Genomic DNA, 121,896 nt, shown 5'->3' with positions numbered 1-121,896 from the left:
CTGTGTAAGGAACAGTCTGGATTTATTTTCTGGGTTACTTTGCTACAAGCTGCTCAGAGGTGGTGATGAGTATTTGGGGCTGATGTAGGGCAGCATGGTGGCTCAGTGGTTAGCACTGTAGCCTTGCAGTGCTGGGGTCTGGGGTTCAAATCCCACCTAGGACATTTGCAAGGCGTTTGTATGTTCTCCCCATGTTTGTCTTGGGTCTCCCACACGCCAAAGACATCCTGATAGGGATTCTAGATTGTGAGCCCCAATAGGGACAGTGATGATAATGTCTGTAAAGCGCTGTGGAATTAATGGTGCTATATAAGCGAGTAAAATAATTGAAAAATAAATCTATTGTATTTGGGGCTGGTATCAGAGCAGCACTGAGTGCACCAGCTGCAGGCAGAGATCCTGATTACTCCAGACTCGCTTGATGTTGACCTCATAGTCTTCCAGCACATGAAAGCATTGTTAATTGCCTCCCCCCCGATCCTTTCCCCAATAGCAGAAGACACACAGACAAGTTAATCTGTTTACTCTGAATTACCCGCAGGACGTGGCCCACCCTTCTCCTACAATAGTCCCTCTCCAAAGAATCAACCTGATGAGATGGAGCAGCAGCGCTCCTCCAAACTTATTCCTTTTCTCTTTTTCTACTCTGCGAGTTTCCCTCCTCCTGGTTTCTGCCTGCTCCTCCCATCACATTCAGTCCCCTGCTGGCTTCGTCTGCTGCCTTCACAAACCACCACTTTAGATTTTGCTAGGGAAAGAGTGGAGACGCATCAAAAATCTGCAGGAGAAGAAAACCTCAGGACCGACCACTGTCCTCTGGGTGCCGTCCGTACACACTCTGCAGCCATGAGCGGCTTCAGCTGACGTGCGGAAATCCCAGCAGAGATCCAGGGACTTCTATAGATGCACTGCTTTATTTAATGCTCTCCTATTTATGAACTCCCCTCTGATAGAAGTGCAGGTGCTAGAAGCCATAGCCTACAGATCCGGGGGAAATGAATGTCTTGGTGCACAAGACGGGCTCTGCGCTCCTGTGCGGCTACTTGTTATTAAGGACCATCTTGGCTGACTTTACTTTGGACAATGAGGTCCACTCCAGCTTCATCCAGAGGAGGTTACGGAGTCAGGAACGTCGGGAGATGCAGAGGGAGATTTTGTCCATTCTGGGGCTCCCTCATAGACCACGTCCACATTTGTATGGAAAACAGAACTCCGCTCCCATGTTCATGCTGGATCTGTACAATGCCATGACAGTGGAGGAAGAGGAGGCAGAAGGGTTCTCCTATCCATACAAGCCCATCTTCACCACGCAGGGTCCACCACTAGCTATCCAACAGGACAGCAACTTCCTCAACGATGCTGACATGGTCATGAGTTTTGTCAACTTAGGTGAGTTGGGAGAGAGACCCCAGCCTCATTGTCTCTGGGTCTGGGGTCCCATGTAACATGACTTTGGGTATATTAGCTGGCAACTTTAAGGGTTTGGAGATGCTTGGTGTGGCATTTCATGGTTGTTCTGGTGGGAGTCGCACTCTAATATCCTAGTAGGGTCTTACATGGTTTTGTTTACATGGTTGGTTAAAGGGGCACAGAGAAGTGCATTGGCCATTGCTTTACCACAGCTATGGATTTGCATGTGCATGTATGGATTTACATGCGCTATATCGTCAACCTAATCTGTAAGTACCAAGGAAACATTGTAGCAGGACAGGACATGACAGGAAATTTCCATTGCCTATGTGACTATGTGTTCCAGTTGGATTCCATACTAGGAACCTGTTGCTGCAATTTTGAAGTGTTAACTGGTTCTTCTTCATCATCATGTCTATGCCCAGTGTAGGACCACCTTGGTGGAATATGGGGGGAGATCTTACAAGTTCCTTATGTATGAATTCCAGTTGGATTCCATACCAGGACCTTGTTTCCTCTAGATTGAGGTTTAAACCATTGAGCCCATGTCTTGTCTGTAGTTGTAGGACAGAGCAGAATGTTAGAAGAAAATCATATCGCAACATCAAGGTTACTCAGAAATTAGACTGCAAGCTCTTCCGCCTCATCTGCCGCCTCTCCCATGATTCTCCTCACTGCTTATAGAGGAGGGTGGGTTGACTATGAGAGGAATCTCGTCTGGAGCACACTGCCAAGGTATAAAGTTCTCAGGTGCATGTGTCTTCTCGAAAAAGCAGCGCCTTTGGATTGTACATGATCCAACAGGTTTTCGGCTTTCTCTTTGAAGTAGCAATTACTGTACAGGATGAGAGAGGGGAGCAGGAAGCTCCGAGTTCAAAGCACAGTCCTCAGTGATTCACTCCACAACACTGGACACACAGATCCATTAGGGGGACATAATAACATCCTTCAAACTGCTGCCAGACCCCTGCCCTACTCGAAAAGTGGCTGCATTGCCCTTTAAAGAGGCAACAAGCATGAAGTGAACATGCCATGGACCGTAAAGGCTATGTACACATATTAAAGAGAGCAGTGGAGAAGATTCATACCTTCCCACGCATTTCGGTATAATTATGGCGTTGTCCTTTAACCCAATTGGCCATGTTTCAGAAGCTTTTTCAGTGCGGTCTTTAGTGACAATTCCTAATATCGAAACAACTAATGTCTTGTCTCTGGAAGTAGTGAAAATTTGTGATAATGGTGGGTTGGGAGGTTTCAGCTCTTCTGGTTACTCATACCATCCAAAGCTTTGCTCATTTTAAGGGCACACTCACACTTAAGTATAAATCGGACGAGTGCAATTTGATAAAGAATCGGATTGCACTCGGACCAGTGTTATTGAGGGCATGCTGATCTGCGTAGTTTTTCTCCGCTGCATTCGGCATGATGAAAAAAAGCAGCATGTTGGGAGCTCAGTTCCAAAATATATGAACCCTCAGTAAATCACACGATTATTACGGATACATTACAATTCTGTAGCATAGGAAACTGTAAATGGTCTTGTAAGGCTAAATGCCCATGATCAGGATATAGCAGCGTTTTGGACACGGTGTATTTTCGCCTTATCCAAAACGCTGGGTTCTAATCACGCAGGTAATTCTACATGTGGTCATTGATCTAATGAATGGCTATGGTTGAGACTAGCGTCTCCCCTGCAAATAATTGGCATGCTGCGGCTCGTAAACCCGCACCGTGGGTGAGTTTACGCAGCGTCAAACAGAAGCACAGTGGGCATGGAGGTTCTATAAATCCCTTCCACTGTTCTTGTAATCTAGAACGCAGCATTTTGGATGCCGCGCAGGTGAGCTGTGTCCAAAACACTGCTATTCCAGATAGTGGGAACATACCCTAAAGGATTAGTATCTGCTTAGTAAAAAAACGGATTTCCCATGGATGACAAGTGAGAAAGAAAAACGTCTCTCCTGAATGAGAATGGGACCGGTTATTTGTACACAAGAGTGAGCGAGCCCTAGAGGGAGAATAGGGATAGTAGTGTTATCGTCCGTTTAACCCTCTTCCACATTATCACATACACGTCCATTGCTGGAACGTCCCCTTCCTGCAGTACAATGTTCGAATTGGTGATAGCATTGGGTTCACATGACTATTGACGAAGAATTAACAACTGACCCCCGGCCACAAAGTCTTTTTTTACAACGAGACCAATCTAGGTGGGGATTTCTTTTATATTGTCCCTATCATTCACTGCAACGTGATCGCTGGGTCTGCATGGAAAATCCTAAGTCCCGGGTCTAATAAACACCCCTAGGGTTGTCTAGCAAGAGTGTCTGCTAGACATATATGACACTATGTAAAAAAAATAGTTCAAAGTAAAAGTTTGAGGGTTAAGAAAGAGATTTAAAAAATGATAACAAAACAATTATAGGGGTTTTCCAGTTCCAGAAAAACCCTCTTCCCCCGCTGCAGTTTGGTTAACAAAAAAAATATTTTACGTGCCCGTCACGGGTTCGGCACTGAGTTTGCTGCTGCTACTAGTCTCTGGTATTGTCTGAAGCATTGATATCACATCGACAACGCTGCAGCCAATCACTGAGCTCAGCAGCTGTGCCTATGTTGATAGCACAAGCTGTTCAGAGCCGCTAAGCTCTCAGGCTGTCGGCGTGAAGTCAGCGATGCACACAATAAGGGCGGTTTCACACGTCCAGATAATTCCGGTACCGGAAAAATCGGTACCGGAGCTATCCGTGTCCGTGTGGATACGTAGGCCATCCGTGTGTGATCCGTATGTCCATGTGTACCATCCGTGTGTGATCCGTATGCTGTCCGTGTGTCCATGTCAGTGTAGTGAAAAAATTGGTTTCAATGTTAACCCTATGACTCCTAAAAACGCATACGGATGCCATCCGTGTGCGGTGCGTGTTTACACGGACCCATTGACTTGTATGGGTCCGTGTGATCCGTGCTGTTGCACAAAAACAGACATGTCAGCGTATTTTGCACACGGTCCGTGAAAACACGCTGACATCTGCATAGACACATTCATTAGATTTTGTCTATGTGTGTCAGTGTCTCCGGTAGGTGAGAAAACTGTCACTACACGTACCGGAGCCACTGACATGTGAAACTGGCCTAAGAGAAACCAGGAGCAGCAGTAAAGACTCAGAGCTGGACCCAGGGATGGTGAGTAAGGTACTATTTATTTTTTAAAAAGAGCTGCAGCTGAGTAAAAGGGTTTTTTTAAAAACAGAAAACCCCCTTTAAATGCTGTCATGTATTTATTTGAAAATGATTTCTAGAGAAACATAGAATTATTTTTTACCTTTTCAAAAGTACCTCAAATAACTGCATAACTTAAAAAAACAAACAAGTTATGGCTGACGGAATGCCAGAAGGCAAAAACAAAAGAGAATGTTGGGGCCCTTTAAGGTTTCAAATGGCTTAAATGTTATTAAGTGGTTAATGTTCGGCAAAGTTGTCACTGAGGATTTCATTACTTGACTAAATCGTGTTTCATTTGAAATGTCCCCAAATTACACTTCTCCGGTGACGTCACTTGTCCACAACCTGTCTGTTCCGATGATGAGTCACGCTTCTGTTTACCTTGTGAGGTAACATAGGAATTAACTTAGCGACATCAGAGATGCGAGTCATGGTAGAAGTATTGTAGCGTGGTATAATTTTTGTTTTACGTCTGTTGTTAATAATATTTTCAATAATTTCATTTAAAGCGTTTTAACTCCTAGACTACGCACATTTTGTGGTTGCCTCTCCTTATCTCTAGGCTCTTCCCACCCTCTTGTAATAGTGTAAGCTTTATTCAATCTTTTAGGGAAAAAAAGTGATTCCTGTCTAAAATATCTCTAGGTTGTTCCCTGATTTTGCTGCTTCCTTTGATCTTCAGGCTCCTCCTTCTTCTTCTTCCTCCTGATATATATAATGTGGCGCAGGGTGGTATCCATGGGCGAGTTACTAGTCTTCCACGCCCCAGCTACATGAAGATGGGGGTCCTGGCTGGGTGTGTATGCTTTACCTTCCGGGGCGTTACGCCCTTGCAGACTGCATGATGCCAGTGACTTCGGCTGGCCAGGACCAGATGGTATAAAGTTCAATGAGGGAGACCACCAATCAAAAATAAACAGTCTATTACTCAACATTAACTTGATGAGAACTATGTACAATAGATAGCGGATGCTTACCTTCGTGAATGTTTCCTTTGCAATACGGATGATCTTCACACATGGTCTCCCTACCTCAAGTTTCTCTGTCTTCACCACCACCCAGCAAAGTACTACATTCCAGAAAGTGAGAGGTCTATTCTCAACCTGTGCTTCTGAGTCCTCTTCCTTCGTAAAGGAACTAGTTTGCTAATATGCCAGGTACTTAGCTTCTCAGATGGCTGACGCTTTGGGACTCTCGCCCAGAGCACTCTCTTTGTCTCACGGTCCCTGCTCTGTCCTGGCCCGTTACCTCTCTTAGTTAGAAGCTTGGGGTTGTACTGCTAGGCATCCTGTCCCAGGACCCATCTAGGGTGCATCACTTTTGTCTGTCGCTTTTCCTCTTCCTGCTCAGGATTTTGCTATTCACTGTCTTGGTCTCAACTCATATCAGGGACATCTACGTCATGTGGCTCTGCTGACTAGTCAGACAATAGGTCTGCTTCTCTTGCGCACTGCGCCCTATCTGACGTACTGACAGGAAACTGTCTTTGTTCCCCCACTTTATTCATTCCAACTCTGGGCTAGTTCCAAACATTAACCCTAACTTTGCCCAGCAGAACACAACTATATCATCAATAACGAATGTCACAATACACATTAACGTACATTTTTCCAACCATACACACGTCTTTGAGGGAGATCATGGGCAATATGTCCATCTCCTTACATGTATAGGCCAAGGCTTCTTCTGCGTCTCCTGATCTCCAGGCTCCTAACCACTGGTGCTGCTCCTCCTGATCATCAGGCTACATCTTATTTCTGCTCCTTCTGGTCTCCAGGCTCTTTCCAAATGTTGCTGCTGTTTTTCCTGATCTACAGGCTTCTTCCCCTGCTGCTGGTCCTAGTCTACATGTCCCAACTATCATGTTCTTCCCACTTTGCAGCACCTCCACATCTCCACGGTTCTTCCTCTTGCTTCTTTGCATAGTCTCCACGGGCCTTTCCCTATTGCTGCTACTCCTGTATCTCAGGTTCCTGCTGATGTTCAAATCATTCTTAATTTTACTACCATATTTCTTTTGTTTTCCAATATTTCTCATCCATGTTGCTTGCCCATTCTGATCCATAGACTCCTCCTCCTTGTATTTTTTTGGTTTTGCAATCCTTAGGCTCCTCAAGTGTTGTTGCTGATTTCTAGGCTCTTCTCTGTTTCTGCTCCTTTTGATTTCTAGGCTCTTCCCTTCTTTTCCTGGTCTCTTGGTTCCTCCATAGGAGATGCTCCTTCCATTGTTGCTGCCTTTTCTGATTTCTAGGCTCTTCCTTTCTATTGCTGCTTTTCCTGCTCCTTCTGTTAGGCTCTCCACCCACCTTCAAATTGCTGCTCTTCTTGATTTCTAGGCTTTTCCTCCATGTTGCGAGTCTTCCGCCATGTTGCTGCTTTTCCTGATTTCTAGTGTCCTCCCCAACATTTGCTTCTCCTTCTGATTTCTAGGCTCTCCACCACCTCCTCTCTTCAAATTGCTGCTCTTCTTGACTTCTAGATGCTTCCTCTCTTGCTACTTCTACTCATTTCTAGGCTGTTCCATGTTGCTGCTCTTACTCATTTCTATGGTCTTCCTCTTTGTTGCTGCACTTCCTGATTTCTAGGCTTCCCACCTACATTTGCTTTTTATGATTTCTAGGCTCTCCACCACCTCCCCTCTTCAAATTGATGCTCTTCTTGACTTTAAATGCTTCCTCTCTGTTGCTATTTCCCCTGATTTCTAGGCTCTTCCCTGTTGCTGCTTCTCCTGATTTTTAGGCTCTTTCCTCCTGTTACTGCTCTTGATTTCTTCTGCACCCCCTTTTGTTGCTGGTATAGTTGCCTAATAATCACTTTATTACTGAGTATTGGTTGCTTCAAGTTCATAATCATAGTTTCTTTGATTACCTAGAAATCAATAGTTTGGATCTAAGAGTGCACCAGAGACATAGGCCCCAATTCAGCAGCATCATCATTCATTCATGACATCAGAGACATAGGCTCCCCAAGGCGTTTTTCACACCAGTCTTGATGAAGGGGCATGCTGGATTGAGACACTCCTGATTTATTAGGTTGTACATGCCTCTTAATGAATTAGGAGCGTCTGAAAAGTGGTTCGCACTTTCGTGCATCTCATCACAAATGTAACTCGAGTAACAGAGCCGCCACTCATCATGAATTTGACAAGTGGGAGTTGCTATGTCCCCATCCTGCTCCACCTTCGCCCACTTTGTCAGAGTGCAATAAGCCGCAAAACTTTAGTGTAGCCTCGCATTTTGGAAAAATGTTGTGACTTTTCAAAGCTTTCAGTGAGCCAGAATTTTTGCAGAAAACCTTTCATGAATTGGACCTTCAGACTCCAACATACACTGCAGCTAAATTGGAGTCACTGATTACAGCTGTACCCTAATAGAGCAGAATTAAATATATATTTAAATAGATAATTTGAATATGTAAAAAGCAGTACAAGGAAAAGCAACCAAATAAATTCCGTATAAAATTCAAGCATCAGTCTAATTTGTCTGCCGTTGTTTTGTGCGCGCTACATTGTACACGAGAGCACCTAAGTCTGTATTTTTTTTACTCCAGCTATTTACAGCCACATCTCCTGAAAGGCTAAACATGAGTCATTGCTGAAGTCTCATCCCTTCATGTATCAAAGAGGTACAAAATGACTAAATTATTCCATGTAACTCGCTGTCAGAGCAATTGGCAAAACACTGCAGGGAGTGTCCCTGGCAGAGAAGAGGTTAAAATAAAGACAGGAATAGGAGATGGTAGAACTGGCTATGTACCATTACCTATTTTGACCTTTCCAAATATACAGTGGGGAAAATAAGTATTTGATACACTACCGATTTTGCAAGTTTTCCCGCCTACAAAGAATGGAGAGGTCTGTAATTTGTATCGTAGGTACAGTTCAACTGTGAGAGACCGAATCTAAAAAGAAAATCCTGAAAAATCACATTGTATGATTTTTTACATAATTAATTTGCCTTTTATTGCATGAAATAAGTATTTGATACAATAGAAAAACAGAACTTGATATTTAGTACAATTTTGTTTGCGATTACAGAGGTCAGACATTTCCTGTAGTTCTTGACCAAGTTTGTACACACTGCAGCAGGGATTTTGGCCCACTCCTCCATACAGATCTTCTCCAGATCTTTCAGATTTCGGGGCTGTCACTGGGCAACATGAAGTTTCAGCTCTCCAAAGATTTTCTATTTGGTTCAAATCTAGAGACTGACTAGGCCATTCTAGGACCTTGAAATTCTTCTTACGGAGCCACTTCTTAGGGTCCCGTCACATTTAGCGATGCACCAGCGACCCCGACCACGATACAACCCGGTCAGGATCGCTGATGCATTGCTAAATGGTCGCTAGTGAGCTGCCAAACAGGCAGATCTCACCAGCGACGCAGCAGCGGTCGGCGGTTGTTACTTACCTGTCAGACGCGGCGATGAAGACGTCCTTCCGCCCGCATCCACGCGTCGCTCGTCGGCGCCAGCAGGAAGCGGCCGACGAGAAACGGCCCAGGATGTTCTCGCGCGATCAGCGATAGCCAGCACGGGAGCCGGTTGGAGGTCAGTATCACATTTAGCGATATCGCTAGCAATATCGCAGCTGCGTTACAAAATCTGTGACGCTTTAGCGATATCGCTATGTGTGAAGCCCCCTTTAGTTTCCCTGGCTGTGTATTTCGGATAATTGTCATGCTGGAAGACCCACCCCCAACCCATCTTCAATGCTCTTACTGATGGAAGGAGGTTGTCGGCCAAAATCTCGCGATACTTGACCCCATCCATTATACTCCCTTCAATACGGTGCAGTCGTTCTTTCCCCTTTTCAGAAAAGCACCCCCAAATATGATGTTTTCCCCACCATGCTTCACGGTTGGGACGGTGTTCTTGGGGTTGTACTCATACTTCTTCCTTCAAACACGGCGAGTGGATTTGATTAAAAAAATGTTGGTCTCATTCGACCACATGACCATCTCCCATGCCTCTTCTGGATCATCCAGATAGTCATTGGGGAACTTCAAATGGGCCTAGACATGTGCTGGCATTAGCAGGGGGGACTTTGCGTGCCCTGTAGAATTTTAATCCATGATGGCGTAGTGTTACTAACAGTAATGTTTGAGACTGTGGTCCCATCTCTCTTCAGGTCCTCCTGCATAGTTCTGGGCTGATTCCTGACCTTTCTCAGAATCATCCTTACCCCATAAGACGAGATCTTGCATGGAGCCCCAGACCGAGGAAGATCGACAGTCATCTTGTGTTTCTTCCATTTTCCAATAAATGTTCCAACAGTTGTTGCCTTCTCATCAAATTGCTTGCCTATTGTCCTGTAGCTCATCCCAGCCTTGTGTAGGTTTACAATTTTGTCCCTGATGTCCTTATGCAGCTCTTTGGTCTGGGCCATGGTGGAGAGGTTGGAGTGTGATTTATTGAGTGTGTGGACGGGTGTACAGGTAATGAGTTCAAACAGGTGCAATTAATACAGGTAATGAGTCTAACAGAGCTAGAATTCTTGTTGGTTGGTAGGTGGTCAGATATTTATTTCATGCATTAAAATGGAATTTAATTATGTAAAATCATACAATGTGATTTTCTGTTTTTTGTTTTTTTTTATTTTTAGATTCTGTTTCTCACAGTTGAAGTTTACCTATGAAAAATTACAGACCTCTCCATTCTTTGTAGGTGTGAAAACTGCAAAATCGGCAGTGTATCAAATACTTATTTTCCTCACAGTATGGCTCCTATTGTAAGACCGCCCCACCTTGATCACAGTCTCTCCATTATTTTTATGAAAATAGGATTAATAATCCTGGGGTTGGGCATGTCTTGACTGCTGATAAAACTGTCTCCCCATCTCAGCTGTCGGCTCCATAACAATCCAGCTGAGAATAATATACACTAGATAGAAATGTTACAAACACTCACCTGTGAGATGTTTTGGATCTTACAGGTTGATAGATGTAAGAATAATGTTTGAGTTTTTTGTCTGCAAGCGGAGATCCTGAGGAAGATTGGGGTTAAAAAAAAAGCTGGTAATGTTGTGAATGAATGCCGAGATTTAATTGTCCAAGTTGGGTTTTGTATAGTGCATATTTCGTCTACTTGGCCTAAAACAAATGGGCATCTTCAAAGATGATACCAAATGGACCAGATTTTGCGTAAAAATATTTCCTTACACCCTAAATTGGAGATTAAGCAACTTGGTAGTAAAGTGCTGAAAAAATTAGCTTCAAGATGTAATGATATAGAAGAACAAAGAGCACGTTTGTCTATGGCTAGGTACACATTTGTACTTCTGTAGACATATAACTTAGAATGCATGGTCAAAAGATATGCAAGCATGTGCCACACATCGAACTACATCTGTGAATTTCAACGCACAGCACCGATCAAAAGTTTGGACATCCCTGTTGATGCAATGGTTTTCCTTGTTCTCAGTGAAATGAGCACGTTATAGATTTAGACTGAAGCCAGTAAAACCATGAAGCAACACATGGGAAAAAAGGAGTAAAGAAATGCGTGTAACCAGAATATGTGTTAAGTTCTCAAAGTACATCCCTTTTACTCTGACTGTTTTACTCCCTTGTCTCTCAAGCTGCTGCGTAAGGTATTACCCTGAATGGCAGCCTTGAAGAAGTTCCTAGAGGTGCTGAAAATTTGTTGACTGCTTTGCCTCCACTCTGCGTCCAACCTAGAGCCTCCGTCGCTCTTCTTGATTGCATAGCCCTTACATAGGGTGTTTCGGGTCATTGTCCTGTTGTATTAAAAATAATCGTCTCACTAAGTGCAAACCAGATGGGATGGCATGTTACTGCAAAATGCTGTAGTAGTCATCATGTTGGGTAATGTACCTTGAATTTGGAATAAGTTGCCAACAGTGTCGCCAGCTAAGCTCCACCACACCTCCATTTCCATGCTTCATGCTGAGTGCACACATTTACAAACAATCCACTGCTTTTTTTTACGTCTCACAGAGACATAGTGGTTGTTAAAGAAAAATCTCAAATTTAGGCCACAGTACAGATTTCCACTTGTCTAGTCCTTGTGTTGCTTGTACCTGATAAGTCTCTTCTTATTTGTGGCCCTCAGTAGTGGTTTCTTTGCAACAATTCATCAATAAAAGGCCTGCTTCTCGCAGTTGATATGTATGTGCATCATTTCTGAGGACTGTTATCTGAGATGCTGTCAGTTAGCGGTTTCTGGAGCTGGTAACCCTAATGAACTTATCCTCTGCAGCAGAGGCGATTCTTGGTCTTCCTTTCCTGGGAGCTAGTTCCATCATTAAAACTGATGATTTTTATGGTTGCACTTAAGTATACCTTCAAGGTTCTATCAATTTTCCAGACTGACTTTTATGTCTTAAAGTAATGATTGTGAAACAACACTGCACCTTCAAAATACACCTGATGGTCACAAACACTCTTTGATTCCACAAATGAGTTTTTGATGAGACATACCTGTTCATTGGAAGCCATTCCAAGTGATGACCTGATGAGGCTGCTTGAGAGAATGCAGAGGGTGTGAAAAACTGACATAAGAATGAAAGGAGGGCACTTTGAGGAAATTAAGCTTTGTTTCACAAGTGTTTCTTTACTTCTCCTTTTCATATCTGTCCCTTCATGGTTTTGCTGCCTCCAATCAAAATTTATAACGTGCACATTCCAATAAGAAAAACGACAACCATTGTATGAACAGGTGAGTACAAACTATTGACCGGTAGTGTACTTTTTCAAAATTCTTTTCTCAACCAACTTTTAATGGTACAGACAGGATAACCTTTACAGTTTAGGCATATTGTAACTTACATATTTCAATACACATTCCATTGAGAATAATGGAAAAAAAGTATACATCTTTCATAGGCTTTTTGGAGGCCTAAATGTTTGTTTTATACATCCAAGAAAAACATTATATGATGCAGATCTGACAAAATATGGTCAAAAGAACTTTATTTAATCTTTTCCACTCTTAGTCTATGCCTGATTCAGGCATCCGTTTTCTCATTATCCCCTTAACGACTGCCTATATGCCTTTCAACCGCGGCAGTTAAGGGTACTTAAACCACAGCGCTGTTAATTAACGGCCCTAAGGAGAAAGTGTATAGCGCCCCCCAGAGTCAGAATTTCTCAGGGGTCTCGGCTGCTGGGTGTAGCCGAGACCCCAGAGAACATGATTCGGGTCGTTGTTTACCGACCCCGGGGTTGCGATCACCATTATTAACGGTATAACGGCGACCGCAAAAAAAAAAGTCCGATTTGCCATTTAATTTCTCTCTCCTCTGATGTGACCGCACATCAGAGGAGAGAGAAATAGGGTTCCTGATCCCCCCGGTACCTCCCGATGTCCCTCGGCCCTCCTGCTTCCTCCCACGGCCACCAGCGTCGTCTTCCTGTTAGAAAATGGCGGGTGCTTGCGCAGTGTGCCCACCGAGATCTGCCAGCCAGCATCCAGCAACAATAGGAGATTTTTCCTATTGGTTCATTTTGATCACTGTGATAGACCATATTACAGTGATCAAAATATAAAACATGGTAACTCAAACCCCCTTTATCACCCCCTTAGTTAGAGAAAAATAATAAAATAAAAAATGTATTTATTTCCATTTTCCCGTTAGGGTTAGACTTGGGCTAAAGTTAATTGGGCTAAAATTAGGGTTGGGGCTAAAGTTGGGTTAGGGTTCGGGCTAGAGTTGGGGTTAGAGTTAGGGTTTAGATTACAGTTTCAGTTTGTATTAGGGTTAGGGTTGGGATTAGGGTTAGGGCTGTGTTAGGGTTATGGTTAGGGTTGAGATTAGGGTTAGGAGTGTGTTGGGGTCAGGGTTGGAGTTAGAATTGGAGGATTTACACTGTTAAGGCACATCAGGGGCTTTGCAAGCGCAACATGACGCTCGCAGAACATTCCATCAAAGTCTGCATTCCAAAACGTCACTACTTCCCTTCCGAGCCCCGACGTGTGCCCGAACATTAGTTTTCTCCCACATATGGGGTATCAGCGTACTCAGGACAAATTGGACAACAACTCTTGAGGTCCAATTTCTCCTGTTACCCTTGTGAAAATAAAAAATTGGCTAAAATGTGGAAAAAAATAATGATTTTTTATTTTCACGGCTCTGCGTTATAAACTTTAGTGAAACACTTGGGTGTTCAAAGTTCTCACAACACATCTAGATAAGTTTCTTGGGGCGTCTAGTTTCCAAAATGGGGTCACTTGTGGGGGTTTTCTACTGTTTAGGCTCTGCAAATGCAACATGACACCCGCAGACCATTCCATCAAAGTCTGTATTCCAAAACGGCGCTCCTTCCCTTCCGAGCTCTGCCATGCACCCAAACAGTGGTTCCTCCCCACAAATGGTGTATCAGCGTACTCAGGACAAATTGCACAACAACTTTTGCGGTACAATTTTTCTTTGGGGGAAAATAAAAAATAGTGGGCTAAATTATAATGGGCTAAATTATAATTTTTGTGGAAAAATATGATTTTTTATTTTCATGGCTCTACATTATAAACTTTAGTGAAACAATTTGGGTACAAAGTCCTCAACACACATCTAGCGAAGTTCCTTGGATGGTCTAGTTTCCAAAATGGGGTCACTTGTGAGGGGTTTCCACTGTTTAAGCACATCAGGGGCTCTCCAAACGCGAAATGGCGTCCGATCTCAATTCCAGCCAATTCTGCATTGAAAAAGTCAAACGGTGCTCCTTCCCTTCTGAGCTCTGCCGTGTGCCAAAACAGTGGTTTACCCCCACATATGGGGTATTGGTGTATTCAGGAGAAATTGCACAACAAATTTTGTGGTTCATTTTCTCTTTTTACATTTGTGAAAATAGAAAAAAAAGCTGGTTCTGAAGTAAAATGTTTGTGAAAAAAGTTAAATGTTCATTTTTTCCTTCCACATTGCTTCCGTTCCTGTGAAGCACGTAAAGGGTTAATTAGCTTCTTGAATGTGGTTTTGAGCACCTTGAGGGGTCCAGTTTTTTGAATGGTGTCACTTTTGGGTATTTTCTGTCATGTACACCCCTCAAAGTGGCTTCAAATGTGAGGTGGTCCCTAAAGAAAAAATGGTGGTGTAAATTTTGTTGTAAAAATGAGAAATTGCTGGTCAACTTTTAACCCTAAGGCTGAGTTCACACGTACCATTTTTTTCGCGTTTCCGCGGCGGTATTTTCTGCGCGTTTTTGCCGCGAAAACGCGAAAAATAAGCATCCCATGCATTCCTATGGGATTCCGCTAATGCTGCGGTTTTTACCGCGGCGGAATCGCTTCACAGTAAAAAACGCAGCATGCTCATTAATTTTGCGGAATCGCGGCGATCCCGCACCCATAGGAATGCATTGTTCTGCTTACTTTCCACATGTGGCTGTGCCCACCATGCAAAAAGTAAGCAGAACATTTGCGGATGGTACCCACGGCCCAGAGGAGAGGAGACTGTCCTCCGGGCTCTGGGTACCATATCCCTGTAAAAAATAGAATTTAAAATGAAAAATATTGTTATTCTCACCTTCCGACGTCCCGCACAGCTTTCCAGCCTCTCTCCACGCTCCCGGTCCCAGTAAGCTTTTGCGAGCGATGACGTCCGTTCTCGTGGGATCGCGAGGTCTCGCGGTCATTCACGCGACGTCATCACGAATGACCGCGAGAACTCGCGACCTCGCAATCCCGCGAGAACGGACATCATCGCGGTAATTCTCGCAAAGGATTACTGGGACCGGGAGCGTGGAGAGAGGTGGGAAGGCTGCGCGGGACGTCGGAAGGTGAGAATAACAATATATTTTTTTTTATTATTATTTTTTACATTCTATCTTTTACTATTGATGCTGCATAGGCAGCCTCAATAGTAAAAAGTTGGTCACACTTGTCAAACACTATGTTTGACGAGTGTGACCAACCTGTCAATCAGTTCTCCAAGCGATGCTACAGATCGCTTGGAAAACGCTAGCAATTCTGCAAGCTAAATACGCTTGCAAAATGCTAGTTTTTCTGTGGGAAAATCGCGGGAATTTAAAATGTGATTTTCCCGCGGAATGGAATTCTGGAATTCTCGCGGTAATTTCCTCGAGAGTTCCGGTACGTGTGAACCCAGCCTTATAACTTCCTACCAAAATTTTTTTTTCCAAAATTGTGCTGATGTAAAGAAGACATGTGGGAAATATTATTTATTGAGTATTTTGTGTGACATATCGCTCCGATTTAAGGGGATAAAAATTAAACATTTGAAAATTGTGAAATTTTAAATTTTTTTGCCATATTTGTTTTTTTTATAAATAAACACAAGTTATATCAATTAAATTTTACCACTAACATGAAATACAATATGTCACAAAAAAACAGTCTCAGAATCAGTTGGGAGACGTTGAAGCGTTCTAGAGCTATAACTTCATAAAGTGACAATGGTCAGTATTGTAAAAATTGGCTTGGTCATTAAGTACCAAATTAGCTCTGTCACTAAGAGGTTAATTAAAGAAATAGACAGGTTTGCATCACTCTACTTTATCAAATTTTCCTCAGTGTCAGTGTGGCTGTTTTTACTGTGATTGATTTTTTTTCCTATCCATCAGAATATTAAAAATGAACAGCACATGAATGGCATTAATTTGCAGTCAGTGATTCTCACGGACTCATAGATTTGTATAGGATCCTCCCCCGGCTCATCTGTTTTCATCTCCGATAGTGGCCGGGTGTAAACAGTGAATGAAGCTAAACTACACCGCTCTGTTGATTGTGTAGTGGTCGTTTTCTTGTCTTGATAGGAGCTGAGCTACAATACCTGAGAACAGCCACTTCACAGCATGATGGGGCTGTGATGATAGGCTCCATTTACTGTTATATCGGGATCCTGATGAAGCTGAATACAGTTGATCAGTGGGGGTGCTGAGTGATGGACCACTACTGATCTGATATTGATGGACTATTCTATGCGAAGGTCACCAATATCTTAGAGGGAACCTTTCAGTGGAATCATGCTGCAGCATTGCAGAGTAAAACACAAATGTTTAAAATGCAGGTGCCGTCTGATTTATGCTGCCTGTGGATCAGGCAGCATGAAACAAATTACAGGTTCCCTTTAAACTTGAAAAACCCTGTAAGTAAACTCCATGGATGACAAGGAGTCTATCTAACGTTTCCTGAACATCATGTATTATACATCAGAGCTGCACTCACTATTCTGCTGGTGCAGTCACTGTGTACATACATTACATTACTTATCCTGTACTGATCCTGAGTTACATTGTCATGAAATGTAACAACCCAACAGGGGGTTGGACAGTGGACGGCCCAATACACACTCAACGGGGATGGAAATAGTGGGAGGAAGGCCCTACTATTAGGGAATGAGGGATGGACACCTCCTAAGCCCCAACCCGAGCCTGTCCCTGCACTCCCCTAACGCCCTAAGTGGATCCTTCCCCCCCCGCTGCTGTCACGAACCTCGTCCCTCGCTGTCACCTCACCCTGCTCTGGCTAGTGCGCTGGCCAGCAAGGGCGCTAGCATCACCAATGCAGATGTTACCACATAGGGGGTAGTGAGAAGTACAAGGCAAACAAGGTAAAAACACAAAACTTAGCTTAACAACTTTCTTTGCTGCAAAGCTCCGCACAGCAGAAGAAAGGCACCAGGACCATGAACTCCACAAAACCAGCAGAAACACCACTGCAACCAGAGAGCTCCTTACTCCAGGCTTGGTCAACATAGATTGCTCTATCATGGACAGTCAGCTGATGCATCAGGTGACTATTTAAAGGATAGTGTGAGTGGTCACCACCCACATCAGCTGACCTAGCAACTCTGCAGTTGCAGCAAGGGAAACTGACATTAACCCCTGCTGGCCTGAAAGGAAAAAATCTACATTTAAATCATAGTCGAACAAGAGCTGCCACACATCCTAAAATGGATCGTGACATACATCCTTTATTATACTCCAGAGCTGCACTCACTCTTCTGCTGGTGTAATCACTGTGTACATTTATTACATTTCTTATCCTGTACGCATCCTGAGTTACATCCTGTATTATACTCCAGAGCTGCACTCACTATTAATAATAATAATAAATTTTATTTCTATAGCGCCGACATATTCCGCAGCACTTTACATTTCAGAGGGGATTTATACAGACAATAGACATTACAGCACTATTCTACTGGTGCAGTCACTGTGTACATACATTACATTACTTATCCTGTACTGATCCTGAATTACATTCTTTATTATACTCCTGAGCTGCACTCACTATTCTGATGCAGTCACTGTGTACATTACATTACTGATCCTGAGTTACATCCTGTATTATACTCCAGAGCTGCACTCACTATTCTGCTGGTGCAGTCACTGTGTACATATATTACTGTTGTGAGTTCATTTTCTGGCCTACCAGTTGTGAGTTCTCCTTCTGGTGCTGGTGATTCCTTCTGCTTGTCAGGTCTTGGTTCTCAGCTCTGTTCCAGTCAGCTCAAGCTAAGGTTTTCTGCTAATGTTCACACTTGATTTTGTTGTTCTATTCAGTTTTTTGTGTGGTCAGCCAGCCCCGGCTGGGGCTGTGCTGAATTTCCACTCTTATTTATCTGTATTTGCCAATTTGCTTTTTGTCCCTTATTAGATTGGCCTCTTTTTGCTCTGTCTCAGAATATTTCAGAGTGCTTATATAGTGGGAGAAGTCTAGTGACTTCAGGGTTAATTTTGTTATCAGAAGTGTTGGACATTATTTTGTAGGGTTTTGGGCAGATTGCAGACAGTGTCTTTCCTTTCCTCTCCTTTCTAGTTAGTTTGGGCCCCATCGTTTGCTCAGCCTATTTTCCTGCCTGTGTTTGTGTTTTCATCTTGTTTCGCCGTCAATACATGTGTGGGGGCTGTCTATTCCTTTGGGGTCTGCTCTGAGGCAGTTAGTTTTCCCCTTTTCTTGCTTTAGGCTTATTTAGTCCTCCGGCCATGACGAGGCATCTAGGTTCATCGTAGGTACGCTCCACGGCTGCTGCTAGTTGTGTTATGAATGAGTCACCGGAAGCGGAGAAAACAAAAGTACAAGCTAAGTCCAGAAAACCGGAGAGGTTGGTAGCTATCGGATTGCAGACCCCTGATCCTATTCACCACAACTAACAGTAGCGTGGGGGGTTCCTACGGTGCCCTAGACCCCTCGTCACAGCCGGAGAACTACATAAGCCTAAAGAAGGAAAGGGGAAATCTAAACTGCCCCAGAGCAGACCCCAATGCAATAGACAGCCCCCAACAAGTATTGTCGGTGAAAAACAGATGAAAACACAAACAGAGACAGAAAGAGGCAGCGCAAATGATGGGGCCCAACTAACTACATAGGACAGGACAGAAAAGATGCTGGCTGCAATCCGCAAAAAACCCTACAAAAATGTCCCAACCGTCTGATAGGAAAAAAGGCCCAGAAGTCGCTAGACTTCAAAATCACTATATCAGCACTCAGGTATATTATGAAAACAGAGCAAAGAGATCAACTGATCAAAGACAAAAATGGAATTCAGCCAGTCCCAACCAGGACTGGCTGAATACAAACACTAAGGAAACCAGACAAAATCTCATGGAATAATAGCAGGGCAAAAACTTAGCTTTTAGTAGACAGGAACTAAGCTGGATGCAAGAGCTCAGAGCAGAAAGGATCACCAGCAAACCCTGCAGGGTGTCGGCTGCCTTATATCCACTCAGAAATTCCAGATGTCCAGTCACACTCCGCCTGTTCAGATAACAGGTTCTTCCCATCCCAATCAATTTCACTACCTCTCTTCACCAGCAGAGGGAGTTCATCAGACATCAAAGGTGAAGGGGAAAATGAACTCACAACATAGTTGTGTGGTTAGGATCAGGGATCTGCAGTCTGCATCGTTACCAACCTCTCTGGTTTTTCTGGGGCTTAGCTTGTTTTAGGTTTTTTCCTCCTCGGTGACCCATTCATAACAGATTCACCAGCCATACCGCAGATTCTAGGGTACTCAAAAGCAGGAAAAAGTTGCTAAAAAAAAAAGTGTCAGAATTTTTTTTTATTTTGTATTTTTTCATCTTTTTCTCTGGGGCCGTAGGAGGATTTTTTTTTTCCCTAATGGAGATTAAGCAATTGTCTGATCGTGTGGAGCAACTTGCTGCTGAAGTGCAGGGAATTTCCACCTACCTCATTCAGTCACATGCTGCTGAACCTAAGATCCCTACTCCTGATGTGTTTTCTGGGGATCGGTCTAAATTTCTGAATTTTAAGAATAATTGTAAATTATTTCTTGCCTTGAAGCCTATCTCATCGGGGAGCTCTGCACAGCATGTTAAAATTGTCATCTCCTTGCTGCACGGTGATCCCCAGGATTGGGCTTTTTCTCTGACACCTGAAAATCCTATTCTGACTAATGTGGATGCATTTTTTCAAGTCTTGGGGTTGTTGTATGATGAACCTAATGCTGTTGATCAAGCTGAGTGAACCCTGTTGGCATTAAACCAGGGTCAGGATTCTGCAAAGTTATACTGTCAAAAATTCTGAAAGTGGGCGGTCCTTACTACATGGAATGGTAGTGCTTTGGCAGCTCTCTTTCGGAAGGGTTTATCAGAGACCGTAAAAGATGTTATGGTGGGATTTCCTGTCCCCCCCTTGTCTGGATGATTCTATGTCATTGGCCATTCAAGTTGATCGGCGTTTACGTGAACGTAAAACTACACGGGAGGCGCTGCCACCTTTTGAGCAAACGTCTGAACCTATGCAATGTGATGGGGTTTTGTCTAGGGTGCAACGTCAAGGCGTAATAAGCTGTGTTTTTTCTGTGGAGACGCCTCTCATACTATTTCTGTCTGCTCTACACGAGAGAAACGTTTTGCACACACATTTGCTGTGGGTGGCGTACAACCTAAGTTCCTTTTGGCAGTTACTCTGATCTGCTCCTTATCCACGTTTTCCTCTAAGGCTTTTGTGGATTCAGAAGCAGCGTTGAATCTGATGGATTTGGACTTTGCTAAACGTTGTGATTTTTCCATGACGCCTCTGCGGACGCCTATTCCTTTGAGAGGTATTGATGCTACTCCTTTGGCAGAGAATAAACCTCAGTTTTGGACCCAGGTGATAATGCGAGTTGCCCCAGACCACCAAGAAAATTGTACATTTTTGGTGCTGCATAATTTGCATGATACTATTGTTCTGGGTTTTCCCTGGTTGCAAACTCATAATCCAGTTTTGGATTGGAAATCTGGGACTGTGGTGAGTTGGGGTTGTCAGTGTGTTCTTAGGGACGCTCCTGTTTTCTCCACCTCTCCTCAGTCTCATGATATTCCTGATTACCTGGCTGAATTCTCTGATGTATTTAGTGAGAGTAAGTCTGCATCTTTGCCTCCTCATAGGAGTTATGACTGTGCAGTTGAGTTGATGCCTGGGTGTAAATATCCCAAGGGTCGGCTTTTCAACTTATCAGTACCCGAACATGATGCTATGCGATCCTATATTAAGGAGTCGTTGGAGAAGGGTCATATTAGACCATCCTCGTCACCTTTAGGTGCTGTTTTTTTTTGTGGCCAAGAAAGATGGTTCATTAAGACCGTGTATTGATTATCGTTCCCTTAACAAGATGACAGTTAAATATCAGTACCCGTTACCTCTGATGTCTGATTTATTCTCCAGAGTTAAGAGTGCCTGCTGGTTTACTAAGCTTGACCTCAGGAGGGCGTATAATCTTATTCGCATCAAGCACGGGGATGAATGGAAGACGGCGTTTAATACTCCGGAGGGACATTTTGAGTACCTGGTGATGCCTTTTGGGCTCACTAATGCCCCTTCTGTCTTCCAGTCCTTTATGAATGATATTTTCCGTGACTTTATGGATACGTTTTTGATCTCTTCTAGTGATTGGGATTCTCATGTGGAACACGTCCGGACTGTGTTCCGGATTTTGAGGGAGATTTCCCTGTTTGTTAAGGGATCGAAATGCCTCTTTTGTGTACAGAAGATTTCATTTTTGGGATTTATCTTGTCTCCATCGACTATTGAAATGGACCCAGCCAAGGTACAGGCCATTTATGATTGGGTTCAGCCTACTTCTTTGAAGGCCCTCCAGAAGTTTTTGGGTTTTGCTAATTTCTATTGTAAATTTATAGGTAATTTTTCTGCTATTCTCAAACCACTGACTGATCTGACCAAGAAGGGCACTGATGTGCTGAATTGGTCTTCTGAGGCTGTCTCAGCATTTCAGGAGCTTAAGCGGAGATTTACTTCAGCTCCGGTTTTACGGCAACCTGATGTCTCACTTCCATTTCACGTGGAGGTAGATGCTTCTGAGATTGGTGCAGGAGCTGTTTTGTCCCAAAAAGACCCTGTGACTTCTAAGATGAATCCCTGTGCCTTCTTTTCTCGAAAGTTCTCCCCATCTGAACGCAACTATGACGTGGGGAATCGGGAATTGTTGGCCATGAAATGGGCATTTGAGGAGTGGAGACATTGGTTGGAGGGAGCTAGACATCAAGTTGTGGTCCCCACCGATCACAAGAATTTGATTTATCTGGAGTCGGCCAAATGCTTGAATCCTAGACAGGCTAGATGGGCCTTGTTTTTCACGCGTTTTAATTTTGTGGTCTCTTTTCTTCCGGGCACAAAGAATGTTAAGGCAGACGCCCTTTCTAGGAGTTTCTTTGCCGATTCTCTTAATGTGACCGAGCCTACTACCATCCTAGGTGAGGGGGTAGTTCTTTCTGCCATTTCGCCCGAATTGAGACGCGCCCTGGAGGAATTTCAGGAGGATAAACCTGAGCGTTGCCCTATGGGAAAATTATAAGTTCCTGACCAGTGGAGAAAAGAGAGTGATGTCTGAAATTCATTGCTCCGCATTGGCTGGTCATCCAGGTATTTTTAGTACCAGAGATTTGGTGAGTCAGTCCTTTTGGTGGCCTGCCTTATCTCGTGATGTCAGGAGTTTTGTACAGTCCTTTGGTACTTTTTCTCAGTCTAAACCCTGTTCTCGTTCTAGTGGGTTGCTGATGCCCCTGCCGGTGCCCAAGAGGCCATGGACCCATATTTCAATGGATTTTATTTCTGATCTTCCTGTCTCTCAGAGAATGTCTGTTATCTGGGTGATTTGTGATAGATTTTCGAAGATGGTCCATCTGGTACCACTCCCAAAGTTGCCATCTTCCGCTGAATTGGTGCCCTTGTTTTTATAACAGGTGGTTCGGTTACATGGGATTCCTGAGAACATTGTTTCCGACAGAGGAGTTCAGTTTGTTTCCAGATTCTGGAAAGCCTTTTGTTCCAGTCTGGGAATTCAGTTATCCTTCTCCTCCGCATTTCATCCCCAGACCAATGGACAGACTGAGAGAACAAATCAGACCTTGGAGTCTTATTTAAGATGTTTTATATCTGCTGATCAGGATGATTGTGTCTCATTTTTGCCCTTGGCCGAATTCGCTCTGAACAATAGAGCTAGTTCTGCCACTTTGATGTCACCCTTTTTCTGTAATTTTGGGTTTCATCCTCGATTCTCTTCAGGGCAAGTGGAATCTTCGTCCTGCCCAGGTGTGGACACTGTGGTTGTGAGAATGCAGCAGATATGGGACCAAGTGGTGGATAAGTTGTCACTCTCTCAGGAAAAGGCCCAGCGATTTTCCAACCGGCATAGGACCATTGGTCCCCGGTTTCAAGTGGGTGATATGGTTTGGTTGTCGTCTATGAATATTCCTATGAAGGTTGCATCTCCAAAATTTAAGCCAAGATTTATTGGACCTCATAAGATTTTGGAGATTCTTAATCCTCTTTCTTTTCGATTGGCTCTTCCAGTTACGTTCAAGATCCATAACGCATTTCACAAATCTCTGTTGAAGAGGTTTGTTGAGCCAGTGGTTCCTATGGCAGCACCTCCTGACCCTGTGTTGGTTGAAGGCAATGTGGAATTTGAGGTAGAGAAAATATTGGATTCTCGTTTGGTTAGACGGAGACTCCAGTATTTGGTCAAATGGAAGGGTTATGGCCAGGAGGATAATTCTTGGGTCTCTGCCTCTCATATTCATGCCAATAGATTCGTGCTTTTCACCGGGCCCATCCTGATCGGCCTGGTGGCATGGATGAGAGTTCGGTGACCCCTCCTCAAGGGGGGGTACTGTTGTGAGTTCATTTTCTGGCCTACCATTTGTGAGTTCTCCTTCCAGGCTCCCTCTGGTGGTAACAAGAGGTAGTGAGGCTGATTTAATCAGTAGAGATCTGCCACCTGATAATGAGGATGATGATTGGACCTCAGGAATCTCAGATTGGATTTAAGACAGCCGACGCCCTACTCTGGTGCTGGTGATTCCTTCTGCTTGTCAGGTCTTGGTTCTCAGCTCTGTTCCAGTCAGCTCAAGCTAAGTTTTTCTGCTAATGTTCACACTTGATTTTGTTGTTCTATTCAGTTTTTTGTGTGGTTAGCCAGCCCCGGCTGGGGCTGTGCTGAATTTCCTCTCTAATTTATCTGTATTTGCCAATTTGCTTTTTGTCCCTTATTAGATTGGCCTCTTTTTGCTCTGTCTCAGAATATTTCAGAGTGCTGATATAGAGGGAGAAGTCTAGTGACTTAAGGGTTAATTTTGTTATCAGAAGTGTTGGACATTATTTTGTAGGGTTTTGGGCAGATTGCAGACAGTGTCTTTCCTTTCCTCTCCTTTCTAGTTAGTTTGGGCCCCATCGTTTGCTCAGCCTATTTTCCTGCCTGTGTTTGTGTTTTCATCTTGTTTCACCGTCAATACATGTGTGGGGGCTGTCTATTCCTTTGGGGTCTGCTCTGGGGCAGTTAGTTTTCCCCTTTTCTTGCTTTAGGCTTATTTAGTTCTCCGGCCGTGACGAGGCATTTAGGTTCATCGTAGGTACGCTCCACGGCTGCTGCTAGTTGTGTGGTTAGGATCAGGGATCTGCAATCTGCATAGGTACCAACCTCTCTGGTTTTTCTGGGGCTTAGCTTGTTTTAGGTTTTTTCTTCCTCGGTGACCCATGCATAACACATTACATTACTTATCCTGTACTGATCCTGAGTTATATCCTGTATTATACTCCAGAGCTGCACTCACTATTCTGCTGGTGGAGTCACTGTGTACATACATTACATTACTTATCCTGTACTGATCCTGAGTTACATCCTGTATTATATTCCAGAGCTGCACTCACTATTCTGCTGGTAGAGTAACTGTGTACATACATTACATTACTTATCCTGTACTGATCATGAGTTACATCCTGTATTATACCCCAGAGCTGCACTCACTATTCTGGTGCAGTCACTGTGTACATACATTACATTACTTATCCTGTACTGATCCCGAGTTACATCCTGTATTATATCCCAGAGCTGCACTCACTATTCTGCTGGTGCAGTCACTGTGTACATACATTAAATTACTTATCCTGTACTGATCCTGAGTTACATCCTGTATTATACTCCAGAGCTGCACTCACTATTCTGCTGGTGCAGTCACTATATACATACATTACATTACTTATCCTGTACCGATCCTGAGTTACATCCTGTATTATACTCCAGAGCTGCGCTCACTGTTCTGCTGGTGCAGTCACTGTATACATACATTACATTACTTATCCTGTACTGATCCAGAATTACATCCTGTATTATACTCCAGAGCTGCGCTCACTATTCTGCTGGTGCAGTCACTGTATACATACATTACTTATCCTGTACTGATCCTGAGTTACATCCTGTATTATATTCCAGAGCTGCACTCATGCACTCACTATTCTGCTGGTGCAGTCACTGTGTACATACATTACATTATTTATCCTGTACTGATCCTGAGTTACATCCGGTATTATACTCCAGAGCTGCACTCACTATTCTGCTGGTGGAGTCACTGTGTACATACATTACATTACTTATCCTGTACTGATCCTGAGTTACATCCTGTATTATACTCCAGAGCTATACTCACTATTCTGCTGGTGGAGTCCCTGTGTACATACATTACTTATCCTGTACTGATCCTGAGTTACATCCTGTATTATACTCCAGAGCTGCACTCATGCACTCACTATTCTGCTGGTGCAGTCACTGTGTACATGCATTACATTATTTATCCTGTACTGATCCTGAGTTACATCCGGTATTATATCCAGAGCTGCACTCATGCACTCACTATTCTGCTGGTGGAGTCACTGTGTATATACATTACATTACTTATCCTGTACTGGTCCTGAGTTACATCCTGTATTATACTCCAGAGCTGCACTCACTATTCTGCTGGTGGAGTCACTGTGTTCATACGTTACATTACTTATCCTGTACTGATCCTGAGTTACATCCTGTATTATACTCCAGAGCTGCACTCACTATTCTGCTGGTGGCGTCACTGTGTACATACATTACATTACTTATCCTGTACTGATCCTGAGTTACATCCTGTATTATACTCCAGAGCTGCACTCACTATTCTGCTGGTGCAGTCACTGTGTACATACATTACATTACTTATCCTGTACTGATCCTGAGTTACATCCTGTATTATACTCCAGAGCTGCACTCACTATTCTTCTGGAGGAGTCACTGTGTATATATGGTACATTACCTATTTTGTATTGATCTACTGCCTGTTCTTACTCAAGAGCTGCATTCACTATTCTGCTGCTTGTTGTTGGCTGAGCTCCTATAATGCAGGAGAGCAGAGGGCAGAGATGCCTATTCCAATTTTGATGCAAAGAGTTGGACAACACTTCCTAGAATATTCTTCACTGCCCTGACAGGGAGATGTTAGAACATTTCAGCTGTAATGCCTCCAGAACTGTGACTGCAGCTCTGGAGTATAATGCCAGTGTCCTTGGAAGATGAGTGAATAATTTTTAGAATATACAAAGTATAATGTGACTCAACCCTTTTTTTCTAGACTAAAGCCCCCGTTACACACAGCGATATCGCTAGCAATATCACTGTAAAGTCACCGATTTTGTGACGTTGCAGCGATATTGCTAGCGATATCGCTGTGTGTGATATTTACCTCCGACCGGCTCCCCCGCTGGTTATCGCTGATCGCGCGAGAAGCTCCTGGATCATTACTCGTCGTCAGCTTCCTGCGGTGACGACGAGCGACGCGTGGAGCCGGGCGGGAGGACGCAGGATCGCCGCGTCTGACAGGTAAGTAGCGACCCACGTCCCCAGCGATGTCGCTAGTGAGATCTGCCTGTGTGGCAGCTCACTAGCGGCCTCCTAGCGATGCACCAGCAATCCTGACCGCGTCATATCGCTGGTCGGGATCGCTGGTGAGTCGCTAGGTGTAACGGTACCCTAATTCAGTACTTTGAAGACTCCTCATCCTCGGTCGCTCAGCATGCCTGTGCAGCATTCGGCTCTATCTCCTTGGATGGGTGAATCCGTGTAACTAGAGACTATATTTATGTAATTATAGGTCCTGTCCAGAGAATTTTAGAGGCCGATGCCCGAGGTTCAGCAGCATTGTACTTCTCCTGTCTCTTATTAATGAATCAGATCCTCGTCTCACAGTGGAGAACGTGCAGACTATAGTAGCGTGAGGAGGGAGGCACTTAAAGGATATGTCCACCTCTGCAATCAAGTTCATTGCTTCAATGCATCTTTAACGATTTGTGCATTCAGCCTTGCAGCGATGTGTCTCCATGGTTACAGACTACAAACATACTCTGTGTAGTCGGTTCCTGGAGTCATAGCCAGAAGTTTGTGACAGATGAGAATATGATTTCATCACAGCATCTGCAACCATGGAGATGCATAGTTCTGCCAATAGATTTTTCATCAGATTAACTGCATTTTTTTTTTTTTAATTTTAGGAATAGAAAAAAGTTGCAAAAGTGGACACTTAACTGGCTGCATTTTAGGTGTGTACAAATTTGAGTACTTGTGGTAGACAGTGGCAGTGAAGTAATTCATGCATACATATGTCTATTATGACAGCCCTTGCGGCACGCTAAGCTATATAGTGGTGCCCTTATCCGTTGCCTCTCGTAGGTTCTGGCATGTGATGTGTATGGCATTTGTTCTACTTTACTTACATACTTGTCGTGTTCATATCTAGTGTAAAGCAGGACAGATACAAACCATATGCCCACACCACCACCTGCCATGTACGAGGCCCCCTAGCGGACATCTGCAGTATCAGGCGGGATCGCGCCAGCATTCATGGTGCCAATTAGCTAACCCTCTTTCCTTGTAGCCTGTTATCTTTTCACTCAGAACATATTTTTTCTTTCCCAAAGCCCGGAGGTTTTCCCAGCCTGGTAAACATGCCCTGGTGCTGATTAAAATAATCAGTGTTGTTTACGGATCTCATTGGAACGCAACAAAAAATATATAAAAAAAATAAGAACAAAAAAATGAGAAGAGAAAAACCGCAATCTACAGGTACAGCGAACTTCACGTAGTCTGGAAACCGATAGTGTACAATTTCTGCTGTATCTAAGCTTCTCATGTGTGATACTTATTGCTGAGCTGCTGTATCTAAGTCTATCATGTGTGATACTTATTGCTGAGCTGCTGTATCTAAGTCTATCATGTGTGATATTTACTGCTGAGCTGCTCTATAAGGCTAACATGCGTGATAGTTATTGCTTAGCTGCTGTATCTAAGCCTGTGCTGTGTGATACAGACTCTTGGCCCCCCTTTCTTTAGTAGTAGGGGCACAGAACTGCCCTGCGGTCTCTCTGAAGTGATTGGGGTGGTTTTCGGCTCTGCAGGACACCAGGGATATGGGATCAGTAAGAGCTGGAGCATTTCCTCTGGGGCCATGTTTTATAAAGCCAGTGCCGGTTATAGGCATTTGCAGCTGTAACCTGGCTTGTGTTAAGTCCTTTTCTTTGGAAGGGGGTGCACATTCCAGCTCGCTACAGTGCTCCCCCCTCCAGTCCTGCTGGTGAACTGCCAAAGGTTAACTGAGATGTGACAGCACGCTGTACTGTGCACGCTGGGCCTGTGGTATGTATATAAATGTACATTAGACGGCCGGCCGCTGGACTGGGATGCCCCATACACGGTAGACAGCTGATGGCCGAACAGTGGATCAGATGATCCTTTGGCTGGCAGCTATCTCGCCCGACTGCTCAATACACAGGAGCGCTCCTGTGTCAGGCACATGTAAAGTGGCTTTCAATAGCCCCCCCTCCCAGCATTGTTCATGTTTTGCTACCTCACAACCTGGAATTTCACTGTTTTTTTGGGGGGTTTGCTTCAGTTCATGAAAAGTACATGTGTGGCGCCCCTGAGGCTCAGTCGCCACAGAGGTACTGCACCTCCTCCTGAGGTGTGGTATCCCACCATCCAGGTAAGGTGGAGACTCCTGACCACGCTCCAACACCTGCACCCCACACCACAAAGTAGTGTAGCAAAGCACCTTCGGCGGCTCCCTGCTTGGAGTATAGCAAAGCACCCATTGGTGGCTCCCTGCTTGGAACATGAAACGTGCTGGGAGGTGGGTGGTGTTAGATTACATTACAAGGAGCAGAAAGAGTTTAGGACAACAGTTCAGTAGAGTTCAGTTCAGTTGGTTAGAGAGTTGGAGAGAAGAAGATCCCTGGAGAGAGGGATAGATGGATGAAAGTGCTGCAGCAGATCCCAGTGACCTTGGTCTGCTGGCACGGGAAAGGAAGAGAGAGAGCAACATAGACTGAAAGCCTGATTCTCCATAGAAAGAAAGATTAGTACGGAACGTGAGGAGTAAAAGGGAACAGAGGACGTGGGTTAGAAGAGAACCCTTCCTAGAAGTTCCAAGCGCAAGGCCGGGGCCCGGTCCCCAAGGTTGTACGGATACTAATGGTCCTGCAGCAGACACCGGAGGAATAGAAGTAGTGACCACTTTATTCTCACACAAGACTTGGGGGCACAACAGCAACTGGATAGTGAGCCGGGACTTAGTAGCAAGAAGTCCCCGAAGCAGGCTACAGCTGTCTGCTGTACAAGAAGAGTTCCTAAGAACATCGGACAGGAGGAACTCCAGTGTAACTCAGTACTAGGAGTACTTCATTTAAAGGCGCTATAAGAGGAGGCGTTCAGAAAGGCACATGTTGGCGGAGTGTTGGAAAGGAGTATTCCATCTGGCCTGGAGGTTGACTGAGTCCCTGACCCGGAGGACACAGCACAGAGGCAGGCACCTGTTTGTACAACAGACTGTGAGTAAAGCTTTGGAACTACATGCCCTGGTGTCCTCCACTTATTCCCTGCGCCATCCTGCCCAGCACCGCTACATCCCTTGCGCCTGACACTACACCATCTATGTGTCACTTCACCTACTCTGCCCTGGGACTACAGCCCTGCCTGTGGAGGGCTATAACATCACTGCTGCACCACACCATCTGTCCCAGAGGATCTGTCTGCAGCGTCGGCTTACATCTCTATTGCCACAGGTGGCATCACGAATCACTTATAAACTTTCATCAGCATAAGCACACTGAAACAACCCCTTTTACAATGGGCGCCCAGGGCCACGGGCCGGGTCACAGCTGCCGTGACATCTCCCACTAAGGACCATCGGGCCCGGTACTGAGTACCCCACTGTGTGAGGGCGTCCCATTTTTGGCGTCACGAACAGGATAACGAGACCCGATGCCATTGGGTTCTGTGTGCCTAAGACTTAAAACTTTTGGAAATGTGCAGAAGACCCAATTTAATAGACTGTAAAATGAATGTTAAAAAATCGCCGCCGGCGCGGTGAGGAAGGGCGTGACAATATAGGTGGTCCTAAGAAAAGAGCGCGGACTGTCCTGGGCTTTCCCTGTCTGAACTTCTATGCGACAGCAACATGGCCCACGCCCCGAGGGGTTCGTATACTGGCTTGGTATGGAGGAGTAGGAAAAAGACGCCGCCCCCAGAAGGAGGAGCGGAAGCCAGTGGCGGGAAAAGAGCCAAGGCGGGAAGAAGAACGCGAGAATGCCATCATGGAGGGAGAAAGGAGGCCTGAAGAGCGAAGTGAGGTTGAGCTGAATTTCCCAGGCACAGCAACTGAAGGCTCCGATCTGGCTTCCACAATGGACCGCCGGCAGCTGGAAGAGGAAATAGCCCAGCTGACAACCCGTCTGCGACTGAGACAGGAGGCCTTACGGAAGTTGAGCGGGCAGCACGCCCAGGAGGGGCCTACACCACCAGCACCCCTGGACCCGGTACTTTCACCGACGGTACCTGCCACCGCCGCACCATCCTCAGGCAGCGCAAGTTTATACCTCCACGCTGTCTATACGGCTGGTTGCGGCCTATCCGGAAGAGTCACCGGAGACCCCGGGAGCTGAAGCCGTGCTCCCGCCCGGACCTGATGCGGCTGCGCAGGTCCCACCGGAGGCCCCTGTGGACCCGGAGCCACCATCTGCTCCACCACCGCCGTCACCCGGACGAGCCACTCCTGTGGACACCCCTGCAGCTGCCCACCGTCTCAGGCCTGCACCAGAACACCGCCAGTAGGCCCCAGGTACGTTTGCTGTCCCTGCCCCTGGGAAGGCCCTGGGGTGTACGCCCGTGGCAGCGTCAGGACAGGTCGTGCTGGACCTTGACTGGGACGCTGAACCCTGGGGGGAAGCACCCGAACCCCCGGCAGTGGCACCCTCATCCACAGTGGGTAGAGGCAGGTCACGGGAGGAGGAAGAGCCTTATTATAAACAGACCCTCCGCCAACTGGCAGCGGAGCAGAGGGAGAGGGAGCAGCGGAGACTGTCGTGCTAGGTCCTGATCTGGACCGGAAGGAGAAGGTCCGTGCTGGTCACTACGGTCCCCGGGACTCAGCTGGATGGGGACAGGTTCTAAATGTGAACCATGAAAGAGGATTCGGGTTCATTGCAGACCCCAAAGGAATTAGTGACCTTTTCTTTAACCGGCTGGATGTAGAATCACACCTGAGGAAGGGACACCCTGCTAGAGATCTGCAGCCAGGGGAGTACGTGACCTTCGTGAGGGATTAAGAGGATGGTATGCCATGAACATCTGCCGTATGTACCCCCAGCAGGAACACCCTGTGAACTCCAGTGTAACTCAGTACTAGGAGTACTTCATTTAAAGGCGCTATAAGAGGAGGCGTTCAGATAGGCACATGTTGGCGGAGTGTTGGAAAGGAGTATTCCATCTGGCCTGAAGGTTGACTGAGTCCCTGACCCGGAGGACACGGCACGGAGGCAGGCACCTGTTTGTACAACAGACTGTGAGTAAAGCTTTGGAACTACATGCCCTGGTGTCCTCCACTTATTCCCTGCGCCATCCTGCCCAGCACCGCTACATCCCTTGCGCCTGACACTACACCATCTACGTGTCACTTCACCTACTCTGCCCAGGGTCTACAGCCCTGCCTGTGGAGGGCTATAACATCACTGCTGCACCACACCATCTGTCCCAGATGATCTGTCTGCAGCGTCGGCTTACATCTCTATTGCCGAACACCACAGGTGGCATCACGAATCACTTATAAACTTTCATCAGCATAAGCACACTGAAACAACCCCTTTTACAATGGGCGCCCAGGGCCACGGGCCGGGTCACAGCTGCTGTGACATCTCCCATTGAGGACCATCGGGCCCGGTACCGAGTACCCCACTACCCTGGGTGTGAGGGCGTCCCACATGCCTGCAACCGTGAACATCTTGTTTTCTTTATTTTGTGAAGCAAACCACAAATATGACAAAATTACTGAAAACTTCAGCGTGCATAACTTTTCACCCCTATTTGCCACTAAAGTCAGTACTTTGGAGAGCCTCCTTTGGTGGCAATTACAGCTGCAAGTCACTTTGGATAAAGCCCCCGTCACACATAGTGATCTCTAAGTTTTCACCTCTAAGTTTTTTCTCACCAGCGAGATCTCTGTGAGTGACACTTCTCAGCGACCGTCCCCCCTGCCGGGTATCGCTGATCGTCCTGGAATGGCCAGGACATTTTTTTGATCGCTGGTCTCCCGCTGGCCAGCATGCATCGCTGAGTGTGACAGGTGGGAGACCAGCGATCAGCGAGCTACCGCTGGTAACTAAGGTAAACATTGGGTTTCTAAGCGGCGCGCTGTGCTTAGAAACCCGATGTGTACCTTAGTTACCAGTGCGCTGGTAACCAAGGTACACATCAGGTTTCTAAGTGCCGCGCGCCGCTTAGAAACCCGATATGTACCTTAGTTACCAACTCCCTGCACCAGCGCACTGGTAACTAAGGTAGACAGTGGGTAACTTATCGACGTGTCGCTTGTTACCCACGTGTCGCTGGTGAAGCTGCCTGTTTTGTAGCTCACCAGCGATCATGTAGTGACACACCAGCGATCCTGACAAGGTAATATCGTTGTCGGGATCGCTGGTGCGTCGCTATGTGTGACAGGGCCCTAAGTCTCTATGAAGTTTCCACTTTTCCACATCTTGCTCCAGCTCCTTCAAGTTAGATGGTTTCCTCTGGTGAACATCAATCTTCACATATGGCCACAGATTCTCAATTGGATTAAGGTCTGGGCTTTGACTAGGCCACTCCAGAACATTTACACATTTCCTCTTAAACGACTCGAGTGTTGCTTTAGCAGTATGCTTTGGGTCATTTTCTTGTTGGAGGGTGAAGCTCCGTCCAAGGCTGAAATCACTGACAGACCGAAACAGGTTTTGCTCAAGAATATCCCTGTATTTCGCACCATCCATCTTCCCCTCGACTCCGACAAGTTCACTTTTTGGTCTCATCTGACCACAGCTCCTTCCCCCATACATTTAGGGAGTCTCCCACATGTCTTTTGGCAAACTCAAAGCCTTACAGTTTGTGTGTAAGTAAAGGTTTTTTTTCTGCCCACTCTTCCATACAGGCCACCTCTACGGAGTGTACGGTTATATGGACCGATAACTCCAGTCTCTGCTTGGGAACTCTGCAGCTCCTTCAGAGTTACCTTTGGTCTCTCTGCTGCCTCTGATTAATGCCCTCCTTGCCCGGGCTATGGTGGGCGTCCCTCTCTTGGCGGGTTTGTTGTGGTACCATGTTCTTTCCATTTGATCATAATGGATGTGATGGTGACCATGCTCCAGTGGATCATCAGAGATTGGGATTTTTTTTTAGAACCCAACCCTGACTCGTATTTCTCAACAATTTGTCCCTGACTTGTTTGGAGATCTCCTTGGTCTTCATGGTGTTTGGCTAGTGGTGCCTCTTGCTTATGAAGGTAATAGCTTGCAGCAGAAATTTTAGGGGCTTCACCGCGAAAGGGGTGAATACATATGCACAAGCCAATTTTTACTTATTTGGTCACATAAATTTCATTTGCGCCTATATTTTTCTCACTTCACCAACTTAGACTATTTAGTGCTCATGCATCAAACACAAATTGGATTACAAACATATTTAAACACAGGTTGTAATGTAACAAAATAGGTAAAAAGTCAAGGAGTTGAATACTTTCGCAATACATTACTCTCTCAGCCAAACCTATAAATACCAGTGGAGTCTAATATCGCGAAATCATCCCAACATAAAATCGTCTCCGCTTTCCAATAGGTGTTTATTTTTGCTATGTCCTATGGCTCTGCTTGCTTTCCATGAATGTGAACATACCTGACCCTATTTAGGTGAGAACTAACAGAATGGTTTTTAACAGGGGAAAATGCAAAGTACTACATCTGGGCAATAAAAATGAAAAATGCATATACAGAATGGGAGGAATAGGGCTAAGCGACAGCTCATGTGAAAAAGACCTGGGTAAACTAATAGATCACAGACTGAATATGAGTCAACAGTGTGATGCAGCAGCAAAAAAGGCAAATGCAATTCTAGGATGTATTAACAGAAGCATACAGTCTAGATCACGTGAAGTCATTATTGCCCTCTACTTCTCTTTGGTCAGACCTCATCTGGAATACTGTGTCCAGTTTTGGGTGCCACATTTTAAAAAAGACATCAACAAACTGGAGCAAGTTCAGAAAAGAGCGACCAGAATGGTGACCGGTCTGCAAACCCTGTCTTATGAGGAAAGGTTGCAAGATTTGGTAAGGCTTAGCTTGCAAAAGAGAAGACTGAGAGGAGACTTAATAGCTGTCTACAAATATCTCAAGGACTGTCACATTGTAGAAGGATCATCCTTATTCTCATTTGCACAAGGAAAGACTAGAAGCAATGGGATGAAACTAAATGGGAGGAGACACAGATTAGATATTAGAAAAAACTTTTTGACAGTTAGAGTGATCAATGAGTGGAACAGGCTGCCACGAGAGGTGGTGAGTTCTCCTTCAATGGAAGTCTTCAAACAGAGGCTGGACAGACATCTGTCTGGGATGATTTAGCGAATCCTGCTTTGAGCAGGGGGTTGGACCAGATGGCCCAGGAGGTCCCTTCCAACTCTACGATTCTGTGATTTTCAGACCTAGTCCTGCTTACACAGCTTATCCCAGGCACATAGAACATAGATGCATTTACCTGCACTGATACATTGTAACAGGCGTATAGAGAGACACTCTTGCAGCTGATGTAGTTAGAGGATTATCTAGACTGGATACAATGGTAGCAAACCCTCAGCTGTGAGAAGTGTTTGGATCTGTGTGGTGATGTGAAGATTCATTGTTTCCATTCAATAACAACAAGTATAGATACTTTTTATCTCTGTCATTTGCTGTCTCTAAAGTTGCATAACTTTTCATTTTGCAGTGATTAATCTGCATGTAGTACAACAGAACGAGTCTTTTTAAAGGGATTGTATGAAGGAAAGTGGGCGGCGTCACCTGAAGGGGAAGTGAAAGGCAGATATATCATTATTAAAGGGGATGTCCGATGCAAAAAAAAAAAATTGGGGGGGGGGGATATGGGGGGGGGGGGGGAGAGCATAAATATTTTCAAAAAAGCTGAGGAATACTCAACTTATGATAAATCGAAATCTGCACCATCCAGATGTCGTCTTCTTGACTTCTGAAGTCAGTGATTGGCTGCGGTGGTTAGGTGACTAGAAGAGAGCGTTATCAGAGAAACGTGCAGTGTCACCTGCCCACTGCAGCCAATCACCGTCTTCTAAACTGTCAAACATGCCCCATTATTAATACACCTGTTTTGTAGGATTTCATGCCATATAAGAATTTCTGGATTATCATAGGTCCTAAGGACTTCTCTCCTCCTCATATCTCCGCATGTATGGACAGTTGTGCTCTCATGAACCTCGAAAAGTTGTATCGGCGGTCATATTTACTACAGTGTTTTGAAGGGTATCTGCTGTGAGCTTTCAGACCTACTGGTATGTTAATTTCCTGTCTCCGGGGAATTTTGCATATTGCCATGATGTAAAGGCTCATTAGCCTGTCTACATCTGTACAGCTTATTATGAATGTCATTTTTCCCGGGCTGCAGAAATGTCAGTGATTTCAGCTATGTCATTACAGTATTAGATAGCACGGCAGTAACGCAAAGAGGGATGGTGCTCTGCCCGGTCTCATGTCACAGCACGGCCGCTTCATATGAGATCACCCTGCCATATCAGTACAGTGGTGTAAGCTGTGTGTCTTCTTCCTTGCTCCTATGTGCTACAGTACCATCGCCTGTTCATCTACCATCCAGTGCGGTACTGTGGGACCAGTGTCACACTGGGGTACCAAGGGACCACCAGTAACCAACACCAGGGCCCCACTTTTCAGCTACAAATGTGACATTTTCCTCTAACACAAATTTTTTATAACAGTGAACTTGGTAGATTGGTAATTGAATTAGATTCAAGTATATAGTACCAAGTACTGCTCATATATGAGGATGGTGGTCCACTCCTGCACAGGGACCCACCGGAGGATTCTCCTGTGGGCCAATCCAAGCCTGTGCGGTCTCATCACAAAAAAAAATATTCACGTTCCTTAGGTGCAGTCTTGTTTTCTAGTAGATTCAGGTGATTTTTCTCCGGACGTCTCCCCTTTATTTTGTGAGATAGGAGATGTTTATTTACAATTGTCAGCCATATTAGCTGTTATGTGGATAGCCAATAGTCAAATAGTCATCCAGAGGAAACCTCTGTGTTTCCTAGCAATAGATCTCAGTAGATAAACTTTAATTGTGCTCTTGTAGTAATTTTGATCCCACATATACACTAGATAGGATATACACATTATATGTAGAAAAGTATTTGGACAAACGTCTTAATAAAATCAGTCCCATTTCTCCCAGTGTATAAATCCAGCCCCTCGCCATTCCGTCTGTCTTTACACACATTTGTGAAAGTATGGACAATTCTAAAGAGCTCCTTGTTACCATTGCGGTCCTGTAATTGGAGCCACTGGTGTAACAAGTCAATTCATGACATTTCTTCCACCCATAAATATTCCATCATTCCAATTGAATGGTATTACTGAAAAGTGGAAGGAAATGCAGCAACTCTCCAAGAAAGTGGAGACTAGGTATAGTTAGGGTGCTTTCACATTGTACTTATCTTCACATTCGTGGGTCCCGACGGGGCTTGTTTCTGAACCGCATACAAAACGGGATTTGGACGTAGTCGACTGCATCTGGGTGTCCGCCTCCAGTAGTCATATAGGCCCGAACATTCTAGTCCAGTGATGGTGAACCTTTTAGAGACCGAGTGCCCAAACTGCAATCCAAAACCCACTTATTTTTCGCAAAGTGCCCTGAATACTAAGGTTTTAGATTAGAAAGACAACTCATACATTAGCATGCTATAAAGTCAATATAAAAAAGCTTGTAAGTGCTGCACTCTAAGCTTAAAGGCCCCGTCACACACAGCGATCTCGCTAGCGAGATCGCTGATTTTGTGACGCCACAGTGATCTCGCCAGCGAGATCGCTGGGTGTGACAGGGATCAGCGACCGGCCCCCCTGCCGGGTAGCGCTGATCGTGCGCGATCAGCCTGAGCCATTTTTCGATCGCTGGGCTCCCGCTGGCCAGCACGCATCGCTGCATGTAGCAGCGAGAGACCAGCGATCAGCAACGCTGGACGCTGGTTTCCAAGGTAAACAGTGGGTATCCAGGAGTTGCGCGGCTCTTAGATACCCGATGTTTACCTTGGAAACCAGCGTGTACGCCGGTTTCCAAGGTAAACAGCGGGTATCCAGGAGCCGTCGCTCCTGGATACCCGGTATTTACATTAGAGACCAGCATCCAGCGTCGCTGGTCCTGATCGCTGGAGGGGCTGTCTTGTGACAGTTCACCAGCGATCAGCCTAACGATGTCCCAGCGATCATGTCGGATCGTTGGTGGGATCGCTGGGACATCGTTATGTGTAACGGGGCCTTAAGATAATAGCCACCAATTGTAGTGAAGATCTGTTCTTGAGATTGGAGAGGATTTTTAATCAAAAGTAAAATTGCAAAGTTGTTTGTTTTTACAACATCTTTGTAATTGTAACCCTGTATCATGATGAGAACAAACCCTTTAAGGCAGGGATATACAAACTCAAATAAAAGCTTGTAGAAAGTTGCAGGCCATCCTTGATATTTGGTAAAAAAATGTCTATAATTGAGGAAGTTTTTCCTTATCAAAAAAAAGGATGATTAACTTTTGGAATTATAGTGGAATAATATATGTTATGTAACAGCAGTAAAAAGCATATGGCCCAATGGCCTAATTTACATATGTAATAACAAAGGATAAAAAACCTTGAATAAAACAGATAATAATATATTATGTAAACAAAAGTGCTCCCAAACACAGTATGATACCCCCACAGTGAACTCCTCCACGCGCACAGTATGATGTATGGTGACCCTACTGTACCCCCCTCCCTCAGTTCCCCCAACAAAGAATGGTGACCCCATCACAGTATGATTCTCCAACTGTAATCTCCACACAGTATGATGGGCACATAAAGTCCTCCATACAGTACAATGGCTTCACAAAGATCTCCATAAAGTATAATGGGTCCACATAGTCCTCCATACAGTGTAATGGCCTCCACATAGTCATACATAAAGTGTAATGGGCCCCATATAATGCTCCAGGCAGTATAATGGCCCCATACGATGTTCCATACTATAAAATGGCCCCACAAAGTGCTCCATACTGTATAATGGCCTCACACAATGCTCCATACTGTATAATGGCCCCACATAGTGTTTCATACTGTATAATGTGCTCACATAGTGCTCCTTACAGTATAATGGCCCCACACAATGTTCCATACTGTATAATGGTCCCACACGATGCTCCATACTGTATAATGGCCACACATCGTGCTGCATACCGTATAATGGCTCTACATGATGCTCCATACTGTATAATGGCCCCACACGATGCTCCATACTGTATAATGGTCCCACATGATGCATCGAGTATAAGCCGGGTATACATTGTCCCCTAATCCCTATTCTGTTATGCATGGTTCCTCATCCCCATCTTTGTCTGCATAGCTCCTTATCCCCATCCTTGTATGCATGGCTCCTCATCCTTGTCCTGGTATGCAAGGCTCCTCATCCCTATCCTGGTATGCTGGCTCCTCATCCATATCCTTGTATGAATGGCTCATCATCCCTATCGTTGTATGTGTGGCCCCCATGAGAAAAGCATTAAAAAAAAAATCCTACTTACCTTCCCTGGGCACGCTCGCAGGATCTTGTTCCTGTGCCAGCTGCTCCTGCGGCTGAGCGATCACGTGTCCCCGCTCGTTAAGGTAATGAATATTCACCTCTCTCCATGCCTATGGGAGTGGAGGGAGATGAATATTCATTACCTTAATGAGCGGGCACCTGTGATAGCCCGACGGCTGCGGCTGAGACTGCGCGCTATAAGGGAAATTAATACTCACTTTTTCTCCTTCTCAACTAGACTGATCATTCATTCTCAAAATTCTCAGTGCACATGTATAATGTGTATTCAGTGAAGACAGACTTTCCCATCACTGAGACAGGAGATGGAAGTTGATACTAATAAGATTCTATGTAGAGGGGAGAAGAGGAGGAGGGAGCTTTGCCTCTGTCTCCTCCCTCTTCCTCCCCCTCCTGTCTACATACAATCTTATCACTAGTAACTTCTATCTCCTGTCTCCGTGATGTAAGAATCTCTAAAAGGATATATTATAAAGTTTCTTATTTTCATGCATATGATTGACTTATGAAATAAAAATTAAAACAACGGCTACTCTTTTATGCTTCAGCATACCAAGATATTTTGGACAATTGCAACTTCCAAATTTGTGGAGCACAATTTAGAGAAGGGCCATTTCTATTCCAGCAAGACTGTGCCCCAGGTCAAAAAACAAGCTCCATAAAGGCATGGTTGGGGGAGTTTGGCGTAGAAGAACTGCCTGCACAGAGCCATGACCTTAAACCCAATGAGATGAGCTAGAACTGAGATTGCAAGCCAGGACTTCTAGGTGTAACGTGTGGGTGTCCCAATGCTTTTTTCTACATATTGTATACCAAAATTATTATAGCAGTTATATTCGTATCCATAGGGGCAGTATTATAGTAGTTATATTCTTGTACATATGAGGCAGTATTATAATAGTTATATTCTTGTACATAGGGGTCAGTACTATAGTAGTTACATTCTTGTACATAGGGGCAGTATTATAGTAGTTTTATATTCTTGTACATAGGGTACAGTATTATAATAGTTATATTCTTGTACATAGGGGTCAGTACTATAGTAGTTATATTCTTGTACATAGGGGGCAGTATTATATTCGTTATATTGTTGTACGTAAAGGGCAGTATTATAGTAGTTATATCCTCGTATATAAGGGAAGTTCTATAGTAGTTATATTCCTGTACATGGGGGGGCAGTAATAATAATTTTATTTCTATAGCACCAACATTTTCCACAGCACTTTACATTTTAGAGAGGACTTGTACAGACAATAGACATCATAGCATACCAATAAACACATAGATCAAAACAGATACCAAGAGGAATGAGGACCCTGCTTGCAAGCTAACAATCTATAAGGAAAAAGGGGAGACACGAAAGGTGGATGGTAACAAATACTCTTATTGTTCGGACCAGGCATAGTGCAAGAATCGTGTGTTCCTGTGATGCTGCATGAACCGGTTATCAGCCTAAGTATGTAACAGTAAAGACACAGAGGGCTATTAAATGCATAAGAATATGAGGACATGATGCAAGGAACCTGGTTATGGTGAAAATTTTGAATGGGCAACACAGGGATAGTTAGGTTACTGCGCTGAGGTGATAGTCCAGTCTGAACAAATGAGTTAAAACTCTTGGGATTGGGGATTAATCATATTAACCTGGGTAACGCATTCCAAAGAATTGCCGCAGCACATGAAAAGTCTTGGAGACTGGAGTGGGGAAAGTTCTAATTATTGAGGATGTTAACCTCAAGTCATTAGCAGAACAGAGGGCACGGGAGAGATGGTAGGCTGAGACGAGGGAGTAGATGTAGGGTGCTGCTGAGTCGAAAGTAAGAAAGTGTCGAATGCTAGAAATGTTTTTGAGGTACAGATAAAGAGCGAGCCAGTGATCGGATGTGGGGGTGAATGAAAGCTCGGAAACAAGTATGACACCAAGACAGCGGGCATGTTGCTGGGGAGTAATGGTGGAATCACACAGGGAAATCGCAATGTGGGGCATAGGTTAGGTTAGTAGAGGGAGGAAACACAAGGAGTTCAGTTTTTGACAGGTTCAGTTTCAGATAGAGGGAGGACATGATGTTAGAGACAATCACTGGTGTTTTCTAAAAAGGCAGGCGTGATATCAGTAGCAGAGGTTTATAATTGGGTGTCATCAGCATAGAGATGGTACTGGAAACCAAATCTACTGATTGTTTGTCCAATAGGGGCAGTATACAAAGAGAAGAGGAGGGGGCCTAGAACCGATCTTTGAGGAACCCCAACAGTAAAGGGAAGATGAGAGGAGGAGGAGCCAGCAAAAGATACAGTGAAGGAGCGGTCCGAGAGATAGGAGGAGAACCAGGAGAGAACGGTGTCCTTGAGGCCGATGGAGCGGAGCATAGTGAGGAGGAGCTGATGATCCACAGTGTCGAATGCTGCAGAGAGATCCAGGAGAATTAGCATGGAGTAGTGACCATTAGATTTAGCTGTTAGTAGATCGTTAGAGACTTAGTTTCAGTAGAATGCAAAGAGCAAAAACAGGATTGTTGAGGGTCGAGAAGAGAGAGATAGCGTATAAGACAAGAGTGGACCAGGCGTTCCATGAGTTTAGAGATGAAGGGAAGATTAGAGACAGGTCTATAGTTAGCAGCACAGTTTTGGTCAAGGGATGTGTTTTTTAGGTAATGTATGTATGATGGCATGCTTAAATGAGGAGGAAAAGATATCAGAAGAGAGAGAGAGGTTGAACATTTTTGTTAGGTGAGTGGCGACAGCAGGGGAAAGGGACTGGAGGAGATGTGAGGGAATAGGGTCACTGGTGCAAGTAGTAGGACGGGAAGATGCAAGGAGCCTGATTGCTTAGGGAAGTATTATAGTAGTTATATTCCAGTACACAGGAACAGTATTATAGTAGTTATATTCTTGTACATAGGGGCACTATTATAGTGTAGGGGATTGGAATGGAACACCACTTTAATGCCTCCTCCCCTTTAAGAGTTCTTATGTACAGATGTTATTATGTAAATATTCTATGGTGTTTTGGTACTGCTACACGGCTGTGTATTACCGATGGTCTTTTTGGTACTGCCACGATTTTGTTACCAAACTATAAGATATTATGCTTTGTTGTGACCTTATCTTATATTGTATTGTATGTCATATGTTAATGTACAGATTAGGGTAATATAGTGCATCCTTTGGGAACATTAGAGGAGGGTACTTGTAGTATGTAGTTTTCTTAGACTGAGTAAGTGTAGTATTGGAACGGGCCACTAGATAGGGGCATACTAGTGGGTCCCTGATAGGTATAGCTGTGGGAAGTTTCTAGATGGTTTAGTAAGAGCACATATGTAGTTAATTGTATGAGGAACTGCTATGGGTTAAGCTAGTGTAGGATGTAGGAATTAGGCAGAAGGGAGAGCATGCCCAACAGGTCCGCAAGGGCTCTAAGCCCAGGACGCCATAGCAGCTACGCAACGTTGTTTAGAAGAAGCAAAGTACGGGCACAGTCAGGTGGGTGCTGGATAAGACCGGAGCACCCGGAGAAGTTACAGTTCACGACAGCAGCAGGAACAGAGAAGGAAACGTCCAAAAGTCATGCAGGTTGCTGAATATTCATGATGTTGCAGATTCTCAATAGGGCTGAAGCCTGGAAGTCTGAGGCGAAGCGGATGGATGGGATCCCCTATGCACTGAGGTCCTACAATAATGAAGCTGCGGTACTGCCAAAGGCGCTATTACCCCGTAATGTATGTGAGGGCGGAGAAAGTCAGAAAGGGAAAGAGCAGGAGGAATGCTGTGTGGACTGTGATGTAACTGTTGTGTCTTGAACCGTTGAAGAAGAAAGTAAAAGCGTTGAGTTTGCATCAGAACCGGTATCTGTGTCCGTTATTTTTTTCTACATGCACTGGAAGCAAGTGTGCAGGAGCTGGGTTGCACCGCAGTTGAATCCTTGACCGTGGACCAGCAACCAGAACAGGTACACTGTTAATGTTAGGCGTCGTTTTCCTGCAGCTGCACAGCAGGAATCCAGAACCATGCAGCCAGCGGTCTCCCATTCCCCTCCGACCTCTCAGGGACCTGCACAGCAAACTCGGCGATCCAGACGCCCTGCTCAGACCAGTTCTCTGGGTCTGGTTGTTGCTGCCACCTCTGGACCAGCAATAGTAGCGCAGCCTGCTTTGCAGCAAACCACTCCAGAGGCTAAGTCCTCTCGCCGCGCTACTGGGCATGCTCATGAGACAATCTCCCAGTGTAGATCGGGAGTCACGTGCTCAGGTCCTTCTCCTGATCTGATTGGTTCATCTCAGAGATCTGGAAGCGCACGGCTATAAAAGGCCCGCATGGCCGCTCGGCCATGCATTAGTATAGACTCTACTTGCTACCTGTGTGAATGATGATGGATGCATGTGCCTGCGAATGACTCATGAAGACTCCCCTCCCTCTGATATTACGTGTGTGGATAGGGACTTAGTATTAGAGTCAGCACCAGTCAGTGGCATGATACAGGCCACAGTGCATATCTTCACCTATCTAGCGTCCGACAGTGTGCCTCCTCTGGGCACTGACGTATAGCGGCTGAGCCAGTCGCCGTGCTGCAATCAGCAGCATCTGTGGGTGTCCGCGGTAGCGACGCCGCACATACGGTAGGTCTAGACGGACCCTGACCCTCTGCTTTTGGGTTCAGCTCCTGTGACCATTTACCGTGCGTGCAGTTCTCTGAGACCTGTGAGTAAGCTCAGTGCACACCGGGTGACGTTCAACCCGTGTGCGATATACCACCATATTGTGTGTCTGCCATTATCTAGCAGCGGTGTAACACCTACTGCACGGTGGACCCCGGGCGGCGAACGCACTTATTATTTATTCATTAGTGCGTTCCGCCGTCCCTAACAGGTAGATGCTGAAGATATTCCTGTGGGAGGAGGGTAGGACACCAGAACCCCGGTGTCCTCGGTTGCGACTACCATCCTGCCCTCCTCCTACATTAGTAGTTATATTCTTGTAAATTGTGAGCAATATTATAGTAGTTATATTCTTTTACATAGAGGCAGAATTATTAGTTATATTCTTGTAAATCTTGGCAGTATTATAGTAGTTATATTCTTGTACATAATGGGGTAGTATTATAGTAGTTATATTCTTGTACAGAAAAGCAGTATTATAGTAGTTATAATATTTGGTTCCTCAACCAAGAATCTGTAAAAACCCTAGTCCATGCCCTCTAACACTCTCGCACCCCTTCAATCTATTCTAAACTCTGCTGCCCGACTAATCTACCTGTCCCCCCATTATTCCCTGGCCTCTCCCCTCTGTCAATCCCTACACTGGCTCCCCATTACCCAAAGACTTCCGTTCAAAACCCTAACCTTGACATACAAAGCTATCCACAACCTGTGTCCTCCATACATCTGTGACCTCATCTACCGGTACTTACCTACACGCAACCTCCGATCCTCACAAGATCCCTTCTCCACTCCCCTCTTATCTCCTCTTCCCACAATCGCATTCAAGATTTCTCCCGTGCATCACCCCTACTCTGGAACTCTCTACCAAAACATATCAGACTCTCGCCTACCGTGGAAAACTTCAAAAAGAACCTGAAGACCTACCTCTTCCGACAAGCCTACAACCTGCAGTAACCACTGATCGACCAAGCCACTGCACGACCACCTCTACGGTCTACCCTCGCCTATTGTATCTTCACCATTATAGATTGTGAGCCCTCGCGGGCAGGGTCCTCTCTCCTCCTGTACCAGTCGTGACTTGTACTGTTTAAGATTACTGTACTTATTTTTATTATGTATACGCCTCACATGTAAAGCGCCATGGAATAAATGGTGCTATAATAATAAATACCATATATACTCGTGTCTAAGCCGAGATTTTCAGCCCATTTTTTGGGGCTGAAAGTCCCCCTCTCGGCTTATACACGAGTTATATACCTGGGGGTCAGCGGGGGAGTGGGGGGTGTCAGAGATCAAACTTACCCCCCGGCGCGGTCTCTGCAGCCCCGCATCTCCATGGTCTCCCTGCCTTCAGCGGTCATGTGGTACCGCTCATTAAACTCATGAATAGCGCATATTCATGAGTGTAATGAGCGGTACCACGTGACCGCTGAAGGCAGGAAGGGAGACCGTGGAGATGCGGGGCTGCAGAGACCGCGCCAGGAGGGGGTAAGTATAGGGATATTCACCTGTCCGGGGGTCCATTGCTGCTCACCGCTGTCTGCTGCATCCTGTGTCAGTGATGTTTAGGCAGCAAAGGGCGCGGTGATGTGGTTAGTGCGCGCCGCGCCCTCTGCTGGCTGAACAGTCACTGACACAGGAAGCGGGCAAGCGGCAGACAGCTGTGAGCAGCGATGGACCCCGGACAGGTGAATATCTCAGGTGCCGGGTCCTGAGCAGAAGAGGTGAGTATAGCATTTTTTTGCAGCAGCAGCATATGGGGGCATAATATATGGAGCATATTATGGGGGCATATTCTATGGAGCAGCATATGGGGGCATATTGTATGGGGCAGAATATGGGGGCATAGTCTATGGAGCAGCATATGGGGGCATATTGTATGGGGCAGCATATGGGGCCGGCATATTGTATGGGGCAGCATATGGGGGCATAGTCTATGGAGCAGCATATTCTATGGGGCAGCATATGGGGGCATATTCTATGGAGCAGCATATGGGGCATATTCTATGGAGCAGCATATGGGGGCATAGTCTATGGAGCAGCATATGGGGTCATAGTCTATGGAGCAGCATATGGGGGTATATTCTATGGAGCAGCATATGGGGGTATATTCTATGGAGCAGCATATGGGGCATAGTCTGTGGAGCAGTATATGGGGGCATATTCTATGGGACAGCATATGGGGCATATTCTATGGGACAGCATATGGGGCATATTCTATGGGACAGCATATGGGGGCATAGTCTATGGAGCAGCATATGGGGGCATAGTCTATGGGGCAGCATATGGGGGCATAGTCTATGGAGCAGCATATGGGGGCATAATCTATGGAGCAGCATATGGGGGCATATTCTATGGGGCAGCATATGGGGGCATAACCTATGGAGCATCATATGGGGGCAGCATATGGGGGCATAATCTATGGAGCATCATATGGGGCATAATCTATGGAGCATTTTATGGGGGCATAATCTGTGTAGCATCTTATTGGGGCATAATCTATGGAGCATTTTATGGGACATAATCTATGGAGCATCTTATGGGGCCATAATCTTTATGGAACACTATACGGGGCATATTATTCTATGGAGCATCTTATGGGGGCATTATTAACCTTTGTGCAGCATTATATGGGGTGTATTTTGTATGGAGCATCTTATGGGGCCCATCATGAACTGTATGGAGCATTATATGGGGCTCCTGATTCAATATGGATATTCAAAAACATTTAACCTACTGATGTCTCAATTAATTTTACTTTTATTAGTATCTATTTTTATTTTTGAAATTTACCAGTAGCTGCTGCATTTTCCACCCTAGGCTTATACACGAGTCAATAAGTTTTCCCATTTTTTTGTGGCAAAATTAGGGGGGGTCGGCTTATACACTGGTCGGATTATAAATGAGTATATACGGTAATAATAATAGTTATATTCTTGTACATAGGGAGCAGTATTATAGTAGTTATATTTTTGTACATAGGAGCAGTATTATAGTAGTTATATTCTTGTAAATAGGAGCAATATTATAGTAGTTATATTCTTGTACATAAGGGCAGTCTTATACAGCGTGTTCCTAAATTCTGGGCACATAGGAATTCTCATTAACTATAATTTTAATTAATTTAATTAATTATAATACAATTTTGCAAAGCTCATCAACCTTTACATCCCAAATGATAGAAATTATTTTGAAGAAGTTACTTAATATTCCAATTAAATAAAATGTTATAGCAATTATATTCTTGTACATGGGGTGCAGTATTATAGATTTCTGTATGGTACCTAATGTTGCAGTTTTTCTGATTTTCTTTTTTTCCATGTGAAACTTTGAGGAGATCTAGTGATGTCTTTGACCTTGTTGGATGAGTGGGAGGAGAGTCCAGCACCACCACTAATTATACCTTTTTAATATTTTATTTTTGGAAGCGGAAATAATAAATACCATTTTATCTTATAAGAGCGAGTCCTGCTGTAGTGTTTTGCACTGACGAACTGGGGTGTATCACAAAGATGCTGCACAGACATTGTCACACTGACTACTTCTCTGGTTGATGAGTAATGGTACTAAGAGCAACTTACTTTGTAACTAAATAGTGACTCTAACCTCACTTATGACTATAGATATAATATCAAAACGTAAGAGGATTTCCAGTGCAAGAGCCTCAAAATGGTCTTCTTCCCAGCTAATCTTATTTTTTTGTAGTGAAGTCATAGTATAGCTCTCGATACTGATGACCAATTCATAGGATGGGTCATCATTTTCGGAATTTTAGGGCTTCACCCATTGGACAATAACAGTATACAGAATCGGAACCGGACAGCTCTGTATATTATGTAGTGGCCATTCTTAGGTACTGCAGCAGCAATGTATAGGAACTGATTGGGGGGGGGGGTACTGAGTAGACCACCACTGATTTGATATTGATTGCCTATCCTAAGGATCTAAGTAATAGACAAACTCCGTAATTAGTTCGTACAACCTGGGTTTATACCTATTCTAAAAAATGTTTGTGCAACTATTTTTTGACAATTTGTGGCATTTTTCATTATGTTCGGGGTTAATCAACCAACGGCAATGGACTCCTTTGCTTCTTGTGTCTCATCCCCCCAGTGCAACTCTTCTCCCTTTCTCCAAAATGATTACCTTGTATTAGGTAGCTAGCCAGAGAGTGTGAGGTTTTAGCGTAATGGCTTTATTGTTTTGGAACTCGAAATACTTATAATCTACGACTTGTGCAAACATGTTTAATGTGTGTTAATGTGTTTTCCAAGCAGACCCTCTCAGCAAAACCCCACTTGTCATTAATTGACATCAGTAGCACTGTACAGGATTTCAAAGGGTTGGCCAAAACCCGGTCGTGTTTCTCATTTCCTTCTACTTTCCTGTGTTCAGTATGCCAATTTTAATTTGTTGCCATGGAGGGATGAGGCCTGCCAAGCTGGGGATTTTATATAGCAATGGCTGCATTTAACTTGCCAGCCATTAAACTCAGGCCCAGGAATTCGTTTTTCCTCTTGTAGCTGTTCCCTCTTGCACTCAATGGTGGTATCTGCTTGTGATTAGACTGAATCCCTTCTCTTGGCTGACGGTCACATCTTCAGGGGCGGCCAGAGAGGTCTCTTCCGAAGATTAAGCACAAGAAATGTACCAGAGAGCCTGATGGGTTGTCATGGTTTTTATATATGGTAGTTTAAAGGGGTTCTCCATCTAACATCCCAGCTTCTCAAAATGCTTCTCTGGTGGATCAGGAATAATTTATTTTGCATAAATATTACCCCTTGTCACACGTTCAGTATTTGGTCATTATTTTCCATTAGTGTTTTTAAACCAAAAAACGGAGTGGGTGAAAAATGCAGAAGTGGTGACATGTTTTGATTACACTTTCCTCTGATTGTTCCACATCTGATTTTTGGCTTACTAATATGGATGTAAAATACTGAATGTATGAACCTGGCCTAGAGGTCCTCATATACACATTAGATAAAGTCAACAAAACATGGTGATTTTGGATTATGACTGGTGGCATAAGGATTAGGTGGTTTTCATTTGGCAGAAGATAGGCTGCTGCCAAAGGAATCTGTCAGTGGTCCTTTCATAGAGAACACCGGAGCGCTCAGCTGAGCCGTATTTACTGTCAATGACCTTTACAGGCATCTTAAATGTGTATCTAAGGTTTCTGCAGTGCCCGAGAGACCTGCCAACTCTTTTTCAAGACCTTCCAGATGTGGGGAATTTTAAGCCCCACATTCAGCGTCACCCCAGGGATGGCCCAGAACTGAAAAGACGCACCCACCTGTGGAATGAAATGCCCCCTTCTGGGCAAGATTTTTTGACCAGTGACATGCCCTAATTTTGTTAAGATTGTTTTAAAAAAGCTGGGACAGTCACAGCAAATTTAGGACAGGTGCCAATTATGTGGTGGTACGTAATGGTAAGAAAATCAAGGTTTTCGGAAAGAGTACTGTAAGGCAGCTTTCACACTTCAGGCTTTCGGTATCCGGCATGGTGCGGCGAAAAACCGGACTGCCGGATCCGGCGCTTGTTACGACCAGATCCGGCTTTTTCCCTGTGCTGTTTCATTGGTGCCGCATTGCGCCGGATGGCAATGCGGCGCGTCCGGTTTTTTCCGGATCCGGAGAAAATAGCCGGTCCGGCGTCTGGAAAAAACGTTGCATGCAACGTTTTTTCCCAACGCCGGACCGGTTTTTCGCACTGCGCATGCCCGGAAACCTTCTCTGCCAGGAATATATCCGGCAGAAAGAAGGATCCGGTGTCTGCGTTTGCGTCCGGATCCGGTAGTCCGGTGTTTCGCCGCACCATGCCGGATACCAAAAGCCTGAAGTGTGAAAGCGGCCTAAGCCTCCTGGCGGGACTCTCTTGTCGCAATTCGGCCTTGAGAAGAAGACCCATGTGAGGAAAAAAGTGTGTGGTTGGTAGAGTGTTTCTCAGATTGTCAGAAGGGTCATGTCCATCACAGACCCGAAATTGGCCCTGAGGAGGAGAAGCAGGTTGGTGGCGTTCTACATCTCAAGCTGCACTATTAATCATATTTTTCTAAAGACATCTTCTATATTACTGGGAGTTTCTTTACGAAATAACTTACTGAAAAGCAGTTTGTAGAGGGCTTTTATTGGAAGGTATATTTTTAGGAAATCTTAGTTACTGCAGCCATCTATAAGCAGACAACCTGTGCCGACCTAGCCCTACTATAATGCTGGCCATACACATCACATGCCTGCAGGTCATGTCTGCTTCTTTCCTCACTGTGAGTCTGATGGCTCACTCATTCTGCAACTTCTTAATATACTAATTGTTTTTATTTCTCACGATTTTCCAGATCTTCACTTTCTGTAAGTGAATTGAAACACTCTTTGCTTTTTTTTTTTTAGAAGACACATCATGCGAGATGTTTTTTTGGTGATAGATTTTTAAAATTCTCATCTGAAACAACAGATTTCCCAACTTCTTTCTTTAGTTTCCTCTCTGCTCATCATTCTCTGGAATTATTTTCTTTTCGTCTCGTGGTTTTACACTTAAAGACGCCTTCTGCAAGTTGTGTTTGAGAACAGCAGGACGTTCTCTGGGAGCGATTAGAAGAATGTGGCAGCGGTGCGCTTTGACTGTTCGCCAACGAGATTTCATCTCATGGAATATGTTTTACATAATGCGAGACCTCCTGCTTCATATAGGGTTATAGAAAATAATCTGTCACCACTTCTAAAATTATGGTAAGTATGTGTATTCTCCATGACGTCCCATTCCTAGAGCACCTCTTCTTCTACAGTTGCAGTCAACATTATTGCAGATGGGCAGCAATGGTCTTTTTGAATGGTAGTGGCTTTCTCCTTGCAATCCTGCCATGCACTCTTGTTGTTCAGTTTCTTCCTGATGCAGGACTCATGAACATTAACTAGCATGAGAGAGGCTTTTAGTTGCTTAAAGGTTAGCTTGGGTTCCTTTGTGACCTCACAGACTGCTATTATATGCTTTGCTGTTGGAGAGATCTCTGTTGGTTGACCACTCCTTGAGTAATAGTGATCTCAAATTATGCACAATCTGCTTGATTGTGTACTGGCGGCGTCCAAACTCAGAGGAGATGGTTTTGTAACGTTTTTTGTAACTTTTTTTTAACTCCCCTTCTGAGCTCCACAGAAGTTTTCTTTGTGTATGCTATGATACACTTACACAAATATGTGTTGTGAGCATCAGACTTTGAGGGTGTGTGCAGACGCTGCGGAATCCGCTGCGGATTAATCCGCACGGATTTTGCAAAAACCGCAGATAAAACTGCAGGTCAAAAGACCTGCGGATTATCTGCGGTTTAGCCTGTGGTTTGGTCCTGCGGTTTCACCATCTCCACAGTGGTGGAGATAGGAACCCGCTGTGGATTCCGCAGAAAGACTTGACATGTCAATTCTTTCTGCGGTTTCAAAACTGCAGGAAATCCGCACGGATTTTTCCGCACCGTCTACACAGCGATTTTTGTTTACCATTCATTTGAATGGTACTGTACACCGCAGCTAAAAGGGTCCGCAGCGGCCAAAACTGCTGCGTAACCGCAGCGGAATCCGCAGCGTGTGCACATACCCTGATAAATCCTTGTTATTTACATAAAAGAATGCCCACTAATTGTCATCCCATTGAGTGAACACAGCAAACTCTTAATTTATCTTTAAGTTATCTGCTAATCTGTAGTGCAATAGCCGGCACCGTGGCATGATGTCCCCTTCTCCATCCATGCAGGAACACCGGCTTATTCACTGCCCCGGCCCCGAGGTGTGGTTCCCCGGCATGCTCCTGCCTCTTCTTGGTGTGTGCGCCACAGTTCCAGACGGTGCGTGCTTCTCTGCTCTTAAAGGAGCAGCTCACATATGGTAATTGCCCTTCAGCTTCTCGCTGAGAGGCACTGAGCATAAACGGTACACCTGCAAGATGGCTCCCAGCCCATTGCTTGGAGTCATCCTGTATAAGGATGGGTTCAAATTGCGTTAGGGGCAATGCGCTGACGGATCCGTTACATAGCGGCACTAATGCTATGTAACGGATCCGTTAAGGCCGCCATTGCCCGCAATGAATGTAGCGCATCCTAACGCATGCCAAAATCTGCATGCGTTAGCAAGTATGCGTTAATTCATGACGCACCCTCGAACGCTGCACGCAGCGTTTTTGGGTGTGTTGGCAGTAACACACAGTGAACGGACCTGTTCGCTGTGCATAGAACTGTATGGGCTAACACATGGTAGCGCATGGTACCTTAGCGCTACCATGCGTTAACGCATACCGTTAGCGCTAGGTCACTAAAGATGTCAAAAATGACATCAGCGTTAGCGCATCCGTTTAACGGATCCATTAAACGGATGCCCTAACGCAATGTGAACCTAGCCTTAAAGACTCCCTCTCCCATAGAGAGTCGCTAAACAACGATTTGAGTTATTAGGTAGTTGGTGTTCTACCAGGGCAGTTGTGAGGTCCCTTGGTCCCAGTGCGGACAGTTTCCTGAACCCGATTCCTTAGTCCCGGTGTGGTCAGTGTCCAGAACCCAAATCCATGGTCCCCTTTGTCATTACCATCCCCAGGTCCAGCACTGCCTCTGCAACGCTTATCTAGTCTTTGTTGATCGGCTGTAGTGGTGGTGGTAATCAGTGCGGCCAGTCACAAGGCTTGACAGCTTGTTCTGTCTACTGTACATCAGCAGAGCTTTTGTTTTTATGTGAGACTTTTGCAACCCTACAATAAAATAAAACTTTAAAAGAACCCATACCCATTAGATAGCTCTCGACTGACTACCTCATAATCAGAAATGCTCGACTTCTCCAAGAGTTTTTGTGAAAGAGACACTCCCATACTTTTCTAGCGACAGCTTTTCGCCTGGAGAACAACATCATCTGTCAAAGCAGAATCTGGAAGTCCCCATACACATTAGATAGTTGTCTGAACTGCAGACTTTTTATGTAATATGTATGCTTTTTTTCTCTTGAATTTTTGTAGGGTCTTTTCCGCAATAACAGATTTCAGCTCCTACCAAGGTTTTCCATTTTGTTTGAGATTATGACTCGTTGCAGACCAGTATGAAAAAAGTAAATTTTCCTTCATAACTACATTAATGTACACTTTCATGTGTACCTCAGGTCATTCTACAGTAGGACCTATTTTATTTGACTTTTTTTTACATTTGGGAGCACATTTTGTTGTTTTCCAATAATTTTATTCAAGTTTTCAAATTTTCAAGGACGGGAAGGGAAACAATAGGGAATAAGGAAGGGAAAGAGGGAGATAGAAGGAAAGGAAAAAGTAGGAAATAGGGTGAAGGAGGAAACAATATGAAATTGTAACTATAGTACATTGGTGACAAAGTTCATAACATAAAATGAACTAATAAGAAAGAAAACAGACAAGTACATTTCGTATATTAGGGAAACAATTCCATCCATTTGGACCATTTTTTGAAGAATTTATCGCAGTGGTTATTAACCAATGCTAGTTTATATTCAAACGATTTATGAAGTGTGATTTTATCAACAATGTCTTGAAAAGAGGGTGATTTTTTCCAGTAGAGAGCAATGTTGTTTTTGGTTACCAGTAGGGTGTGGACTATTAATAATCTCATATGTGGGTCAATTTTTTCAGTATTTAGTGTGAGAAGGGCCAATTGAGGTGTTAGTAGAATTTGTTTAGAAGAGATAGCATTAATAAGACCTGAAACTTTCTTCCAGAGGGGACAGATTTTGGGGTGTTGACAGAAAATGTGTAGGAGATTACCATAACGACCACAACATTTTGTTGGTAACTCTTTTGATATTCCTCTAATTTTTGTTCCTGTAACACATTCAAGGCCTCCAGTCTTAGAGGCAGCAAAGCAACTTCTCAACACCATGGACTCGCCATCATGTGTCACTCCAGATCGCTGCCACTTTCTTCATGGGCTTAATTTCCTCTATAAACATTACACTTCATTGCATTGCCATAGAGCTCTAGTTTGGTCTCACCTGTCCATAGAACATTTTCCCCGAAGGATTGTGATTTGCCTACTTAACATTTTCAACGTTCAGACGGTCTTTTTTTGGACCTTTTTTTAAGCAGTGAGGTCCTCCTTGGTCTTCAACCAATTTTCTAGACCAATTGAAGACCCTAATGGGGGTCACAGGATAGCCTTAGAAGGTGACACACCAATCCTAAAAGCGTATGCAATGCTCACACTAAACCAGCTGCCACCTCGACGAGCAGAACGAGGCTGCTGTTCACGTCACCTATAATTAGGCCGCGCTGGAGCGTCATGGCTCTGGTGTGCGGAGCTAGGGAAACCTACTATAGGGTCCTACCTTATGGAACATTTATTCAGCGCAGTGAGGAAGGTGCGGCCTGTGTTCATGTAAGGGGGTGAAGCACAAGAAGTATCAGAAGGGGGTTACCTCCTCTGCTCCGTGTCCGGAACCACTTATCTGGGCAGCAGGGTTGCCGGGGTGAAGACTTTTAGACCTGGACCGACTGCATCATGTGTCTGTCAGAAGCTGTGGGGAAGGTGAAGGGGCGCTGGACAGGAAGCGGTGCAGGCTGAGGGCGCGAAAGCAGTGCGCGCAGGAGTCAGAGCAGTGTGTGCAGCAGAGAGAGCCGGTCACAGCCGTGCGCACTAGTAGAGAGAGTGCTACGGGTCAGAGGGTTAAGACAGGAGGACGTGACATAAATACTGCTGTCTATGAGTACGTGGATGCAGAGTTCCCATTGGCTAGAGGAGTATGTCCTCCTGACCATGCAGAGACGCTGACCCGTGCACGCAGCCCTGGGGCCCGCGGTGGCAGGTCAAAGCCCCTGATTCTGGCTGAGAGACTTTACAAAGGATGGAACATCGCTCCTTCAGAGAGACTGTTAGTTTTAAAGCAGAGACTCAGAGCAGGGGAGACCCAGTTTGCCCAATGTTCCCCCTGCCTCCCGCTTTAACCCCTGAGGCCCCGGTTACCTGGTAACAAGGACTACAGAGATCACAGAGACTACAAGTGCCTCTCTTTACGGTGCCTACATGGGAGAAGACGACCCTTCAATCAAGATTTCATCTGACTGATACGTTGCAAGAATACCCATTAATTACCGTTGTTCTGCTTGACTGTTTGATAACTTTGCCTAATTTTTGTATACCGTTAAATCACTATTGCCTTGTCAGTTTAACCCCCACGGTTTTCTCCCTGTGTGGAAATTCTGACCCCTGTAAATAAATCTTTTAACTTTTGGTCTGTCTCTGTCCCGTGGTGACATACTTGGCACCTGCACTTTATTACATACATGTTCTACCTCACTGTCAGCGCGAGGGAGGAACCAGTACTGGAGAGTTCAGCTCTTGAGGTAAACTGCATCAACCTACAGCAATATAACAAATTGCAGTCACCCCAAAAGCAAGAGTGAATCAGCTCCTCATTGGGAGAGGTAGAGCACCTCTCTGCTCCACCAGCTTCATCTAAACCACTGTATAACGTTCACCAATTCCTTACTGCTTTCAAGATTGCGGCTTATGGTCAGTGAATAGTAACAGGAAGATCAGGATGAACCTTTCTGTATGTGGCCTAATTTGTGCAAAAAACAGGAAAAAATGTTTTGTATTTTTTTTTCTAAGCAGAATAATATTATCTAAGGGTTTATCTAATTGTATTAATGTTTTTGCTGTCCTATTATCATAAATATTATCCGTAACACACCAGTCATTCAGAAGGTCAAAAAGATGTAGGGCAAAGCATGGAGGAAATGTGATTTCTGAGCGCAGCTCTTTGTGTTGATTTAAACTCTGGGAGGAATCAAATTTACACCAGGTACCAGTCCAAGATGTGTAATTTCACAGCACAGCAAGTGCAGCTCTGCAGTTATAATACTTGATATTATAACTCAGGATCAGTACAGGATAAGTAATATAATATATGTACACTGTGACTGCACCAGCAGAATAGTGAGTGCAGCTCTGGGGTTTAATACAGGATGTAACTCAGGATCAGTACAGGATAAGTAATGTATGTACACAGTGACTCCACCAGCAGAATAGTGAGTGCAGCTCTGGAGTATAATACAGGATGTAACTCAGGATCAGTACAGGATAAGTAATGTAATGTATGTGTGGTAATAGCAGGTACGCAGGATGCAGTGACGAGATGTGAGACAGATATGACTTTAAACGTTAACTTTTATAGATAAATGCCGTTAGGGCTATTGTTACGCAGCCAACAGAATAACAGTAGTTGTCCTCGCAGGGAGCCAATACACATAAACAAGGATTGGGAGAACACGACTAATCCGGCAAAGACCGGTCACTATAGGGCCGCGGAATGGCCGACTACGGGTCCTTAGTCACTATGTATCACTTATCCATCCTGACATCCCTCGGCGTTCTGTTCCACGGTGTGTCTGCGTCGCAGCCACTGGGCCCAGCCACTGAAAATCTGGTGTAGTCTTCCGACGCCCAGGAAGAATAGGGGCACAACAGGCCCGCGGAGAGTCCTTTGGCGGGGTGTCCCCCAGCGGAGGCAGCGGGATACTGCCTGGGAGTGGGAGAGTGGAGGTTGCAACTACCTGACAGGGACTGGCAGCGGTGGTGATAAGTGGCGGTTGACAGGCCACAGACGCAGTCTGCGGCCGCACTGGAGAATCCGCAGCGGGCAGAGGCCCAGTCTCTACCGCGGACTGGAGCGGGGCGGTGGCAGCTGCGGGCGGCAAAAGAGGAGTCATCGCCGTGGTCGGGAGTGAAGCGGCGTTGGCTGCAGGCAGCAGCGAGGAGGCCGCAGCCGCAAGCTGGAGTGAGGCGGCGTCGGCCGCGGACGGCTGCGAGTAGGCCGCAGCCGAGAGCTGGAGTGAGGCAGCGGTCTTCTTTTGTCGGTAAGCTTGGCGCCGTCTCCCTGCGGTCCACCGAAAATCTCCCTCCTGTCGCTGTCCTCCTCTCTGGAAGCTGCTCGTGGCTCTCGCTCTCTGGTCCTCCCCCAGTCTCCACCTCCTTCTCCCTCGTTCTGCTGACTCACACAGTCTGGCCCTCTCCGCCCGTCTTCACTGGACTCCTCCCCCAACTGCCCTGTCAGTCTCAGCAGTCCATCCCCTAGCTCTACTCCCTGGAAACAGATACCCCAGGAACCTGGAAGACGGTCCCCTCGGTTCCGGCCCGGGTACTCGGCGGAGGCCTCTCCTCCTACATATGTACGCAGTAACTTCACCATCAGAATAGTGAGTGCAGCTCTGGAGTATAATACAGGATGTAACTCAGGATCAGTACAGAATAAGTAATGTAATGTATGTACGCAGTAACTTCACCATCAGAATAGGGAGTACAGCTCTGAAGTATAATGTAATGTTTGTACACAGTGACTCCACTAGCAGAATAGTGAGTGCAGCTCTGGAGTATAATGCAGGTTGCAAGACAGGATCAGTACAGGATAAGTTTTTTGTGTGTGTGCATACCCCTTTAAGGGACAACCATTGCTTTGACATCGTAGAGGTTTCACACATTATGAGAAGACTTTGATTCCAGGGCAGAGATACCGATCTACAGGATTATTTGGAGAGAGAAGAAACCTTTCTCCGTGTCCTGCACCTGCGCTTTGCTGCGTAATGATTTCAGGATGATGGAATCCAGACTCCAGGATGGATTATAAATTCTCATTTGATTTCATTTACTTCTGAAATACTTGAAACCAGCTGTGCCCTGAAAAGCCTGATCCGTCAGCGCAGATTTGCAAAATTGAAGTCTCTTGTAGTCAAGGATGTCTTATTACATACAAGCGGTAATAGGTAGCACGGGTAAACATGAAGAAATGTCCCCCCTCCTCTGGCCTGGGGGCTAATTGAATCCATCCCATATTTTTCAGTTTACAAAGATTTGATTGTTTTCTTAAGAGCCGCTCATGTGCTGAGATTTAAGCGTTTCATTTACATTGAAGCCCATTCTCTTGCGATTTTCTTTGACATCTGGTCATTAGGGGAATTGAGTCATAATGTATACGCTACATGGGATGGGCAGATAGGGTTAATAGGGCCATTTGGAGCGAGATTGCGCAATTAACCCATTCCACGTAAATCCACATGGTCATTAGCTGTCTCCGCTTAGATGACAGCATCGCCTGTAATGGCAATGGGGTTATTAAAAACCAGTCCTTAGGAGATTCTGAGCTGGGAGGGAAATTTAAAGGCACAGGGCAGTAACCCTATGTTCATTTAGAGCAGGGTAATGACAGTAAAGGGGGTTCTACACATAGCGATATCACTAGCAATATTGCTAAAACGTCACTGATTTTGTGTGATACTTACCTCCGACCGGCTCCCCCGCTGTCCATCGCTGATCGCGCGGCTCTATTTCTCGTCGTGTGCTTCCTGCTGTGACGACGAGCGATGCGTGGAGGCGGGCGGGAGGACGTCAGGATCCCTGTGTGTGAAAGGTGAGTATCGTGCGCTAGCTCACTAGCGATCATTTAGCGATGCACCAGCGATTCTGACCGGGTCGGATCGCTATCGCTGGTCGGATCGCTGGTGCATCGCTAAATGTAAAAGGGCCTTAAGGCAGTAGGTCTCCAGGGGGGCAGTGCAAAGTCTACATACAGTGGGTAAGGAAAGTGTTCAGACCCCTTTAAATTTTTCACTCTTTGTTTCATTGCAGCCATTTGGTAAATTCAAAACAGTTCATTTTTTTTTTCTTATTAATGTACACCCTGCACCCCATCTTGACTGCCAAAAAGAGAAATGTAAAATTTTTTGCAAATTTATTAAAAAAGAAAAACTGAAATATCACATGGTCATAAGTATTCAGCCCCTTTGCTCAGTATTGAGTAGAAGCACCCTTTTGAGCTAGTACAGCCATGAGTCTTCTTGAGTATGATGAAACAAGTTTTTCACACCTGGATTTGGGGATCCCATTCCATTCTTCCTTGCAGATCCTCTCCAGTTCCATCAGGTTGGATGGTGAACGTTGGTGGACAGACATTTTCAGATCGCTCCAGAGATGCTTAATTGGGTTTAGATCAGGGCTCTGGCTGGGCCACTCAAGAATGGTCAGAGTTGTTCTGAAGCCACTCCTTTGTTATTTTAGCTGTGTGCTTAGGGTCATTGTCTTGTTGGAAGGTGAACCTTCGGCCAAGTCTGAGGTCCAGAGCACTCTGGAAGAGGTTTTCATCCAGGATATCTCTGTACTTGGCCGCATTCATGTTTCCTTCAATTGCAACCAGTCATCCTGTCCCTGCAGCTGAAAAACACCCCATAGCATGATTCTGCCACCGCCGTGTTTCACTATTGGGATTGTATTCGGCAGGTGATGAGCAGTGCCTGGTTTTCTCCTCACATACCACTTAGAATTATCATCAAAAAGTTCTATCTTCGTCTCATCAGACCAGAGAATCTTATTTCTCATTGTCTGAGAGTCCTTCATGTGTTTTTTAGCAAACTATGCGGGCTTTCATATATCTGGCACTGAGGAGAGGCTTCCGTCGGGCCATAAAGGCCCGACTGGAGGAGGGCTGCAGTGATAGTTGACTTTGTGGAACTTTCTCCCATCTCCGTACTGCATCTGTGGAGCTCAGCCACAGTGATCTTGGGGTTCTTCTTTACCTCTCTCACCAAGGCTATTCTCTGACGATTGCTCAGTTTGGCTGGACGGCCAGGTCTAGGAAAACTTCTCGTGGTCCCAAGCTTCTTTCATTTAGGGATTATGGAGGCCACTGTGCTCTTAGGAACCTTGAGTACTGCAGAAATTTTTTTGTAACCTTTGCCAGATGTGTGCCTTGCCACAATTCTGTCTCTGAGCTCCTTGGCCAGTTCCTTTGACCTCATGAATCTCATTTGGTCTGACATGCACTGTGAGCTGTGAGGACAGGTGTGTGCCTTTACAAAGTTTAATTAAACACAGCTGGACTCCAATGAAGGAGTAGAACCAGCTCAAGGAGGATCACAAGAAAATTAACAGCATGTGACTTAAATATGAGTGTCTGCGCAAAGGATCTGAATACTTATGACTAGAGTTGAGCGAAACGGGTCGGTCAATTTCATAAGTCGCCGACTTTTGCTGAAGTCGGGTTTCATGAAACGAAACCCGACCATAGCGTGAGTTTGGCGACCAGAGCGCCAAAGTCGCGTTTCAAATGATGCTTCCAGCGCCCTTTCAGCCAATGATGGAGGACGCACACTTTGGGCAACGCGATGACATGGGCAGCGGTCACCACCATCTTTGAGAAGGCATGCAAGTGATTGGCTTGCTTTGTGTGGCGTCACAGGGGCTATAAAAGGGCGTGCACGCCGACCGCCATCTTACTTCTGCCGATATTAGCATTAGGGAGAGGTTGCAGCTGCTGATTCTGAATAAGGGAGAGCGTTAGGCAGGGAAGAAGAACAAAAAAACTGCTTCTGCTGTTAGCGATTTCCACTGTACAACACAACAGTTTGTGTGCAGTGACAGGGGAGGCTATATTTTTTGTGTATCAGCTCTGTTGGTTATTAGGCTGCCTTATAAGGCTCCCTGATAGCTGCATTGCTGTTTGCACACTGCTGTGCAAACTGCTTTTTTAAAAGCAAAAATACTTTTCTTCCTCTTTTCTGCACAGTTACCATACGTTCATTTTTCCACACTTTTGTGTGCAGCAGTCCTGCTTATTAGGCTGCCTGCTGCCATACTTGGACTGAGAGCATCATTGTCAGCCTCCTAAAATCACTAGGGAGCTTCCAATTCTCCCCAATACTATATACACACTTGTGCATGGTCATACACCTGCCTATTTCAGCCTGTTAAATTGAGGTGTAATCTATAGTGGGCCTGAGATAATAGTTCAGCCTCCTAAAATCTCTAGGGAGCTTCCAATTCTCCCCAATACTATATACACACCTTGTGCATGGTCATACACCTGCCTATTTCAGCCTGTTAACTTGAGATGTAATCTATAGTGGGCCTGAGATAATAGTTCAGCATCCTAAAATCTTTAGGGAGCTTCCAATTCTCCCCAATACTATATACACACCTTGTGCATGGTCATACACTTGCCTATTTCAGCCTGTTAAATTGAGGTGTAATCTATAGTGGGCCTGAGATAATAGTTCAGCCTCCTAAAATCTCTAGGGAGATTCAAATTCTCCACAATACTATATACACCTTGTACCTTGTTTTACAGTACCATATAGCTGGTGGTATTTTGGGTACATTTTTCCAAAAATGAGGAAGTATGTGCAAGAGGCCGTGGAAGTGGGCGGGGGTTGCCAGCTGGTACTGATGGTGGTGGGGGGGGGTGCATCTGCTGGTAGTGGCAAAAGCACAATAGCACCTAAGGCAGGAGGTGTTGAGCCTGCGTCATCGTCTGGCTCCACAAGGCCTCGAAGGCTTCCTTTTCTGGGAGTAGGTAAACCGCTTTTAAAGCCGGAGCTTCAGGAACAAGTTTTGGCTTACATTGCTGACACAGCCTCCAGCTCTATCACCTCCTCTTCTGAAGTTTCCTTGTGTCCTTCACCTCTACCAAAAGTGAAGGATGCGGCAAGCCACACTACAGATTACTCCATGGAGCTCTTTTCACATACCATGCCTGGGTTATCAAGTCAAATCGTGAATTCCCCAGTCCAAGATGAATCGGACATGGAGTGCACTGATGCAAAGCCACTGCTAGATTTTTCTGCTGGTACATTCACTCAGAGCACTACATTGTCCTCGCAGTGTACTGAGCCAGAATCTGACCCTGATGAAACTCAGGTGCCCCTTCCTGCATACTATAACACCTTACACGGTGACACTGAGGAAGGTGCACATGAAATTGAAGAGGAGGTGATGGATGACCCAGTTGTTGACCCAGATTGGCATCCATTGGGGGAAGAGGGTGCTGCTGCCAATAGCTCAGAAGAGGAGGAGGAGGAGGATCCGCAGCAGGCATTGACATCGCAACAGCTGTTATCTGGCAGGCCCATTGCAGTCCAAAAACGGGTTACAAAAACCCAAAGAGTTGCATGACAGCTTGGCCAGATGGTCAAATTAGCGCAGCGTGCAAGGCCTCAAAATGTCTTCCATAGTAGGAAGAGTGCAGTGTGGCACTTTTTTGAACAAAATCCTAATGATCAGGCAAGGGTTATCTGTAAGAAGTGCGCAAAGACCTTTTAGCTGAGGGAAAAATCTGAGAAATTTGAATACCAGTTGCATGCTTAGACATTTAACCACCATGCACTTGCAAGCGTGGACAGACTACCAAACAATGTGCACCTGCTCCAAATGAAGGTAGTCAGCAACGCTACATCGCTTCCCCCACTGTAAGCCCATCAGTTAGCACACCACCAGCAGCAAATGTTGAGGTGTCGTCGCAAGGCCAAAGCAGTCGGGGAATCACAATGTTATTGCTACGAAAGATTGAATCTAGGCCATCAGCAAGACCACCATCACCAACCTTCTCTCAGTCCGCCATGTCCACCGCTAGTTCCACCATATGCAGCTCTCAAGTCCAGATCACCCTACCAGAGACTTTCAGTAGGACAAGAAAGTTCTCATCCGTGTACACAGTGTTTGAGCGCCCACATTCCAAACTAATCTCGTTAGAGATGATGCCCTACCGGTTGGTTGAAAGCGAAGCTTTCCGCGAGCTCATGGCCTACGCAGTACCACGCTATGACCTACCCAGTCGGCACTTTTCTCGAAAAGCCATCCCAGCCTTCCACGTGCATGTGAGACCGCATTGTCCATGCACTCAAGCAATCAGTGAGTGGAAAGGTGCACCTCACAACAGATGCACGGTCCAGTAGGCATGGCCAGGGCTGTTATGTGTCCATCACTGCGGAATGGGTTAATGTGGTGGATGCAGGGTCCACAGGGGACAGCGGCGGTGGGACAGTGCTGCCTCGCCCACATTATAGGAAACAGTTGGCTGTAGGCGTTCGACCCTCCTCCTCCTCCTCCAGAAGCGAAAGCTCGTCTACAGAGCACAGTCGCACGAGCACTCCATCCGCAGCTGCCAGTGTTACACCTGAGGTGTCCCACTATCGAACAGCTAGTAGTAAGCATCAGCAGGCTATGTTGAAGATGATGTGTTTGGGCGACAACAGACACACCGCGGAGGTACTGGCCGACTACTTGCAGCGACAAACTGAGTCATGGCTGGGCAGTCTACATCTTGAGGCAGGAAAGGTAGTTAGTGATAACGGCCGGAATTTTGTGGCAGCCGTAGCCCTTTCAAAACTCACACACATACCTTGCCTGGCTCACACCTTGAACCTGGTGGTTCAGTGCTTCCTCAATAATTATCCGGAGTTAACAGCCCTGCTCCATATGGTGCGAAGACTGTGCTCGCACATCCGCCGGTCGCCCGTACACTCCAGTCGTATGCAGAAGCTGCAGCGATTGCTCCACCTTCCCAAGCACTGCCTAATTATCGATGATGCAACAAGGTGGAACTCCACCCTGCACATGGTTTAGAGGCTGTGCGAACAGAGGCAGGCTGTAATGCATTTGTGGGAGGATACACGGGCAGGCAGTTTGAGGGCAGACATGGAGTTGTCTGGTGTGCAGTGGTCGAAGCTGAAAGACCTCTGTAAAGTCCTTCAGTGTTTTGAGGAATGCACACGGCTGGTAAGCGCAGACGACGCCATCATAAGCATGAGCATCCCACTTATGCTTCTGCTCATGCAAACTTTGACGCACATTAAGGAGCAGGCGTCTGCAGCCGAGGAGGAAGAGGAGGAGGGAAGCCTTGATGACAGTCAAGTCATTGTCTGCTCAGGGAACTCTCTTGGACGAGGTGGAGGAAGAGGAGGAGGATGATGGGGATGATTATTTAGGGGAGGAGGATGCTTCTCAGGGGGCAAGAGAAAATGTTGGCGTGGCAAGGTCAGGTACAGGGTTTGTGCCTGATTGAAGGGATGTTGATTTGCCAGAAAGTGCTCCTCCACATTGACACCTGGAACATTGGTCCACATGTCTGATTATGCCTTGCAGATCCTAAAAAGGGATCCCGCATTGCCAAAATGATGAACGATGACGACAACTGGTTGGCCAGCATCCTGGATCCACGCTATAAAAGCAAATTCCAAAACATGCCACAGGAGAACCTAGAGCTAATATTGGCTAACAAACAAGCAACTCTGGTAAACCGTTTGTTTGAGGCATTCCCAGCACACAGCGGCGGTGATGGTTCTCCCACGAGCCGTAGAGGGCAACATGGAAGAGGTGTTTGTGGTGCAGACAGCCGAAGTGGCGTTGGACACAGGGGTTTCATGACCATGTTGTGGACTGATTTTTCAAGTACCGCTCACACGACTGGTAATACTGCATCGATTGAAAGTGACAGGAGACAGCAGTTGTCAACTATGGTTACAAACTACTCCCATATCGATGTTCTCCCTCACAGGTCATTCCCCTTTGACTATTGGGCCTGTAAACTGGACACCTGGCCTGAATTGGCACAATATTCCTTACAGGAGCTCGCTTGCCCTGCTGCTAGTGTGCTATCCGAAAGAGTCTTCAGTGCTGCTGGATCAATCCTGACAGAAAAAAGGACCCGTCTGTCGACCCAAAATGTTGATGGTCTAACCTTCATTAAAATGAACCATGCATGGGTTTCAAAGGATTTTGTCCCACCTTCCCCTGCTGACACGTAGGTTGCCAGAAAAATGGCTCGCTTTTGTCCTCCTCTTCCTCGGACTTCTCCAATTCCTCCATTTGCAGCTGCTGAATGTCCAACATCAACATATGCCATTTTTTCAACCTCCCTAACTGGACTGCCTCCCCCCCCCATGGCCGGGGTCACCACCTGGCGCACGCACCCGTGCGAGCGCCGTTGCCCTGGACAGGTGGGTGGGCCCACTCTTGGGTGACGGCACTGGCACAGGGTCCCTCATAGTACAATCAAGTGTCTCTGACGGCGGGGGTGCACTCCCACCGTCAGACACACCGGCGAACTATGAGGGGCCCTGTGCCAGTACCGCCGCCCACGAGTGGGCCCCCTCTGCTTGCTCAGGGCCCCAGCACTTGCAATACTTACCTCTCCCTGTTCCACCGCTGTGTAGTCTGGGCTGTTAAATCCTTCACTGGGACTGCCACTACAAATTTGGTGAACTGATAGATGATGGTTAAGACGTAGCTATGCCCTGTCCTGCTGGGCTCTATCTTCAGATGATCAATGGCTTCCATTTGTTATGGACGTCGACTCACAATGAGATGCAGTGGTGGTTTATCATCAGCTTTCACGGTTTTCCTCCTCACAGACGTGTGACATTCCTGCCCACATTTTTAAATGTCTCCTCTCATGCCAATCCAATAGAATCGCCTACGGCCTGTGGCTTTTGTCTTTTGCACTCCAAAGTTACCTGACAGATCATGATAGGCAGTGAGGACAATGTCTACATCTCTCCCTGTGATCACAATTTGATGGAGATGAGTAACGGTGATGGGATCCACGGTATTGCGATACAGCAAACCTTTCTTCACAAAGAACTGTTTTCACTGTCTCCACAGACAAAGTAATTGAGGGTCAGCATCACCTCTGAGAATTCTCCCGGGAGTTTTTCCCGTGATTAGTAATTCCAAAATTTCTGCAGTCACTCGACTTTCTGTCTGTACTTGTATCCATCTCGTTTCCTCTTGAGGAGAGTCTGGACTGTCTTACTGAGACTGAAATATATATGAAGATTGAAAAATACTCTAACAGTGTATACTGGTGTACGCTTCGAATACATTACCCTTTTTCTACTTTTTAGATTCTTGTCTAATCCATACTGAGGCTGTGAGTGTCTTTGTCGGATTCCGGAAATATACATGGAGATTTTTAATGTTTAAACTATGCTATATATACCTGGTATCCAGTGATACTGTACCCTTTCTCAACTTTCTTCAATCTTGTAGAATCCATACTGGGCCTGAGACCGTCTGAGTCTGCCTCCTGATATATAGACATAGATTTTTAATGTGTAAACTATGCTATATATACCTGTTATCCGGTGATACTGTACCCTTTCTCAACTTTCTACAATCTTGTCGAATCCATACTGGGCTTGAGAACGTCTGAGTCTGCCTCCTGATTAGAGACGAGCGGTGTTCGAGTCGACCTGTTCGCCAAGTTCAAATTCGAGCTGTTTTGGGCGGTGTTCGAACCGTTCATCGAACTCGAACACTTTGCTTAAAATTCGGCTGTTCCGTTCGAGAACGGTTCGTTCACCAAAAGCGTAACTTTATTTTAACATTAATAATGGTTTAAATATTAATAGACAGTTTCATGGCATAGTAGCGGTGTCTAGTAACCTGTCAAGGAGCTACACTGTGTGTGTTTCTAATAATTTTTTACCGCATCTTGTCCAGAAAATCCTTTTGGGCCTTGTAGCACTGTCTGCTACTCAGCAGAGGAGCCCACCCGTGAACCTAGCTATGCCGCCTGTTTATGAAAGAGCCAGTTTTTGACTGCATTTAGCCCAGTTAATACTTTGGGCCTAGTAACTGTGTCTGCTACTCAGCAGAGGAGCCCACCCGTGAACCAAGCTATGCCGCCTGTTTATGTAAGAACTGCGTGCTACTCAGCAGAGGAGCCCAGCTGTTAAGCAAGCTACAGCACCTGTGGTTTGTACAATTAATTTTTTCACATTATTTCTGGAATGCCGGTTAGGCCTAATTCCGGAATTCCGGTTGACCTGCACTTACTGGGAAATCCTCATTCGCGGGGAAGAATTGGAATCCCAGATCCCCATCACTAACGGGGTTCAGCCGGTTATCCGCACCTGTAAGCGACACACGCTGGTCCTTTCAGTGTAGCGTGTATGCAGCGCCGGACATATAAGGGCATGACAGACCTGTTATTGCTCGATCTCGCGTGCCAGAGCCTCGCGTGTCCCTCTAGTAAGCTGGACGCGGACCGTGGGGTCATGCCGGAGTCTCGTTCGTTAGTCTCGTTTTGTAATTGTTTTCTATGTGTTTGTATGTGTTTGTGTTTGCCTGCCATTGTTTTCAATGGGGCTCGATGGTATTCGACAAACTTGCCTCCTGTTCGACGAACCGAACCAGACTCTATCGGGGTGGCTCAACACTACTCCTGATATATAGACGTACATTTTTAATGTTTAAACTATGCTATATATACCTGGTATCTGGTGATACTGTACCCTTTCTGCCAGGAAGTCCTCCTCCACCCACCACTCTAAGTGTATCATTGGCACCTGGAACATTGGCCCACGTGTGATTATTTCTTGCGGATCTTATTTTTATATTGTGGTGTGATCCATCCTGAGCTTGTGACAGCCTGTGGGTTACTCCTGCAATTTTTATGTAGATTTAAAAATTACCCCAACACTGTATACAACTCTACGCTTGTGATACATTACCCATTTACTGCTTTTTGTATTCTGGTCTAATCCAAACTGACCAAGTGAGAGTCTGTTTCTGACTGTGGAAATAAATACTGAGATTGACAATGACCCCTACACTGTGTACAGCTGAACGCTTCAGATCCATTACCGTTTTACGGCTTTTTATATTGTGTTGTAATCCATACTGAGCCTGAGAGCGTCTGTGTCTGCCTCCTGAAATATATACGGAGATTTAGAATGTTTAAACTATACTATATATACCTGGTATCTGATGATACTGTACCCTTTTTCTACTTTTTATATTCTTGTCTAATCCATACTGAGCCTGTGAGCGTCTGTGTGACTCATGAAATATACAGGGAGATTGACAATTATCCTTTGACTGTATAGAGCTGTACGCTTCTGATACAGTACCATATATCTGATGTTATTTTGGGTACATTTTCTCCAAAATTTGGAAGTATGGTGGAAGAGGCCGCGGACGTGGGCGTGGGGGGGGCAGCTGGTACTGATGGTGGTGGGGCATCTGCTGGTAGTGGCAAAAGCACAATAGCAGCTAAGGCAGGAGGTGTTGAGCCTGCGTCATGGTCTGGCTCCGGAACGCCTGGAAGGCTACCTTTTCTGGGAGTAGGTTAACCGCTTTTAAAGCCGGAGCATCAGGAACTGGTTTTGGCTTACATTGCCGAAACAGACTCCAGCAAATATGCCCTCCTCTTCTGAAGTTTCAAAAAAATGCAAGCACTGAGTCGTCAAGCGCTTCGTCCTGTCAGGAAGAACCCTTTTCCTTGTGTCCTTCACCCCCACCAAAAGTGAATGATGCAGCAGGCCACACTTCACATTAGTCCATGTAGCTTTTTCCCACATACCATGCCTGGGTTATCAAGTCAAATCGTGAATTCCCCAGTCCAAGATGAATCTGACATCGAGTGTGGGTGGCCAGCCAGGGCAGTGGGGTTAATTGGTACCGGGCCGGTGTCTCAGAGGGATGTGTCAGGGTGGTGGTGACCCGGTCCGTGGGCATGGGCGTCCATGCAAAGGTGTGAATAACGTTTATAGGTGAATGATACGTGACGCCACCTGTGGTTTCTGATTAGATTGACCAGCGCTGCAGTGTCGCTTCTCTGGGACAGATGTTGTGGTGCAGCTAAGATGTAGAAGTCCTGCACAGGTAGGGCCGTAGTCGCAGGGCAGATGAAAGAGTTGGTAGATGGTGTGCAGTGCAGGATGTAGCAGAGCCGTGCGCCAGGCGCAGGAGAAAGATGACAGACACAGTCGTGCAGTTCCTTTACCTGTACTTGGTAAGTGCCGTACAGGACCCAGAGTACAAATGGAGAAGGAGTTGGTCAGCCTGGAAGCAAATTAGGAGTTCTGTCTCTGCAGATAGGTAGTGTGGCCTCCGTTCTAGCACTTATCTGAGGTACTCTCAGTACTGAGTTCACTGAAGTTCCACCTGTTGACGCTCTTTTCAAACTTTTTCGTATGGCAGGCAGCCGTAGCCTTTTCTTTCTGGCTCACTCAAGTCGCTGCTCGGGCCTCCGAGCCTTAGTTGGGAACAGAGCATTTACAGCTGCTACTTACTCCGGTTTCTGCTGCAGGACCGTCAGTGTCCCTACAAACTTGGACACCGGAATCCGGACCATGCGCTCCAGCTAGGAGTGAGCCTTAACTCTGCTCATCCTCCAGCTCCCCTTCTTACATCCACACACTTCCCCTTCCCTTCACAGACTGCCCTAACTTCCCTCCTCCCGACCACAGAGAGCAGCTCCTCAGCAGTCAGGTTCAGAGCTCTCCCTCCTGGCCTGGAGTGGGAACTGTGTTGTGTGTTGGTTTAACTGCTAGAGAGATCCTTCGTTGCTCCCAAGCATGACATCACACTCCCTAGGAGGAAGGTAATGCCACTGTGGCAACCGTACTCCTGGGGGCGCCACAAGTGCACTGATGCCCAGCCACTGCTAGATGATTCTGCTGGTACATTGACCCAGACCGCTACATTCCCCTCACACTCTACACAGCCAGAATCTGACCCAGATGAAACTCATGTTCCCCTTCCAGCATACTATACCACCTTACATGGTGAGGAAGATGCAGATGAAAGTGCAGGTTGCTTGAGCAGGTGGGGGGGCATACTCATGGGCGACGGCACTGGCACAGGGCCCATCATAGTACACAAAAGTGTCTCTGCCAGTGGGAGGGAGGGGGATGGGGAGGGGGAGGGCCCACCCGCCATCAGACACACCGCCCGAGGGCCCACCCGCCGTCAGACACACCGCCGTACTATGAGGGAGCCTGTGCCAGTGCCATCGCCAACGAGTGGGCCCCCCCTGCTTGCTCAGGATCACAGCCAGGGCCGGATTATAGGCAGGGCAGTCGGGGCTTCAGCCCCGGGGCCCCCACCACAAGAGCTTCTAAGGGGGCCCCCACCACATTCCTGCTGGCTGCTGCAATGGCACTCCATCTTCTCCCCACCTAAAAGTGAGTGACCGTGGGGGCGGCATTATGTGCTCTGCTACCAGCAGCATCTACAAGTAGCGTGAACGCTGATGCTGCTGGTAGCGTGCAAAGGCTTGTGATGAGATCACAGGAGGTAAGGTATCAGGGCCCCCGATCATGTGACCCCTGTCTCCTCCCCTCCTGTGACCTCATCACAGGTCCTGTGCGCACAGCACAGAGCACTGAGAGCAGCCATGTATGTGGAGTGCCGCTCTGCGGGTGGAGGTAGGTGCTGGAGGCCCCATTATTCTCGATGAGAAGTGTGGCTCTGCGGGTGGAGGTCGGTGCTGGAGGATCCATTATTCTCTATGTGGAGTGCGGCTCTGCGGGTGGAGGTCAGTGCTGGAGGCTCCATTATTCTCTATGTGGAGTGTGGCTCTGCATGTGGAGGTAGGTGCTGGAGATTCCCCATTACTGGGCAGAGGGGGCAGTAACCTTTTCAGAGCTGAGACTATCTTGGTGCTTTTTTGTTGTCACTTTCTAAGAATCATAGCATTTTGTTCCTTGTACATGTGACCCAAGTATGGAAAACAGGAAGTAACAAAACACATATTGCAATGTCCCTTTCCTGTCCCCACATACAGTATAATTTTCCCACAGTATCACGTCCCCACATACAGTTTAATGTTCCCACAGTATCACCATCCCCCCACATACAGTATAATGTTCCCCACTACCATCACCCCCACACAGTATAATATTCACACAGTATAATATTCCCACAGTACTGCCATCCCCCACACAGTATAATGTTCCCCCAGTACCGCCATCCCCCCCATACACAGTATAATGTTCCCCCAGTACCCAGTATCAGCCCTTGGTTTATGCAGGACTCTGCTGTCTGTGCTGGTTCTCATCGTCCTGGATGAGGTGAAGTTTGTGTGGGGTCAGGGAGGGTTTACAGGGTGGATATAGCAGAGACGTGTGTGTGTACAAGGTGTACGGAGCGGAGCCGTGTGTGTGTATGAGGTGTACGGAGCAGAGCCGCGAGTGTGTGAGGTGTACTGAGCGGAGCCGCACGTGTACGGAGCTGAGCCCCACGTGTGTGTATGGAGCGGAGCTGCGTGTGTGCAAGGTGTGTGGAGCGGAACCGCATGTGTACGAGGTTTGCGGAGTGGAGCCATGTGTGTACTGAGTTGAGCAGTGTGTGTGTGCAAGGTGTTCAGAACGGAGCCGTGTGTATGAGGCATAAAAAGCGGAACCGTGTGTGTATGATGTATGCGGTGCCATACGTGTACAAGGTGTATGGTGGGGAGCATTCATACCTCCCAGCGAGACAGTCCCGATTTTGAGAGAGATACTGCCCCGGCTGGGAGCTTACTTTTCGTGCGGACACAGGAGTACACGGCGGAGCCCCGAGGAGCAATTTAAAATTCGCATGTGACGTTCCACCGGAAGTGACGTGCTAGAAGCTGACCGGAAATTAGGTAATTTCGGGAGGAGATTGTGACGGAACCATGGAGGCACTTTAGGGAATGCTTCAGATCCATCACCATGTCCTCCTCCAACAGCGCGGACAGCAGGATCGCCTTGAACTTGGGGATGTCGGCCATGTGAGCGGATCGTTATATTTCCTGCATCGGGAGGCTCAGGTGGGCACTACAGTGGGAGCCGGGCTGCTATAGTATCTTTATAGAATCTTTCTATCTCTGTTTCTTTATCTCTCTAATCTTTCTTTTTTTTTTTTTCTCTCTCTCTCTCTCTCTGTTCTTTCTTCTTTCTTTTCTTTCTTTTTCTGTTCTTTCTTTCCATTCTTTCTTTCTCTCTCTCTGTTCTTTCTTTCTCTGTTTTCTTTTTTCTCTGTTCTTTCTGTCACGCCTCCTCTCCTGTCACGCCTCCTGTCCTGTGGATCTCCTCTGCCTGCTCGCCGCGTTCACGAGCATCGTGCGCCCGCCGCCTGCTGTGTACCCGCCAATCAACTCTGCAGCGCCACGGTGATTAACCCCCTTGCCTCCAGGCTCCAGCTAGCTATATATTGATCGGGGGAGCTGTATGCGCGAGAGGGGAGCTGTACATTTGGGCCTGTATGCCTGGAGGAGGGAACTGTATAAAGACGAAACATTGGAGAACTGTATAACCTTGGGGGGTGGGGGGGACAGCTGCCTGTATACCCTTGTAGGGGGCAAGAGCTGTATACCCGTTGGGGGGGAGTTGTATTCCCATGGGGGGGAAAGCTGCCTGTATACCCTTGTAGGGGGCAAGAGCTGTATACCCTTGCGTGGGGGGGGGGAGCTGTACTCCGGAGATAATACAATAGAGAGCATATTGTTATACAGTAGTTAGCAACAATTGCTGCCGGTGAAAACTTTCCCTTTTTGCATTTTTATTATTCCTTGGCTGTCTTAACATTGGGTTCAATAAAAAAAATGTGAGTAACTCTTTCTGTCTATAATTGGACTGCTTTGAGTTATCCTGGACTGTATCTCTATTGTAGTACTGTAAATCTGAATGTGGCAGAACAAGAGGATAAGATTAGATTGTACATCTGAGTGCTACAGTTCGCGCTCTACTGTTATGGCTAAAATGTTAATGATATGGGGGCCCCCACCAGATTTTCTGCCCAGGGGCCCCCACCAACCTTAATCCGGCCCTGATCACAGCACTTGCAAAGTTGAAATACTTACCTCTCCCTGCTCCACCGCTGTGACGTCTTCCGCGTTTCCTGACAGTGACATTCTGGTCAGAGAGCACGATGACATCACATCTGTACGCCCTCTCCCTAAACAGTCCAAGTGCAGAGAGATGGAAGATGGGGACGACGAGGAGTCCAGACTAGTACAGGGATTCCCTAGCAATGAGACTTATTTAATTGTTTTAAAGGTTGGGAGCAATTTTTGGGGAGCACTATACTCTGGAGAATGATATATGGGGCCCACCATACACTGGAGCATTCCAAAGGTGGACATCAGACACTGGAGCAGCATTTACAGGGCCCATTATACACTGGAGCATTAGAAATGGGGCCCATTATATATGGAGCATTATTTGGGCCCAAAAGACAGTGGGGCTTTATCCATGGGGACCAACATATACTGTAGCATTATGTGGAGCTCATCATATACTGTTTCAAACATTATATGAGACCAATGATTCTGTATGGAGAAATATATGGTCCTCATTACTCTGTATAGCGCACTATGTGGTGACCATAATACTGTATGGAGTTATATACTGTCCGTTTTTGGAGCTATTGGAGAATTTAAAATCGATATCAGTCATGTGATGTAAGAAGTGAAGTATTTTTCATTGTACTATACCGCTATTTCTCTGCCGTATCAGAGGATCATGAATTGTGGCATGTGTTAAAGGAGCCCAGTGACACTATTTGGCCCTGGGCCCACGAAAATCTGGAGCCAGCCCTACCCCCCCCCCCCACAACTTTAGCCAAATAACCCCCAGTTTTCAATGCCTAACTATTATTATAAAGTAAATTAAGGTTGACAAGCTTAAGTAATAAGAATTGATGTTTTTGGCATTAAAATGGGCACTGTAGGTGTGTTTCCTGTCCTCCACTCACTGCCGACTTTTCTTCCCCATTGTCTTGCATTGGGTTTCGTGTTTCTGTCGGCCTTCGACTTTTCACGATAATCGGCCGATTTCGTTCGACCCTACTTTTGCAAAAGTTGGGTTTCATGAAACCTTTCTCGACCCGAAAAAAGGCAAAGTCGCTCATCTCTACTTATGACCATGTGATATTTCAGTTTTTCTTTTTTAATAAAATAGCAAAAATTTCTACAATTCTGTTTTTTTTTTTTCAGTCAAGATGGGGTGCAGAGTGTACATTAATGAGAAAAAATGAACTTTTTTGAATTCACCAAATGGCTGCAATGAAACAAAAAGTGAAAAATTTAAAGGGGTTTGAATGCTTTCCATACTCACTGTACATATTAGAGAGGTAATTAACTATTCGACAACCCATAGACTTGTGTTGGCCTTTGTCATCCGTGTTGCTGAAAAAAAAACAACTGACATGTCTCCGTGAGTTTTGCACAGACACACTGTGTCTCCACTGGTCGCATAACATTGTTAAGGCTGCAGCCTATCAGTGTTCACTGACTGATAGACTGCAGTGCTAACATGACAATGCCAACATCTCTGGAATTGGTCCAATTACATAGTTGCAAACATTCCACCCTAGGTCTGTCTCTTCTAGGAACGCCCCCATCCTTTCTGAAAATACCCCAAGAATACGGACTATTGGGCGCAGTTTGCATATTGGTCTGATGTCATCTTGCTGTGGGTTTGTTCAGGGTCCTCATGCAATTGCTTGTGGAAACAGCAGCACATTTTCCCTTTCAGCAGTAATGCTGGCCATGCACATTAGATAGCTGTCAGCAGAAATATCATTCGTCCCGACTGCCTCATACACAGGATCGCTTATTCGGCCAAGACTCCTTGGTCATTGGCTTATCTCCCCGCAGAACAAAAGGATCGGCCAATTGAACTCAGTCCACCTGCTCCTTATGTTGATAACATAATTTGTTATGGGACAACCGGTAACCCCCATACAAATTAGATAGTTGGCCAATCCCACCAAAATCGTCTGGTTTGGCCAACTTTTATCTAATATGTATAGGATTCTTACAACATTACACATTGGGATGGGGGTGCCAAGGAGAGTTGTAGGCTTTCTATTTGCTCTCTCCTCTGATTTATTGAGAGAGGCCTTGAGGGAAAGAATAGCCCATCTTTTCATCTATTATCTTCCTAATATGGCATATGGATTGGGGTTGTCTAGGAAAAAAGACTACCTTTTAAATACTTTTCTCTTACGTAGAAATTTTTTGGCGTAAAAAGCTCAGGTATCAGTATTGTTGTCCTACAACTTTGCGGTTCTGTGTTCAAATCCAACCAAGGACAACATTTGTATGGCGTTTGAATGTTCTGCTCATATGTCCGTGGGTTTTATTAGAGTACTCTACTTCTTTTTGCCATAGTCTAGAGTTATACCGATGGAGAATATAGTTTGTGAGCCTCCATGGGGACAGTGAGTGATGATAATGTGGCGCCCCTTAGGCTTCAGTCGCCACAGAGGTACTGATCTTCTCCTAAGCTGTGGTACCCCACCATCCAGGTAGGCTGGGAACTCCCTTTCACATTCCAACACCTGCACCCCACACACAGGATAGTTCAGCAGGGACCCATCCATGCTTTATGCTGGAAAGGTCATAGGGTGCCTTTTGTGGTCCCTGGCTTCGTAACACGAGAGGTGTTGGGGAGGCGGTTGGAGTTAGCTATAAAAGAGAGGGAAGGTGTAGGATTTCAGATCAGTCTGACAGAAGGTCAGTCTGGGGTGAGTCCCAGAGAAGGAGGTCACTCAGACAGGAGTGAGGATCCCTGGAAGAGGGATGGAGGAAGGAGTGCTGCAAGCTGCCTCAGTGACCAGAGCCAGCTGGCATGGGAAAGGAACAGAAAGAAAGAGATGTAGACTGGAGACTACAGATTCCATAAGAGAGATAGAACAGATCGGAACGAAGGAGAATAGAAGGACGGTGGGAAGCAGGTTGAGAAAGAGAGAGAACCCTTCCAGTCCAGAGCGCAAAGGCCGGGGCTCGGTCCCCGAGTTTGATTGGATCTTTATGTCCGGCAACAGACACCGGAGGCGTAGTGCGCCACTAACGCCTTGCTCCCATCATAGACTTGGGACACAACAGCAACTGAATAGTGAACCGGGACGCAGAGAGGAGTCCCCGAAGCAGGCTACAGCTGTCTGTCATACAAGTAGAGACTAGGAACACCTAGAGAGAGGCATTCCAGGGTAAGTAAGTACTGGAGTGCTTCGCACCTAAAGGCGCATTGGAGGAGTCGCTCAGTAAGGTACATATTGGTGGAGTGTGGAGGGGAGAATCCTATCCTGCCTGGAGGTTGGCTGGGGCCCTGACCCGAAGAACACAGTGCGAAGGCAGGCAGTTGTGTGAACTTCAAACAGTGAGTAAAGCTTTGGAACCGCATACGCTGGTGTCCTCCAGTTATTCCAGCACCACCACATCTGGATAACAACATCTATACCATTCTGCGCCTCTCCTCGTCCATTGCACCTACACTGCCCTGGGACTACAGCTCCACCTGTGGGAAGCTACACCATCTTTGCTGCACCACACCATCAGTCCCAGTGGATCTGCACGCAGCGTTGGCTCAACATCTTACTTGCCAAACACCACAGGTGGCGTCACGAACTATCCAAATAAACTATTACACCATTAACATCACCGCCATTGATATTGGGCGCCCAGGGCCACGGACCGGGTCACCGCTGCTGTGACACACATTCCCCCTTGACACCGGCCCAGTACCGAGTACCCCGCTGCCCTGGGTGTGAGGGGTGACCCAATAATGTTTGCTATAGAATACGTCAGCGCTATATAAGCATAATAAATATATAATCTGTGCTCTGCCATTGCAATATAGTCATTTACCAATGTGGTTTTTATCGCTGAAACATGAAAAAAGTGTGTTTCACCTGCAAAACTTGCGTATCCAAACAAAGCATAAAAAACTGAGAATATATATGAGTGGTGACTCATTAAGGAATCATAGAAAATGAGTGTCGTCGTCTGGGATTCTACGTCAATTCTTCAAATATCAAGTTACGTAGGTGACACATCAAGCTGTGGGGTAAGAGGGACAATGTCCTGAACATGGTGGTCATTATGAGTGTCGTCATCTTGGATTCTACGACAATTCTTCAAATAAGTTACATGCGTGACACATCAAACTGGTAGTGAATTTCACCTGAACAAAATGGTCTTCTTCCTGTTAGTGTAACTTCATTAGTTGCCATTGTACAACAGTGATTGTTCCTCTGCTCGGGCGATGTGAAAGGATGGCGTAATCAAAAGCAGAACGTGTTGGGATCATCCTTTGGTGAAGGGAGAACACATGTCAGCACAGAGAATTTTCACCAACATCATCCAAACTGGCCTCCTGTGACCCAGAGGGCAGGGACCAAACCAACATCACTGAAAAGCAAATGATATGAAAAATGAGAATTTATCTGAAGTTGCTGAGGCGTCCACTGGTCTGGGTCGTCCTCGATCAGGTGCTGCAGAATCTGAACATTTACTGAATTGAAGCCCGACAGATGCCGAGTGCAGTAGTGTGGGTGTTTGTTAAATGAGGCCAGGACAACAATCATATCTTTAACGTTTATTAATCATCTTATTTTCCGTTTATTCGGAAATTGGCAATAGGTTTGGCCAGTGCGCTGCTGGTTATGGGAGGCCTGTTTTGGTTGTGTCAAAGGTACTATAATCTTTTGTGATGTGATAACACTTGTGCTCCGTTCTCCAGAAATGAGGACGATCTCAACACGTTCTGCTTGGGATAATGCCATCCGTCACGTTGCCCAGACAGAAGAAAAATTGTCTCCTAACATGAGAACAAATACCATTACATTAACATGGCGCACATCGTTGTTTTTCTGGTGAAATTTGCTACCAGTTTGATGAATCCAAGATGGCAACATTCAAGGTGGCAGCCATGCTGAAGAGAAGGCTTAACAGATTTACCTCTTCTCCCACAACTTGTGTCTAAAATTGGATCACTGTCTACAAAACCGTGATTTTTTTATGAGGCTTTCCTTACTTTTGAGACCCTCAGCATATACAGTACAGTATATAATATCGCTTTTTTAGGAGACAGAAGAGAATAAGTCCTAGTCCAGAGGATAGTATTTGTCCCATTCAAATCCTCATATGTCCACCAGGTTCCTGAAACGTGAACTATGATTAGCTGTGACTCTTGAGTGTCTTGGTTCTGTAGTACACTTTTTTTTGTACATTTAAACACCCTAGTTCTGCCCACACATGGCAGGAGGAGGGGGACGAAGACCTTGTTCCAGATCACCTCACTCCATCAATAAATAAACTTTGGATCCCAGAGTTTGGCCTCTCTGTTTGCAGACTTCTGTCCACCGATTGATAAATGTGTAAATTTCAAGAGACTGGCACAGCCACCGGCTGGGCAGAGGAGCTGTTTATTCTGGGTGTGTGAGACTTTGATGTGCTTTGGGGATTACAGCCAAGGTCACCAGAACATTAAAATATCATAAAAAGCCGTGGAGGAAATATTACAGGAAAGACGCTGCCAAAACCGTCACGTAGGATCTGCAGCTTCCATCATTCAGAAGGTGGAGCGAGTCATTTGCCGCCTGCAGCATTGATGCCAGCCTCATTAACTTGTGGAATTTTTTTTTCCGTTCCTATTACACAAAATACAATTTGAACATTAAATAAGACCATAACATTTGTGTTGGAAAGTTGGTTGCGTGTATCTGTTATTTCCTCACAGTAGCGAAACATAAAGGGGTGGCCATATTTACTGGTCTCACCCGCACATTAGAAATGTCAACGCATAGCGGGTTCACATTGCATTAAAAAGTTATCAAAACGTATAAGCTCCCAATAGCCAGAGAGGAGGCAAGAAAAAAAAGCAAAATTGTGAATACAGCTCTGGTTATGACTACATTATTCACAGATATACTGCAATGTGACAGATCATTTCTCTGTGACCTTGAATGATAAGGGGGCTGCACAAAGATGTGCAGCCTGAGAAATAGTGACAGAAAAATATTTTTTGACTGCAGCTTTGAATGTATTTGTAGTCACAATAAGTAGCTTTTCTGCACAAGGAGAGTAGCCATCTTATAAAGCATTGGCTTAGCCTTTAAAGCAGGGGTGGGCCCTCGAAGACCTTTTATCCGACCCCTGTGCAGATTCCCTGTGACCGCAGTGCTTGAGCCTGTAGCTGTATTTTGACGACCACCGACCCACTAATTTCTTCTTGCTCTGTGAGCACACACACACACGCAGTGTTCACTACTGAGCGCTGAGGAGCATACAATGAAAGATTATGTTCTGACACTAGTGCCAGCTACGGATCTACTTTGTGGGCGGAGTTAGGGCTCAATTTGTATGGCCCCCGAAGGACAGTATAAATATCCAAATGGCCCTTGGCAAAAAAAAATGGTTCCCCGCTTCTGCTTTAAAGGATCACCCCATGTTTATATTTGGGTAGTATCAGATACAGTGTTGGCACCCTTGAAATTGTTCCAGAAAATGAAGTATTTCTCCAAAAATATTATTGCAATTGCACATGTTTTATTATACACTTATTTATTTCCTTTGTGTGTATTGAAGCAACACAAAAAGCATAGTGAAAAAAGGCAAATTGGACGTAATTTCACTTAAGACCACAAAAATGGGACGGACAAAATTGTTGGCGCCCTCAACTTAATATTTGGTTGCACACCCTTTGGAATAAATAATTGCAATCAATCGCTTCCTATAACTATCAACAAGCTTCATACACCTCTCAACTGGAATTTTGGACCACTCTTCTTTCACAAATTTCTGCAGGTCTCTCATATTTGATGGTGCCTTCTCCCAGCAGCAATTTTAAGATCTCTGTACAGGTGTTCAATGGGATTTAGATCCGGACCCATTGTTTGCTACATCAGAATTCTCCAACGCTTTTTTTCCATCCATTTCTGGGGGTTTCTTTGAAGTATGTTTGGGGTAATTGTCCTGCTCGAAGACAGGACAGGAGAAATACTTTCGGCCATGACTGTACATCTTGTAAATACAAACAGTTAATACTGCTTATTAAATTTTTGATCCATTCTTGAGATATTAACTCTTTTTGTTTACCGGTTGTTCCCTTGGAGGCCAACCTCCGTTGCTAGACAGTAGAACATGTACAGTGCTTACAAGTTTTCTTTTATTGAGCTTGTAAGTGCTGTTTTGAAACCGGCCAAGATCGCTGATGAGCGCAGTATTACCTCCTAATAGTGGCCAGCTCCAGCAAGTCAGAGAGTAGTGTCGGTCAGTCTTCTAGGCAACAAACTGTAAACAGGTATTTACCTACAAGTAAATAGCGTCCTGTTTAGCCGGTTTACAGGAGCAGCGGCTACAGGAAGAAAATGAACTTTTACTGTCCCTGTAGCTACTCGCTTCCAGTTTTTGATGCAATCCAGAAAGCAGTTACAGTCACCGCTCATTACATAGTAATCATGCTCTAATCACTTCCCGGCACATTGATTGACAGCTTGCACTCCAGTTTGTGTGCAGGGCAGATAGGAAGCGAGCGTCTGCAGGGAGGAAAAAACGTCTTCATTTTCTCCATGAATTCACTACTCCAGTAAGCCGACCAGACATGATTTAAACATTCTTTGTCCTGCAGATCACTACTATATCTGCAGGAAAATAGCGTTTTTGTCTGACAGGTTCCCTCTAAGCAAGACTTCCAACAGGACCAAGGATATTTTGCCAAGCCAGAGTCTTCTCCATAAGGCCTCTATTTCAGGGTTCTTGCCCCTCATCAGTGTGGATAAGACTGGATGTAAATCTCTTAGTAAACGCTAAAAGTATTTTGATGTTGAGGCTATACTTTAATGTCCGTAACTCTTTACCCCGCCTTGCATTACATCTTTTTTTATCTTTCAGTGGAGCACGATAAAGAGTTCTTTCACCGGAGACGTCACCACCGCGAATTCCGGTTCGATCTCGCCAAAATCCCAGAGGGTGAAGCAGTGACAGCGGCCGAATTCAGGATTTATAAGGACTATATCCGAGAGCGGTTTGACAATGAGACCTTTCAGATCAGCATCTATCAAGTTTTGCAGGAACATCAAGGAAAGTAAGTGAGGTCCTTAGAGAAACCGCAAACAGGTGTTTCTTTGTTTTATGGGTCTCCCAGCAAAGATCTGATGGGTACCAGTGGGGGTCCTACTGCAAAATTTGTCAGGGGAAAATAAAATATTGCAAGTTATCCATTAATGTCCTGCTCTCTGCAGCGGTCTTCTGCTGCTGTTTATAGAGGACTGTTACGGTTGTAGTTAGTTATGCTATTACGGGGTGGAGATGTAGCGACAACCTGGAAGTGGAACCTCTGGGTCACGGCTCCAGAGCCCCCGAGGGTGAGCGGCCCAGGTGAGGCCACCCCCTATACAGGGAGTGTTTGGGGCAGGCCCACGGAGGATAGAACCGCGACAGCCGGAACCAAAGGGATGACTGGGGCTAAAGGCTGGAAAGGAGGCACAGAAGAATCCGAACTGTTAGGCACAGAAGGACACAGGGACCACGGAGAATGGGCAGCGTACAGGACCAGGGCACAGAGGATGGCACAGGCTGGAAACTGCAATAGAGACTAAGGCACAGGTAACACACTGAATGGGAGGCAAAGACAGACTTTGCTTAGGTCCATAACGTCTGAACAATTTGTTATAGAAATACTTTATAGTGTGGCCAGAAGTGCAAAAAACTGTGACTGTTGGAGGACGGTATGTTTCATGCCTACGATGTAATAAAATAATACAAGTAGTGGAGATTACGTTGTCCTCTATGGCCAGGATGGAGAAAACTTTACTTTAAATGTGAATTGGAAATAAATTCAGGTAGAGTCACATTAGTCAGGCCAAAGACCTAGTGAAAAAGCAGGATGGTCTCTCAAGAAGAGTTTGAGTGTGATCTACCCTGCTCAAGAAGAAATACACAACCGCTGTCAGGAAAGTACAGATAACAGCAGTTATATATAGCATTGTTTCACTTATACTATGCACTGATCATCATTGTTACCAAGGACCATGTAAATGCAGGACAGCTTCCTCTCTGTCGCACAGCCGTGGCGTTGAATGATGGCATCATCCAGCTGCGCTGCTGACAGTGTGAAAGACAGGAAGCGCGGGTAGGGAGCAGGACGGATCGCTGCACCTCCGCTCCACTGCCATTTTCTCTTGCAGGCAACGTAGCTGCAGAGATCTCTCCCTGCCCGCTGTACATGAGGGCAATCTGGCCAGGGCCTCCCCGGAGCCTCGGGGCCGGATAACAAGCCAGATTGCCCTCATTTGTAGCCATCCGGCAGGGGCTCTCCTTCACCTCCGGGCCCGATGCAGCCACACCACACCGGCTGCACATGCGGTATGTCCGCCCCTGGGATAAGCAATGTAATGTATGTACACCGTGACTGCATCAGCAGAATAGTGAGTGCAGCTCTGGAGTATAATACAGAATGTAACTCAGGATCAGTACAGGATAAGTATTGTATGTACACACTGACTGCACCAGCAGAATAGTGAGTGCAGCTCTGGAGTATAATACAGAATGTAACTCAGGATCAGTACAGGATAAGTAATGTAATGTATGTACACAGTGACTGCACCAGCAGAATAGTGAGTGCAGCTCTGGAGTATAATACAGGATGTAACTCAGGATCAGTACAGGATAAGTATTGTATGTACACACTGACTGCACCAGCAGAATAGTGAGTGCAGCTCTGGAGTATAATACAGAATGTAACTCAGGATCAGTACAGGATAAGTAATGTATGTACACACTGACTGCACCAGCAGAATAGTGAGTGCAGCTCTGGAGTATAATACAGAATGTAACTCAGGATCAGTACAGGATAAGTAATGTAATGTATGTACACAGTGACTGCACCAGCAGAATAGTGAGTGCAGCTCTGGAGTATAATGCATGATGTAACTCAGGATCAGTACAGGATAAGTAATGTGATGTATGTACACAGTGACTTCACCAGCAGAATAGTGAGTGAAGCTCTGGAGTGTAATACATGATGTAACTTAGGATCAGTACAGGATAAGTAATGTATGTACACAGTGACTGCACCAGCAGAGTAGTGAGTGCAGCTCTGGAGTATAATACAGGATGTAACTTGGGATCAGTACAGGATAAGTAATGTAAAGTATGTACACAGTGACTGCACCAGCAGAATAGTGAGTGCAGCTCTGGAGTATAATACAGGATTTAACTCAGGATCAGTACAGGATAAGTAATGTAATGTATGTACACAGTGACTTCACCAGCAGAATAGTGAGTGCAGCTCTGGAGTATAATACAGGATGTAACTCAGGATCAGTACAGGGTAAGTAATGTAATGTACAGTTGTGGCCAAAAGTATTGACACCCCTGCAATTCTGTCAGATAATACTCAGTTTCTTCCTGAAAATGATTGCAAACACAAATTCTTTGGTATTATTATCTTCATTTAATTTGTCTTAAATGAAAAAACACAAATGAGAATGAAGCAACAAGCAAAACATTGATCATTTCACACAAAACTCCAAAAATGGGCCAGACAAAAGTATTGGCACCCTCAGCCTAATACTTGGTTGCACAACCTTTAGCCAAAATAACTGCGACCAACCGCTTCCGGTAACCATCAATGAGTTTCTTACAATGCTCTGCTGGAATTTTAGACCATTCTTCTTTGACAAACTGCTCCAGGTCCCTGATATTTGAAGGGTGCCTTCTCCAAACTGCCATTTTTAGATCTCTCCACAGGTGTTCTATGGGATTCAGGTCTGGACTCATTGCTGGCCACCTTAGAAGTCTCCAGTGCTTTCTCTCAAACCATTTTCTAGTGCTTTTTGAAGTGAGTTTTGGGTCATTGTCCTGCTGGAAGACCCATGACCTCTGAGGGAGACTCTGCTTTCTCACACTGGGCCCTACATTATGCTGCAAAATTTGTTGGTAGTCTTCAGACTTCATAATGCCATGCACACAGTCAAGCAGTCCAGTGCCAGAGGCAGCAAAGTAACCCCAAAACATCAGGGAACCTCCTCCATGTTTGACTGTAGGGACTGTGTTCTTTTCTTTGAATGCCTCTTTTTTTTCTCCTGTAAACTCTATGTTGATGCCTTTGCCCAAAAAGCTCTACTTTTGTCTCATCTGACCAGACAACATTCTTCCAAAATGTTTTAGGCTTTTTCAGGTAAGTTTTGGCAAACTCCAGCCTGGCTTTTTTATGTCTCGGGGTAAGAAGTGGGGTCTTCCTGGGTCTCCTACCATACAGTCCCTTTTCATTCAGACGAGGACGGATAGTACGGGTTGACTCTGCTGTACCCTCGGACTGCAGGGCAGCTTGAACTTGTTTGGATGTTAGTCGAGGTTCTTTATCCAACATCCGCACAATCTTGCATTGAAATCTATTGTCAATTTTTCTTTTCCGTTCACATCTAGGGAGGTTAGCCACAGTGCCATGGGCTTTAAACTTCTTGATGACACTGCGCACGGTAGACACAGGAACATTCTGGTCTTTGGAGATGGACTTGTAGCCTTGAGATTGCTCATGCTTCATCACAATTTGGTTTCTCAAGTCCTCAGACAGTTCTTTGGTCTTCTTTCTTTTCTCCATGCTCAATGTGGTGCACACAAGGACATAGGACAGAGGTTGAGTCAACTTTAATCCATGTCAACTGGCTGCAAGTGTGATTTAGTTATTGCCAACACCTGTTAGGTGCCACAGGTAAGTTACAGGTGCTGTTAATTACACAAATTAGAGAAGCATCACATGATTTTTCGAACAGTGCCAATACTTTTGTCCACCCTCTTTTTTATGTTTGATGTGGAATTATATCCAATTTGGCTTTAGGACAATTCTTTTTGTGTTTTTTCATTTAAAACAAATTAAATGAAGATAATAATAACAAAGAATTTGTGTTTGCAATCATTTTAAGGAAGAAACTGAGTATTATCTGACAGAATTGCAGGGGTGTCAATACTTTTGGCCACAAATGTATGTACACAGTTACTGCACCAGCAGAATAGTGAGTGCAGCTCTGGAGTATAATACAGAATGTAACTCAGGATCAGTACAGGATAAGTAATGTAATGTATGTACACAGTGACCCATCAGCAGAATAGTGAGTGCAGCTCTGGAGTATAATACAGGATGTAACTCAGGATCAGTACAGGATAAGTAATGTAATGTATGTACACAGTGACTTCACAAGCAGAATAGTGAGTGCAGCTCTGGAGTATAATACAGGATGTAACTCAGGATCAGTACAGGATAAGTAATGTATGTACACACTGACTGCACCAGCAGAATAGTGAGTGCAGCTCTGGAGTATAATACAGAATGTAACTCAGGATCAGTACAGGATAAGTAATGTAATGTATGTACACAGTGACCCATCAGCAGAATAGTGAGTCCAGCTCTTGAGTATAATACAGGATGTAACTCAGGATCAGTACAGGATAAGTAATGTAATGTATGTACACAGTGACTCCACCAGCAGAATAGTGAGTGCATCTCTGGAGTATAATACAGGATGTAACTCAGGATCAGTACAGGATAAGTAATGTAATGTATGTACACAGTGACTCCACCAGCAGAATAGTGAGTGCAGCTCTGGAGTATAATACAGGATGTAACTCAGGATTAATACAAGATAAGTAATGTAATGTATGTACACAGTGACTTCACCAGCAGAATAGTGAGTGCAGCTCTGTGGTATAATACAGGATGTAACACAGGATCAGTACAGGATAAGTAATGTATGTACACAGTGACTCCACCAGCAGAATAGTGAGTGCAGCTCTGGAGTATAATACAGGATGTAACTCAGGATCAGTACAGGATAAGTAATGTAATGTATGTACACAGTGACTCCACCAGCAGAATTGTGAGTGCAGCTCTGGAGTATAATACAGGATGTAACTCAGGATCAGTACAGGATAAGTAATGTATGTACACAGTGACTGCACCAGCAGAATAGTGAGTGCAGCTCTGAAGAATAATACAGGATGTAACTCAGGATCAGTACAGGAGAAGCAATGTAATGTATGTACACAGTGACTCCACCAGCAGAATAGTGAGTGCAGCTCTGGCGTATAATGCTGAATGTAACTCAGGATCAGTACAGGATAAGTAATGTAATGTATGTACACAGTGACTCCACCAGCAGAATAGTGAGTGCAGCTCTGGGGTATAATACAGGATGTAACTCAGGATCAGTACAGGATAAGTAATGTAATGTATGTACACAGTGACTCCACCAGCAGAATAGTGAGTGCAGCTCTGGGGTATAATACAGGATGTAACTCAGGATCAGTACAGGATAAGTAATGTAATGTATGTACACAGTGACTCCACCAGCAGAATAGTGAGTGCAGCTCTGGAGTATAATACAGGTTGTAACTCAGGATCAGTACAGGATAACTAATGTACTGTATGTACATAGTGACTGCACCAGCAGAATAGGGAGTTAAGCTCTGGAGTATAATACGGGACATAACTCTTCTAGGTAAATTAGGGTAGGAGCCTGGACTTTGTTACATCACTTACTAGACCTATTCAGCCAGCTTGCAATATAAATGATCAATCCTCCCCCTTAACCCATAGCTCAGGGGTTTATATACTGCTCCAGCTCATATCATGCTTGTTGACATTGTGCAGACACCTTTATATCATGGCACATTTTGGCTGCTTCCTCCTCAGATCCACTAAGAAACTGTGTTCTAAAACATACCCTGTAAAACAGTCTTCAGTTACTTTTCGGGGGTCAGGATTCTTGGCCTTGCTCGCCATCTCCAGCGACCATGCTTTATGACCCCAATAGAAGGCACGTGTGCGCAAAGAATTGCAATAAATATCTCTGCAGTGCCCTCCACCCCGCCGCCATGGACCTGGATCCACCGTTTATGAGCAGCGTTTATGACTCTCTGCAGCCCAGCGTACAGGTCATTACACCAAAGGCTTCAGCTGGGGATACTGTTCCCCTCTGACGATCCCAGGAACTCAATGTAGAATAAAAAAGGATTTTTTTTTATTTTGCACCATACAATTGATCTAAATAACCAAATATGTTAAATGTCATATCAAGAGGGACCCACAAACTTCAGTGATCAGGGGGCGAATTGTGCAAATCTCACCCTCCCGTTACATAGAAAATGTAAATTAATATCTTAAAGAGGTTTCCTCTACTGCAGATTGGAATGGCTGATAGTCAGGGGTCTGTCGGCTTGATCAGAAGAAAGAAGCGACCATCACACTAGTTGTGCAGCAATCTGAATGGGACTGCATTGTATTCTATTCTTTATTGTTGGATTCTCTGTGAGCATGGATGTCAGGCTGACACATTTACCATCATCTAATCATCAGTATCTCCCTAGGGATTCAGACCTGTTCCTGCTCGACTCCAGGACCATTTGGGCAGCGGAAGAAGGCTGGTTGGTCTTCGACATTACCGCCACCAGCAATCACTGGGTGCTCATCCCGCAGCAAAATCTTGGCCTGCAGCTGTCTGTGGAGAGCAACAATGGTGAGTGACAGAGAGCGACATTTCCTTAAATTTGTAGTAGGTATAATAATAACAAATATATCTAATTAGAAATATAGTATAGTTTTTGATTCGCTATGTCTCTTTCCTCATGTGCAGGCATTGCAGGACCTTAGGTATCCATTGTTACCATCACTGACAGCTAGTTGCTAGTGCTTGCTTGTCATAATTACTATGGATACCTAAGATGCAATGCCTGCACATGAGGAAAGAGACTTAGTGAATCAGAATAACTATACTATAATTCTAATTGGAGATATTTGTTAATATTATTATTATTACACCTGCTACATATTGGGACATGTTTTCAAGTGGGAAACACTTCAGGAAAGGCTAATTCTTTGGGGAAATTTTGGAGTTTTTCTGTTTTCTGAAGCAGTTTTTTTAAAAAGTATTTTGAAAGATTTTTTTTTTTTTCGCAGCCTCCTGATTAGACAGTGATTGAAGAATGGTTTAAAAAAAAAAAAAAAAAAAGTAAAAGTAACGATGAAAAAACTGCCAATAAATTCTACATCTCATCCTACAAAAAAAAAAAAACGAGCCCTTATACGGCTTCATTGACGGAAAAATAAAAAAGTTCCAGCTCTTGGAAGAAGGGGAGGAAAAAACAAAAACATGAAAATGAAAAATCGCTCAGTAGGGAAAACTTTAAAACAAAATATAAACCTGAATACAGGTTTCCATAACAGTACTGCCCGCAGAACTAAAGCCGTAGTACAAAAAAAAAAAAAAAATTGGAAAAATTTGTTAGTACTTTTATGGGAGGGAGTATAACAAGACCACCATATTTTTAGTATATGTACCTAGAAATACTACTTGTTCCTCCCCAAAAAAACGGAAAAATAAAAAAGTCAGAAATGGAAAAAAATCGCCACATCCTGATGGCAAGAATGGACTGCGGCACCAAGGGGTTAATAAGTCAGGTAGTCCCATTCACTTGACAAGAGCCCCGTGGTCAGCACATGTGTTGTGCAGAAATCTCAGCAGATATTATCAGTATAATCGTGTCCGGAAGATAGTTAAGTTTGTGTTTACCCATAAAAAAAAATGACCAGGAAAGAAACAAAAAAAAGGAATAAAGAAAGAAGTAATGGGATAATGAGGCGTCCTGACCGCGCTGCTGTCCCGGACAGATGCCATACTGTACGATCCCCGACCTCTCTGGGCAGCAGATGTCACAGGATGTGAGCGCTGCTTTATGGAAAATGCTCAAGGGAGACTGCAGGTTTTATTGTTATCAATTTCATACAGTTTTCAAACTTCTGCTTGCAGTCACTGATTAAAAACTTTCACTAGTTTCACCTGGAGGATCAGAATTTGTCCTGGTCGTGTGATGATCACAGAGGTGCAAGCGAGGACTGAAAACACTGACCAAGCCCCGACCTTGTGTGATCAGCACATTGACGCAACTCTTTGCGGCACAAATCTCCATCCTGCGCTGACGCTGCTCTGAATGTAGGAATAAAAATGTTTCCATTCACTAACTGCAAGGATAAAAGGATATACCAAGTTCATACAAAACTTTACATAAAAGTGAACAATCCCTTTAAATCTTGATTTCCCAGCCTCTGCGTGCAGCGCGTGGTGTCTTGGCGCTATGTGATCTGCTGGCAGCGGTGGCTGTACCCCTGCTCCTGAGCTGCCCCCTGCCTATCTCACACAATCTAGTAACACATTTTACAGGCCGCATTTGTTTTCTGCATTGAATAAATTACCTGAGGCTGGAATTTAAGATTCTCCTGAGGAACAAGGGTAATTCTTGTAACGGGTTTCACTTTTTTTTTTGTTGTTTTTACAATTTGATTTTTTTTTTGAGTGGGGGGTTTCTTCTGGTGTTAAAATAAGGTGAACTCTGCACAACCCTTCAGAACGAGTCAGGGGCAGCTGTGGGGTTGGCGGCTTTATTTATTACCTAACTTAACTGTACACAGGCCGGGATTGGGTGTCCGGTGACTGATCCCTCAGACGTGCCGAAAAAGGCAAATTCAGGCGTTATACCGGGTACACCCAAGAAATATGATGTACTGATGGCAGAGTTTTATACAACCTATCCACGATATGTGGATAGAAACACTGGGACCCACATCTTTATCATCGAATTCATATTTTTTCATACGTCCCATTGCCCCCATTGTATAACATCTGGCCCCTCGACCCTGGGGTGTAACATCCGAAACCTCACCCTGGTTTATAACGCCAGCCCCATTTCTCCCTATCAATCTTTGGTACCATTGCCCCCATTGTATAACATCCAGGCCCTCCCCCCCCCCTGGTGTATAATATACGGCCCCTCATCATACTGTATGTCTTTACTAATGTGTCAGAATGGCTGGTGGTACAGAGTTCCCTGATACTAGCCCGGTCTTCTAATAGGAGCCACCGGTGTAACAAGTCAGATCATGACATTTTCTTCTGTCCTAAATATTCCCCCATCACCAGTGAGTGATATTATTGAGAAGCAAAAGTAACAGCAGCGACTCACCCAGAAAGTGGAGACCCCATAACATTACAGAGCAGGGTCACCTAGTGCTGAGGAGCAGAGGACAGAAAAGTCACCAACAATCAGCTGACTTTATAACTGACAACTCCCTTTGATATTAACTTTAGCACAAACACTGCGCCCTGCCGGAAGCTTCATGACCAAGCAGGTGCGTGCAGTCTTACATCACCAAGCACAATGCCAAGTGTCGGATGGAGTGATGTTAAGCAGCCGCCACCAGACACTAGAGCAGTGTAAACGTGTTCTGTGCAGTGATGGATCACACTTCTCTATCTGGCATCTGGTGGATGAGTCTGGGTTTAGTGAATACCAGGAGCCTTACCTGCCTGACTACATTGTGCCAGCTGTAGTTTGGTGGTGGATGGATAATGCTATGGGGGTGTTTTTCAATGGTCGGCCTTAGTTCCAGTGAAGGAAATTCTTCAGCATATAAGACATTTTGGACAATTTTATGCTCCCAATTTTCTGGGAACAGTTTCAGGGGAAGGCTCCTTTCTGTTCCCCATGACTGTGCTCCAGTGCACAAGGTCCATAAATACATGGTTGGGGGAATTCACACAGAGCTCTGATCTTGACCCCATCCAACACCTTTGGGATGACAAAGAATGGAGATTCAGTAATTGTATGCACTAAACGTTGAGACAAGAGCGCAATAGGGTCTTATACGGGTAAAATGTATAAATAAAAAGATATTTATACTCACCTTTCAAAGAAAAAGTAAAGCCTGTATAGTATGTCAGCCTGCTGCACGTCCAATGGTCCACAGCGGTGACCGCAACAAAGTTTCTTTAGGAATAAATTCTTGGACTTTTAGGTGCGCTGCCAGACAAATTCCATAACCACACAAGGTTAAAAAGTTAACCCTTTAATCCCTACGCGTTTCGAAGCATAACACTTCTTCAGGGGTTGACACATGAATACAGAGAGCTGTCACCACATTTATACATGCAGGATTTAAATTTGGCGCCATGAAAGACGTTTCCCCCCCCCTTTTTTAAAAAATATTAATATTAATCTTATATATTATTATACTATTTTTTGTCCTGAGTGGTGAGCGATCTGATCTTTTGTGGGGCTGTTCTTTCATGTGCATTTTCTGCCCATCGAGTTGTGCCACTGATTTCTTTTGAAATTGGGGGCAATATAAAAACTTGGACACTTTAATTATTCATTCAATATTTTTTAATATATAAATAAAAATTTTTTGCATGATTCCTTTATTGTCATTCTCATACACATTTTTATTATATATATTTTTTTCATACATATACATTTTGGAGACACATTTTATTCTGGTGATCGTATGGGATTACATTTTGTTTTTTCCTTCTTTAATCCGAACACTCTCCCTGGTGTGGTGGTGTGTTTGTTGGACTGCGATCCTCTTTCTCCTTTTTTCCCCACAATGTGGGTTCATTTCTTCTTTTCTCCTTTTTCCTTTTTTTCTTCTTTTTCTTTTTCCGTTTCTTTTTATCTGCAAAATAAAATAAATATTCAATTGATTTTATTAACTATAGATTAGTTAACTTTTATGAACTTTCCATGACACTTGAATTATTCTGATCTTTGACCTTTGCGGCGCATCACATGTCTTTCATGGCACCAAATTTAAATCCTGCATGTATAAATGTGGTGACAGCTCTCTGTATTCATGTGTCAACCCCTGAAGAAGAAGTGTTATTCTTCGAAACGCATAGGGATTAAAGGGTTAACTTTTTAACCTTGTGTGGTTATGGAATTTGTCTGGCAGCACACCTAAAAGTCCAAGAATTTATTCCTAAAGAAAGAATGGAGATTGTGAGCCCGGCCGGCTCCTCCATCAGGGTCTGACCTCACAAATGCTCTTCTGGATGAAAGGGCAAAAATTCCCACAGACAATTCTGAAATCTGAAAGAAATTCTTTCCAGAAGAGAGGAGCTGTTATAGCTGCACATGGGGACCAACTTCATATTAATGGCTATGGATGTAGAATGGGATGTTATAAAAGCTCTTGTATGTGCAATGTAGGGGGTGGGGGTGAGGGGCACAATACTGTTATCTATGCAGTGTATCTACCTATCTATTTCTCATTTCTATCTATCTTGTAAAATATGCACTTTGTACGTTAGGTCAGAGCATCAACCCTAAGCTAGCCGGTTTGGTTGGGACTAATGGACCTCACAACAAGCAGCCGTTTATGGTGGCCTTCTTTAAAGCAACAGAGATTCACTTGCGAAGCATCCGATCAACAGGTGGGAAGCAGCGTAACCAAAACCGATCAAAAGGACCAAAGAACCAGGAGGCACTGCGGGTGGCAAATATAGCAGGTACATACAAAGCTTTGGTTACTGTGAACATCCTCCTCATCAAAGGGTTGGAAAACACTTCACCTCCTGCAGGAGAGAGAGAGAATAATTGGTGGATGGATTGGATTTGCCAATTTAGCAGATCAGGAGCATCAATCTTGCCTAAAATTACTTTTCTGTATTTTTTTTCTCAATTTTTACAGAGAACACCAGCACAGATCAGAAGCAGGCCTGCAAGAAGCACGAATTATATGTTAGTTTTCGGGACCTGGGATGGCAGGTAAAATCATTTTCATTATTGTTCATTTTTGGGGGCTTATTGGCAAAGACCTGATTAAAATCTGACCTGCCCTTTGCAGCACTGGACCATTTCTATCACGGAGAGGCTTGTTTGACCATCACTCCATTCATTCTCCTTCCTGGTCGTGGGTCGGTAAAAAGGGGCGCAGGAGCCTTTCGTTCTGCCTGTCGCCACAGCTGTCATACTCCCACCAATCTAGCATTTATTTATTGCCTATCAGTGGACGATAAATGCTTCCAGCTGGAATACCCCTTTACAAGGCAGAACATTTTTAGGAAGCACATTACTTAGCATCCAGTCTGCCAAATGACAGACCACTCTAATTTATAGCCAGTATAGAATGAATAATGGCTTGGGCCATAGTCTGGGCCTTTCTATACCAAGTGAAGGCCAAATGGTGATATTTGTCATTCTGTGCTGGTGTAGGAGGGTCAAGTGACTTACTTTTCACGGACACATTTAAAAGGTTGTTCCCGTCTTCATAGATGGAGATTGTGGGATAGTTCTAATAAATACAGTTTGGCAAAGTGGAGTTTATCATGATGTGTGGGCTGTGATCATGGCAAGGATGAGTTCCAGAGAGTATAAGTGAAAAACAGTGGCGTAACTACTAAGTTATGGGCCCCGGTGCGAACTTTCAAATGGGGCTCCCCATGCCAAAATCTCCCCTCCGTACACCTTGTACACGCGTGGCTCCGTTCCGTACACCTCGTACACACACGGCTGCGCTCCGTACACCTCGTACACACACAGCTCCGCTCCATACACTTCGTACACACGCGGCTCCTCTCCGCACACCTCGTACACACGCGGCTCCGCTCCGCACACCTCGTACACACGCGGCTCCGCTCCGCACACCTCGTACACACGCGGCTTCGCTCCACACACCTCGTACATGCGGCTCCGCTCCACACACCTCGTACACACACGGCTCCGCTCCGTACACTTCGTACACACACGGTTCCGTTCCGTACACTTCGTACACACGCGGCTCCGCTCCGTACACTTCGTACACACACGGTTCCGTTCCGTACACCTCGTACACACGCGGCTCCGCTCCGTACACCTCGTACACACGCGGCTCCGCTCCGTACACCTCGTACACACGCGGCTCCGCTCCGTACACCTCGTACACACGCGGCTGTGCTCCGCACACCTCGTACACACGCGGCTCCGCACACCTCGTACACATGTGGTTCCGCTCCGCACACCTCGTACACACGCGCCTCCGCTTCGCACACCACGAACACACGCGGCTCCGCTCCTTACACCTTGTACACACGCGGCTCCGCTCCGCACACCTTGTACACACGAGGCTCCGCTCCGCACACCTCGTATACACGCGGCTCCGCTCCGCACACCTCGTACACACGCGGCTCCGCTCCGCACACCTCGTACACACGCGGCTCCGCTCCGCACACCTCGTACACACGCGGCTCCGCCCCGCACACCTCGTACACACGCGGCTCCGCTCCGTACACCTCGTACACACGCGGCTCCGCCCCGTACACCTCGTACACACGCGGCTCCGCTCCGCACACCTCGTACACACGCGGCTCCGCTCCGCACACCTCGTACACACACGGCTCCGCTCCGCACACCTCGTACACACACGGCTCCGCTCCGCACACCTCGTACACACACGGCTCCGCTCCGCACACCTCGTACACACACGGCTCCGCTCCGCACACCTCGTACACACACGGCTCCGCTCCGCACACCTCGTACACACACGGCTCAGCTCCATACATTTCATACACACACAGCTCTGCAAACTTACCCTCATCTGGCACCATGGCAACTGCATCAGGCTTCTGATCATGTGACTCCTGACTCCTCCCCTCCTGTGACCTCATCACAGGTCCTGTGCGCACAGAGCAGCCATCGCAAAGCATGGAGCTGCACAGCCAATGAGCGGCTGTAGCTCCCAGAGCCTGCTACTCCCCTAACTCGCAATCGGACCCTTAAGCACTGCAGGGCCGGTCACAGCTGCGACCGCAGTGTTTACGCCCCTGGTGAAAAAGGTGTGGACAATGACTGTCACATTCCTTTCCGTGAAAACATCAATGGCATCATATAGATAATGTCATGCTTTGTTTATATATACAAACAGAGTGATCTATTTCAAGTGTTTATTTCTGTTAAAGTTGACTATAGCATATACAGTTCTGGAAAAAATTAAGAGACCACTGCAAAATTTTCATTTTGTCTGATTTTTCTCTTTATAGGTATATTTTTTAGTAAAATGTAAATTGCTCTTTTTTTCTATAAACTACTGACAACATGTCTCCGAATTTCCAAGCACTAAATTTTGTATTTTTTTTTCAGAAAATGAGAAATTGTCAAAATAACAAAAAAATGCAGTGCTTACAGACCTCAAATAATGCTAAGAAAACAAGTTCATAATCATTTAGAAACAACAATACTAATGTTTTAACTCAGGAAGAGTTCTGAAATCAATATTTTGTGGAATAACCATGATTTGTAATCGCAGCTTTCATGCGTCTTGGCATGCTTTACACCAGTCTTTCACATTGCTTTTGGGTGACCTTATGCCACTGTTGTTACAAAAATGTAAGCATTTCTTCTTTGTTTGATGTCTTGTGACTATCCAGCTTCCCCTTGATTACATTCCACAGGTTTTCAATGGGGTTCAGGTCTGGAGATTAGGCTGGCCATGACAGGGATTTGATGTGGTGGTCCTTCATAAACACATTGATTGACCTAGATGTGTGGCATGGCGCCTTGTCCTGCTGGAAAAAAACAGTCTTCAGAGTTTGGAAACATTGCCTGAGCAGAAGGAATCTGTTTTTCCAGGATAACCTTGTATGCAGCTTGAGTCATATGTCCTTCGCAAAGATTAGCCTGGCTGAAGCATCCCCAGATCATCACCGATCCTCCACCAAATTTCACAGTGGGTACAAGACACTGTGGCTTGTACGCCTCTCCAGGTCTTCGTCTAACCATTAGACGACCAGGTGTTGGGCAAAGCTGAAAATTAGACTCATCAGAGAAGATTCCTTACTCCAGTCCTCTATCGTCCAGTCCTTATGGTCTTTGGCAAACTTCAGCCTGGCTCTCCTTTGCTTCTCATTGATGAAAGGCTTTTTTCTAGCTTTACATGACTTGAGCCCTGCCTCTAGGAGCCTGTTACGAGCTGTTCTTGCCATTCACTTCACACCAGCTGCCACTTTCCATTCCTTTTGTAGGTCACTTGATGTCATCCTCCAGTTGAGTTGATATTCGAATAAGATGACGATCATCCTAGTCAGTGGAGAGTCGTTTTCGCCCTGTGCTGGTCTGTAGCTTTGTTGTCCCCAATGTCTGCTGCTTGAACTTGTTGTAATGGACTGCCATCTTAGAAATTTTAAGGAAGGAGGCAACATGACGCTCACTGTATCCCTCTGCTAGTAAAACCAGAATTGAGCCCTTTTTTTCCTCACTAAAGACTTTTCTTTTCACCTCCTTTTGGCATGGTTAAAAGTTATTTTTTCAATCCTAATACTTTTGGGATACTACTAGCACTTATTTTGCCATCCAGCTTGTCCTATTGCAAGAGGATTGTGAACACCACAGCTGGGTTTTTTATACTTTCATTTGTTAAAGAAGATTTGGTTCAGGTGATCACCTAATCAGAAGCACATTAAGTAGAATGAGGTGTACTTTGGTTGGAATTCAACTGACACTGGCAAATCAAAACCCCTATTTGACTGCAAAAGACCTTCAGAAAGGTTTAGCAGACTTTGGAGTTTTAGTACATTGTTCTACTGATCAGAGGAACCAGTACAAATATGGCCTTCATAGGTTTTCTTCTCATGACTCTTCTATCCTTTGTTCTCACCGTAAAATTCATCATCAGCAATATGATAAAGAACTTCAACACAAGCCTAATGCATTTTGGAAACAAGTTTTTGGACTGATGAGATGAAAATGGAACTCTTTGGCCACAACGATCAAAGGTATGTGTGGAGAAAAAAGGGTGCAGAATTTCAGGAAAAGAAAATTTAGCTAACCATTAAGCATGGGGGTGGATCAATCATTCTTTGGAGTTGTGTTGCAGCCAATGGCACAGAGGACATTTCAAAGGTAGAGAGAGGGAAGAATGGATTCAATGAAATTTCAACAAATTCTTGATATCATAATACCATCTGTAAAAAAGCTGAAGTTGAAAAGAGGATGGCTTCTATAATTGAATAATGATCCTAAACACACATCAAAATTCACAATAGACTACTTCAAAAGGGCGCAAACTGAAGGTTTTACAATGGCCCTCACAGTCCCCTGCTCTGAAGATCATTGAAAACCTGTGGGTAGACCTCAAAATAGCAGAGGATGCGAGACGCCCCAGGAATCTCAAAGAACTGGAAGAATTTTCCAACAAGGAATGGATGAAAATCCCTTCAACGGGAATTGAAAGACTCTTGGCTGGCTGCAAAAAGCATTTACAAGCTGTGATACTTTCAAAAGGGTTGCTACTAGGTACTAACCATGCATGGTGTCCAAACTTTTGCATCGGCTCATTTCTCTTTTTGTAATTTGTAAAATATAAAATATATTGCCTAAAATGCAAAGAAAACAAAGAAAATGTGTCATATATCACTTTAGGCCTTTTTGAGATCATTTCATCTTCAACCTGCTTAACTTTTCACAATAACTGTAATTAAAAAAAAAAAAAAATAAAAATATATATATATATATATATATATATACACTCACTGGCCACTTTATTAGGTACACCATGCTAGTAAGGGGTTGGACCCCCTTTTGCCTTCAGAACTGCCTCAATTCTTCGTGGCAGAGATTCAACAAGGTGCTGGAAGCATTCCTCAGAGATTTTGGACCATATTGACATGATGGCATCACACAGTTGGCGCAGATTTGTCGGCTGCACATCCCTGATGCGAATCTCCCGTTCCACCACATCCCAAAGATGCTCTATTGGATTGAGATCTGGTGACTGAGGAGGCCATTTGAGTACAGTAAACTCATTGTCATGTTCAAGAAACCAATCTGAGATGATTCGAGCTTTATGACATGGCGCATTATCCTGCTGAAAGTAGCCATCAGATGTTGGGTACATTGTGGTCATAAAGGGATGGACATGGTCAGCAACAATACTCAGGTAGGCTGTGGCGTTGCAACGATGCTCAATTGGTACCAAGGGGCCCAAAGAGTGCCCAGAAAAAATTCCCCACACCATGACACCACCACCACCAGCCTGAACCGTTGATACAAGGCAGGATGGATCCATGCTTTCATGTTGTTTACGTCAAATTCTGACCCTACCATCCGAATGTCGCAGCAGAAATCGAGACTCATCAGACCAGGCAACGTTTTTCCAATCTTCTACTGTCCAATTTCGATGAGCTTGTGCAAATTGTAGCCTCAGTTTCCTGTTCTTAGCTGAGAGGAGTGGTACCCAGTGTGGTCTTCTGCTGCTGTAGCCCATCTGCCTCAAAGTTCGACGCACTGTGCGTTCAGAGATGCTCTTCTGCCTACCTTGGTTGTAACGGGTGGCAATTTGAGTCACTGTTGCCTTTCTATCAGCTCGAACCAGTCTGCCCATTCTCCTCTGACCTCTGGCATCAACAAGGCATTTCCGGCCACAGAACTGCCGCTCACTGGATTTTTTTTCTTTTTCGGACCATTCTCTGTAAACCCTAGAGATGGTTGTGCGTGAAAATCCCAGTAGATCAGCAGTTTCTGAAATTCTCAGACCAGCCCTTCTGGCACCAACAATCATGCCACGTTCAAAGGCACTCAAATCACCTTTCTTCCCCATACTGATGCTCGGTTTGAACTGCAGGAGATTGTCTTGACCATGTCTACATGCCTAAATGCACTGAGTTGCCGCCATGTGATTGGCTGATTAGAAATTAAGTCTTAACACACAGTTGGACAGGTGTACCTAATAAAGTGGCCAGTGAGTGTATATATATATATGTATGTATGTGTGTGTGTGTCGTGTGAAATGTAAAAATGTAACTGTACTGTAGTTTTAGTGTATAATGTGAATAGACATTGATATGTTAGTGTACAGCTTAGGGTAATATATATGTTAGGTTCTAGGACATAAGATAAGTACAATAGGCTTAGTACATACTTTTAAAAGATAGTAACTGTAGTTAGCTGAAGGTATAGGATAAGATGCTGTTAATGTTTGGGTTTAGACCACAGTGGGACAGGGGCTAATTCTAGTTTAAACCAGACTACTTCCTGATAGTTAGTCAGATAGGGAATTACAGTAACAAGGTCAGGTTCATGTGCAGTGGCCTGCTAGGGCCAGTATGTACCTATCGGGAGGCATTACTAGAATCGGGCGGTGTCCAGCCTTTCAAGAGGTACACCTACAGAGGGCAGTGCCGGAATCGAGAACGCCAGCCCACAGCGGGGAGTGACTATCGTTGCAGAGTGAAATGGAAGAAAAAGATGCATCTAAGAAGATGTTGTTCGAGGAAATGGGCATGGACATTTGAGAAACTCGATTGTGAGTCAGGGAAGACTCCAGCCAGTGAAAAGTACGGCCATGACGGGCCTCAGAAGCTGGGAGAGACTACACCATTCGAGAGTTGTAAGCATTAGGGAGAGCAGCAGTATGAACTAATGGAGGAGTGGCAACTGATGTTGGCCCAGTATGAGTTGGCAGAGGAGAAGGTGAGACCAGGTGGAATGCTGGAGAGGTTTTGAGGCGGAGCAGGAGCCGCAGTCATGAACGGTGGCCTGTTCTGCGGTCTACTATTGAGACCCTGCAGCCCAAATGCTGGAGGCAAACCCCAAAATGAGGTGCCCTCCTCTTGCCATTCGTTTGAAGTGGAATGCGGCTAGATGGCCTGGCGGAGAAGGTCATTGGTTTCCTTGGTTTCCTTAAAGGAGAGCCACAGGACCAGTGAGGAAAACTGAGTCGAATGTTGATGTCCACTTTGTACTTAATGCATATTTGTCTGCAGCAGATTGGAACTCCAGGAAGGCGAATGTTTCAGTGGGTCTAGGACCCATCGGTCCGGCACTCCATGTTGTTTGCCGCGGACAGCTGAAGGTTTGGTTTGTCCCTTTCTTATCACCCACCCAGTGGTTGAGGAACTTTGCGCTGGGAATGGGTTCTACACCTATGGATTTTGTACTATATAGACAAAATAGGACAAAATTAGTTCTAACCCGAGAGGACCGAATAATCAAAGTATTGTGTAGGAGGAAGACTTGGTAAGCGACCATCGACTGTTGAGCAGTTGTTATTATGTTGGCCAAGGGATTTGAGCTCTTTAGTCCGTGGTCAGTGAATCTCCGGTAATAGACTCTATATGCCCCTGAAGGCAGTGCCAATTTGTTTTATAGCATTATTTGTGTTAAGTGCATGGATCTCATTGATGTTTTCAGGTCCCAAAATGGTTGAGAATGACCATGTTTAAAGAAGGGAGGAATGTAAGAGGTGTGGACAATGACTATCCATTCCTCCCCTGAAGACACCAATTGTACCATGTAGATAATGTCATCCGTTATACTGTATATATATTTAGTGTCATGTGAAATGTAACTATGTACTGTGGTTTTAGTGTATAATGTGAATAGACTCTGATATGTAGTGTACAGCATATGGTAGCATATACAGCTCTGTCAAAAATTAAAATACCACTGCACAGTTTTCTAAAAATCACCATCTCTACATGTCTGACAGCCATTCCATTCCCAGTTGAATTCCAACCAAAGTACACCTCATTCTACTTAATGTGCTTCTGATTAGGTGATCACCTGAACCAAATCTTGATTAATGAGGGAAAGTATAAAAAACACTGCTGTGGTCTTCACAGTCCTCTTGCAATAGGACAAGCTGGATGGCCAAACAAGTGCTAGGAATAGCCCAAAATTAATTTGAATTAAAAAAAATAACTTTTAACCATGTCAAAGGAGTTGAAAAGAAAAGTCTTGAGTGAGGAAAAGAAGGGTTCAATTCTGGCTTTACTAGCAGAGGTATACAGTGAGAAATTTTAAGGATGGAGGCAACATAATGCTAAGACAGCAGTCTATAACAACAAGGTCAAGCAGCAGACATTGGGGAAAACAAAGCTACAGACCAGCAGAGGGCAAAAACGACTCTTCACTGACCTGGCTGACCGTCATCTTATTCAAATGTCACTCAGCAACCGCAGGATGACATCCAGTGACCTACAAAAGGAATTGCAAATGGCAGCTGGGGTGAAGTGCACGGCAAGAACAGTTCGTAACAGGCTCCTAGAGGCAGGGCTCAAGTCTTGGAAAGCTAGAAAAAAAGCCTTTCATCGATGAGAAGTAAAGGAGAGCCAGGCTGAAGTTTGCCAAAGACCACAAGGATTGGACCATGGAGGACTGGAGTAAGGTAATCTTCTCTGATGAGTCTAATTTTCAGCTTTGCCCAACACCTGGTTGTCTAATGTTTAGATGGTGACCTTGAGAGGCGTACAAGCCACAGTGTCTTGCACCCATTGTGAAATTTGGTGGAAGATGGGTGATGATCTGGGGATGCTTCAGCAAGGCTGGAATTAGGCAGGTTAATCTTTGCCAAGGGCATATGAATCAAGCCATATACAAGGTTATCCTTGAAAAACACTTGCTTCCTTCTGCTCAGGCAATGTTCCCCAACTCTGAGGACTGCTTTTTCCAGCAGCACAATGGCCCATGCCACACAGCTATGTCAATCAATGTGTGGATGAAGGACCACCACATCAAATCCCTGTCATAGCAAGCCCAATCTCCAGACCTGAACCCCAATGAAAACCTCTGGAATGTTATCAAGAGGAAGATGGATACTCATAAGCCTTCAAACAAAGAACTGCTTAAATGTTTGTGCCATGAGTGGCATAAGGTCACCCAAAAGCAGTGTAAGACTGGTGGAAAGCATGCCAAGACGCATGAAAGCTGTGATTATAAATCATGGTTATGCCACCAAATATTGCTTTCTGAACTCTTCCTGAGTTAAAACATGAGTATTAATGTTTCTACATGAATAAGAACTTGTTTTCTTTGCATTATTTGATGTCTGAAAGCACTGTTTCTTTTGTATTATTTTGTCGATTTCTCATTAGCTGCAAATAAATACAAAATTTTTAGCTTTAAATTTCAGAGACATTGTCGGTAGTTTATAGAATAAAACAACAATGTACATTTTACTCAAAAAAAAACATACCTATAAAGAGAAAAACCAGAGAAACTGAAATTTTGCAGTGGTCTCTTAATTTTTGCCGGAGCTGTAGATTAGGATCTAGGTCCGTGATGGCGAACCTATGCACGCGTGTCAGCACTGACACGCATAGCCATTTTCGATAACACGCGGCTGCTTGCGGCCGCATACAGAGAAGTATGGGGCCGCATGCCGAGAAGGACGTTTCATTGTTAGCTCCTGCACAGCCAGGTGCAGTAGCTGAGGATAGAGATGGGTGAATCTAAACAGTGCTTGGCAGTGTGACAAACACCACTTCTGATCAGTGGAGAAATCATCCCCGCCGGTCAGAGAGCCGCTGTTCCCACGCTGCCAAAATACAGCGTGAGCGCTCAGCTGTAATCGGAGGTATAAAGTTTACCTCCGGTCACTGGTGTCAGCTGATGGAACTACTGATCCCAGGAAATTTGACACTTGCTGCCGCTAATAACAGTGAGAGCAGGAGCGGCGGATTGAAGTATTCATCAGCCGCTCCTGCGCTGTAAATAATTTAAAAAAATGGTGTGGGTTCCCCTGTATTTTTGATAACCAGCCATGCATGTTTTTTTCAAATTATTTAAATAATTAAAAAAAAACTGTGGGTTCCTCCCCATTTTTTACAACCAGCCTTGCTATAGCAGACAGCTGGGGGCTGGTATTTTCAGGCTGGTAAGGGGCCATGGATATAGCCCCCCCAGCCTAAAAATAGCTGCCCAGAAAAGGCACATCTATTAGATGCACCCATTCTGGTGCTTTGCCCCGCTCTTCCCACTTGCGGTGGCAAGTGGGGTTCATATTTGTGGGGTTGATGTCACCTTTGTATTGTCAGGTGACATCAAGCCCATGGCTTAGTAATGGAGAGCCGTCTATCAGACACCTATCCATTACTAATCCTACAGTTTTATGGTAAATAAAGACACAGCCAGAATAAAGTCCTTTATTAGAAATAAAACAAAACACACTTTTACTTTTTTATGTAAAAATAACAAACACAGTTATACTCGCCAAACACCTATTCTACCGAACCCCTCGTTCTCCTGTATTAAAACTAAAATTAAAAAACAACAATATTCCATACCCTGTCTGTCGTTCTGTCACACGCTGTAATCCATGTCTGGGGATAAACAGTTTTCAACCTGGATGGTGTCAAGATGCAACCGTCCAGGCTGAGAGCCACTGGTGACTGAGCTGCTGCGAGCGCAGCGTCAGTGACTGGTGGTGACGTTATTGAGGTTGCCGCTGATCACTGAGGCTATGTTCCCAGCCAGGCTGAACTGCGGTGACCTTGGTGAGATCCCCGCTAGCAGCGTGAGAGTTTTTCCTAGGCAACACATTATAAACTAAAAATGTGTTAACTCAAGAATGTCTGCAAATTTTAATAAACAGTAAATTGCAAAAATGCTATTTTTAATAAGCCTTATGTGACAATATCTATCTATGAAGAAAGGAATAACTCTAAGGCAAATAGCTTAACGCTGGGAAACATTTACCATTGAGATATACTACTTTGCCAAAGTCAAAGATCAATCTTTATTGACCAGATTCACTGGAAATTAATAAACCAAATCCATGTGATTTAGTGTAAATAATCTGTTCCGTTTCACACAGGACTGGATCATCGCTCCCGAAGGTTACGCTGCATATTACTGCGAAGGAGAGTGTGCTTTTCCTTTAAATTCCTACATGAATGCGACAAATCACGCTATTGTACAAACACTGGTAAGTTTAGCATTCTTGTATGTGTAATAAGGTGCAGGAGCGGAGTATGTCACCACGGAACAAACGGACCAACAGTTAAAGGGAGGTTAATTTACAGGGAATAACACTGACAAATTAACAGTGCAAATATGAATATTATGAGAACGAGTTAAGAAAGCAGACAAAAAGCATCAACAGTATTAAACAGTATAAAGGGTAGTTTTCCTATGGAGGAACTTATCAGTCTGAAGGGGTCTTGATTGAAGGGTCACTCTTCTCCCACGATAGCGCCAAATCACCAGCAGCGCTTGTCATCTGAAGTACTCTTGTTTCCTGTGCCTTTAACAATGTCCAGTCGAGATATGAGGGGTTACTGTGGGAGCCAGAGGGGTATGAGACAAACGATAACCCCTATGCTTTGAGTCATTCTCTCCTACTCTGCAGAGGTGCTCTCTCACCGGAATCAGCGGCTCTGCATTAACACAAGGGTTACCGGAACGTCTTACGTGGTACAGTCTCTCTAAGCAGGTCACAGCCCTGTCACTGGGTGCAGTCTCTTTGCAGGGGACAGTCTTATCACAGAGTGCAGTCTCTTTGCAGGGAAAAGTCTTAACACAGAGCGCAGTCTCTTTGCAGGGAAAAGTCTTAACACAGAGCGCAGGCTTTTTGCACGGGAAAGTCTTATCACAGAGGTGAGAGCGCAACCTTCCTTACACTGCAGTACCCGGTTTCACGTACTCACGGTCTGCAGTCTTTGTGCGCGGTCTCGCTGTCTCTGGCTGTTGTACCGGAGATGTCTCTCTCTCTCTGTGTCAGCGTCCACCCCTGTCTCCTGTCTTCGCTGCTCTGAGGAAAACCTGCGCACTTTTCCCGCTCCCAGCTCTCCTCCCTTCCTGTTCCTGGCTGCTGAACAGGCTGCTTTTCTGTCCCCCGGGAGACCTGCTGCCCTGCTCAATGGTTCCGGGCACGTAGCAGAGGAGGCAACTCTCGGCTCCTCCTGCACTCACCCCCTTACATTCCCCCTCTCTGTGAGCTCGCCATTCCACAGACGAGAGTTTCTGCAGCTCCTGTTGGCAATCTTCCAGCCCTTGTACAATTTGCTGCCAGATGAATTCGTCCTGGTTGTAGCGTATTGGGGGTACACCAGCCGTTGAGCATTCAGAGTGTCTTAGATCAGTAGAGGCTGTGGAATCAGTCACTGAAGGAGTGGAAGTCGAGGCCCCCTCTGTTACTTCCGTAGTTTCAGGCACCAGCCCTGTTTCCGGGTTCCCCAGGAGGGGTTGAGAGTCTTCCTCATTTTCGTCATCAGCAGTGATCACTGGTTCAGCTGCCGGGGGCACAGGGGCAGATGGTACCACTCGAGGGTCCCGAGACAAGCAGGGATGCAGCATATTCCGATGCAGTGTACGGGTGGGAAGCTCTTCACCTGTTTCTGGTTGAATCTCATAGATGGGACCCCTGCCACCGAGCTGTCCCTTCACCCTATATGGCCTCTTCTCACACCACTTCTCCCTTACCAAGACTCGATCCCCAGGTCATAGGGCTGTCCCTTGTTGGGGAGTGACCTGAGAGTGTTCCAATTCACGGAGTCGGTTTTGCACCAGCCGTTGAATGGTCCGCATCCGATGACGATGTTCTCGAACCCAGGAGTACACCCCCGTCCGCGAGTAGTTCTCCTCAGGCTCCAACACCAATTCTGTCAGTCCCTTCCCGGGCCGGCCGAAAAACAGTGAATAAGGCATGAATCCTGTGGTACTGTGTTTACAGTTGTGGTACGCCCACACCAATTCGGGGACAGACTCAGTCCAGCGCGCTTTCTGGTCCTCTTCCAGTGTCCTCAGCATCTGAATCAGGGTGCGGTTAAATCGTTCACAAGCCCCGTTCCCCTGTGGATGGTAAGGGGTGGTCCGGGACTTAACAATTTTGTACAGCTGATGCAGCTCTTCCATCACCTTCCCAAGGAAGCAGGCTCCTTGATCAGAATGGATACGCTTGGGACACCCGTACACCTGGATGAAGTGAATGCAGATTGCATGTGCCGCAGATTCTGCAGTCTGGTCCCGAGTGGGCGTTACTACCGCAAATTTGGAAAGGTGGTCGATTATCACTAGGCAATGCTCGAGGCCCTGATGCGCTGGTCCAATCGTCAAGTAATCTATGGCCAGTAGTTCCATGCGGCCAGAGGATCTCACCGTCTCTGATGGAGCTCGCTGCTCCGGTGGCTTGACTAGTTCACAATTCCGGCACTGCTGGCATACTCTCTCCATGGTGTTCCTCAAGTGGGGATGGTAAAATAAACATTGCAGCCACTGGAAAGTTTTTTCAGGCCCGAAGTGTGCTCCTTTCTCATGAGTCTCCTTAGCCACCTGTTCTACCAAGGATGAGGGGATGATCATCTGCCAAACGAGATTAAGTTCAGATTGTAGGTACACCTTCCTGTACAGGATACCATCCCAGAACTGTAGCCGTTCCCACTGACGTAGCATCCGTAACATCTCAGGAGACATAGATATCCTCTCACTCTGACTAGGCACTTGTCCGGATACGAGCCTCAGCTGAGCTATCTCCCAGTCTTCCTGCTGCATCCGGACCCACTCATCAAGGGGTTGGTCCAACAAATTCTTCTGTGTCCTTTCCTGAACGGTTTCCCGCGTCGCTGCCATCGTCCTGGCAGTCCCTTCAAACTCTGTGACCTCTACAGCTTCCAACTCTTTGTCCCGACTGGGCGCTGGTTTACTGAAATTTTGCCATTCGTGCTACCCAACGTTGCTCTAGGGCCCCTAGCTTTGGTGTTTCAAGGTGAGCCAACAAATTGTTATCTGTACGCTTGTGGACTTCCGAGTCGGCCAGATACTCTGCAAACTTCTCAGTCATTGCCCACACCAGCGCCAACAACTCCAGTTTGATTGAGCTATAATTATCCGGATTTCTTTCCGAGTCATGTAAGGAACTGCTGGCATATGCTTTCTCCTGGTGCTCTCCCCAGCGTATGTTCCTGTTCTTCGTAAATGACTTTCAACAATTCCAGGAGGGGATTTGCAATGCGGGTAAAGTCTTTTACAAAGCCCCAGAAGTATCGTGAGTCACAGGAATGCTTGCACATCCTTCACGGTTTTTGGGGTCGGCCACTCCTGCACCACAGCGATTTTCTCCTGAGAGGGCCTTACTCCTTCAGCAGAGACAACATGCCCCAGATGGTCAATCTGAATCTGGAAGAGGTGGCACTTCTGGGGTTTCACCTTCATCCCGTACTTTTGTAGCTGACTCAGAACTTGCTCCAGTCTTTGTAGATGTTCATCAATGGTGGGAGAAAAGATGATGATATCATCCAGATAAATCAGAGTGGCTTCAAAGTTCAAGTCTCCCAGACATCTCTCCATGAGGCGCTGAAACATTCCCGGGACGTTGGCTAGCCCGAAGGGCATGCGGTCGAACTCATATGATCCCATCGGAAGAATGAAAGCTGTCTTGGCCCGATCCTGTGCAGACATTGGTACTTGCCAGTATCCGCTGGCCAGGTCTAGGGTGGAAAAGTACCGGGCATTTCCCAGGGCCGACAGGGACTCCTCTATCCTTGGCAGTAGATACTAACCTCGCACCGTACAGGCGTTAAGCCGGCGGTAATCCACACAGAAGCGTAAGATTCCATCCTTACTAAGATGATAGGGGCAGCCCACAGGCTCTGGCTCTCACGGATCACTCCCTTCTTCAACATCTGCGACAGCATTACCTTTACCTCCTGATACATTTGTGGGTGTATCTGGTGATACCATTCCTGTATTGGTGCTGCATCCCCAGTGGGTAACTCGTGGGTGATGGGCAGTCGTGCGCCCAAAATCATCTTCATTTTTTGCAAACACCTCCTGGTATTTTCCTAACAAGGCTTCCACTCGAGGAACTTGCTGAGAGGGCAGTTCTGAGAGTTCTGCCCGCATGTACTCTAGTATCCGTCGGCCTTCTTGCAGCAACCTGGGATCTGGGGTGGCCTCTGCCTTTACAGTCACCAGCCACTGGTCTTCTGGCTTTGCAGTCAGCTGTACTGTTTCAGATGGAACCAGCTCATCCGGCATGCCCAGGATGTGGGCCACTTCACCCCTGGGGGGCAGAGTCACGTCAGTCTCTCCCAAATTCACACAGCGCACGAGGACGGTGCCATTCCTCACAGTGGCCAAGGTCTGTGCCACCAATATCCCTGACAGTAATTGATCAGCTTTGCTGGGTTCCAATTGTACCTCCACTCCCTCTAGGGGAATAGCCGCTCGGACAGGCAGGGGGAGCACGGTCTGTCCAGGCGGCAACACTCGATTCAAAGAAGCGGGGGTGATGATCTTGCCTAGTTCCTTCCTGCTGCTGCATATTTCCCAGACCTGGGCTGTCCGTATCAGCTGCTGAAAGACCCTCTTTTGTGGGGTCTGGTCGCTCCATTGTCGCAGAAATTGGTCTGGGGACTCATGGAGAAGAATACTCCCGAGGTCTTTAAGCACGTTCATGCCCAGGTTTACGGTATGATCCCTAGCGGCTTCTCCATCTACCAGCACTACACCTTTTCTCCCCACATCTTTTCCACAAACTTCTATGTTCAGCCATAACACCCCTGCGACCGGGATGGGCAAATGGTTGGCCGCCTTAAGCTTGATGACTGGGCCCCATTCAGGCCGCAGCGCTTCTGTGAAGTGCCTGCGAAAAAAATTTTTGGGCATTGTGGTCACAGCTCTCCCATTGATTTTAGCCCAGACCAGGGGGCACGTGGAAACAAGGCTGATGGGACTCTTATCAGTCCTCCTCTGCTCTTCACGCTCCGGGCGGTGTCTCTCGTGCTCGGAGCCACCTAGTTTAACAGCGGCCGTTGGGATGGTCGGCTCCGCTGGGGACAGCAGCGGGCAATATGACCGTGCTCTCCACAAGTATAGCATGTGAGGGGATGACTCCTCTGGGTTGCTGCAACGTCTCTTCGGGGAACAGCTCCTCTATCTCACACCAGTGGACTGGGCTTCTCTGCCTGGGTTCTTCTTGAAGCCGCCATTTCTTCACGGAACTGGCTAATCTCCATTCTCAGGTCTTCTACCCATAGGGGGACTTTGTCTGCGGTGGTGGTTGCCTCCCCGCTCCGCACCTTTCCCACCGGCCCTGTAACATCCTGTTCCTGCTCGCGCGTGCGTGCCTGCCTCACTACCAACTTCAGAGAAGGTCATGTCTGGCTTTACCCGCAGGCGCTCTCGCATAGCCTGCTTCATCATTCGGTCACGCAGCCCCGTCACTATCTGATCCCTGAGCACCACGTCTACTGACCCTACGCCTACCCCGTCCTTCCGTTTAATAGCAGTATGGAGCTCTTGTAGAACGTTCATAAACTGAGTCACGGCCTCCCCCTCTTTGTACCCGATGGAACAGTCGCATACGGAGTTCCCCTACGTCAGTGGGGTCCCCATGTGTCTCCTCCAGTATAGGCAACACCTTGTCCAGAGTGTTTCTTTCCCGGGGAGCCTATGCATGACAGAGTCCCTTACCTCCCCCTCTAAGGCCATCAGTGCTATCTCTGCCTCTAATGCTGGTGCCAGGGGGTGCATCCGCAACAGCCCCTGAATTCTCTCCGTCCAGTTCCACAACATCACATTGTTCCCAGTAAACCTCGGCAGAATATTCAACATGGCTCCTAGGGAAATGCTAGTCCTGGGGCCTTCCCTGACTGCTTGGTCCGCCCCTTCGCGCCTTTGTGTGACATCCTGCCGACTACGCCAAGTGTAATAAGGTGCAGGAGATGAGTATGTCACCACGGAACAGACGGACCAACAGTTAAAGGGAGATTTATTTACAGGGGATAACACTGACAAAATTAACAGTGCGAATATGAATATTATGAGAACGAGTTAAGAAAGCAGACAAAATGCATCAACAGTATTAAACAGTATAAAAGGTAGTTTTCCTATGGAGGAACTTATCAGTCTGAAGGGGTCTTGATTGAAGGGTCACTCTTCTTCCACGATAGCGCCAAATCACCAGCAGCGCTTGTCATCTGAAGTACTCTGTATCCTGTGCCTTTAACAATGTCCAGCCGAGATATGAGGGGTTACTGCGGGAGCCAGAGGGGTATGAGACAAATTTTATCCCCATGCTCCGAGTCCTTCTCTCCAACTCTGCAGCGGTGCACTCTCACCGGAATCAGGGGCTCTGCATTAACACAAGGGTTACCGAAACTTTGTATGTGGTACAGTCTCTCTAAGCAGGTCACAGCCCTGTCACTGGACGCAGTCTCTTTGCAGGGGACAGTCTTATCACAGAGCGCAGTGTCTTTGCAGGGAAAAGTCTTAGCAGAGAGCGCAGTCTTTTTGCAGGGAAAAGTCTTTTCACAGAGGTGAGAGCGCAACCTTCCTTACACTGCAGTACCCAGCTTCACGTACTCACGGTCTGCAGTCTTTGTGGGCGGTCTCGCTGTCTCTGGCTGTTGTACCGGAGATCTCTCTCTCCCTCCCAGTCTGTGTCAGCGTCCCCGCCCCTGTGTCCTGTCTGTGCTGCTCTGAGGAAAACCTGCGCACTTTTCCCGCTCTCAGTTCTCCTCCCTTCCTGGCTGCTGAACAGGCTGCTTTTCTGTCCCCCGGGGAACCTGCTGCCCTGCTCAATGGTTCCGGGCATGGCTCCAAAGGAGGCAATGCTCTCTCGGCTCTTCCTGCACTTCACCCCCTTACATATGCACATGCAATATAGGTCAAGAGGTTAAAGGGATAGGGCTAGAAATGATTTTTGCAATTGTGTTGCATTAAAAAGTTGCACCATTTGGATTTCACAGACGCTTTGTTTCCCTGCACATTACGGGCTGCAGAATGAGTTAAAAGAGGTTGTTCACTACTTTAAAATACCTTTTCCGTGTCCTAAATCTTCCTAATAAAATTTTTTAAAAATCGGCATCTGCTGATGAACTGCAGAACTCACGTGATATAGAAAAATGTCAAGAGATCGCTGGGGGATTGCCGAACTTGTCTGGGAGGCAAATTTACTTTTTTTTTTATCTTACTTGGTGATTTAGGGATCTTGAAAAGATGTTCTCCAGTCGTGAATAACCCCTTTGAGTGCAACTCTACTATTCTGAGAGTTTGTAACATTTTTATCTGTCTTTTTCTTTCCTGATTTGTAACCACAGACCACATCAAAGTTGATTTGAATTTTGATGTGGTCGTAAATTAGCTGAGAAGAGCTGAAAAGAAGGGAGATAAGATTTACAATCACTCATTGAAAACTGATGGATTCTCAGTTATATGCATTGTTAGGGATAACTTTAAGATTTTTTTTCCTGGGGTTGTAGCAGCTGAAAATAAACTCACAGCGTTGTCTCTCCCCCCTGCTCCGTTTTTATCAACGGCAATAATTTCAGGAATACAGCACACATGACCATTACAGCCAATCAGTGACTTCAGTAGCTGTGATGTAGATAGCGTGAGTGAGCCACTGAACCCACTGATAGGCTGCAGAGCATGTGACCGCGGCAGCCAATCAACAAAGAGCAAAGCACGCAGCTTTTTAAGCCAGACACTGCAAAATTCTTAAGGAAACCCAATTGAAAAAAAATATTTTTAACTCAAACTACATGCATTTAAGTAAAAAAAAAAAAACTTAACATGTTTATACCCTATATTGAAGTTGTTGAGGATTAGAAAAAACACGGCTGCCTTCTTCCAGAAACAGTGCCATATCTGTCAATGGAATATGTCTGGTAATGCTGCAGAGCCCTATTGAAATGGATGGGGCTGAGCCATTGTACAATAGGCAGATATAGCACTGGTTTTGATAGAAAGCAGTCCTGGTTTTCTCATTTTCAACAATATTTTTAATATAGATTTCTAGATACCGTATATACTCGAATATAAGCCGAGATTTTCAGCCCATTTTAACCACGGTGACGTGGTTAGTGTGCACCCTGCCCTCTGCTTCCTGAACGTCACTGACAGATGACATGCCAGACAGCAGCAAGCAGCGATGGACCAGGGGACAGCAGAATATCTCAGGTGTCAGCAGTGACACCGGCACCTGACACCCAGCGACAGAGAGGTGAGTATGTCATTTTTTTTTATTTTTAAATGCAGCAGCAGCAACGGCAGCACGTGGGGGCATAATCTATGGAGCATCTTATGGGGGCGGCATATGGGGGCATAATCTATGGAGCATCTTATGGGGGCAGCATATGGGGGCATAATCTATGGAGCATCTTATGGGGGCATAATCTATGGAGCATCTTATGGGTCCATAACCTTTATGGAGCAGCATATGGGGCATCTTATGGGGCCATCATTAACCTTTGTGCAGCATTATATGGGGTGTATTTTGTATGGAGCATCTTATGGGGCCGTCATGAACTGTATGGAGCATTATATGGGGCTCCTGATTCAATATGGATATTCAAAAACATTTAACCTACTGATGTCTCAATTAATTTTACTTTTATTGGTATCTATTTTTATTTTTGAAATTTACCAGTAGCTGCTGCATTTCCCACCCTAGGCTTATACTCGAGTCAATAAGTTTTCCCAGTTTTTGTGGCAAAATTAGGGGGGTCGGCTTATACTCGAGTATATACGGTATCTCCCTATAATTAAAGGTGTATTCATATGTTATTAAATTGCTTGTTAGTTAGACAGCATTAAAATAGTCAAGCTTGCAATTGACTTGCCTTGCTTTTTCTATCTGCCTTCATTCTCTTACAATGAGAGCTTTGATGTCAGCGGTAGTCAGTGAGGCTGCGCGGAGTCCCTGGCTGACCGGAGGTGATCTAATGAGCATGGGAAAAAGTTCAGAAACTTTCCCACGCTTATTAGTTCATCTCCGGTCAGTCGGGGAGGCTGCGCAGAGATTAACTCATTCATTCAGCAGTGGTTTACAGCAGGGTCGGTCTCATTAGCACCGGTCCCCGTTTTACAGAACCATGGCTTTTTTTGGATTAGCAGATTAATAAATGTGGTCAAAAACTTGGTGTGATTATTTCATTAAAAGAATTTTTAATTAATGTGTGTGTGGTTTTTTTTTTAACCCTTTACTATTCTAGGGTTAATAATGGATAGGTGTCTTATTGACATTTCTCCATTATTAACCTGGCTTAATGACACCTTTCAATAGAAAGGTGACATTAACCCATTATTAACGCATTAGCCACCGCTACAGGGCAATGGGAATAGTGAGGCTAAGTGCCAGAAAAGGCACATCTTATAGATGCGCCTTTTCTGGGGTGGCTGGAGGCAGATTTTTTTAGCCAGGTGGGGCATAAACAATGGTCTCTCTCTAGGCTATTAATATTTGCCCTCACTCACTGGCTTGACCTCTCTGGTGGAGAAATTACCGTGGGAGCCCACACAATTTTTTTCAATGAAATAACCCCTTAATTTAACACCTACATGTCCAAAATTTTACACACATACTCTATTCTAATTATTAGTCAAAGACATATAAAAAACTAAATGAAATGAAATGGTTTACTGTATGTAAACCATGTGTCATTTCATGTCGGGTTTTGTATTGATTTTACAGAAGCCGGCAATTGATTTAGCGGCTATTATGCTTTGTAGAACTCTTTGAAATATAAATATATACTGTATGTGTCTCAATGACGTGTGTGTGTGTGTGTATGTATGTGTGTGTGTGTGTGTGTATATATATATATATATATATATATATATAACGGGCGAGAAAAAATCGGATGATGGGAGCTGCCCCATAGATTAACATTGGGACGAGTGCAATGCGATGTTTTATCGCACTGCACTCGTTCGTTTTTCTCGCTAGTGTGACTCCATCCTAAGGCTGCTCTCAGACTAGCAGCAGCAGTTTTCTGATAATCTTCTTTCTGACTCGCCTACGCTTGCATTTTTACACAGCAGTCAGTCTGATCCCCCTGACTTTAGGGAGAATATGTGGAATAGATAAACATATATACATATATTAATATACATTCTGTCTGAATATTATCTTTAGGGGGGAGTGCTTCATAACCAGCATTTGTTTTTCATCTCTACACAGGTTCATTTTATAAACCCGGACACAGTTCCCAAGCCTTGCTGCGCCCCCACCCAGCTCACTGCCATTTCTGTTCTCTATTTTGATGACAGCTCTAATGTGATTCTTAAAAAATACAGAAACATGGTGGTCAGGACCTGCGGATGTCATTAATAGTGAGGAAGATCCGCAGCCATATTCGATCCAACCAGCGAACAACAACTTCCTGCACTCACCTGTCCCATCTGACCACTGAGGTTTTGTCCACTCGTGTTTCGTCTTATTCTGGACATAGCTTCCCGTCACAGCCGAGGATTGAGAACCAGTTACAGTTCTGCCCCAGAAGCAATAGACAATCATTATGTGTCCTGTACTGTTTTCTGGGGCAGACGAGGATATAAAACATTCTGGAGTCATAAGTCCACTTCACATTCTGCCTTGTGTTTGGAGTTCACAGTATTCTTGGATTTAGATGATATTCCGATCTTATTTCTAACTGTCAACACACGACGAACATTGATATTTGGAGACATTTGACTTTGGTTTGTCTTGTCAAATTGGAGTCACCAGCTGTCCATACTCGAGACTTCTTCAAAATGAGGTTATAAATAGTAACAAATAAAGACAATACTAATGCGGTTGTCTGCGGCTGGTGTTAGAGCCACAGAATAATGTCCTTGTACAGAATGGAAATAAATCAGTCTCCTTTGCATCTTGAGGTACTAAAACCAGTCCCCTTGTCACATTTTTGGATGGATTTACCTACAAAGGGAAGGTTCATTAAGACAGGTCACCAGTGGAGACCCTCACACATCTCTAGGGCACTGAGTTATGTCATCAGGGTTTCTCTTAATTTCCATAAGAGACAAGTTGACATAGCTTGGAGATAAATAACAATGTATATGGTGGTCCTTGAGCTGAGAACTTGAATCTGAAGTCTAGAAGTAAAAGACTCCTTAGCATCAGAAATGTAAATGTTTAGGTCTTGGGGAATCTCAATATTTAGATCAGGATGAGCGATTGGTACTTGAAAAAATGGTCAAAGGTGTATCTTTACTTTTCCCCACTGTAGGATGGTGGATTTCCCAATAAACAGTGGTACTGTAATGGAGATAAAGGTAGACCCAGTGGAGACATGGAGGCTTTACTCAGAGAAAATGTGAAAGTGAATGAAGGTTCGGGGCATTTAATCGGTCATTGGTATTGTAAGAACCTCACTGACTCACTGCTAGAATAATGGGTGATCCTTCAAAGATGATGTCAGTTTGGGGCAATTTAGTTGGTTTGCGGCAATTTAGAGATCCCAAGTTATGCCAACTGGTTTCCTATGAATTTACAATGCGTGACTCGTTGACCTGAAACATGACCATAGTATCTGATGGTAAGGAAATCCTGCTAATCTGACATGCAAGTGTCTTTATGGATTATGAAGATGGTGCTTACTAGTCTAGCATTGTCTCGTTGGAAGATTTTCTGCAGGATAATGATATTTTCAGTGTCAATGTTTTAGACGTAAGTGGACAGATGTTTGGAACTAGGTATTCTGAGTTCCCTGAATAATGTACCACTACAGCATAATGTACAGAGCTCTATTTGCCACTTATATGGAGTTGTGATTTCTCAGAAGTTGGTCCTCTTAGCATCTGGCAGTACTTCATTGGTTAATCCAGATGCAGGAACATTGAGAAAGTGTTTCCTCACACTGGCTGCTACTGACATGAGTTATGGGTAACTTAGAGGTTCGCCCTGACCTGCACAGGTCCCATGGGCGTAGATTACCCACCTCTCCAACATGGAGCCACCTAATAATGATTGATGATGGAGTAAGGTGACTCTGAAAATAACGTCTGCTTTGTGACCTTCTAAATTTCCACCAGATGCTTCACTAAAAAATTTAAAATGTGACCGCTGAGCCTTCACCTCTCTCAGACCCCAGTGCAAATCAAGTTGTGTTTGGTCTGTTTTGTCCCCAATGGAATATATGTGACGTATACAGTCATGACTAGATTACATTACAAAGAGTAAAATTCCTCCACTACCCGTAATTCATCCCTCTGAAAGTAATCAGACAAGAAGAATTATTAAGTGGGTTGTACTAGAACATTTGGTCACGTAACCATCTGATGAACAGACCACAATGTGACAAGGGTGTGCAGTTAAGGATTTAATACAGACACTTCTGGAAAAGGATAATGGCTATGACACTTGGGGTAAGGGGCAATGACCTTGAGACTTGAGGTACAGGATATTGACACACTAACACTTGGAGTACAGGTAAATGACACTGACACTTGGGATACAGAGCATTGACATGGGGTGCAGGATAATGACATTTGGGGTACAGGATATTGACACACTGACACTTGACATACTGGTTAATGACACTGACACTTGGTATACAGGACAATGACACTGATACTTGGGGTACAGAACAATGACAGTGACACTTGGTACAAGAAAATGACACTTGGGGTACAGGATAATGCCACTGACACTTGGGGCACTGGACAATGACACTGACACTTGGTACAAGTCAATGACACACTGACACATGGGGTACAAGATGACGATATACTGACACTTGGGGTATGTGTTAATGACACTGACATTTGGAGTACTGGACAATGACACGTGGGGTAGAGGACAATGGCACTTGGGGTACAGCACAATATCACGTTTTCTGCTGGGGCATAGGCAGCATATCACACATATGTTGCGCTTGTGGCTCCCTGGCTGCTTATTTGGCATCCCAACCCCAGGTAGGAAGTCTTTTCAAACCAGGCTTTCCAACGTAGATAACTCAGGCTGTACATCAACTTCTTCCAGGGTAGCACAGTTTAAGATTGTTTTGGACAAGAAAACCAGTAACTCCAGTCTGACACCTCCCCCCACCAGCTCTGACCTTTCTCAGTGCTGGGAACCCACATCACTGGAACTAATAGAAAGTGACTTTAACCACAGGCATCTTACATGGACCACTGATTCCCCCTCATGACTGGAAATAGCATGTTAACCCCTTCGTAGGGGCACTCGGGTCCCAATATAGGGGTAATATGACAATCACCTCTTGGATGCACGAATGCCCCTGATCACCGGTTAAAGAATGGTTGCACCTTGGTCTAAGAGAAAATTATAGCTTAGAGATATTATGAGATACAGTTAGCAAATTGCACTAAAGCCGTGTACTTCTGACCAGTCACATTGCTGGGGGTCCAAGGGCTGGGAATACCACAATGGTCTGGTCCAGCTTTCGCTGCCTCTTCTGTAAATTACATGATGGATAATCCCTTCAATTGACCTCAGCTCATGATGGGAGACCACCGGTAATGCCAGCTGAATGCCAAGAACTGGTATTCTCATTGCATGATCTCTTTGATCTAGACCAGCTTGTTCTGTGACGGATTTTCACATCTCTTACGGACCATGTTCTGCAGACTAGTTGTCCTCTTTGAGAGATTCACTCACGTGGAAGACCATTGGGATGTAGCTTTTCTGTTTGGGTGACTACTATCCAGGTAGTTGTACCGAACTAGTCATATCAAGTTCATCCTGCTATACAGTGCACTGCCTTAGCTTTCTACACAGTATTTTTTAAGTCCTTCCAGCTTGAGGAGATTGTGTACGGAGATGGATATACTACCCATGGTCCACCTTAGATCAGAAGAAAGACCAGTGCAGAAACGTCCAAATATTTTAAAATCACAAATCTATATAATGGACACAGACAAAAATTGGCAATATAGTGAATATAAAAGTGATATAGTTCCTTCCTCACACCACCTGAGGAAGGAACTATATCCGAAACGCGCGCTGGGGTCTGTCAGCGTGTGGTGGTCCGTGTCCCTCTCCTTGGTATGTGTTGGTATCACTAAAAACTGCCTGGCCTATTAGGTTTTTTGAGTTCTATATATACATAATCGGTATGGTAACCAGTCTGGGACTTTCCCTTTATTTTGTGCTTATACTGGCTATCCTTTTAACTTATTAACTCTTGATGCTCTTGGCCTTTATGTCCATTTTTTACCTATACCTTTCCACACAACCGGGCTGTATACCAATCTATTGAGGTGCACTGTTCATCCATATGCTGTCTGTTTCTCTGTGTCACTTTTATATTCACTATATTGCCAATTTTTATTTGTGTCCATAATAAAGAGTTGTGATTTAAAAATATTTGGACGTTTCTGCACTGGTCTTTCTTCTGATCTAAACTGCATGCTTTCAGTGTGTCCCACACCTCTTTACAATGAGCTTGCATTATTTTTCATTATATTTTTATTTATGACTCTTTATTTATAATGCTATATACTTCTAGCTCATTGTGCCGCCTTTTTTGCTGTTTACCATGTTCCACCTTGAAGACATGTGAATGGCTGTAATGTGTATTATGATATGCGTTATTGGTGTTGGTGATGTATGTTGCCTGACAGTAGGTAAAGCTAAGGTTAATGTTTGGGACTAGCCTGGAGTGGGAGAGGCTAAGATAAAGGGACAGAGACAGTTTCCTGTCGGGACATTACATAGGGCCCAGATTTCAGGTCTGACTAAGCAGAGCTGCATGATGTGGGTGTCCCTAATGTGAGTGGAGACCGAATCAAAGGATAACGCGATCCTGTGAAGAGGGAGAGAGAGAAAAGTGATTGAAGGACAGATGATCGACTGGAGATGGGGCCTGGGACAGGACACCTAGTAGTATGGCCCTGAGTTTATAACTCAGAGATGTAACGGGCCGTGACGGAACAGGGAACGTGAGACGAAGAGTGCCACGGGCGCGAGTTCCAAGGCGCCAGATGCAGAGATGTTAAGTGGCGAGCTTGTTCCTTTAAGAAGGAGGAGGATGCGGACCACAGGTTGAGACTCACTAACTGGACTGTAGAAGTGTGTTGGGTGGTGGTGAAGACTGGTGAACCAATGGAGAAAGAGTTCAAGTGAGTTCAGAGGAAGGATCTGAGACTGTGTGTGAAAATGCTTCGCATTGTGAAGGAAACGTTGATCAAGCTGTGCAACTGGAATCTTTTGTACATAATTCCACTGAGTGATCGTTCAGTACAAAGTTTATTATTGGATGGTGGTCTCTATCATTGAACTGTTCAACATCCGGTCCTGACCAGTTGAAGTCACTGGCATCATGCAGCGCCTGCACTGGTGTAGCGCCCTCATAGTACAAGTTCACACACCCAGCCAGGACCCCCATCTTCATGTAACGTGCCGGGGTGTAAGTGATGAGTGTCTCGCCCATGGCTACCGCCCCGCTCCACGTTACAATTGCAGAAGAAGCGCTGCAGCTTCAAGATACAAACGAATCATTGTACAAAATTTTAGGCTGCAGATAGAGAGGGCTGACTTGTAGTTTTGGAGTAGAGTTCCCCATTAAAAATCATGGAATGATAAAAAGATCCCACAGAGGTCACGTGAAGCGACCTCATGTAGCTGTTGGGGAGGACTTGTACCTTCAGTCCCTACTTGCTGCTGATTTGTGATGTGTTTACAGCCAGACACAGTGTAGGAAAGTTCATGATTGTTTCTGAATTACAGATGTCAACAGCTGTTTGAAGGAAGAACAAGGAAGCGAGGGGGGCAAATTAGTTCTGTTTACTGCAAGAATACTTCTGAGATAGAGTCATGGCAATAAAATTAGAGGCCGCAGGGGTGGGGGGACATTCTGATAGGATCGCCACATGGGTATTTACAGATCCTGCTCCACCTGGATGGGATAGACTGCACCTCCAACCTCTCTTCTGTGCAGAGATCTGTAGAGGTTGCCTTAAAGTAGCTATAAACTGAAGAAAGTCATCTGAAGACACCAGACATGAAGTAATATACACAGTACATAGCAATCAAAGAGAGAATGTCATTTGTGATTGGTCAAGTGGTTTACAAGATGATGCAGGGAATGACCTAACGACATACGTGGTGCTTGTACACGTCACTTTACTAATATTATGGATTTTTCCCTAGAGTAATAAAGGATAGAGGTCTTATCGAACTAAGTGCTGAACATCCTCTTCTTGATCACTACTGAGTTTGTGTTTCCATGCTCCTGTTCCTACATTCTTGAACATTGGGGCAGTATTATAGTAGTCATATTCTTGTACATAGCATGCAGCATTATAGTAGTTACGCTATATTCTTGTACATAGGGACAGTATTATAGTAGTTATATTCTTATACATAGGAGTAATATTATAGTAGTTATATTCGTGTACATAGGGTGCAGTATTATAGTAGTTATATTCTTGTACATAGGGGTAGTATTATAGTAGTTATATTCTTGTACATAGGGGTAGTATTATAGTAGTTATATTCTTGTACATAGGGGCAGTATTATAGTAGTTGTATTTTTGTACATAGGGGGCAGTATTATAGTAGTTATATTCTTGTACAGAGTAGGCAGTATTATAGTAGTTATATTCTTATACATAGGGGTAATATTATAGTAGTTATATTCTTGTACAGATTAGGCAGTATTATAGTAGTTACAGTTGTGGCCAAAAGTATTTTGCAATTCTGTCAGTTTCTTCCTGAAAATGATTGCAAACACAAATTCTTTGGTATTATTATCTTCATTTAATTTGTCTTAAATGAAAAAACACAAAAGAGAATGAAGCAAAAAGCAAAACATTGATCATTTCACACAAAACTCCAAAAATGGGCCAGACAAAAGTATTGGCACCCTCAGTCTAATGCTTGGTTGCACAACCTTTAGCCAATATAACTGCGACCAACCACTTCCGGTAACCATCAATGAGTTTCTTACAATGCTCTGCTGGAATTTTAGACCATTCTTCTTTGGCAAACTGCTCCAGGTCCCTGATATTTGAAGGGTGCCTTCTCCAAACTGCCATTTTTACATCTCTCCACAGGTGCTCTATGGGATTCAGGTCTGGACTCATTGCTGGCCACCTTAGAAGTCTCCAGTGCTTTCTCTCAAACCATTTTCTAGTGCTTTTTGAAGTGTGTTTTGGGTCATTGTCCTGCTGGAAGACCCATGACCTCTGAGGGAGACCCAGCTTTCTCACACTGGGCCCTACATTATGCTGCAAAATTTGTTGGTAGTCTTCAGACTTATTAATGCCATGCACACGGTCAAGCAGTCCAGTGCCAGAGGCAGCAAAGCAACCCCAAAACATCAGGGAACCTCTGCCATGTTTGACTGTAGGGACCATGTTCTTTTCTTTGAATGCCTCTTTGTTTTCTCCTGTAAACTCTATGTTGATGCCTTTGCCCAAAAAGCTCTACCTTTGTCTCATCTGACCAGACAACATTCTTCCAAAACGTTTTATGCTTTTTCAGATAAGTTTTGGCAAACTCCAGCCTGGATTTTTTATGTCTCGGGGTAAGAAGTGGGGTCTTCCTGGGTCTCCTACCATACAGTCCCTTTTCATTCAGACGCCGACGGATAGTACGGGTTGACACTGTGGTACCCTCAGACTGCAGGGCAGCTTGAAATTGTTTGGATGTTAGTCGAGGTTCTTTATCCAACATCCGCACAATCTTACGTTGAAATCTCTTGTCAATTTTTCTTTTTCGTCCACATCTAGGGAGGTTAGCCACAGTGCCATGGGCTTTAAACTTCTTGATGACACTGCGCACGGAAGACACAGGAACATTCAGGTCTTTGGAGATGGACTTGTAGCCTTGAGATTGCTCATGCTTCCTCACAATTTGGTTTCTTAAGTCCTCAGACAGTTCTTTGGTCTTCTTTCTTTTCTCCATGCTCAATGTGGTACACACAAGGACACAGGACAGAGGTTGAGTCAACTTTAATCCATGTCAACTGGCTGCAAGTGTGATTTAGTTATTGCCAACACCTGTTAGGTGCCACAGGTAAGTTACAGGTGCTGTTAATTACACAAAATAGAGAAGCATCACATGATTTTTCGAACAGTGCCAATACTTTTGTCCACCCTCTTTCATACGGTTGGTGTGGAATTATATCCAATTTGGCTTTAGGACATTTCTTTTTGTGTTTTTTCATTTAAGACAAATTAAATGAAGATAATAATACCAAAGAATTTGTGTTTGCAATCATTTTCAGGAAGAAACTGAGTATTATCGGACAGAATTGCAGGGGTGTCAATACTTTTGGCTACAACTGTATATTCTTGTACATAGGAGGCAGTATTATAGTAGTTATAGTCTTGTACATAGGGGCAGTATTATAGTAGTTATATTCTTGTAGATAGGGGCAGTATTATAGTAGTTGTATTCTTGTACATAGGAGCAGTATTATAGTAGTTATATTCTTGTACAGAGTAGGCAGTATTATAGTAGTTATATTCTTATACATAGGGGTAATATTATAGTAGTTATATTCGTGTACATAGGGTGCAGTATTATAGTAGTTATATTTTTTAAACACAGGGGCAGTATTATAGTAGTTATATTCATGTACATAAGGGTAGTATTATAGTAGTTATATTCATGTACATAAGGGTAGTATTATAGTAGTTATATTCTTGTACATAGGGGCAGTATTATAGTAGTTATATTCTTGTACATAGGGAGCAGTATTATAGTAGTTATAGTCTTGTACATAGGGGCAGTATTATAGTAGTTATATTCTTGTACATAGGGAGCAGTATTATAGTAGTTATAGTCTTGTACATAGGGGCAGTATTATAGTAGTTATATTCTTGTACAGAGTAGGCAGTATTATAGTAGTCATATTCTTATAGATAGGGGTAATATTATAGTAGTTATATTCGTGTACATAGGGTGCAGTATTATAGTAGTTATATTCTTGTACATAGGGGGCAGTATTACAGTAGTAATATTCTTGTAAATAGGGGGCATTATTACAGAAGTTATTATCTTGCGCATAGGAGCAGTATTATAGTAGGTATATTCCTGTACATGGGGCAGTATTACAGTAGTTATATTCTTGTACATAGGGGCAGTATTATAGTAGTATATAGCAAATTGGTATGGATATAAATGTATAATTGTATTAAAACTTAACTTTTAATCTTAAATTAAAAACTGTATCTTGCAAATTAAGGTGCCAAAAAAAACAAAAACCTAAAGTGATAGTGCCTGTGCAAACGTGCCCATAAAAACAAATTGTAATGAGACGCCTCCTATTGTCCAAATATGAGCGGATTATTATCCTCTTTAGTGTCTAAATATGGCCAGGTATTAATAATACCAAACACTAGCCATAGAACATCTCAGTATATGCAGCGACACACTTTTTTTAAAGGTTTTCTTAGGTAACTAAACCATTATTATAATTCCTGTTCTCATTTCCATCATTGTGAACAATTATCATTAGAAAGCGAATCATAAAGAAATATCTATTTCTCCAAGATCAGATATCCATTACATTGGCATATTTTACAGGTCAAAATGAACAATATATAGCACCTATGGAGTCCAGTATAGTGTAGTGCCTATATTCCACAAAAATACTGCATATTAAATACTCTCATGATGCGTTATTAATATGTCCTTAT

At 45.0% G+C, this 121,896-nt stretch overlaps 1 protein-coding gene across 1 annotated transcript; it reads left to right on the top strand.

Annotated features, from left to right (window-relative positions):
- Positions 1-486: 486 nt before the first annotated feature.
- On the top strand, positions 487-113,169 carry BMP7 (bone morphogenetic protein 7). Its single transcript, XM_073580677.1, has 7 exons — positions 487-1,389; positions 79,873-80,065; positions 86,347-86,495; positions 91,122-91,319; positions 91,502-91,578; positions 102,377-102,487; positions 112,466-113,169. Exons 1-7 carry the CDS (start codon positions 996-998, stop codon positions 112,613-112,615), a joined length of 1,272 nt encoding a protein of 423 aa, XP_073436778.1. The 5' UTR covers positions 487-995; the 3' UTR covers positions 112,616-113,169.
- The last annotated feature ends 8,727 nt before the right edge of the window (positions 113,170-121,896 follow it).

The sequence above is a fragment of the Dendrobates tinctorius genome, unplaced genomic scaffold (genome assembly GCF_039654945.1).
Source record: "Dendrobates tinctorius isolate UK_male_01 unplaced genomic scaffold, ASM3965494v1 ptg000065l, whole genome shotgun sequence".
NCBI classification, from domain to species: Eukaryota; Metazoa; Chordata; class Amphibia; order Anura; family Dendrobatidae; genus Dendrobates; species Dendrobates tinctorius.
This window is presented reverse-complemented; position numbering and strand designations above follow the sequence as displayed.

Excerpts from the sequence above, each read along its gene's own strand:
- BMP7 (XM_073580677.1), top strand. The coding sequence starts at position 996 with ATGAATGTCTTGGTGCACAAGACGGGCTCTGCGCTCCTGTGCGGCTAC. Across the intron at positions 91,320-91,501 it reads GCGGGTGGCAAATATAGCAG|AGAACACCAGCACAGATCAG; the intron begins GTACATACAAAG and ends CAATTTTTACAG. Across the intron at positions 102,488-112,465 it reads ACGCTATTGTACAAACACTG|GTTCATTTTATAAACCCGGA; the intron begins GTAAGTTTAGCA and ends ATCTCTACACAG.